Source organism: Zootoca vivipara, chromosome 3, assembly GCF_965207765.1.
Source record: "Zootoca vivipara chromosome 3, rZooViv2.hap1.1, whole genome shotgun sequence".
In the NCBI taxonomy this organism is placed as follows: domain Eukaryota; kingdom Metazoa; phylum Chordata; class Lepidosauria; order Squamata; family Lacertidae; genus Zootoca; species Zootoca vivipara.
The window spans coordinates 107,840,118-107,965,878 of record NC_142586.1 but is presented as its reverse complement, the minus strand read 5'-3'; the positions used below and the strand labels follow the sequence as shown (position 1 = coordinate 107,965,878).

General features: G+C 44.6%; 2 protein-coding genes across 25 annotated transcripts; one reads left to right on the top strand and one right to left on the bottom strand.

The window, feature by feature from the left end:
• Positions 1-5,376: 5,376 nt before the first annotated feature.
• ERLEC1 (endoplasmic reticulum lectin 1) lies at positions 5,377-23,179 on the bottom strand. The gene is made up of 14 exons (XM_035110969.3): positions 22,948-23,179; positions 19,737-19,841; positions 17,630-17,710; positions 16,432-16,509; positions 16,201-16,264; positions 15,464-15,504; positions 14,784-15,007; positions 13,574-13,724; positions 12,280-12,441; positions 11,794-11,853; positions 11,065-11,189; positions 9,443-9,520; positions 7,747-7,822; positions 5,377-5,665 (listed from the first exon to the last, which is right to left on the bottom strand). Exons 1-14 carry the CDS (start codon positions 23,113-23,115, stop codon positions 5,594-5,596), a joined length of 1,485 nt encoding a protein of 494 aa, XP_034966860.1. The 5' UTR covers positions 23,116-23,179; the 3' UTR covers positions 5,377-5,593.
• A 539-nt stretch (positions 23,180-23,718) lies between these two features.
• Positions 23,719-71,098, top strand: ASB3 (ankyrin repeat and SOCS box containing 3). Of its 24 annotated transcripts, none has more exons than XM_088666859.1 (14): positions 23,719-23,880; positions 25,951-25,981; positions 29,835-29,923; positions 30,526-30,577; positions 31,287-31,330; positions 43,757-43,964; positions 45,367-45,525; positions 53,063-53,175; positions 53,880-54,015; positions 55,224-55,401; positions 58,419-58,616; positions 65,715-65,963; positions 68,788-68,921; positions 70,578-71,098. In XM_088666859.1, exons 3-14 carry the CDS (start codon positions 29,867-29,869, stop codon positions 70,850-70,852), a joined length of 1,803 nt encoding a protein of 600 aa, XP_088522985.1. In that variant the 5' UTR covers positions 23,719-23,880; positions 25,951-25,981; positions 29,835-29,866; the 3' UTR covers positions 70,853-71,098. The 24 variants fall into 24 exon arrangements, with proteins under 24 accessions (XP_088522985.1, XP_088522986.1, XP_088522984.1 ...); XM_088666860.1 differs by having other exon boundaries at positions 25,951-26,021; positions 65,715-65,894; XM_088666858.1 differs by having other exon boundaries at positions 25,951-26,021.
• The last annotated feature ends 54,663 nt before the right edge of the window (positions 71,099-125,761 follow it).

Here is a 125,761-nt window from a genome sequence, read left to right as displayed (position 1 = left end):
GTCAGGAAGTTCTTCCTAATGTTTAGGTGGAATCTTCTTTCTTGTAGTTTGAATCAATTGCTCTGTGTCCGCTTCTCTGGAGCAGCAGAAAACAACCTTTCTCCCTCCTCTATATGACATCCTTTGATGTCATATATATATATATTTGAAAATGGCTATCATATCACCCCTTAACCTTCTCTTCTCCAGGCTAAACATACCCAGCTCCCTAAGCCGTTCCTCAGAAGGCATTGTTTCCAGGCCTTTGACCATTTTGGTTGCCCTCTTCTGGACACGACACGTCCCAGCTTGTCAGTATCCTTCTTGAACTGTGGTGCCCAGAACTGGACACAGTACTCCAGTTCATTGATAGCAATGAACTGGAAAAGGGAAAATGTTCCAACCATAATGGATTGGCAAAATAAGCTACAGGAATATGTAGAAATGGCGCAATTGACTAATAGCTTGAGAGGCAATACAAGGGAGGCATTTGTGCAAAAATGGGAAAAATATAAGAGATATCTACAAAATCACAATAGCGGTATAAAGTCTATGGCAGCATTTGATTGACCCTGGATTAATGAAATATAAATGAAGCAAGTCAAAGGTTAAATACTGTTCTGAGAATGTATTAGAAAGAATATAAAGGATAAGCTAATAAGGTTAGGTATATTCACCATCAGTAATAAAATACTCATCGGAAAATGATAGGAAGTCCAATTATGTGTTTGTTTTTTCTTTTTTTCTGTTATGTTTGTTTGTTTTTTAATCTATGTTAAAAACAGGAGAAAATAAGAGATAGTAGAAGTATAAAATAAGTTTATTGTTTGACAGCAAATGGATTATTACTTGTATACGATTGTTGCTCTGTTTATAAGATTTATACTCATGTTTAGTCAAAGAGCGTGTATACTATAGTTGCTGTATAAGTTTGTTAATTAAAAAATGCAAAACTAAAAAAAAATGCACAAAAAGACCCCAAGTACCCAGGAGCCAAGGTAACCATTCATTTGGGATAATGCTTCTGATTAATTTGATGTGGTATAGAAGAGTCCTCTAAAAAGCAGCATGTTTTCATTTTTTTAAATCTCACTAAAGCCTCTCTGCCCACTGTTCCTGTTATGACAACTAGGACTGCGTGATCTATTGACATATCGTCCAAAACTGGTCCATATCGTGATACTGCTTTCGTAATTTTTGACCTGGCAATATATTGCGAAACTGTGTGTGTGCATATGCTATGCAAAAATCATGATGTGGAAAAAAACCCACGAAGCCAGCCAATGCCTCTACATAGCTCCATCCCTATTTCAGAACATTGTGATGTGTCAGTGTATCGCGATGTTTAGCTGGTGATATATTGCGATGTTGAAAACCAGATATCGCCCAGCCCTACTAATAACTCTCATAGGAAAATCTTCCAGGCTTACTTGCATTGCCAAACAAAGGCACCAGCCAAGAATATAGGAGCAAAACAGCAGTTTGTAGGCCTGATCTGTTGCAACAAGGCTTCCAGCCACAACATGGAAGAAGCAGGAAGAAGCCCAGAACAAAGGATGGCTCCTTTTTTATATGTTCCCCTTTTTACCCACCACACCCTTAGACAACATCTTAAAAAGCAGAGACATCACCTTGCCGACAAAGGTCTGTATAGTTAAAGCTATGGTTTTCCCAGTAGTGATGTATGGAAGCGAGAGCTGGACCATAAAGAAGGCTGATCGCCGAAGAATTGATGCTTTTGAGAATGCCATAATGCTTTTGAATTATGGTGCTGGAGGAGACTCTTGAGAGTCCCATGGACTGCTAGAAGATCAAACCTATCCATTCTGAAGGAAATCAGCCCTGAATGCTCACTGGAAGGACAGATTGTGAAGCTGAGGCTCCAATACTTTGGCCACCTCATGAGAAGAAGAGAAGACTCCCTGGAAAAGACCCTGATGTTGGGAAAGATGGAGGGCACAAGGAGAAGGGGACGACAGAGGACGAGATGGTTGGACAGTGTTCTCAAAGCTACGAACATGAGTTTGACCAAACTGCGGGAGGCAGTGGAAGACAGGAGTGCCTGGCGTGCTATGGTCCATGGGGTCACAAAGAGTTGGACACGACTAAACAACTAAACAACACCACCCTTAGTGAAGCATCATACATACATCATATATACATCACAACTATGTCTTAATCTGAAAGGGGTCTTATGGCAGAAACCTGATCTTCAGGTTTGCCCCCATCCCTCTTGAAATATACCCGGAGTTGAGTGTTGATTTCATGCTTTTTATTTCAGCTCATGGTAAACAGTGAGTGAGCACTTTCCCCAAAAAGCTGGCTATATATACATTATTTACACAATGGGTGCCGTGTGATTGGCTGATTCAACTCTGCTCCTGGAGGCTGATTGGACTGTTCCTGCAGGCCAATCAGGTTGCTGATTCACTTCCTCCTGGAGCCGGATTGGGCGGCTCCTGCAGACCAATCAGGTTGCTGCCTTCTAGGATCCTACCTGCCTATTGTTCTAGGATCCAAGCTCGGTACATAACACCTCCCTTGACTTCTACTTCACACCCATTAAGTTGAGTATGTACATGATCCTGTTCTCCCGGTTAAGCACACACCTATGTCATGACCAAACTCCTAATAATAAACTGAGGTTGGGTTTACTATTGTTTTTGGAATGGCTACCTGTCTGGCACTCAGGGGCCAGGATGCCAGCGATTATCACCCTGGCAAGGAGGCAGCTAAGTACCTGGCCAGGGATTATGGCTGCCCCTGCCGACTTCACATGCTCCTCCTTGGTAGCCATTTCCTTCCTGAGCAGAACAAAGTTGGAATGCTGCAAATCCTATACGGGAGCGATTTTATATGGCTTTCTAAAGTTTTCTCCATTTGCAGGATTGTGTTAGTTTTGCTAGTCAGTGTCTCTCTCTCTCTGTGTGTGTGATGTCCGCAGGATGGGCAACCCCTCCCCCCCCCGGAAAAAAACTTTCCATAAATTCTGGTAACATAACCAAATGTTGAAACATTTGGCTGTCATTTGACAGTATTTGATCAAGTAGTGTTCTTAACAGCCCAAAGCCAACATCTCAGCATGCTCCAGTCCACAAATGTTTGTGTTCCACATCCATGCACCCTCAATTTCCTATGTGTCCCCCCTGCTTCCTAGTACAGCCCATTTTCCTCTGTCAAAGCCATAGGCTCGTTTGTCGTTTTCAGAACAGCGGTCAGCTGGCTCCAGAAGAGCTTTTGTTTGTGTTCCTCCGGGCTCCACTTCAAGTAGGTTTTCCTTTTCTGCAGGATGCTGTTGGGCGGCAGGTCTTCCAGCACAACCATAATGAGAGAGTCTTCATTTTTGCTAAGGACCTGATGTTCAGCAAAGAACAGCTCATACTGGCACCAGCGACTGTTGACGAAGCTGGGCGACAGCACAAAGAGAACTTTGTGGCTGTTCTCAATGCAGTGAAAAATGTTCCCAACAACCGGGTGCCCTGGCATGAAGTCTCTCTCGTGGTAACATACTCTAAACTCGAGGGCTTCCAGTTTTTCCAGCAGGGTCTCTTTAGCTGACAGCGCATCGTTTTCGCTGTATGAGATAAATGCACCATACGCTTTGTGTTCTGGCCTCTTCTTGTATTGTTTCCTTTTCGCCGTGTATCTGTAGAAGTGTGCATGCACACGAAAGCTTATACCCAGAACAAACTTAGTTGGTCTCTAAGGTGCTACAGGACAATTAAAATTTTTATTTATTTATTTATTTATTTATTTATTTAAACACAGCTACCTACCTGAATCAATAATAATTTTATTATTTACTAGCTGGACCTGCCACGCGTTGCTGTGGCTTTTTGTGTTAAATGGATCCTTTTCTGTTAAATGGACCTTCAGAGTCTCCCTTCAGAGTCCCCCTTCATCTTGCACACAATCATTCCCCCCAATACGTGTGTTCTGTAAAATTTTGCCCTTTTCCAACCCCGACTCCCTTACCCACGCGTGTTCTGTGAAATTCCCCCACCCCACCCCATTCACCCTCCCCAGTCACTCAGCACCCCCGTTCCTCACCCTTGTTGCATGATGTCATGACACCCCTCTCTATCTCTCCCCCTTGGAAACCCCTGCAGCCTAGTCAGTTTTCCCGGCTGGGCAATGCTGGGCCTTGTTGCTGCGAAAGGCCCCTGCGGCCTACTCAGTTACCCTGGATTGGCAATGCTAGGCCTTGTTGCTGCGAAAGGCCCATTTTCAGTTGGTTGCCAAGGGAAGGCCCATCTTCAGTTGGTTGCCAAGGAATTTTGTGATGTCACCGATAGTCTGCAGCCAATGGAGATGCAGTTTGTGGCTTCTATTTCCCAGCACTTTCGTCTGAGTGGGGTGGTTTTGAAAACAGGGTTTTTTGGGTTTTACGTGGCCCAGGTGTCACATTTGTCTTTGAAAATGGCCTGAGCTTGCTCTTGCAGTCGCATTTGACTTAAGTGTCAAAATTTGAATGCAATCGGTTTTGTTGAACATTGGAGAGCAACACACACGCCCAGTTTACATTTTTATATCTATAGATAGCCCACCCACCTTGCTGGGTTGCCCTAGCCACTCCTTGTCCTACAGAGCACTGACCCTTTCATTCTCTTTGTTGCGAAAGTGGAATCTGCACTTGGAAGCAGCCTGCTACTGCAGCCCCAACTGCACCCCCGCTGAGGTTTGCCTTCGCTGAGCTCTACCCCATCACTTTATCAGGTGCTGCTTGAGGGCGGCTTATAGGCATAGGTTGGCCGGTGAGAACAGGATAATGGAGTAGTAGGTTCAGCCTGAGCCAGCAGGACTCTTCTTATGTTCTTAGCCCCTGAGGAAATGGAAATGCGAGAGGGAAGGCCAGTAGCACCCCAGTTGTTCACTTCCCATCTTCTCTGATCATTAACTGCGCTAGCTGAGGCTGATGGGAGTTGGAGACCAACTTCTGGAAGGTCATAGGTTATTTCCCCTGCAAATGGCCCAGGACAACCCCTGCAAAAACGTCAAATCTATGCCAACAGCTCCCCCACCTTGTCAGATGGCAGGTGGAGAGGTGCAGAGCTTGCGTTTGCGTTCCTCTGCCAAGTGAAGGAATGTCACAGTAGGCTACACACATTTCACAGCGGCCGCTGGGAAACTCTTTTGCAGCGGCTAGGAGAGGTTGGGAATTGCATTTGGTAGTCGTTTGAGCAGAAACCGCGGCTTACTCGTGTTAGAAACAGCAGTTTTACTTGCGTTTCCTGGAAGACTGAGGGTAGATGTTCTCAGCTTCATTCTTATCCCCCTTCCAGGGAATTGGGGAAGCACTCTTTCCTTGAGAGTGACAATCTCTCCACTATAGCACACTGCATCACCTTAGGGGGGGAAAAACAGACTCTGCTCCACATTACAGGGCAACCAAAAAAGTTATTCAAGATAAGGTATTCTTTTTTTAATTTTTAAAAGTTTATCAATAGCCTCTTATATACATATAATATTCACAAAGTGGTTCATGATAGTAGCTCTTTGCTGGTGAGGTCTTGCTGGTCCTTCTTGCCGTTGGTTCAAAGTGGAGAACTCCAGTGGTGTGCTCCTTTGTTGGCTTTCAAGGCCCTGAACTTTTAATGAATCCCACGTGCTATTATTAGCTGGGAATTGAAAGCATTCCGTTTTCATCTGCTGTATCCAAAATTTTACAGATAACTGGCGATTCCACCTGAAGGGAGAAATATATAGACACACAAAACAATGGTGATAAGCATCAAACGGGAGGAAGAAAACAACACCAGACCTACCATCTATAACAGAACGGATTACAAAGCGCTTGACTTGTGGCATATGTTGGAAAACTGACCCAATATTGACAGAAGGCGAAGAAGAAATAATGGCAGATACTCACGTTTATCAAAAAAATGAGGAGGGTTACATTTTGGAATGATGATGTGCAGGATAATGGCCAGCCATTTGCTTTATTAACAGCCAGCGCCCTTCAAGTGCAGGGAAAAATGATTGCAAGCAGACTATTTATGGGCACTATTTTAATGTAAGATGTGTCTTGGCTTTTAAAATTTGAAATGAACAAATGCCTTAAAAAGAAAGTGGAAGTTCTACATTCTCTCGCAGCTTATGGTTCTGAGCACTTTTAAGTTCCTTGGAGCAGAGACATGTATGTTATTTTACTTCATATGGCAGACCAAAAAATTATATTCCGTAGAAATATCTGTAGAAGCCAGAATGAGGCTATGCAGATATCAGCCGTAAAGATGAAAGACTGTTATCACCTGGGGACAGGGCAACCCTAACCTTCCCCCCATATAAGAACAAACAGCTGCCAGCAAGTCCAGCACCAGAAAATGAAATAAAATCTGTCCACAGCTCTGACAGGATGTAGGTTTCACACTAATTTAGCGGGGCCTCAAAAGGCAAGGCATTCCCCTTGAGCGCCGCCCATGGTCCTTGCAATGTTGGGAATTAGGTTGGCTAATGTGCTCTGTATACCCTCTCTGCTGTGGCAGGCCTTTGGGCAGCAATGAGGCAAGCAGACTTATCCAAAGCCCTTTGCACGCTCGCCATGATTACTGAGCATTTATCTCACAATGCCAATCCAGCACAAAATTATTTCCCATTCCTATACCAGAGTTGGGAGGGGTTCGGATCTTTAGACATCCAAAGGAATCCAGACCACCACATTAAAAAAACCAAAACATATTAATAGGTATGGCCCAAGCAAAAATTGCACTTTCTTGTGCATATCTCTCCGCTGGCAGATCCAGAGGTGGCGTCCATGAAAAGAAATTGGGAGAGAGAGAGAGAGAGGCAATTTTGGCTCATTCCCTCTTCTCTCAGGAGACCCTTGTGCCTCCCCATTGCCACTGTTCCAAAGAGTCCACTGATGTTTTGGAACAGATTTTTCTTTTCCCAGTGGCAGCTGGGGGGGGGGAGAGAGAGAGAGAGAGAACTGAACAAAAACCATTGAGTCCCCTCAGGGGAAAAGGCAGGGTAAAAATAAAAACAATGAAGAACCTTATTTCATCTGGCAAGTCTCTAACTTTTGGATGGTTTGTGCCCAATGTTCTTAGCATTAAAAAAATAAAATAAACCATCTTGTCTCGGAAAGTAGCTTTTGCCCAACCGAAAAGACAGAGAGGACATTTGCATCTCAAAACCCAAGCCTGCTTTTCAACTCTCCCAGCGTGTGGTCTAATCAGAATGTTCCTGACAAAAACATTACTCCTGCCAACAGATTTCTCATTATTTCCATCATCTGAATAGCCTCGGCTCTTGAACCCCTTCTCAAGCATGAAGGCTACTGTGCTTAGTATCGCACGAGGTGAAGAGAAACTGAATCGAAAACAGCAGCATCTCAGCGAGCCTCTCTGCTGATTTTGAAAGGCAAAGTGCCTTTAAAGACCACTCCGGCATTTGCATGGCGCCCTTGAAGAAGGGCACAGAAAATGGTTTTAATGAGCTCTCTTAGATCAATCTCGAGCCATTATCTTCCAATTAGGCCTATAAATAGAAGCTCTTGGAAAACAGTGAGTCCAGAACTGAGGGTCTGTCTCACAGGTAGGATCAGTCCACTGCCCCAATATGCACTTTAGAAAGGCTGGCCACCGGGTCCTGAAGGAAGCTTTTGTAGAAAATAAAACGCTCATTTCACAGACGGATGGGATATTGAAAGCTCTGTTTCAAAGCTTCCATGTCTTCTGTAAGTGAAATGCACTTTTCTGCAAAGGAAAAAGTGTACCGGTATTCCTAGAGGTCAGCGGGGCTGGCAACAAGGTCAGAAATACATACCCCAAGGACGTACTGACAGGAGTGAGGCTCCAGCATGTAGACAGTGACTGCGTGAGGAGAATCCGATTCTTTGCACCTGAAGACAGAAATAGATGTTAGTGGGTGACCGGCACCTAGAGAACAATGGTTTCTTAACAGACTAACGCCCGGTGCCAAGGATATGCCAGGCCTGTGAAGAAACGCTAAAGGTCTGGGTGAAATACCGCCACGATGTCACACTCCTGTGTGACATTTCCTGGTGTTGGTATACAAACGTATCGGTTTAAGCCAGGGCTTGGCAAAATTTTTTAGCCGCGGGCTGGTCCACTGCCCCTTAGACCTTGTGGCAGGCTGGAGAAGCGGCACCGGGGGGGGGGAAATGGAAGAGGTGAGGGGGGGCAAGTAGTCCTCCTCCCCATCCTCCATCCCCAGCCGCTGCGCTTACCTCCCAGGGGCTGCCGCCGCCGCCACCACCACTACCACTGCTGCTTCTCGTGGGTAGGCAGAGAGAGCTCATCCGCTCCGCTCTCTGGCCCACAGGAGTACCAGGGCAGGGGCGGCGGAGGGAAGATGAGTGCCACGAAAGGGCTGGCTCTGGAGAGGGGCTGCTTAAAATGGCGCTCAGCCAGCTCAGCCCAGCCCCCTTCCTCCTCTAGGCAGGGCGGGGAGAAGCCAGGAAGAGGGAGGGAGAAGCCACCGGTGTGTTTGTGTGTGTGTAATGGAATGGAATGGCACAGGGAAAAAATGGCGCAGCCCGAATGAACAGAATCCCTATGCCGATCCATGGACAGTCCGCGGGCCAGATCCTGATCCGGCCCACGGGCCTTAGTTTGCCGACCCCTGGTTTAAGCAGTGATAGGCGGATGCCGTGGGTTGGGGATGCCGTGAAGCCAGCAGAGCAGGCATAATAATAATAATAATAATAATAATAATAATAATAATAATAATAATAAATTATACTACGCCTATCTGGCTGGCCTTCCCCAGCCACTCTGGGCGGCTTCCAACAGAACATTAAAATACAGTAATCCATCAAACATTAAAAGCTTCCCTAAACAGAACTGCCTTCAGATGTCTTCTAAAAGTCTCGTAGTTGTTTTTCTCTTTGACATCTGGTGGGAGGGCGTTCCACAGGGCGGGTGCCACTACCGAGAAGGCCCATGTAACTTGGCTTCTTGCAGGGAGGGAACCGCCAGAAGGCCCTCGGCACTGGACCTCAGTGTCCGGGTAGAACAATGAGGGTGGAGACGCTCCTTTAGGTATACTGGACCGAGGCTGTTTCGGGCTTTAAAGGTCAGCACCAACACTTTGAATTGTGCTCGGAAACATACTGGGAAGCTTGTTTGTCCAGGAAACACAAGGCAGGGATGGGCACTTGCATCAGCAGACACTAGACTGCTGAGTTAGGGGTCACTATCTAGTGAAGATGGCTGAGATTTTTATCACCCTGAGCAGCAGACATGACATTCTCTAGCAAAAGTGCTTCTGAGCGCAAAGAGTTGTTATCTGAAGCGGGGAAATAATTAAAATCCCTCGCAGAGCACAGGCAAACCTTTGGGCATGCTTAAAGATCTCAGGATTGTGCCCAGTTAGTAAAGATACAGTCATGCCGTTTCTTAAAAGTACAGCTGGGTACATTTTTAGAGCCTTCCATTAGGGCAAAGTATATAAATCAAGTTTGCCTGGAATAGGATAATTTTTAAGAGGGCCAACTCACTTCAATTTCACTGTCACCTGTCGAGGTTTGTCAGTCAAGTCACAAAGATCTCCGTTTCCGTAGTAGTGAGACACCATTCTGCCGGAAAGACGCAAAATTAGAGCTTGGTCACAACAATCAGTTAAAACGTTTAGAGCGCCAAGTCAACTCACTACTTGGTACCTATGCAAGTATTACAATGTGCCCAAGCAAAAATCACTAAAAGGGCTGAATTTTGTGTGCTGCCTTCTGGAATTTGACGCTTGCACAATGTCCAGCACTTGGAAGGCATTTTTTCTTATGAGCTTGGAAACACCAAAGGAACCCCTGTTTTACCCCTACAACAAACTGTAAGGTGGATCAGGATGGGAAAAAACGACCAGCCAAAAGATCACAAAGGGATCAGAATCGCTGTCTCCCAAGTGCAGGAGTGTGGAACATCTATGGTTCCATGGGCCAGATCCTTTTCGGGATTTGCTCTGCAGGCCAAATTTGACAGGTGGGTGTGTGGGGCCATGCACCAAGCAACCAACTGACGTCACAAATGGCAGGGGTCTGGGTGCTTTGAAGTTCCAGAGCTGGGACTTCAAACCAAATAGCAGGCAGCAAGACACTTGATTTCAAAGGTGAAAAAAGCCTTCCCGTTAGCTTTGCTGTCTGCTACATTCCTGCAGAGAGCCCTCTCACACCCCTGGACCAAGCAGGATTGCCAACGTGTTGCATCAGGTGATGAGGGAGGGGGATTCCTAGCACTGGGTTTGGATGTGTGCAAGAACTCCCCACAGAGAGCTTGTGATGGCATCCAGACCAAGCAGGATCACCTTCCTGTTGCTGTGGCCTCTTTTTGTTTGAAACATCTTGTACTTCTCCTTTAAGTGTGTAGGCAGCGGTAGCAGCGGGGTGGAGAAGACTCACCCCTCTACCCGGCTGCTGCCACTGGCTTGCTGGCTTAAAGGAGAAGCACCAGCTGCTTCAAAAAGCACTTTTGTACAGGGCTTTAATTCTCACTCATCAGAGGGTGAGCAGAGATTAAATCCTGCCTTGGCTGTACAGTCTTGTTCCCTACTGGGAACAGGGTGAACAGCCAATGCAGGATTAAATCACATCCTCCCATGCATAATAAAATAACAACAATAATTTATTATTTATACCCCGCCCACCTGGCTGGGTTTCCCCAGCCACTCTAGGCTGCTCCCAAAAGAATACAGTGGAACCTCGACTTACGAAGACGATCCGTTCCACGGCTGTCTTAAGTCGAGGTTTTTGGATGTCGAAGTGCTGCTTCGGCGCATGCGCAAAGCGCGATTTCGCGCTTCTGTGCAGGCACAGAACGCGCACGCCACTCTGCGCAGGCACAGAACGCGCAGGCCGGGCGCGCAGGGAGAAAAGACTTCCGGGGGTTGTCGACTTCGGAAGTCGAAACCTTTTTAGGTCGGTTGGCACAGTGAGGGGAATTCTACACTTTTAAAAAGCATGGGATGGATTCAAGATGCAGAGATTTTAATTTCAAGACTAAGGCTGGACACAGTAAGCATTGGTGACTTGGAAAACTATTTTGCTATATAACCGATTTTAAGGACTAGCTGCAACGACGTGGCAAGCCCACTCTCTGAGGTTTTATCTGAAAACCAACTCAGGCATACTTCACTGTTTGCAGACCATCGTCTTTGAGGTGATATGCTCTGGCCACATTTTTTTGTGCCCACTGAAGGTGTTCTTCCTTGTTCCAGGTGCCCACAACTATGGTCGTCTTGGCATTATCTTTATCCTAAAAGAGGACGACAATTCTCCTTGTTACTGAAACGAAAATGCTACACAGACCCCCTTTCTTCTTGCATGATCTGATATTTTAAATGTTTTATTCTTTGCCATGATTTCCGAGACTCAAAAGATTTGTTTCGTAGAGCACATCTGCGCACGCAGAAAAAACCCAGAAATATACTTCTGGGTTTGCCGTTTACGTAAGCAGAGGTATGACTGTATTGCGATGTTTAGTTGGTGATATATCGCAATGTTGAAAACCCTACTTGCAACGCATGTGCTCAGCGCTTCCCAAATGCCAAACGCATCCAGCTGGTGGTTGGGCACTTGGGAAAACCCTTTTTTGCCCAGCCCTGCTTTTCCTTGCCCTGCGTCAGGTGAGAGGCAGGTGGGCGTAGGTCTGCCCAAAAGGTCCTTGTGGACTGACAGTTCCCCAAACCCCTTGCACAGCGCCCTAATAAAACACAGCAGCAGTAGCAAAGGCACCAATGAATTTTACTAACTCTGCAGCCCTGCTTTCAAGATCTTTCCTGTGAAGCAGCAAATTTCATTTAAAAAAGCTGTATGTGGCCACCTAGTGGCAGAACCTTCCAACCGCTGTTTCTACGTACCTTGTGATACTGATGCACGTACTTGCCATAGCAGAATTCATACCTCCACCAGCCAACACCCTAGGAAGAAGAGAAGGCAATTAAACTCAAGCAATCCAAGCTGCTTCCAGCAAGCACGACACCCATTAGGTTAATATACAATGTACGTTTCTAACCCTCAGCTCTAGACATAAAGTCTAGACATAACATGATGGCACTGTTAGAGTTTTGAGACCTGGGGGAGGGAGGGGGGAAGGAAGGTACACTTCCAAGGTCCAAGCTGAGACCCACTCTTTTTACTGTTCTGCTATGTTTAACATTTGTAGGAAGACAAAATACAAAACTTAACACGACTGGGGTTCTGGGTGGAATCAGAGAAATAATGGGATGGAAATGGCAAAAGGAATCACGGAGCAAAATGAGCAGGAGCTAGCCTGAGCCTGGTTATGGAATGAAGGCAAAACACGTGTGCGAAGTACAGCCCAGTGCATAGAATTGATTCCTCACCCCATGAAAGCAGTAAGACCCGCTAAGGAACTCTTTTATGAGCTGATCGTCGGTCAGTTTGGAAATGTGTGTCGTTCCAACCGTCAACAGATGTGGTGTTCCAACGGCAACTGGCTTGTGGAAGGAGGAAAACCTCTCTTCCTTTGCTGAATTCACTTCTTCCTGAAATTTAAATATGTGCAGATTTAGATGGTACTGGGCATCTGATTTTAGAGAGGATAGCCCTCTTAGTCTGCTACAGAACACAATGAAAGAGTCACATTCTATGTTAAAGATGAACAGATGTATTGCGACATGCACTAATGTGCACTAGTGCACATGGGTCAAAAGCAGGCTGAATACTGCATGCTCACTGACCCTCAGTTGGCAGATTCCCATGTTTCACACATATCATATTGAAAGATCTACATTGGCTCCCAGTATGTTTCCGAGCACAGTTCAAAGTGTTGGCGCTGATCTTTAAAGCCCTAAATGGCCTCAGTCCAGTATACCTGAAGGAGTGTCTCCACCCTCATCGTTCTGCCCGGACACTGAGGTCCAGTACCGAGGGCCTTCTGACGGTTCCCTTGTTGCGAGAAGCCAAGTTGCAGGGAACCAGGCAGAGGGCCTTCTCGGTGGTGGCGCCTGTCCTGTGGAACGCCCTCCCATCAGATGTCAAAGAGAAAAATAGGTACCAGATTTTTAGAAGACATCTGAAGGCACAGCCCTGTTTAGGGAGACTTTAAATGTTTAATTGTTTTATTTCATTTTTCTGTTGTAAGCCGCCCAGAGTGGCTGGGGAAACCCAGCCAGATGGGCGGGGTATAAACAATAAATTATTATTATTATTATTATTATTATTATTATTATTATTATTATTATTATTATTATTACACAGGTAAAGGGGGGTTGATGTTAACACAGTGTGGCCAAAAAGCCACAACCATGAAACATACGGCTTGTGAGACTTCTAAACCGAGCTCAAATGTATATAAGAAAAGCACAGCAGCCTTAAACTGTTCCAGTAGTTGGTGATCACACAATTCTTCTAGCTTTCATAGACTGATTTAATATCTGCAGCACACTATTGGTTCCTGAATGGGGTTAAGATAGTCAGGGCAGAACTGGGCAACCTGTTTGGCTTGGGGGGGGGGAAGAGAAAGCAGGACACCACTTTCCTGCCACTGAAATCCCAGGATGAATTTTGCGTAGCAGAATTCCCCAGCAGAAGTAAAACCTCGCCATCTAGAAAGGGCAGATTAATAGTGGGATTTCCCACACTTGTGTCATCAGCGATACGCCCCTGGGCTCCTACCTCCTTGGCTCTTCTGAAAGGCACCTTCATCATTTCCTGCTGCTGTTGGTGCTCCTGCTCCAGCTGCTCCAGTTTTTCCAAGTTATGGGGCTTAAGTGGGGCTCCTGGCAGTGACTGGCAAAATATGTCATTCACGGGGGACGCTCTGAACCTGCGCAAACAACAGCAAACTTTTGGAGTGGTTCACTCACAGCCTCCGCACAAAAGGTTTTGTGGCCCCAATATAGCATATACTACTAAAAAAAATCAAAACTGCTTTATAAAAGAAATTTAACTGATCCACCATTGTTTTTCAAAAATAAATAAATCTAAAAGAACATTTTTACTTCCTGGTTCTCACTAATATTAGAAAGCTCATATCTACACCAAGTTTCTGGGGACACAATTACACATTACACCAAACATTGGGTTGCCACTGTAAACAGAACCCCATATCAAGTTTTTAAAATCTCTCTCATTATAGGTAAAACCTCTTGGGTCATAATGTCAACACCCCGTGTATTTTTCTGTACTTACACCAGGGATGTGGAACTGAGGCAAAGAAGCACAGCAGGTGAATATATTACAATGCTGATAGGTTATCCAACATTTTTACAGGAGAAGAGATAATCTGATGCAGAAGTGCCTCTTCTGGTAGCCAGCCTGTCTCAGGTATAACAACTTGCTGAATGTCACACTAGAACATGGTTTAGTTCAACATTACAAGATAGGATGAGCTAAGGGAGCCTTGGACCCATATGCTAACCTCTGCCCTCAGCCATATTTACTTTTGATTTCTCTTATTTTGTGTAAATCGGGAATTGTGCCTTATAACACTGTGGTCATTTTAAGAACAAGCCAACTCCCGACAGAGGCTGGCTTCTGAAGCTGGCTGATTGCACTAATCAGAGTTGGCTATAAATCACAATCCCTGGCTTGTACCCAAAACGCAAGCAGAGATTCAGTGTAAATGAATAAAATTGCAGCGGAAGGACTCGCCCTGGCTGCACAGGAAGAGGGGAGGGGAGTGTATGAGTCCAAGGTCTGTTCCAGCCTCTGCATGATTTAGCATGATGTACAAATTATGTGCAGTACAGCCTGGAACCTCCCTTAGGTAACAGATGAAAGATCTGTGAGGAGAGTGAATGAGAGGGAACTCTTTCAGAAAATATCGTTCCAGGTAGCTACTAGAAGGCCTGACCTGGATGCAGCATTGGCCTGAATTCCTTACCTGTATTTAGGATGGCTGCATAAGAGAGGGGTCAAAATGACCACTTCATATTCACATGTAGTAACTTCAGCCACTGAAAGGATTTCATGCTTGGCCTCAGGATGGCAGACATACATGACTGAACTTGATCTGGGCAGGTTTTGCCTCAGGGTACAAGGTGTGCCATTTCCCATCCCAATGGGATAATATGGGGTCATCTGCCCTTCTATATTTTTCATAGGAATCTATAGTACCAAAATAAAACAAAGAAAACGAAAGTATTACTTTGAGCGACTACTAAGTTTGCTTACATGTGAATTCTTCTTTAGCACGTCTACTTTGCATTCAGTGGATTTTCTGCTCTGCAGCCATGGTAGAAACTATCTTGTAGGGGGGGAAAACACAACTCAACCTAATCTGGCAATGCAGTGTATAGCATCAGGGCTAACAAAAACAGTCACTTTCCCTTAATAGAAACAGACTTGAATCAAACAATATTATCTGCGAGAAAAGGAAGAACACATCAACTTCAAAAAGAGAGAGGGAGCTTCAACAATCTAGATCAGCCTTTTCTGGGGCTGATGAGGAGCTTCAGTCCCGAACATCTGGATGGCATTAACTTGCTGAAGGCTGATCTAGATACAGATATGAATTAAACTGATCATGGAGCAGGAGCGCAAAGGCAACCTTTTCCTACTTGCCTCTTCTGCACTGTCTTTCTCATTTTCCTCCTCTTCTTGCTCTGGAAAACATTGCAAGCAGGATAAGCATCACATTTTAGTCAGTTTGCGATATAGAAACCAACAGAGAGCCAGGAAGCAAATCTGCTGAAACAAAGATTCTGTATCTCAACAGAATCCAGTATTGATTGAGAGACTCGACACTGCCATTCAAATATAAGCTACATGCCAGCCTGTGAATACTGAACAGCATGAATGAGGAAAGGGGACATTTTCAGGCAAGATTTAAAGGAGGTCCTGGTTTCTCCATGTCGGGGTTATTTTCAGTCACAGATGGTGGGAAAATAGACGAGTGTTTGAAGTGCCATGACCCGCGCAGATATAACAGAAGTTTCTTGCTCAATCCCTATAAACCCAGCAGGGTGAAACTGCACCCATCTTGCCCACTGGACACCTAAGCTGCCTTTGAACTTGACTCACATGAATGGCTTGGACATGATGTTTGACCATGCTCTATAATGGGGGGAGGGGGATAGAAAGCACACAAATCTGTGTAGTCTTAAATCCCAAAAAGTGAGAGCTGAGCATTGTATGTGTAATGTGTGCTTAGGCTCTTCTCAAACGTCACACTGAATGTTTGGATGGTGCTGATTGTTGGTGAGCAATGGGATAAATTACACAGTGCTTTCCCTAGTGAGTTGAGTGAATGGATGATATCTTCTTCCTGACCACTGACATTTAAAGGCAAAATAACAAACCTGGATCAAGTATCGGGCTCTTGTGTAGCATGTTCCCAAGAAAGTATTCTTGAATATTTATTTTCTACACAAAAAAAGAGAAAAGACAGACATCTTCACTTTTTTGTTTTACAACAACTGTTTCTCTTCCAATGCTTCAATCTTTGTCATGCCAACAGATAACAAAACAATAAAATCGTCAGTTTCAAGCTTTATTTTACCCTTGAGGACCAAAGTTTTAATGAGACATACCTGCCCAGTTTCCTTCTCTTCATGATACTGACGAATGTGTTTGCCGTGACAAACTTCGTAAGTCCAATAGGATTCAATCTAAAGATATATATATTTGGCATTAACTGGAACACAGAGTACAGGCAAATCTATTTTTTAAAAAACAAAGCAGCAGCCCAAGTGAAAGGACAACCTTGAGACGTGATTATTTATAATAGCTTCACAGCAAAAGCATTTAGTTTTTTTGCACGTTTAGGGTCTTAATATATATAAAAGGTGATGTCACCATTGTTTTAATGTAACGAAGGAAGTCTTTATGTAAAGGAAATGTTAACCAACAGTTGTTGTTAATGTCAACAACCATGGAACGAGCTTCAGCGCAATGTCTTTAATGTTCCCACTGCAACCTGTGGATCATGCAGAGAACTGAAACCAACTCCAGCCCTTCCTATATAAACTTTGGGCTCCATTAAGTTGCATTATGAACAGTGGCTTCCCTACTTCAGACCATGCAGGAATCTGCAGGATTAAAGTCCCACAGAGAATCCTTGGTTACTAATGGTACTCAAGGCTGTTCTTGCGATAAGGGAACAAGTCAACAAAATGGATGGGTAAGAATATTTAGATTTGCAGCTTGCCCTCCCTTCAAGGGCTCAGGGCATGTTGAAATGTGTTGCGTTTCCATAGCAAGCAAATGAAAAGAGAAAGGAAAAAGTAGCTGCAAGATGTAATCAGAGACTCTATTTGAGAGGCAAGCTTCTCGGGCATCTATGGAATTCACTCTAGGTTAGCCCTTGGTTCTTGAGCTCGAGTTGGTGAGATGCAGCACCCCACGGCTGCTTAACACCGCCATAATCTATCAGTGCCCTGAATTAAATGAGGTGGCCTAATGAAACTGTGCTCTTTCAGTTCCAAAGGGCATAGGCAGACACGCTGCACAACACATTTTCCACCCTGTATTCATTCAGGCGTCAGTTGGAATTATTCAAAAACAATAATTTCCATTTTAAAGTCACAATTGTGTCCATGGTTGGGTATCCATAATGCCCACTGACTTACAGGAAAATTTGGCGCCAGACAGAAACAGCAATGTGTCTGTGTGGTGCTGGTGGGTTTACTGGAAATAAAACATGCACTTTTACTGAGCTTATCCACTCTATAACACATAGAGTGATGTCAGGATCTGTAGCCTTTTGCCTCAAATTCAAAGTGGACATACCCTGTAAGAGCAGCTGCTTTGTTTAAAGAGGGGCTCCAACAATTCTGCAGGGCTGGGCCCTTTGTAGTCCTTTTCTTCCTCCTAAAACGAGAACAGCTGGATGTCACTATTCATGGAGGGACACAGAGCTAGGTACATTCATTTACCGTATTTTCGCAAGTTCCTTAAAAAATTGGCATACACAACCCAGTACACAAAGGCTATAATCCCCAAATAGTTTTGATATTTATGGTTTCCAGGCAGTAATTACTTGTTGTCAACTCCATATGCTGAAATGTCCTGTTGGTTTTCTTAAAAGGTCTGGAAAAGAAACCACACAGGCCAAGATCCACAGAAATATAGAAGCAGTTCTATGGATCCAAGAGGAATTTATGCTTCTCATCGCTACAGAAAACTGCTTTTGAAACCAAGGGGAATTTCTACTGCAAAAAATTCTACTAAGCTACCACAAGCCACTTGCATAAATCTAAGTAGCTCTTTCGATTCTGCTCTGATTTATTGTTGATGCAAATGTGTCCTTTGCGCTCTCACACACATATAAAATTTCGTGTGTATGTGTGTGTATATACACATAAAAAGATGTTCAAATTCATTAACTTATTGCTTATGTGCCAGTATTTCTGGAACGACACTGTTTTATAGTGACTTGCAGAGCAGTAACATATTTTTGTGCTTAAGACCACAAGATAAAATAATACCATTAAGTATATTCAAGATAAACATGTATCTTTATACGAATTCCAATGCACATATTTGCATAATTACACCTGTATCCTGCCTAACTGAACATCTGCTCCTAGCAATTTACAAAACCACGTCATTCCTTCCCACATCCACAGCTAGGCAAATGCAAGACAGCAACTAACATATAAACATCAATTTAGTACTCCCAATAATTCAGGTTATCAAATTATGAGTAATAGCAACTTGGGATTATTAGTATTAATAAAATAATAATAATAATAATAATAATAATAATAATAATAATCTATACATACATACTCTGCCTTTCCCCCTTATTAGACTCAAGGATATGTTAGAGATCTTCTTGTTCAAGGTGTTCCAAAGGGATTTGACATCCTTCCACAGGGACTGCAAGATGGAGCTGTTCCACCTTGCCTTCGGCTTAGACTCACTCTGACCTTTTATATGGGATTTGGTATATAAATTTCCCCTTGGCTTTTTTGCTGGCCCATGTAGGACAAGCATAGATAGCTGGTTCAGGTGAATATCTGATGTTTCCTCCCTTTATGGTCTTGATTTATGGGCTATTACTAAAGTGAGGGGACATGGGTGGCACTGTGGGTTAAACCACAGAGCCTAGGGCTTGCCGATCAGAATGTCAGCAGTTGTGAGCTCCCGTTGCTCGGTCCCAACTCTTGCCCACCTAGCAGTTCGAAAGCACGCCAGTGTAAGTAGATAAATAGGTAAAGCTCCGGCGGGAAGGCAAACGGCATTTCCGTGTGCTGCTCTGGTTCGCCAGAAGCAGCTTTGTCATGCTGGCCACATGACCTGGAAGCTGTACGCCGGCTCCCTCGGCCAATAATGCGAGATGAGTGCTGCAACTTCAGAGTCGGACACGACTGGACCTAATGGTCAGGGGTCCCTTTACCTTTTACTAAAATGAGGCTGTATTTTAAGCTGTATTTTAATTAACTGGTTTTTTTCTATTAATTTTTTTTTGTAATTTATATTTGGTGATAGCTGCCCTGAGCCCGACCCTGGCCAGGGAAGGCGGGGCATAAATATTATTTATTTATTATTATTATGATTCATTAAAAATGAAGCTTCCATTCAAAGGCAGGCCAAAATTCATTTGCCTGTTATGTCACAGCTAATTACTCTCTCTCTGTGTCTCTCTCTTAAGACAAACAAACACACTGAAGGTGTTTTAAATGTATTTAACACATCCTAAATATTTTATAGAAAGGTGATGGTATGTTTTATACATAAATTTATGTTTTATAAATAATTTTAGGCTGTAATCCTACACATTTTTATCTGGGTGAATGGAGCTTTCTTCTGAATAGATATGCACAGGAATGTTCTGTTAGTTGCTGAGTAGAAACTCCTGCTTTAAAAGAGAGAGAGAAGACACAGAACTTACCTCATTTCCGCTGGCTAACATCGGAAGAATACACTTATATTTTTCTTTTTCTGAAGTTGTCATAATGATGTAATGATCTTCTTTATACAAAACCCCAGCAGTGGGCTTAAAAAGAAAAAGGTGGAAATGCCTCAAATGTAAGCAAATATTAAAATGTAGTCTTAAATAGGTCTGCTGACTAGTTACTAAAATAGTATTTCAATACAATCTTTGTTTATTGCTTCTGACCACAGGCCACTGCAAACATATTAAAATGCCTATTAGCATAGACATCAAACATAGATAGATAAATCAATCAATCAATCAATCAATCAATAAATATACACATCATTTAAAATTTAACCTTAGCACTTTCTGGGTTACTTGTAGAATTAGCTTGCTTAAGCCACCTTTACAAAGCACTGAAATATGGTTCAAGAGTCTTGTAACTTGTGTAACGTCACTTCCACCAGGTTACCAAGCAGTCTTTTGAGCAATGTAATGTTGAGGGTTTTCTAGAATGTTGTCCCTCTTCATTACTAGAAGACACAAGGCACAGCTTTTTCATATCACAGAAGAGAGCTGTCTAGAAGCTCCACCCGCAATATTGACAAGAGCAGAGTTATTTGTGCCGTAAATTTACTTAACCTGCTTCACTCAATTGAACAGTCTTCGCATCTTGTAGGCTATCATGACTGCAGGGCATAAGGACATGGAAGCTGCTTTACATACAACAAAACAGGCAGTTGGTCCAGTCAGTGTTGTTACATGCCCTGCCATTATGACTTTTCAAGTACTGTAGTGGTTATGTAGAATGCTGTTAAGCTCCATGCAATTTTAATCATTTCCCTCCTTACAAACGTTAATGATTTAATTGCTGTACACCATCTTGTAAATTCCCCTTAGCACAGCAACAAAACAGCTAATTTTCCAATACATTAAGTTTGTTCCCCTCTTTCAACTGTTCATAGCTTATACACAATCAATACAATACTGATGGTGTTATCTTCTCCCTCTGCCCTGGACTCAAGCAATGCTCATTCTTGCCACAGTCAAGGACTCCCTCAAAATCCCCCCAATATTCCTTTGCAGAAAGGGCTGCATGTAACTCAAAAATTGTCAGAATTTAAACTGTCTGAGCATGTAGTCACCAGTAGTTATTGGTAAGGGATGAGAAGACGTTATTAGTCACTTTTTTCAGAAAGGTGAACTCAAAGTGATTTACAAGAACAAAATATTGGGCAGCCAACTTTTACTTCTTAATAGGAACCCCATGGTATACTCACATATTTTAAGTGAACAAAAACAACAGTAAATATATATTCAACTTGTCATGACAATTACAGCATATCTGATCTGCATGAAGCAGTCTTAGGCATGCTTTCTTGCTTAATAACAAAAGAAATGCCCCGAGAGGTACATATAGTTGAGCAATCCTTGCAAGAAACACAGCTGCGTGTTCACTAGAGATTGGCCAGTGGCTCCACCAGTAGACCACAGTCTATCACCTCCCAACCCAAATAACCAGATGGAACCATCCCATTCAGGGCTAAAATAGCAGATGCTGAGGGACAAGCATTCTCAATGACAGCAGTCTCTCCATAACAGCATCCTCCAGGATCACATCAGAGGTTCATGAGAATCAGACCATGTTCCAAACAGTGGCCAATCATTTGTATCTAGGGGTACAAACAGGACACAAAGATGACAACACCCTTGATCCTGCCTGTCCCTCACCGTCTTCTGGAAGGCTCCATCTTGGTTATCACATGCAACAGCTGTTGACAGACTTACCATCTGCCATAAAAATAATCGGTGTCCATATGGGTCCATCACGGGAAAAACGGATTCAAAAAGCCACAGCAAAGTTATTTATATGGGTCAACTGAAACATCACTAATTAGGGAGCAAGTTTCTGAGTTCTCCTGGATTCTTTCTGTGCTTGGAGAACACCAACGCCTGCTCATTAATTTGTGGTGTCCCCTCAAAATCAACCCTACCACATTTCTTTCTTTAAAGACAAGGGTGTGCAGAAGGTAGAATACAGCCTAATGACTGATCTCTGGGTTATCTGCAGCAATCATTACTCACAATGACAGTTTCGAAAAGTACTCTCTTCCATGCACACAAAAGCTCATGCCAATGACAAACTTAGTTGGTCTCTAAGGTGCTACTGGAAGGAATTTGTTTTATATTGTTTCTCTTCCCTTAAGTTTTACTACTGCAAAGGAAGAAAGACAACCTTGAGGGTAGCCAGAAATTGATAGTGTGTGTGTGTGTGTGTGTGTGTGTGTGTGTGTGTAAGGGCTGCAAGCTCAAGGTTATTTCATTCTGAGGACATATCTTTTGCTCCACCATTGCTGGATCTCAGGGTCAAGAGTAAAAAGAAAAGACAAGACCCTGCATTTCAATATGAAAGGCTGCATCCCTTGTGCGCTGCACCCTCCTGCTCTTTATTTAAACTGTGTGCTTATCCCCAGATATTTATCGGCCGCTTCTTTCCGCAGGCAAAATGGATGAGAGAAGGATGGCGAACTCCCTTTCGGTTTCGGCAAGACTTTTATGAGGGCCTGGAAAAAGAGGAGACAGGACTGCCATCTTCAAATATCTTAAGGGCCATTATGTAGGAGAGGCAGCAAACTCGTTTTTGTTTTTTCTTTCCCTGCCCCGAGGGACTCCAAGAAAGGAGACTTTAAATGAGGAAGCTCTTTTCATTCCTCTGCCTCATAGTATGGGTTCTGGATACTCATGGAGATGAGCTGGTGAAATCAAGAGCTCACCTATTGCTAAAGAGTCATTTTACGTTCTGGTACCATTTTGTACATTAGACTAGAGTGCAAACACTTATAAAGTTTTCTGAAGTTTTCTTCCAACCCCTGCACCCTCACATCTGAGTAATGTTGAAATGTCATCTTCTATAGCTGTTTCACAGCTAAATACAAGAAAAGTGCTGTGGAAATTGAATTACCCCGGCCAGGTAGAAGCTCTTCGGCAGCGGAACAGACAGCCTCGGGAGGTGGTGGACTCTCCTTTCTTGGCGGTCATGAATGCTTTAGTTGAGATTCCTGCATTGCAGGGGGTTGGACTAGATGACCCTAGGGGGACAATTCCCACTATACGGTGCTGTGAGGCAGCTCCCTCCGGCCTGGACCCCTGCATCCAGTCTCTTCCCCGCTCCCCCGTCCTCATCGCCGCCTGGCCAACCTTCCCTCCCCTCAGACCGGCCACCTACCAGGGTGAATTCGTTGCCCGGCCAGTTCACTCGGAAAGGAACGTCGTCGTTGAACTGTGGGAGCGACCTTCCTCCGGCCCCGGCCGCCGCCTTCGCCCTCAGCATGGTTACCACCACCAGCAGCAGCGCCGCCGGCCCCCAACACTGCCGCTGCCCTCGCCGCTCCATCGTGTGGCGGAGCCCGGCGCGGGCGACAGGCGCCCCCACAGCCACCAAACATCGGACGCCCAGGGAAGCCGGCCACGTCTACTTCCGGAAGGAGGGGTGGTTGGCTGCGTGAAAGTCTGCGTCACTTCCTGGCCGTTTAAAACCAAACGAATGGACCAACGGCCGTCTCACGGGTAGCCGGCCGGCCCGCTCTTTCCGTGCCTCTCTATGGCGCGCCGGCCCGCAGTTTCCCAGCGTCGGTTTTAATCCAGCAGGAAAAATATAGAGGCGCCCACCAGTCGCAGCAGCTGGTTCCCACTCAAGACCGTTAAGCGCAGATGTGCAGAAAACCACTGGCACCTCGTATCCGTTTGTCGCCTGTCATGTTTGCTGGAACTGGTGGGATTTGTAGTTCAGCCGCAGGTTCCCCGCATGCGCTGTAATTTTTTTAAAAAACCACCTCACGGAACCTCATATTGCCATGTTTGTGCCACTCTTTACATTTAGTTTCTCTATGCACTTCATCCGAACGTTCCAATTGGAAACCCGCATTGTCACTACGACTGGCGGTGGCCACGCCCTCCCTTTCTTAAAGGAAAAGAGACGGGGAGAGAAAAAATAGCTGAATCAACATCCGGGGCAGGCTCGGCAAGCGCGTTGCCTGGGGAGACGGCGCGAGGTAAAAGACCGAGGAGCGGGCGGGGGAGTGGAACGGAGGCGAGCAAAGCATTCGACCCTTCCCCCGCCTCCGCCCGTCTTCGGCTCATTCCGGAAAATTTCGCGAAGGTTAGTTTTCCCGCCTTTTGCCCTCCGGCGACGGACGGCGTTCTGTCGTTCCGTGCTATTTTGTGTGGACCGGCCACATTCCCGTCGGAGCATGCGCAGTGCGTTCCCAGCCCGTGAGGGAAATGTTCCGTTTGTGAGGCGGTGGAGCGAAGTACTGTAGTCGTGTTCTAATAACTCCAAACATATTCATACGTAGTGCTGTGTGTCACATAAAAATACCAAGCCGGCTTACAAGGATACATACAAAAGACAAATACAACAAAAGCCGGAAATTAAAACAAGATGTCAGTTGACCGTTTGGGGGGGGGGTGTACTGTATACTCTTAGTTGTCTGCATAGGCCTTGGCGGGACAGAACTAAGTTTTTCTCGGGGTTTACAGAATTCGCCTTCCGAATGGGTCTTGGAAAAGTATTCCCCCAAGACTGGGCTGCTGGCATTTTATGAAGGGAGTAGAAAAACCCCGAGCGTAGGAAACCAGGCTCCCAAAGAGCCTCTCCGTTTTCTCAGGATGCAAAAACGCATTTTATGGGCCTTCACCCAGCCAGGCCAGGCCCTGAATCCAGAGATTTCACAGCTCCATGGAGCTCCCCTTCCCCACGAAATGTTTCAGCTCAAGGCCAGTCTTTTGTGCCTTTGATAAGATAAGATATGGTATCTTTACTGCATTGTCATTGTCCCCTTGCGGGAACAACGAAATTACTCGGTTGCTACATCCACTCAGATAAAGCATTCCGCATAATCCAAAATTACAAAAACCTAATTAAAAACAGTAAATATAATACAAAATAACAAGTAAAATAAGATGACTTCGAAGTCCAGGCTTTCCATTTAAGGCCAAAATTGCTCTAGAGAAGAAACTGTTCCTGAGACGGCTCGTTCTTGCCTGCATCGTTCTATATCTCCGTCCCAATGGCAGGAGCTGAAAGAAATGGTGACCAGGGTGCGTTGGATCTCTTGATATATCTAGTGCTTTTCTATGGCACCTGGTGGTGTAGATTTGTTCTAAGGTGGTGAGTGAGCAGCCAATAATGCTCTCTGCTGTTTTAATAATTCTACACAGCCCTGCTCTGTCCTGGGAAGTACAGCTTCCGTACCACACACATAAACCGTATGTGAGCACGCTCTGTATGGCACAGTGATAGAAGGCAAGCAGCAGCTTTTGTGGAAGATGGTTTTTCCTTAAAATTCTCAAAAAATACAGTCTTCTTCTTCACAATCCCCCTTGTATTAACACTCCAGGACAGATCCTCCTGTAACTCAATGCCTAGAAATCTAAACGTTGTTACCCTCTCCTCACAAATTCCGTCAATCAAAAGTGGCTTGAGTAAACACCTGTTTCCTGCGTCCTTGAGGATTTTTATTTGTTTTTTAAAATAAATGTTTCCAGCCGTCGTCTCTTGCAAGGTGATCCGGTCAACGTACGTTGCACTTAACTTATTAAAGTGCGTACACAATCTTCTTGCCCAATGAGGTTTAAGCCAATTCGAGCATTTCACGTCGGGGAGGGATCTTATTTTGCGTGGTGTTGACAACACACGAGTTGTATTTCCCGGTGGAAGAACATACGAATCGCCTTGCTGTGAAAAGAAGAGATTAGAAGGGATCATGTGTGTCTTGAATTCCTTCCCTTCTGGTTGTTTCGCAATGTTTTGTGGAAGGGAATAGCGTTCTCATATAAGTGGAACATGGCCACTTCCCTAGAAAGCCAGGTTTTTTTGGGGGGGGGGGCTTGCTGCAGGTCAGCATGATGGTGCATAGCTTGCACAGGAGCAGAAATGTCTGCTTTTTCCTCTTTCCTGTCAGGGTGAAGTATGGCAGCAGCAAGTTAGCCCGTTCCTGCAGTCAGTTATTTTCCCCCCTTAAGAAGAATCCTTGATGGAAGACGGGCAGCCACAAAAGTCCAAAAGAAGCCAAGGGAGATGCAAATGTATGCAACCCTGTGAATTGGCTCAGCTATAATTAGGGGTGTATTATATTGGCTGGATTTCCCTTCAGACCATCTGTGCACAGTAATTCAAGCAAATGTTTAATATCTCCACTCATGCAATCTTTTCTGTGCTTTATTTCAGATTCCCTGGAGTTCGCCTGTGACTGTTGAAGGTGACATATGTTAACTTAGCATTTGTGTGTGTCAAAGCAGGTAGGGACTCTTTTCTTATAACTCGGTTCTTCAACAGAAGAGAAAAAAAAATACACTGTGCGAGATATGTTAGGTCTGCTCTTCTTCTGAGACGTATAATAAAAATTGCTGATCCCATAGTGTGTCTCGTTAGTTTTATAGTGAACTAAGATTGTGGATAGGAATTTGGTTGCTTCTGAACTACACTGTGTGTGATAAAAATAATATACCATGCAGGAAATATTGTGATTCTGGATACATGAAAATACAATGCACCTGATCCAAATCATATTTATTCAGATGCAGACCCCCCTTGATTTCAGGGGGACTGACTGACTTGGAAGAGTGTTTTAGGACTGACCACTTAGGGTGTTTTTCATGTGACATTTTGTACTTGCGCCCAATAGTTGGATACAGTGGAACCTCGGTTTACGAATTTTCGGTTTACGAACACTGTGGACCCATCTGGAACGGATTAATTCACTTTCCATTACTTTCAATGGGAAAGTTTGCTTCAGTTTATGAACGCTTCAGTTTATGAACAGACTTCCGGAACCAATTGTGTTCATAAACCGAGGTACCACTGTACAAAGGGCACATTCATTGTATCAGTTGCTAATGGTGCATTTATATAATCACTTTTTATGCGAGCCTCACTGTGGATTAAACTTGACTATTCAATTCTTAACTGCAGTAGAATGTGTGAAATCAACTCAAAAGTATTGCAAATTGAAATGGCATCAGACAATATGAAAGTTCTGTCTTTGATGTCAAGGTCTGTGATGGCTCATTCACACAAGCGTGGTAGTTCATGTCATTGTGAGGATGAATATGCATGTGTGAACTAGGTCTAAGTTATGCCAGTAAATAATAAATTAGCAATATCCTGAACGAAGGATACTTCTGGACACTTTGATATGCATTTATAGAATTGCAGCTTTAACTCAAGAGTCGTTTCTTCTGTATCTGATTCATGAAAACACTCTTAGGAGCTGAGCCAAACACCTATAATCAGTGCACCTAATGAATTTTTTGATCCCACCCCTTTGAGCAGGAGACCTCCATGTCATACCACAAACTGCTTTTAAAACTCCTTCAGCTAGAAAAAAGAAAAGTAAAAAATAGTAGTATGGTGTTTGCTACTTTAGAAGCTCCTTAGGATATATACTGATGTTTTAATTGTTTGCTGAACCATGGTCGAAGACACTGTATTAGGATAAAGTCCTCATCTTATAGAAATCAGTGGTAAAATCCCGTTGATTTAAGTGGAAGAGATTGTAGCCTTAGTGGGTAAAGACTAACCTATAATACCTTCTTGTGTAAATGCTTTTATAATGACTGGAGTGGTTATCTACCATCATCCTTACATAATCTGTAAGCAATTTTTTTCATGTAATTTGAAGAAGCCATTTATGTTCTGTAGTAAGATAGTTCTCATTAAGAACAACTCCCCAACAAAACTATTTTTCTCAGTCTATTGAACAGGTGTTACATTCTTTCTCTCTCTCACACGCACAAAGGAATGCAATGGAACATTTTACAAGCAACTAATAAAAAGGAAGAGAGATGGTTTATGGACACAAAACATAAATAATTGTTCTGTTACTGATGCAAAGTCATACAGGCTTAAGTATGAACAATGGAAAGAAATACAGAACCACATTTTGCTATGAGAAAATGGAATAGCACTTGACACTTGGAAGAGAACCTTTATATATATATATATATGTATCTAAATATATATTAAAATACAAAAATATGCTTCTGTTGAAGGCTTAAAGAAAATAACTTAAACTATGAGAAGCAAGGAAATTCACAGTTGGGACGGAAACTCCTTTTGCGAATCTATTGCAATAATGAGGCCATCATTTATCCCTTAGGAAAGTTAACACAGTTCCCATCCATTTGGGTGGAAGTTGTGCAGACAAAGGATGGCAAATGGAGTAGAAGTTTCAGAAGTGCCTAAATGATGGCTGAGATTAACCTGCTATGCAAGTTGGATCTCAACCCAAACATAATAGTCTGTATGCAAAGAGGTACTTTAGGCTACCCCAACAGTCTACCTGTGCTTACCCAGTGGGAATTTTGATTTTGGCTGTGAAACCAATCTCCCATGGCATGTTAAAAATACTTTTGAAACTTCCCCCAGTTTCAGAAGTGTTTTGTCATGCACCATAGGGATGGGTGGGGTGCTCGTTAAGAAATGTAAGTACAAAGCACCACAGGCTGCAAAGAATGGATCTTTAAATCCTTGCCACTGACTTGAGAGTAAGTGCTGCTGAAAGTCGGTTTACTAGTAAGCTGCAATCTTCAAAGAGTATTCTGCAGTGTTCCTTTTGAAGTCTTTGGTCTAGTACAGACATAACACTGCTGATCTCTTACCTATGGATAATGGATTAGGAGTGAGCTGTGAGCTTCTGCACTTCTTCCACCTTTTGCTTTTTACCGTAGTTCAGCATTAAATCTGCACCAATAGTTACCTAAGGTTCCCATATTAATTGGGGATTGCAAATCCTGGTTAGGAGAAGGTATAGTTAGTGTTAATGATAATTTAGTGTTGATAAATATGTAATACAAATCTGTGATTAAACTGACAAGTGATAGGACCCAAGATAGACCGGGGGGGGGGGGGGAATCTTACACACCATTGTGTGTGCACTTAGCTATAGGATAGTTGTGAAAATACTATGCCTAGTGATAAAGTATGGGAGTTTCAGAACATTCTTGCTATTGTAAATTCAAGTCATATCCCTAACTTGTTTTTTTTAAAGGTATTGTGATGAAAATATAAGGCACCAATATGTTTTGAGTTACACATTGCTTCTATAGGTCTTCCTACATCCTAAACGGAAAGTGCAGTTTCCTTCACATGCAAATAGTTGCTCATTTTATTAAGAGGCAGATAGTTTATATATAAACTAACTGCTGACTCATGGAGTTGAACAAAATGATATATATCCTGTAGTGAGTTGTTTTTAAAATACGGTATCCTACTTTGCATAGGAATAACTGCTGCTTACAGTGCAATCCTATGAAGTTTACTTTGAAATCAGTTGAACTTCCTCAGGACTTATTTCCAAGAAAGTGTACATAGGATTTCCACGTCAGTGCTATAATCCACAAACCACTATAGACTGGTCCCACTGGGATTGCTCTTAAATAAGTGTAGTTGAGGTCTAAGGCAACACATACAGCTCAATCCTATGTAAGTTTACTCCCAAAAGCAGGTTTCACTTTGTTTAAAGCAGGCATGGTCAAACTTGTCCCTCCAGATGTTTTGGGACAATTCCCATCATCCCTGACCACTGGTCCTGTTGGCTAGGGATGATGGGAGTTGTAGTCCCAAAACATCTGGAGGGACAAGTTTGGCCATGCCTGGTTTAAGGAGACTTGCTCCTGAGCACATATGTATAGGATTGCATCCATGGTCTGTCTGAGTGCAGGATCTAGTCCCAAACTATATTTTTTTTAAAAGGAAGAAAAATCTAAATAACTTGAAATCAATAAAAATTTCCCTCAAACTTAAATTGGGCATAAATAATTTCTTCATATCTGAGAAAGTGAGAGAAATGCATTCTTTAAAATTTTACCAAAATTCAAAGCTCCTCCTCCCTTAAACTCCTAAAGACATAGCTTTAAACATAATTTTCTACTGATCAATGACAGTAGCGCCCTGAATGAAACATGAAAATTAATATATCCAAAGTCCACATGGAGCATCTTGAAATCATACTACTGTCATCAGTGAAACTGTTCTGATGATGAAGAGACTGTTTGAAATCACAATGTGATTATTATATGGAATTGACATTTTTGCTTTCTTCCTGTTCTAAGAGTTTCTTTACTAGTTTCTCTAAAGTAAAAAGATGTTCATCTACATCTTCTGGCACGAGATCCCTGAGGGAGTTGCAGAGTTCAAACAGGTATTCTGTGTTTCTTCCACTGGGACCAACTGCATTAAAAATCTGTTTGGCAATTTCTTCTAGAGGTGCTGGTCCAAGGTAGTTAGGGTTTTCGCAGGTTCCGATATATAACAGCACATCAAACGGTTCCACTGAGGGATCTTTCGGATAGAAAATGACAGTTGTAGTCCTGTAGCCACCTTTCTCTCGGAAATCAAGATATGCTTTTACTTCGCCTTCTTGTCCTGGTGGCAGTTTGTATGCAACACCCCATACACAGCCCTGTTGAAGAACACAACCAGGAAGGTAAAACATACTTCACTTTAATGATGCAAAAGGAAGCAATTTAAATCAGGGATGGGGAATCTGGCCCTCTGCATGTTGTTTGACTACAACTCCCATTGTTCCCTGGCATCCTTCTTGGGGCTGATGGGAGTTAGAGTGCAACAACAATATTTGGAGGGTCACATCCCTGCTTGAAAGGTTTTCAGGTGAGTTTATATCCATAGTGCATACATGCAATGTCTCCTTCATGAAATGTCCAGGAAATCTGTGTATAAAAGTTACAACTACATGTTCCAAAATCATATTTCCTGGGTAATCCTGTTTTTCCTCCCACACAGGCTTATATCTGGTCTCAAAGTCTGACTGGGGGGGAAAGCTACCAGAAGGAAGGTATTACCTGGCAAAGATTTATTTATTATTATGTTTATATTACACTATTCCTCCAAGGAGTTCAAGGTGGTCTGCATAGCTCTCTCCCTCTACATTCTATCCTAACAACCCTGTGCGATAGATTAGGCTGAGAGACAGCAACTGGCTCAAGGTCCCCCAGTGAGTTTCATGGCTGGGAGGGAACTTGCACCTGGTCTCTGCAGCCACAATCCAACACTACACCACACTGAGTTATTGCCATGTACTGGGACGTGGGTGGCTCTGTGGTCTAAACCACTGAGCCTAGGGCTTGCTGATCAGAAGGTTGGCGGTTCAAATCCCTGTGACGGGGTGAGCTCCCATTGCTCGTTCCCATCTCCTGCCAACCTAGCAGTTTGAAAGCACGTCAAAGTGCAAGTAGATAAATAGGTACCGCTCCGGCGGGAAGGTAAACGGAGTTTCCATGTGTGCTCTGGTTTTGCCAGAAGCGGCTTAGTCATGCTGGCCCATGACTTGGAAAAACTGTCTGCGGACAAACGAGATGAGCACTGCAACCCCAGTCGTTCGCGACTGGAATTAACGGTCAGGGGTCCCTTTACTTTTTCCTATCTAGTCCTGGCCTAAAAGAAACCTGTGTTTAAAAGTAACTTAGTCAATGTTTTGTTTATCTGGTGTGTGGTTAGTAACTCTGTTAAATATTAGGAAATCCCCCTTTCTTGTTTTTTTCCAGACTTGTCTTGCTTTTTCACCCTGCTTAAGCCAACATGTAACTCTGTAAGTACTGTACTGTTGAAACTAGTGTAGTGATATTTAAAATGAAATAGGAAAATTGCTATTTAGAAGTTTTCTTCTTATTTTTACTGCACTTTTAGTGGTACACTAATAATTAAAAGATTGCTTACAGACTATAGATATAAAAGATGTTATTTGCATTGAACTGAATTAGTTTGTTTTACCAGGACAAATACAGTAGAGAGAGAAAACACACACAAGCTGAACTATTCTTTGCTTATAGAGGAATCTGTCTGTTAGCATAATGGGGTCCCAACTGCACAGCAGTGTGAAAAAACATACCAGAAAGGTACAGAAAATTCACAATGGCTGACACTATGCTGTATTTTGCTGGCCTTGTCAACTACAAAAAAATGGTTGAAGTCTATAGCAGCTATTACATTGATCTCAATTCAGTGTTAGCATTACAGGGAAACTTTCTGAGATTCAAGCAGTTTTTTCCGATCAAATGGAAAGTTCCATGTTTCAGTTTCTAAGCTGTGTTGCACTCAAATGTGCTCTTAACATTTAAAAATGAGTGGTGCCACTGCCTACAGTGAAAGTGGGTAAAGTCCAGGGGAGAGCAACAATGGCTGGTTATGCAACACCATCCACATTACAAAAGGATGATTATGATTGACAAATATGCTGAAATATTAGGAACAATAGTACTGCTATTTTGAATTTTACACCTTTGACATACTAAACCATGATTTAACATGGCATGCACAAGTGGCAGCAAACACCAGGCTTGTGTGTTCCTACCTGGTGGCCAGGAGGACAAGTAAAGCTTTTACTTTGCCTTAATCTTAAGAGTGGCTTGGAAAACCCAGCCAGATGGGTGGGGTATAAATAATAAATTATTATTATTATTATTACGGTATTATTATTAACCATGGTTGTATGGCAAACTGGTTGATACTAACTATGGGTGTTGTGGTGAGACCTACTTGATTAAGATAATAAAGGCATGCTATTTTACAAAGCTAAGCAATGATTAATTTCAAACATACAAACTTCTAAATCTGGTTTCTGAAGCTGGTTTGTTTAAATTAACCATGATTAGCATCAGTCACATTTCTTGGTTTAAATCACACAGGGAGTTGTAGTTAATTGGAAGCAATAACTTCCCAATTCTTGCTGTTAGCAGCACAGGAGTGAAGCATGCAAACCCACAGCTTGCTGTGGTTCACAGACAGTGTCCATGGCTTAGTATGACATGTGAATGCAGCCATTATCTCAGTAACCATTGCAATGGTCTGGTAAAATGGCACACCCTTCACCTTCATATTGCAGGTGGAAAGATGGGCAGAAAATAGACTGAAAGAGGGGTTTAAGTTCACCACTAATTTGAAATAGAAACTTCATGGCCCTTGTTTTTTGTCCTATCTTAGGCATGTTTTCACCAGTACTTAGTACAGTGTTCACCAGGGCTTATAATGGTGCAGAAAATTACAGTCATAGCTACTACACTGCACCTAATTCAGCAAGTCATAGGGAAGGAACCTTTCTGTTCATTTCTTCACATTGTATTCCAAGCAGATTTTAATAGATGTAATAAAAATAAAAGCATTATGCCATTGGCAATGATCGAAAAATACCTTTAAAGCACCTTGTAAATTTGCAGGAGGTATGGATATCAAAGTTGTTGCATAAAAGTTGATAGCTATGCTAGGAATGGGGAAAGAGTTTAAAATGAAGAGTATACCTAACTACTAAAGTGTGTGTTGGAATTATGGATCAAAAGTGTATATTTCATTTTAGAGGGGGTGTTGAATCTGCCTTGGATAACCAGCAGGTGGCTTTTGTTCATTTGGCTGATGGATGAGGCCAAACCTTCTTTCCCTTTCTGTGTAGCTGTGGCCAGGTTTGGGGCAGGGAAGCATTTTTTGAAGTTCATCAATCAGCATGGAAGAAGATGTTAAACACCCCTCCCTCCCTCTGAGGGCAATCACAGACTTAACAGCAGCTTGCTGAGATAATGTCCCAACCATGATGAAAGAGTGTCACTGGCTGGGAACATCACCTGCAAAATAATGACTACACAAATCACTGAGAGAAGAGAAGGTCATAATTTCTTTTGGTGCAGGGTCAAACTGTTTACTGCAGCCACAAAAGACACTAGCCTGCATTTTTTTTTTTTTGCTAGCCTCCTAAGAGGCTAGTGGCCTATGTTGCCATGCTGCCTTCAGAGGAGAGGAAGTCCCCTCCTGTGTGGCCTACATGGAAGCTCAAGTACAGAAAACAGGAGTCTTCAAAAGTGCACAGGAATTGATTTATTAGAGGCCAACCTGTGTGAATCAAGAGACTCCTCTTAAGGGAACTCCTCTTAAGGGAACTCCTCTTAAGAGACTCCTCTTAAGCTTCCTCTGGGAAATGAGTTAAACTGTGTGGTTGCCACACAGCTCGCCAAAGCCTTCCCTACTCTGCATTGCAACTAAGCTTCAAAGAAGTCTTCTGTAGCCAATGAAAAACTTACTTGAAGCATAATTACAACTCAAGGCAGGATGATCTTTATGGAGATTGTAGCTGGGGAGGGAGGGTTAGCCCTCTCCAGCTGCATTTCCCAAGCAAATTACACTTTATTTTGAGCCTAATTTATGGTGGAGAAGGCAGGGGCAGGCAAAGATTGTTGTGTGCTTGTGTATGCTCCCCATTATAATTTTTCCAAATATGCCCATGGGCTCCAAAAGGTTGACTACCCCTGGTTAAACAGTCTTGCCTACTGTTGGGAAGGAACATATCTCTGAATAAATGGGTTGGGCTTAAATAAATAGTTTCTTTGGATAAAAATTGTAAGCTTTATTAACTATAAAATTATATGCATGTTTACTCAGAACCAAGTCCCACTGTGTCCTGTAGGGCTTGCTCCTAGGTAAGTGCATAGGATTGCAGCCCAGGTTACTTTTTTCTGTATTTCAAAATTAAAGAAATACAGCTTTACAGTATTATCAAAATATGCTTCTGAGTTTTGCGGAAGAATGTATATACTAAATGGTATATAAAAACAGAATCTACTATACCTCAGGATCTTCAATAAGTGTCACAACTCTTCCAGGCTAAAATTAAAAGAAATATCACAGTAAAAAGTTTTATTATTAAATCAGTAGCAAAAATGGAAATATATATATTTAAAAAGAGGACCACAAGACTATCAAACCAATACTATCCATTTGGAAGAGTGTGACCTTTATTTCTGATGTTGTGTGGTACTGTATCAAATCTGTACTTAGGGCAGACACACTACAAGCCTGACAACTGCATGGCCCAGTTAAAGGCTGAACACTTACTAGCACTTTCTCTAATGATTTACATAACACTGACCAAAAAGTTGTGTCTCAAAGCTAGTGCAGATGCAGTGCAACTCAAAAGTTAATTGGGAAGTAAAAATTTGGAATGGACTACAGAATTGCATGCTCCCTCCTCTTCCCAACTACAGATTGGACTTACTTTTTACCATTCTAACCAGAGATAACAGCTACCGTAGTATGGTTTGATTGTTACAGCATCTGATTAGGGCTGGGGAGAACTGGGTTCAATCCTGAGTCAGAAGTGGTCTTGGACTAGTTCACTTACTCTCATGTTTAACCTATCACACATACTTGTTATGAGGATATAAGGGGGTGGGAAATATGTACACCACATTGAGAACACTGGAAGAAGGGACAGCTAAAATGTGACACATACAATATGGGTAACTATCTCCAAACTGGGGCGTGTCAGTATTCTGGATTAGAATGAGCAGGCCTACCTTCTCCCTCTGGTGCATTTGAGTACAAGAGGAGAAAGGAAAAGAAGAAGATAATCCTAGAGCCAAACTGCATATTACTTAAACCCAAAGTGACTAAACTCTGGTCCTCTAGATGTTTTTGGACTCCAGTTCCCATCAGCCCCAGCCACCATGGTCCATTGTCAGGGTTGATGGGAGTTGTAGTCCAACAGTGTCTGGAGAGCGGCAGGCTAGCCGCCACGGCCTAAAATGTTGGCATACATGCCTTGGCCCTTACTTGCTGCAAACAGGGAACAGTTGGGGTGGGTAACAGCCAGCTAGCTGAAGCTGACCTATGGCCACCTGTTTGCTACAGAGCCCATATTGCAGCTTGGCTGGAACATAATGGTAGTGAGCAGGAGGACACATGCATCTGAAGGAATTGTGCCCTACGGTGTTTGAAAGGGCAGCATCATGGGAAAACAGGGTTGGACACATAATTAGGGTCTGCTGCTAACCCAGGGAGTCCCCTGGACCTGCTGTACCTCTGCCTATTCACCTGTCCCTTCTCTATAAGTGAGCAATGATGGAAGGAGGGGCAGCAGCCTTACTCTAGACCAGGCATCCCCAAACTTTGGACCTCCAGATGTTTTGGACTACAATTCCCATCTTCCCTGACCACTGGTCCTGCTAGCTAGGGATCATGGGAGTTGTAGGCCAAAACATCTGGAGGGCCGCAGTTTGGGGATGCCTGCTCTAGACCTACCATTTAATACTCTTTCAACCGGCAGGTTAACAAATTGGAGTTAAGATTTTTTTTAACTGCAATCCTCACCTATGTTTCACATGTTCTTAAGGAATCTTTTGAACTATATGTGAGATATTCAGCACAACAATTTCTGACTTCTGATTATTGTGCAGCTGCTGGAGTTCTGTTGCCATTAGGAAAAAAATAAGCCAAGATAGTATTGGTCACTGGAGAAAATAGAATACTGAACCAAATGGACCTTTGATCTGATGTGGTAGATATATTGCAACCTGCGCCCCCCAACCCAGTGGAATTATTATTTTACTGCTTTATTCAGTGCATTGCACTCTAAAATAGAGATATTATGGAATTCATATGTGCTAGAGAAATTGGTTTAGTGTAACTCTTGATTATTTTTCTGTGTTTATATTGGGAAAGGGAAGCAAGAAACTTTTTTTCTTTTTGATATGAAAAAGTATTGTTCTTTTATTACCCATTTCAGAAGGTTTTTTTTATGGAAACAAAACAATAGGACAGCAACTCAAGTCCAAAAAGAAAATAAAGCTTGCGCTAACATTTTGTTTCCTGAAAGTTTTGGCATTGCCATAGATAATTTTTTATTCTCCCATTTTTAGGTTGTATCATGCTTGTTTAAAGCAGTATTAGAGTGCAACAGATTTTTGTTTTAACCTTTAAGAACTCCTAGGCACAATGCATCTTTGAGCAGTCAGTTACTTGCTGTTGGATATTATTAAATCTAGAAAAGTTCCATAATGTAAAGGGCTCAGAACCCAGCTTCCTGTATTTTTTTTTAAAGTAAAATTCCAGCCTATATGATGGAAATATGATTGGAAGTGATTGAGCAATACCTGCTGAAATCCTACAAGTGAGACAGAATGTTTGTGCATGTGTATGTCAATGCCTTGTCTGTGACAATCAAGAACCATAATGATTGATCTAAAATGACAGACATTGTAGAACTGTACACAAAATAAAACTGCGATTTTTTTTTCTGGGAGCAAAACTCAAAGTGCCTGGGTGCAGAATTTTAATTTTTTTAGCATGGGTTATATGCAGTTCTGAGCATGGACTATAAAAGAGTAAACCATGTACTTTTAAATTTTGTCCTTATTACCAGAATTTTTTTTTCCCCTTAGCGGGGGACACCTTATTCCTAGGTAATATTAAAGCTTTGTGCAGACATATTGTTTGAGAACAGGTTCATTAAAGTAATCTCAGTATGCTGACTTCATTCACTGGTGGTATTTGCAACTGGGTACTCTCCCCAGGTATTTAGCAAAGGAATTTAGCACCAGATCTTATATCTGAACCAGTCCTCAGAATCGGCCTTAAGATAAATCTTTATTGTCATTGTCCCCTTGCGGGAACAACGAAATTGCTCTTAAATAGTTATATTTAGCTGATGTCTAACCTCAATTATGAACTCACTATGTGACCTAAGGCTGTTGTCAACAAAATGGAAGTAAGAATGAGGTACACTAGAATTTGTATGTAGTTACTGTCTCCCTGCTCTTCTAAAGAACAGTCATTTATGTATATTTTCTGTACATCAAATACTAATCGACACTTGGCTCAGTTTAATCCAATCGGCTGTTTAAAGAAACAGTTTTACCCAGAGTAGTCATTAATAATGTTTTGTACAATTAATTGAATTGCATGTTGTACCTGATTTTTTTTAAACAAGCTGTTATCTGTCTTGCAGTTTGAGTCAGACTGTCAATCTTAATCTTTGTTGCAAACTTCTTGTTCATGCAGAACAAAAGAAAAAATGCAACATAAATTATATCAATTTAGCATTTTTCTGTAGATTTATGGCTATGTTTTCACAAAATATTATGATGCACCTTAAAATGATTCCCAGAAGTCTATTTTAAGGACTACAGCTTAGAGATGTGAATTTGGTAAGGGGTTCTGAAAGGCACAAGCTGTAATAAACAACAATACAGTATGGCATATTCTCATTCACAAAATAATGCCAATTATTTCTAAGTGTTGCTTCATGTATGTTGACAGTCAGCTAAGTACTTCTGATGACTAAATAATTTGCCGCATATGCAGCTGTAAATAACATAGCCCAGCCCTGTCAATGCCATTCTCTTAGATTTCTGGATGTTTCTGGATCCCATTGTTTCCTTAGAATTATATAAGCTCTATAGCCCTTGTATAGTGAGAAGCACATTGGGTTTCAAAGTACTTCAAAGTACTTTAAAATCTATTATTTCCATTCAGGTAGCTTTAAAAATGCACTTTCCATGAAATGGAACAGTTTCCGAGAGTTACTCAGAAATTTGGGATGCACAAACTTCTGATGGGTGGATGAAATATTTATGTTCTTCTTTATACTGCTAATAGCATATAGAAACTCATACAAACACTAGCTAGAATGGATGTGAGTTGCTTAGTTCTAGTAGCTAACAGCCTTAATTTTATCAATTGTGACATGAAGCTGAAGATAATGCTACAAATATAATTATGGCTATGATTTTAAATGCACTTTAGTATTTTTAAAAAATGAAGACTCTGTTATTGGGCCAATGTTTGCTAGAGAGGAGATCTCTGAACAGTGATCTAGAGTAAAGTAGACAAGTTTGTGAACACTACCAATTTTTCCTGGATGGTGAAATCCCAAGTAAACTCTGAAAAGTCCCCAAAGGATCTCTAAAAAAGAGTGAGGGGATTAAGAAAAAAAGGTGGGGGTGGAGAGAGAGACATGATAGTAGTTTATAAATGTAGGAATGGTGTGGTTAGAGTATACAGAAATTATTTTCCTCTTAACACTCAATACTCGAAGTTGAAGTCATTCATGAAATTGATTTGCAGTGCGTTCAACATTATAGGCAGGATTATATTCATACTGAATGGAAAATAAGGAATATAATACTGTAGGAGAAGCTGTACTGATAACTGCATTAGTGACATTATTTGGTATGTTAGTAACTAAGTTTGGACAGGTAATATAAAATAAAAGAGGACGGAAGATCTCTGTCTTCATCACAGTGAGCTCCCCATGTAAAGAAATAAAATTGTTTGAGAGCCACCCCATCTGAATTTTTGACAACAGCATCATTAGCCTTGACAGAAGAATGGGAAAATGAGAGTACAGCACAGGGTGTGCTTTTAGGGGAGTTTTAGGGGCAAGAACTACAGAATTGTTGTTGGGCCTCAACAAACTCCAGCATCATAAGAAGGGAAACCCATATACCTGCTTATGTCACTTGCAATAAAATATTTTTTTTTTTTTGGGGGGGAGTTTAGCCAGGGTGTAGCTTGCAATTCTGCAATTATGGTGCTGGAGGAGACTCTTGAGAGTCCCATGGACTGCAAGAAGATCAAACCTATCCATTCTTAAGGAAATCAGCCCTGAGTGCTCCCTGGAAGGACAGATCGTGAAGCTGAGGCTCCAATACTTTGGCCACCTCATGAGAAGAGAAGAATCCTTGGAAAAGACCCTGATGTTGGGAAAGATTGAGGGCACTAGGAGAAGGGGACAACAGAGGACAAGATGGTTGGACAGTGTTCTCGAAGCTACGAACATGAGTTTGACCAAACTGCGGGAGGCAGTGCGAGACAGGAGTGCCTGGCGTGCTATGGTCCATGGGGTCACGAAGAGTCGGACACGACTAAACGACTAAACAACAACAGCTTGCAATTCCACATGGGATTCAACATAGCTATTGTTTCCGAGATTCTCAATGGAAGTACCCAGAAGAATTGCATCATATTTTTCTGTTAGTAATGCCACTTTAGGAAGCCAGTGGTGGAACATGCATGGCAGCTTGCTTTTCCACATCAAAACATCTGCATAGAAAGAATGAGTATTTTAGGGATGAGACTAGGCTAGAACCTTCCCTAATGTGGTAGGTTTCAAGTTGTGGGGAGTTTTTGATGAGGGAGAGCATTTACCCCTAACTACAGTGCTCCCTGCGATTCTTCCAAATACATACTGTACATCAACCTTACCTATTTATGCCTAAGAAAAGGAAGTTCACCTTCTAAATATTTCCCAACATAACCTCTCTGCCTTCTATCTGAAACACATCAGGAAATACCCCACTGGATTCAGCACAACTTACTTCTGAGAAAACATGCACAGGATTGGGCTATGATTCTATAAATTTCTTTTAAAAACAAACTAGGACTTCTGTTTGTTTACCCTAACAGATATACCCAGATTAAACTCCACTTTTCTTGACAAATATTCAAGAAAAAGTAGGTGCAGTAGATGCTGACATAATGCAGTGACACATAACTGAAGATGGAAAGCCCTCCACCCTTTGTGCTCCCCAAAATAGGGGAGGAACCTCAGGCTTGAGCAGTGCCAGTCTTCTCATTAAAAGGTTTGCAAAAGTTGCTTAACTATAAAGTGTGTGTGTGTGTATCTCAACATCCACCCTGGTCTTTTAAGAAAGTTTAATAGTAACCCGCCCTGTTTGGTGTTTGGTGCCCAGCATAACCGGCTGAGGGTGTATAGCTTATGTAAGAGGTGACCCAATGTACTGCAATTAAGCAAAGGTACACAAGGAAGAACCGTCTTGGGAACTGTGCCAACATCCTCAAATGTTCTCTCTAATGTTCATCTCGTACTGCTTCGGAAATGAACCGTGCCAGGCTCAATTTCACCCCTTTCAGCATAATCAGGAAAATGTGAGCATCTTGCATTGGTGGTTGCACTGATTTGCTAACCGGCTTTTGCGTGGCATGGAGAGAGAAAAGCGTGTGTGTGTGTGTGTGTTTGCGTGCATGTGTACAGATAGGAAGGCAGGAAAGTGAACGGTTACAAAACCCACATGGTTGTGTGTGACAAGAGTAAACCCGAGCGGTAATAAACGCTGGGCTGTAAGTGTGAAAGCGCGTCTGGTTTCTGGGGACTTCTCTGTGTGCGGGGAAGACAGAACCGCGAGGTATCTCCGAATCCCCATCCTCTCCCAACCTCTTGCCACTCACCTTTCCCGGCACTCCGCGGTGATCCGTGCTGCCTTGCCAGAACCTCCTGCTGTAGCCCGTGATGTACCCGACCATCTTGTCCTCGTAAGGGAAATCCACCTTCCAGATGAGGGAGCCGTAGCCAAACACCCACATGCTTCTCGCGCCGCCACTCTCTTCTTCTTCTTCGCTCTCCCGGGGATCGGGAGGCAGGGGGCGGCCCTGCTGGGGGCTGCCGGAGCTCTGCATGCTCTCCCCGGCGAGCGATCGCTCAGCAAGGCACCCTGGGGCTTGTAGTGCAGCTTGCTCGGCCGAGCGACCGAGCCCAAAGAGAGCCTCCAGCGCCGGCTCCCCACTCGAGCCACGTGCTTCTTCGGCTGTCGCTGCTAGAGGCGGCTGAGCCTGCGGGTCAAAGGCAACGCGGACTTCTAGGGGGTTGGCCAGCCTGAACTACAGCTCCCAGCATCCTTTTCTGTGCTAGAAAAGTGTCGCGGGGGGGGGGCGATGCGGGAGGGCTGGGCTTCATAAGGCCATTGCTCCCCCCTCCCTTTCCTTCCTTTGAAGAGAAACGCAGCTGGTCAGCAGCGGTTGCTTTTAAGGAGAGGTGATCCATACGGTAAATTGCAACGCTCTCCTCCCTTTCCCCTTGTCCTGCGGCACAGACTGGAAAGGCGCGGCGGTAGAATGGAGGAGCGTGCAAGCCAGCGAAGGGGCTTGGGCTGCCGCCCCCTCTCCCTCTCTCTCGCTCACCATCTCTTGGCCCCCAAAACAACCCCTGCCTGGTCACCATAGCTGCCAAGTTATCCCCCTTTTTAAGGGATTTTCCCTTATGCTGAATAGGCTTCCTCGCGAGAAAAGGGAAAACTTGGCAGCTATGCTGGTCACACTCGTCCTTTCCACGGCCACCAAATGCGCTCCTCTGCAAGCGCGGTGGAAGAGCATCCGCTTTGCACGCAGAAGGTCCCGTGCAGGTGGATGCATGTCCGAATAGGGCTGGGAAAGAGCCGCTGCCTGTCAGTGCGAGCAATGCTGAGTTATATGGGCCACTGGTCTCGGTATAAGGCAGCTACCAATGTTCCCAGCCGCGGCTATACCTTGCGTGCTGTGCAGGAGGACCCACGGGCTCTAGGGGGCCAACCAAACCAAGAAAAAGAATATTTAAATTGCAGTATTCTAACATAACTTTATCATGTCAATTCATATTGCATACAAAGGTGCATCTATTAATTTCATTCTTCTATCTATCTGTCTATCTATCTATCTGAAGTTTTGCACTGCATACTTCATTGAGTTTCTGCTCACAATGATGATCCAAGACTGGATATTGGGATAGACTGCAACTAAATGGGGGAGAGTACTGAAATGTGTTCCGCAGTAGGGCCCATGACAAATTATGACTACCAAGTGCATTCCCCAATCCCACTCACCCCATTGCGCTGCCCGCAGTATGAGGGCGAGTGAGCAAGCGGAGATGAAGCAGCCAGTGCCTCTTTTTGCCTATAGGAGGAGCCCTGCTTTATCAAGCTAACATGCCCATCTAGTCCAGCATCTTTGTTCTCACCGTTGGCGAATGAGATGCCTATGGGAAGTTCACAGCCAGGAGGACCATATTGCAATGGTTCTATCCCTCCACTTGGGATTGCCACCAACAGGGAAATGTAAAATTCAGTGTAAACAAGTGTAAAGTGGTGCATGTCAGGGGCCGGGCAATAATAATAATAATAATAATAATAATAATAATAATAATAATAATTTCACACATGTTAATATGGTCAGAAGGGGAGGAGAGGTTGCTATTTACAATTTTATTGTTTATGGTCACTCACAACAGTTGCGGATTGGCTGCTTTAATTGCAAGATAAAAGTGGCATTTTATGCATGCTTAACATAATGTGTTGTTTGGCCCTCAGTAGAGGTGACAGTGCAATTATGGTGCATGCCTACCTACAAGTAAGAATTGCCGGAGTAGTAGCCCTGTTTCTTACAACAAAAGCAATACTGTACTGTAAAATGAGACTTGTGGCACCCTTAAGGGACTATACTATTTTGCAAACTTCAAAAGTTCATGCCATAATAGATTTATTAGTCTTTGAGGCCCACAAGACTCCTAGTTTTACCTGTAAGTAGGTCCACTGAGTTGAACAACACAAATACTTTAAAACCCTCCAAAATAAGGGCTAAAAACTTGGATAAAAATGGAAGGTTTTGCCTGGCACCTAAAACTAGACAAAGATTATGGGGTGAGCAGTCCAAAAGTGGGGATTCCACCACTGAAAAGGCCTTTTCTTGTGTTGCCATCCTCTGGGAGGGTTTCAGATGGCAATGTCAGGGTCTGGGTAGTTCATCGGGGGGAGGTGTTCCTTGAGGTATGTAAGGTTCCCTGGGCCATGTAAGGTTTTATAGGTCAGACCAGCACTTTGAATTGAGCCCTGAAACTGAAAGGTAGTCAGATTGTCTCAGGTGCTCAGATTGTCTTGCCCTGACGAGCAACCTGGCTGCTGAATTCTGCAGCAGCTGCACTTTCTGAACTGTCCAAAAAGCAGCCCCATTTATAATGCATTGTGGTAATCTATCCTGGAGGTTACCAGAGCATAGATGGCAGATTTTAGCCTATCCCTGTGTAGATAGAGAAGTAGCTGGGCCACCATCGCCCTACACACTATTCCAACTTCTGTTAAGCCTACAAAAATGTTAATTCGTGAGACATTTGAAACTTGTGTCAGTCAAGCATAATTGTAGAATTTCACTTACCTTTTTCATCTGGGGCCTGGTCTGTCCTTGCCAATTCTCAGACATCAGTGCATTTTGAAGCAAGACTTCAAATGTCAGTGAGATCCAAAGCGATATCTTTATCACACAGTCTTCAAAACACTTTCCTCAGATTAGTTTATAACCGAGATAACTTTGAGATTTCTACTTCAAAAAGTGTAATTTTTTGCTGAGATAATGTATTGTCGACATCCTGATCTGTGCTAACTTTGTCAACGTGTGTTTTCATTTTCTCTCTGTCTTTTTTTTTTTTTGCTAGGATTCTGTTCAAATGGATTTCACAGAAGCCTACTCGGACAGGTGCTCTGTGGTTGGGCTTGCAGCGAGAGAAGGCAATGCCAAGCAATTGAAGAAGCTTATCAAGCAGGGGTATAGTGTTGATGTCCCTGATAACAGGGGCTGGATGGCAATCCATGAAGCAGCATTTCACAACGCAAGTGCATGTCTGAAGCTCTTAATTCATGCAGGTAAAGGAAAATAGGGTCTCATACAAAAATAGTGCTTTAGAGTCCACTGTTCTCCAGTACAGTGGTACCTCGGGTTATGTTACCTTCGGGTAACGTAATTTGGGGTTGCAAACATGGCAAACCCAGAAGTGTATACTTCCGGGTTTTGCTGTGCGCACATGCGCAGAAGTGCTCTATCGCGCCACAGGTTTGCACAGAAGCGGTGCCTCTGGATACGGACTTTTTGGGGTAAGTACGGACCCCTGGGACGAGTTAAGTTCGTATCCAGAGGGTCCACTGTACTGGAGTCCAGAAAGGCAGAATCTACAACGTATCTGGCATCTCCTACTAGTAAATGCTACACAAATTGTGGGCCATGCATTCTTAATTAGGGAGGGAACATGGGAAGTTGCCTTATACAGAGCTGGATTGTTGGTGCATCTAGTGGAGCATTGTCTAGAGTTATTGGCAGCAACTTTCCTTGGTATCAGGAGCTTTTTATCAGCCCTGCCCAGCTTTAGCAACACAGGAACTTCTGCATACAAGGGAGATGCTCGTCTACCCCGGAGCTACAATCCTTCCCCAGCTTGCAATAAACAAAGGCAAATTGGCAGTGGACTTTTTGCCTTGCGGTATTCATGTCAAGTAGCAATCAGTAGCTGGTGTAGCATAATAGCTAATGCTTCAATCCTAATCTCACTTAACCTGGGAGTAAACCCTGTTGGATTCAGTAGGATTTACTTGGTGAGAATTGCCGTATAGGAAACCGCTGTAAATCATGAAGTCCCTGGTTTAAAATCTCACCCCTGCTGTGGTTTTCCAAGTCAAACTCCTATACAGTATAAGAGTCACATGATCAGTCCGCTTTTCTTCATGAAACAACTCTTGCCGTAATAGCTTTGTGGCGGGTTCAGCATAGGGAGATGCCCAACATCACATTGGATTTAGCTGTTTGTTTGATGCGTGAGCTGCTTTCCTATGTAAATTCACCCAAAAGGCGGTGTAAAGTACAAACCGCAACTAGCAGTCATCTTAAACTTGCACAATAGAACCAAGGAAAGTAATAATTTGTTAAAACCCTTTTAAAAGCTAGAGCTAGTTAGGAGTTTGCAATCCCAAAATCCTAATCGTAACGAAAAGCTACTGTTAATAAACAAAACGAAAAGAGCTCCACAGGTACAAAACCCTGACAGCACCATGTAGAGGAGATCTTTGGGGGAATGGCTGTGGCTCAGGGGTAAATCACCTGCCTTTTTAAGCCGAGAAAGTCATCAGTTGTCCTAGCTCCCCACTACTTTACATCCAGCCCATCAAAGTCGATGTAAGCTTATCTTCTCCTACTGCTTCCATCCAAAATGAAGGGATTGCCTATTTTCTAATGCTATTTTGCAATGCTGTTTTTATTTTATTATATCGTCTCCAGCACCCTCTGATAGCTACATAAGATCGAAGACATTTGAGGGCACTTGCCCGTTGCATCTTTCTGCAAGCCAAGGAAGTTTGGAGTGCGTTGCTATTCTTCTAGAATCTGGAGCTGATCCCAATGAGCTTACTAATGATGCAAGCACACCATTATTCTTAGGTGAGCACACCCCATTCTGAAAATACCCTGGCCCAAAAATAATTGAAATAATTTACTTAACCTAAAATTAGACAGTTTTTGTGGAGAACCGGCAGATGTCAGTGTTACTCAACGAATGGCAAAATGCTGCAGTGTTTTGAAACAGCTTGTATGGAGGTATATTCTCCTAGGGCAGTGTTTCTCAACCTTGGGTCCCCAGCTGTTGTTGGACCCACATCTCCCATCACTCTTGACTACTGGTCTTGCTAGCTAGGGATGATGGGAATTGTAGTCCAGCAACAGCTGGAGACCCAAGGTTGAGAAACACTGTCCCAGGGAGTGAGTTGTTGTTTGGGTCTTGGGCTGGAGGTGGGGAGAGGGACTATAAACTCCGACATTTCCCCCAATCTATATTCATGGATCCTGCAACTGGGGGATATGACCACTGGTGGGGATGGACTGCGACAATTTTGGTATACAAATGACTGGTAGGAGTGGTTAGCTAGAACTGGGGAGTAATCAGCTGGGAAGACAGAGTTCAGTGGCTAGGGATGCTTCACAGAAGCAGGTGCACCCTTGACCATAGTCAATCAGGCTGAGGCTGATGGGCTGGAGTCCAACATTTGGAGGGCCTCAAGGTTCCCTGCTCCTGGATTCTGTGCTCTGTCCCAGCTCCAGCCAACCTAGCAGTTCAAAAGCACACCAGTGCAAGTAGATAAATAGGTACTGCTGCGCCAGGAAGGTAAACGGCGTTGCCATGCGCTCAGATTCCTGTTTAGTCATGCTGGCCACATGACCCAGAAAGCTGTCTGCAGACAAACAGCGGCTCCCTCGGCCTAAAAGTGAGATGAGTGCCACAACCCCACCTTTGACTGGACTTAACTGTCCAGGGGTCCTTTACCCTTTACCATTTAGTGTCTTATCCAGGTATGTTAGCAGACGGTAACATTTTTCTGAACCATATTTATGAAAACATAGCATGCTGAAACAAGGTGTTCTGGCATCTACAGCCTTTTTTCTTTGTGGCTGGAACGCATCTGTTTAACATTTTCTGCTCTTTAGAGTATTCCCAGGAATATTTTCTTCTTCTAAAATATTCCCTTTTTTATGTGGTTTGTTGACAATGCTCTCCGTTGGGTCTGCTGTGTAAACTGGAGTATCTTCACATGTCTGTTTCTTTAGTAATCTTTTCTTCTTCTTTATACGTTGCTGAAGAAATGATTCTAAATAGGAAGAAAATGTTTTAGGCATTAGTGCTAGGAGCGGCAAGGGTCCACAAATGCAGTTGTGCTTTCTTAGCTCAGCGCATACATTTGTGGGAAATGCAAAGGGAGAAATGTGGGGTCTCATTTCTGACCTCATGCTGGGCTTCAGAGATACTGAAGCAAGAAGATTTCTGGCCATGCACATCCCTTTGGGCATGATACTCACTCATCTTCTAAGTTGAGGGAGAGTCAGGATCAGCGGCTACTACAAATTTTTGGCCTGTTACCCAAGCCAGTCAAAACCTCTACAACCTGATATACAGCAGGGCTAGACTGATGATAGATTCGGATCTGCTGATGGATCTCTGGGTAATTGGTGGTAGATCAATAAGTGTAACTGGCTCCCAGTTGTAGTAGCAACTTAAATGCTTTCTCTCCCGCCTGAGTTTGGCTATTGGAATCGTGACTCTGTAGTAATTCAGATAGTGTTTTATAAGCAGGACTTCCCAGTGCATAAGACAGGGTTGTGGTAGGCGACTAATTCCTGAGCCATCATTTCGTATCTGGCTCTGGTACAAAGAGAAGAGGATGTTGGATCAGGCCAGTGGTCTATGTCAGGCATCCCAAAACTGCGGCCCTCCAGATGTTTTGGCCTACAACTCCCATGATCCCTAGCTAACAGGACCAGTGGTCGGTGAAGATGGGAATTGTAGTCAAAAACATCTGTAGGGCCGAAGTTTGGGGATGCCTGGTCTATGTAGTCCAACTTGTTGATCTAACAGTGGCCAACCAGATACCAACAAGAAGCCTGTAACCATTACTTGGCCACAACAGCTGTCTATCCACTTGTGATTCCCAGAAACTTGACAGCAGAGTTGGGACATAGTCATTATGGCTAGTAGCCTTAGACCTTCCTCATAGTCTTCTGGATCATCAGAAGAAGTGTAGGTAGTGAGAGTTTTTCCTATCTTCACAATAGCTTGTTGGATCTCAGCTTCAAAGTATCATGTCCCTAGTTGCTGAATCAGGAAGCCCCTTCGTTGAGTGCTCATCAAGAAAGTGCCACCTATGTTACTATACTGGAGAGGGGTCATAGCTCAGTGGTTGGGTCAGCTGAAGTCTGAAAGGTTAAAGGGCCTTTTAGTGGAGGTGGCAATAGAAGAAAGAGATTCACTTGGTGGCAGTGGTGAAGTTAATAGATTTGTACAACTCCAAATTTTGCAATTCAAGTCTCTGGCCGAGTAAAGTGTACGGAAATGAATATACTGTGGTAAAGTGTGCATGAAAAGACATATTTGTGAAAATAACATACAAAAAATGTCATCTGTTGGTTTTCAAAAATGTGCACATGAGGGAAAGTTGCATAGAAAAATGTGTATATAGTCATACCTCATGATACGTCCGCTTCATGTGGCGTCTTTCAGGTTACGGACGTGCTGAACGGACGGAACAGGTTACTTCCAGGTTCGGCGTGTCCATAACCTGTGTGCATGCGCAGAAGCGCCGCATTGCGTCAGACGCGTGCACAGATGCGGTGCTTCATGTTGCGGCCTTTTCATGTTGCGAACGGACCGCCAGAACAGATCCCATTCGCAATATGAGGTACCACTGTATTAGGTGAAAATTGCACTAAAGCTTTGATGAATTCTCATAAGGACTTTTTATTTTCAATTGCTAACTAGTGTCGAAATACAGTTAACTGAATCAAAGACTGAAAGAAACAAAAATTGACAAGTTCACCCATGCCTACAATCACTGTAGGTCTCTGGGGGCATAATGCACTTTTTCATTTTCTGTCTTAAGATTACAGAAAATAAAGAAACACCTCCCTCCCCAGCTCAATCTTTATTAATGCTCAGGTTTTTTAAAAAATGATGGTGTTTTTTGGCTATAAAGTATGGCCAAGAAAAAGAAAAGACTGTATTTCGGAAAATGGAACGGCTCAACAGATGTCTGTTGGAAAGAGAAACCTCTTTTTCAAATTTGCTGCTCTGGTGAAAAATCAAGGCAAAAGCCACAAGCTTTCAGTTGACCTAGGAGAAACTACTTTTTGAGCACCACTGCAAATCCTGTCTCACATCTCTTTGCTATTCTTGGCTTTGTTGTTTGATTTTTGTTTTGTTTTCATGTCTCAGCCTGCTATTCTGTTTGTTTTCAAAGAATTTCTGACTCTCTAACCTCCTGATGTGTGGGGATTTGGGGTTGTAAGCTGGCAGAGTTAATAGATCAGTGAAAGAGTCAAGTCCACTGAGGAAGTTGAGAACAGTCAAGGCAAATTCTTGGCTTAATAGGGAGAAGAAATCTGCTTGGCAGTTCTGTGAGATTTCAAGAATCAGAGAAGCAAAAGCTTAGGAAGGAAGCATGTTCTGAGTTTATTTCCTTCCTTTGTTTCAAATAAATACCTCCACAGAGACTATTCCGTTAAAGTACCTGCCTTTAAGCATTCTGTGCATTAGTGTTATAAAAATCGTTCAGGGTTATAAAAATATGCAGTCCTTCAATCTGTGTGCCATATCATATTTTATTTCCACAGGGGTAGTTGTGTTAGTCTGTGGCAAAATTTTGAGGGAGTGCTGGGGTGACAGTCACAAAATGGCTGCCGTGGAAGAGACTTCCCAAAACACAAAATGGCTGCATGGGGAGATTTGGCAGAACACAAACTTAGAGAGACAACCACCCATGACTAGGTTATGTTTACTAGAGACTGACTTACAGTATTTTTTTAAAAAAGCTCAGAGTTTGCCAAGGGACACTACAGAAAGTTTTCATGGGCAACATGGCACCCGCGGGTGCTGGGTTGGCGACCCTGTTCAGTTAATTTTCATGGAAGTAAAACTGGAACAGGCATTTTATTCCCCTTCTCTCTTCTGTCCTTTCCCAGTACTTTTTGGTCTTAAGGCCATCTGTTCTTTTAAAAAAAGAAACGAAAGATTGCCATTCTTTCCAATAGCAAACTAGCTTTGCGACTGGAGGGCTGTAACTCAGTGACGGAGCATATCCTTTGCATTCTATTATTATTATTATTATTATTATTATTATTATTATTATTACAGTATTATTATTAATATACAGAAGGTTCAGTTCCTGGTGTCTTCAGGTATGGCTGAGAAAGAGCCACTGCCAGTCGCAATAGAAAATACTGAGCTACATATGTAGATTAAGGCTCCATCTTTCTGCCATCTTCTATATTTCCACACCCAATTAAAGGAAATTGCTTTATTCATGAATAACACTGTATTTTGCTAATTTTTTTGCTGTTGTTGGTGGCTGCATTAAACACTGGTTGGAAGGACAGAGTTAACTTCTTCTTGTTGTTTAGTCGTTTAGTCATGTCCGACTCTTCGTGACCCCATGGACCATAGCACGCTAGGCACTCCTGTCTTCCACTGCCTCCCGCAGCTTGGTCAGACTCATGTTGGTGGCTTCAAGAACACTGTCCAACCATTTCGTCCTCTGTCGTCCCCTTCTCCATGTGCCCTCCATCTTCCTCAACATCAGGGTCTTTTCCAGGGAGTCTTCTCTTCTCATGAGGTGGCCAGAGTATTGGAGCCTCAGCTTCAGAGTTAATAACTAATAATTTTAAATTATGGCTCTTTTGTAGGTATTTCTATTAGATCAGGGTCATCCTGTATGATGGATGGGTGTGTGTATTTTAATGAATGGAACAGAGTGAAAAATTATGAGTCAAGTGGGGGGAGAGAAATGTACGTGCAAAAACTGAGCAGTGTTAAACTTATTTTTTAGTTGCTCATTTGTTTTATAGATGCTTTTTTGATTTGTTAATCCTGTAGTATGACTTGTTTTTAGCTTGCTTTTTAAGTTTCTGGTTTGTTAATAGTGTTTTATAGATTGTTTGGCTGATGACTTGTTAATTATATTATACGATTTATGCTATGCTTCTAATGCTCTGCTCTGTTAATGTTATTTATTGTTTGTAAGCCGCTTTGGGATTCATTTGAATGGAGAGCAGAAGACAAAGACAGTCGCTCAATCACTGACCACTCTTAGAACTACATCTCTCCCCCTGCCCCCCCCCCGGTCATCCTTGCTGCTTTCTGCTATCAATAAGTTTTTGTCCTATTCTTAGAGCTCCGATTTAACACAGTATTTCACAAAACCTAATAGCACAGTTAATGCTGCAGTTGGGAGGGCATAACCCACAATTTCTTTCATGTTATTTATCACAGCTTTCCTCCCCCCCCCCTTTTGAGGTTTTAGTTTACAGTGCTGCCAGACACACATTGATTTTTATTTTTATTACTTACCTGTGGCCTTTTCAAACCGACTTTTTGATTTCTCTTGGGAGCAAAGAACTACTGAAGCAAAATGTTAAAGAAATCCTTGCTCCCTGAGCCAGCTTTAGGTAAAGGTAAAGGGGACCCCTGACCATTGGGTCCAGTCGTGACCGACTCTGGGGTTGCGGCGCTCATCTCGTGTTATTGGTCGAGGGAGCCGGTGTACAGCTTCCAGGTCATGACTAAGCCGCTTCTGGCGAACCAGAGCAGCACACGGAAACACCATTTACCTTCCCACTGTACCTATTTATCTACTTGCACTTTGACATGCTTTCGAACTGCTAGGTGGGCAGGAGCTGGGATCGAGCAATGGGAGCAAGCCCTAGGCTCTGTGGTTTAACCCACAGTGCCACCTGTGTCCCTTGAGCCAGCTTTACATATTCCATTAAAAAAAAAAGTTACAGGAGAGATTGTTATCGTGTCTGCCATCTGTAAAAGGTGGGCTTAAGCGGCTGATGATGCCATGGAAAATGATTGGACACGTTTCCAAAGTCTCCTGGGAGCGAAGGAAAAGCGATCACATTTCTTGTACAGATGAGGAATCTGCTGAGAGAGATAAGCTGATGATGTGCCCCTTCTTCAGCTTTGTGGTCGTTAAAAATCCAGCAATGGTGAAAATTAGGAAACGACAATTATGTGCCAGGGTTTAGCCCTGCCCAGACCTTGAACCCGACATCTCAGATGAGTAGCAAGGAGAACAGGACCCTCCAGCCAAGGCTGTCAGTTAGCCTGAGGAACCATCAGATCTGGGCACCCCTGACCAAGGACCGGAGGTCCCCACACCACCTGTTTGGGTTTCTAGTCAGCTCTCAGGTTCCCCCACCTTCATCTCCCCCATGGGCCATGGAAGCAGAGGAGATGGGCCAGTTGGCCTCCGGGTTGCCCATTTGCCCTTCCCTCTTCCTTACATAGCCACAGGGCCGGATTTCGGTTTGATGAGGCCCTAAGCTACTGAAGGTAATGGGGCCCTTTATATGTCCAGCTGTCCTTTGTCAACAACAAATGGTCACTGTTTTTGTGTGTGGAATATATGCTATATGGTAATTTATGGACCTAATAGGTATCTAAAGCCATTTGCACATGTTGCCCTGCAACCAGTCCATGCAGAATGTAGGCACCCTATATATAGAAATGAGCAAACCAGTGATATTTTAGGGAGCAGGCTAGTAGGCGGGGCCCATGGCTTACATCATAGGAGCCTACACAACACAAAACACTGTTGCTGTATGGTTTTTTTTGTTTTTTGTCTTATATTTTGGAAATATACATCCAGTTTTTTCCCCTTTACATTTTGGGGTGGGGCCCTAAGCTATAGCTTGTTTAGCTATTACATAAGTCCAGCACTGCATAGCCACAAAGAAGGAACCAAAAGCTTTTGCTTCCACTTTAAAATTAAGCACCATTTCCCATTACACCTGAACGTGAGGAACTGTGGTTTGTTGGAAGAAAACCAGGATCAAGCTGTGGTTCCAGACCCTGGCCTGCTCAAACAAACCACAGTTTTCCGAGTTCAGAGGTAAAGCGGAACAGATTGTTTTAAAAGTGGTAGCAAAAGGTTCTGATCTCATCCTTGTGCACAAGAGGAGGATGGTGAAGGAAATACGTTGAGCTCAACACTCCGTTGTTGCTGTTGTTTGTTGTTTCTGTATTTATTTCCTTCCCTTCACCACAAGGTCCCAGGGTGGATTGCCACAGTGTAAAATGCAGCATTAAAAACATGGACAGCCAGAGTGGGTCTTAAATATACATATTTCAAATGTCGAAAGGCCAGGGTAAAGAGGTGTGTCTTCAGCATGCGATGAAAGCTGATAATGAACAGTTCACTGGCTGCCTAGGAAGTTGCAAATCTTTTGCCTCCAAAGCAGACATCTCTTGGAAATCCCCCCCCCCCAATTTTTTTTATGTAGGGAAGTCGAGGCTTGTGCACTGCTGCATGACTACTTAAGAGAATTAATTCTGACTTCAGTAGCTGGTGGAAAACAGCATTCTGATGTTGATTAAGATGAATGTATGTGGTGTAGCTGATAAGAATAATGGTTTTTAACCCTCTGTTTATAGCTGTTCAAAATGGACACGTTGACGTGATAAAGCTTCTCCTTCAACAAGGAGCAAATATTAATGGTCCCCACTGTTGGTCTGAATGGAATTCTCTGCACCAAGCTGCTTTTCAGGTAATCTATAAATCCATAATTCCATTTCCATATAAATAAAGTTTTACTCTTTCTCCCTTTCTCTCTTAAAATGGCAGCTTTGTGTAGTCTTTGCATGCTGTTCCTTTTGGTGATTTATGACAGCCGGGTGCAGAAAAATCAGTTTAAATGCAAATGATTGTTCTGAATACGGCAGGAATTGTGCTGAGTGTTAAACACAGTGAGCATTTAAAAATATTTAAAGTATTACACGTGTTTTAAGAAATGATCAAGCATAACATGGGTGATAAATCTGTTACTGAATATTAATTTGCTTGAAATAATTATTTTGTCCCGATGCACTGGGGCTCCTCAAACAACAGGCAGAAGGGCTTCAGTATTTAAAAGGTAAAATACAAGCTGGCGAGTTTTATTGCCTGCAGTTCCCTGCCCAAGCCAACCTCCCAAGTTCTTTGGCACAGAAAGCTCTCTGAACTGCTAGAGCAGCAGACGTTCTGGGCTGGGCCTTGCAGAATCCCGTGACTTTGACAGATTCGGCTTTAAATATGTACTGAACTAAACGTCTCATCCATCCTTACTTTTGGAATGTACAGAGTAGTCGAGGGAGGGAGACACTACTAAGCGCTGGGAACCACGGACAATGGCATGGTACTCAATGCAAATACATGTCGAGATCTTGATCTGTTTTTTAACAACGATGAACTCCTTTTTTTACCCATTTTCAGAACTACCCAGAGATATTGAAATTACTCCTTGACAAAGGAGCCGAAAAAGAATGTGTGGATGATTTTGGGATCACCCCTTTATTTGTTGCTGCACAGTATGGAAAGCTGGAAAGTTTAAGGATACTTATATCATACGGTAACCCTTTTCTGTTTCTGTCTTTCAGCAGATTTCCTTGGTGTAAGCTGAGGGGTGTGTGTGAATAACAGTCTTGCCATTGTTAAATAGAAGCGGCTTATTAACAAAGTGAATGTTTCAAGGAGAAGAGCTGTAGCTCAGGATTAGAGCATCTGCTGCAGGTTGTAGCAGAGACCTGTAGCTTCGATAGCTTTTAAAAGATTTAAAATGAATTTTTGGAGGGATTTGTTGTTATTTTGTTGCTTTATAAAAATAAAAGTAATAGATTTACATCTCCATATAATGCAAAACATTTAAAAAAAATAATGATGGCATTTAACTAAAACGTTGCACTAATGCAAGGATTAGCTATAATGCAACCAGGTATCCCTTCTCTCCTCAGCTTTGCATGTCTGCATCATCCCCAAATCTGCTCTGGAGGATTTGGGGACCCCCCCCCCCTCTAGAACAGGTTTAGGGGGCATGTGATGAGAGGAGAGGAGAGGTGAAGAGAAGAGAAGAGAAGAGAAGAGGGTTCTATTGCAGAAGGAGAAATCTGGGCACTGATGGACTGACATGCTTAACACGATGTTGACTAAAGAACAAGAAATATAAGACCAAATTCCTTTAAAAAACAATTTGACCAATCATACTCTAGAAAGAACAGATCCAACCCCTCCCCACAAAAAGATGACTACCACAGTAAAGGCCAGAGTCATTTCAAGGTGCAATCCAACGTTAAGAAGCTTGGGCAAGAAGGGTGGTCTTAAAGCTGGTGTCTGAAAGCTGACCATGTTGATGCCAGGCGTTTTTCCCTTGGGAGAGCATTCCACAAATGGGGAACCACTACTGGGGAAAAAACCCATTATTGCATTGCCACCTTCTGTACCTCTCTCAAAGGAGGCACACAGAGAAGGGCCCCTGGTGATGACTGAAGGTCCGGGGAAGCCGTTTGTGGGCAGTCTATCTCTGATGATCAGATATAGAGGGGGTGTCTGTTAATGTCATGTTCTGCTTTTGAGCGTTCAGAGGCATCTGGCAAGACCAGATGGGCCGTTAGTTTGACCCTACTGTGCACTTCATAACTCCCTGAGCTTGCATAGCAAGCATACACAGTAAAGGTAATTTACAGTGGTCCTATTGAATGGCAGGAAAGTTTGCAAGATGCAGAGCGCTGGGCTTTAACCGCCTCTTATTGATTAATTGCTGGATTCTCTGTTGCCTGTCAGGAGCAAACGTCAACTGTAAAGCCAAGGATCGGGCCACTCCGTTATTTATCGCTGCGCAGGAGGGCAATAACGAATGCACGGAGCTGTTGTTATCCAGTGGAGCAGATCCAAACCTGTACTGCAATGAAGATGAGTGGCAGTTGCCTATCCACGCTGCAGCGGAAATGGGGCACAGCAAGTAGGTTCTGGAAGAAGCTGCTACAATTTTCAAGGCAACGAAGTTGTCACTAGACTTACCTTGTACTCCTGGGGTAGGTAAGGTAAAGGTAAAGAACCCCTGGGCTGTTAAGTCCAGTCAAAGGCTGCTACGGGGCTGCGGTGCTCATCTTGCTTTCAGGCCGAGGGAGCCGGTGTTTGTCCACAGACAGCTTTCTGGGTCATGTGGCCAGCATGACTAAACCACAATGGAACACCGTGCTGGAAACCAGTGCACACGGAAACACCGTTTACCTTCCTGCTGCAGTGGTACCTATTTATTTACTTGCACTGGTGTGCTTTCGAACTGCTAGGTAGGCAGGAGCTGGGACAGAGCAATGGGAGCTCACCCCGTCACAGGGATTCGAATGTGGGAACGCAGGTGGCACTGTGGTCTAAACCATTGAGTCTCTTGGGTTTGCCGATCAGAAGGTCCAGGGGCTGGAAGTTCCATTGGCCACTTGAGCTGGGGTGTGGGGCTTACATCAGTGTATCTCTGACTGAACCGGCATTAGGGACATGTGCCGACGTAGCCCTGGCTGAGCCTTGTCTCACCCAGCAAATCATAGAATCATAGAGTTGGAAGAGACCACAAGGGCCATCCAGTCCAACCCCCTGCTAAATCTGCTGAATGCAAAGTCTCTCATCCAGGTAGATCTTAGGTTTGGATTGTGCTTCAAATCTATATAAACCAGGATTTAACTGCCTTTTAATTTTGAGGCTATATTTTAAAGTAATTTACAAATGTGTGATCTCTCTTCCCCCCCCCATCCATTAAGGATCAACCTGTTTTTTTTTTTAAACATACTTTTTATTAATTTTACAGAATACAAAAAAACAAAAAAAAAAAACGGTACATACATAAACACCTTTTCCACCTCCTTCCTACCCACCCACATGGGTCCTCCCCTGCCACAGAAGTATCCCATGTATGTGAACAGTCAGAGATGTTCCATTTTATGCTTGGATTTCTGTCCTCCTCCCCCTCCCCTGACCCCAAAGCCCCCCCCTGCCACCAGGGAGCTCCAGCAAACCAGGGCAGTACGCAGGAGGCCATCCATCCAACCATCTATTGTCATACCAAAAAAAAAAGGAGAAAAATAGAAATAGGAAAAAAGAAAAAAAAGAAAGGGCAAAAAAAGAGAAAAAAACAATACAAAACAGAAAATTTTTTCTTACATTCATGATTGTAAAACCATATTTTGTGGGCTTCCCCTCCCCCCCTCCCCGGTTTTCATCCCTTTTTTATCATCTGCAACAGTTTCTTACTTTATAGAAATACACCTTTGTATCTTATACAACTTCAAATCACTGAAAAATCAAACTCCCATTTTATCTTCCCGTGCCTAATTTTTTCTCCCTCTATAAGCCTCCATATTTTCACATTTTCCAAAATCCATTCACTTTTAAAACTATAACTATTCTCAATTTAACCTTACATCCCCGATTACCGGCTCCACCCCCCCAATCCAGCAAATTCCATAATCAGCAGACCAGTTATAAACCTGTTAATCCATCCATGTAATCACAACATCACTTTCCCTTCACCCCACCCCCTGTTTACAGTCTTTTGCCATCCAGGCCACCATACAGGGCCCCTGAATTTCTTCTCTTCTCTGCATATTTTTTCCTTCTTCCCTGTGGGCATTCTGGAGTTCCAATAATACCAATCGTGCCCCCCTCAAAAGCGGGGCACTCCATCCAACTTTTTGTAGAGTAAAGTCATCATTTTTTTCGTGGTGTGCTTCATTTTGTGTTGAATCATCACAGTCCTCATCTTCATCTTTTCCTTCCAAATCACAGTCATCATCATTGTCATTCTCACATTCATCTTTTTCAGTGTCAAAAGCTTCATCTCCTAAAAAATCATATTCTGCCATCACCATCTGAAATTTTTTCTGTAACTCTTGCCGTCGTGTCTCCTCTTGACATAGCTCTATTCTTGTTTCCCACATTAAGGTCAAAACAGACCGCTGGAACTCAGGGGAACACTTTTTTGTTGACATAATTCAATCCTGCCAAGGTCAAAACTTGTCACGTGGGGTGGAATATGATCACAGTTTATTTTCTCGACTCCATTTTAACAAGCTGGCTGCATTCTTCAAGTCTTACTAACAATAAAGTTCGAACTCACATTTCACAAACATTTAAACCAGAAAAGAAATTCCACAAAGTCCAGAAATACAAAATGAAATAAAAATTGACTCATAAATCCTGATCAACTCACTGGGTTGCCTGGGCTGCCGGCTCCCGAGGAAAAGAAAGATTTTTCTCAGTCTTTACCTCTTGCTGCAGGGCAGTCATAAACCACAGTCTCTCTCCCCTTCTCACCCTGCATCAAAGGGGAGATTCTCTTTGATGCCTTTGAGGGATCCTTTGAATTGCAAATCTTCTGTTTATGGCTTCGGGTTTCTATTTACTGTCTCTTTTGTTGCCGTGGGGGGGTGGTGGCTTCCTCTTTTCTCCCCTCTCTCCCAGATCCAAATTGTTTTATAATCCAAATCGTGAGGTTACTTACAATCTTTTCCAATCGTTTTATTTTCGGAAGAATCCAGCGCTCTCCGCCTTCGGCTTGAAGCTTCTCCCTGCTAGAATAACGTTGCCGCTCAAAATGGCCCCCGCGACTTCTACCCTCCTCGCTCCGGAGCTCTTATTAGAGCTAACCGAAGAGTTGGGGAGTCCGGATTTGGGCTGTGCCGAGCAAATTGCCCCCGGGACGCCCTTCCCGAGGTTCTAAGGGGCGCAGCGTCGCTCTCGCTGCCCTCCCCACTCCTAGCAGGGACGGGCCGTCTCGGAGACGAGACGAGACCCCGCCGATCGGCGCTGGCGCTGAACCCGGAAGCCCAGGATCAACCTGTTTTAAACCCTGGAATCACTGTTTTAATATTTATGTAATGTTGTAAGGTGGTAAAGTTGGGTTGCTGGTTTTTAAACTGCCAGGAAAGATTTTGCTCTTGCACTGAAACCTGTGGCAATAACAAGCACTTTTCATATCCTTAGTACATTACGCTTGCTCATACCCGTTACTGACCGGCTCTGTGGCAGCGCTGAAGGCAAAGTGAGCCCTGTGTACTCGGCAGTCCTAGGCGGTCATGAAGATTGCTTGGAATTATTACTTAAGGAAGGTTACAGCCCAGATGCCCAGGCTTGTCCAGTCTTTGGCTGTAGATCACCCATGCCTTTGGCTTTCCAAAAGAGGTAGGTATCAGCAGGTACTGGCAGGAGAGGGTGGACAAAAAGTCTGTGCCTGTGATCGCTCAGAACCTGACATAAAATAACTTACTGTGTTCCATATTGCTGTGTAATATATGAAGCTGTCTTCCCCCCTCTGTAGAGCTAATAGCAGCTTCTGTCAGCGAGGGGCAATCACCAATGAGGGGCGAAGGGTACAAAACTCCCCTCTCAGAGCCACAGCTGCTCTTAGCGAAAATTAGGCTCCTGGATATCCAAGGACAGAACTTTCTCATTGTTTATAGGCTGGCCAAATGATAGAAAACAAGATTCAAGGGACCATTGTGGAAAGCAGAAGGTAGCAGAGGTTTGGATCATGGAGCTATTTTGAGAAGTTGGTGGCAGAGCAGGGTGCAAAATGGAACTAGTGACTGTAGGGAAAAGGTAGGCCTCTGGGAAAGTTGGCAAATGCTGGGAATTCTTAAAAAGGTTTTAGGTTAGGGCTTTACTTTGGTGATGATTTCCAGAAACTTTCCACTGATTTGCAAAGGGGGGGGGGAATCTGTGCTTGGAAAATCCACATTAATGGGTAACATCCAGCAGTTTTTGAATTTTGTTTGCACTTTACTTTTTATCATCATCATCACCACCATTATTTGAACCTTGTCTTTCCCTCCAAAAGAAAGCTCAAAGCCCTTGGCACCGATGGAGGTGTTAAAAAAGCCTCATTGCAGCATGGAGAGGAGGCCGGAAAAGGGGATGCCAACTAAGGCCTGGAATTTCCCCACCCCTGTTTTATCCTGATCAAATATTTTAGTTTAGCTACTTTAGATTATTGGGGGGAAAGCCTTTGAGAAGTTGTTGTTGTTTAGTCGTTTAGTCGTGTCCGACTCTTCGTGACCCCATGGACCATAGCACGCCAGGCACTCCTGTCTTGCACTGCCTCCCGTAGTTTGGTCAAACTCATGTTCGTAGCTTCGAGAACACTGTCCAACCATCTCGTCCTCTGTCGTCCCCTTCTCCTAGTGCCCTCAATCTTTCCCAACATCAGAGTCTTTTCCAAGGATTCTTCTCTTCTCATGAGGTGGCCAAAGTATTGGAGCCTCAGCTTCACGATCTGTCCTTCCAGGGAGCACTCAGGGCTGATTTCCTTAAGAATTGATAGGTTTGATCTTCTAGCAGTCCATGGGACTCTCAAGAGTCTCCTCCAGCACCATAATTCAAAAGCATCAATTCTTCGGCGATCAGCCTTCTTTATGGTCCAGCTCTCACTTCCATACATCACTACTGGGAAAACCATAGCTTTAACTATACGGACCTTTGTCGGCAAGGTGATGTCTCTGCTTTTTAAGATGCTGTCTAGGTTTGTCATTGCTTTTCTCCCAAGAAGCAGGCGTCTTTTAATTTCGTGACTGCTGTCACCATCTGCAGTGATCAAGGAGCCCAAGAAAGTAAAATCTCTCACTGCCTCCATTTCTTCCCCTTCTATTTGCCAGGAGGTGATGGGACCAGTGGCCATGATCTTGGTTTTTTTGATGTTGAGCTTCAGACCATATTTTGCGCTCTCCTCTTTCACCCTCATTAAAAGGTTCTTTAATTCCTCCTCACTTTCTGCCATCAAGGTTGTGTCATCTGCATATCTGAGGTTGTTGATATTTCTTCCGGCAATCTTAATTCCTGCTTGGGATTCATCTAGTCCAGCCTTTCGCATGATGAATTCTGCATATAAGTTAAATAAGCAGGGAGACAATATACAACCTTGTCGTACTCCTTTCCCAATTTTGAACCAATCAGTTGTTCCATATCCAGTTCTAACTGTAACTTCTTGTCCCACATAGAGATTTCTCAGGAGACAGATGAGGTGATCAGGCACTCCCATTTCTTTAAGAACTTGCCATAGTTTGCTGTGGTCGACACAGTCAAAGGCTTTTGCATAGTCAATGAAGCAGAAGTAGACGTTTTTCTGGAACTCTCTAGCTTTCTCCATAATCCAGCGCATGTTTGCTATTTGGTCTCTGGTTCCTCTGCCCTTTCGAAATCCAGCTTGCACTTCTGGGAGTTCTCGGTCCACATACTGCCTAAGCCTGCCTTGTAGAATTTTAAGCATAACCTTGCTAGCGTGTGAAATGAGCGCAATTGTGCGGTAGTTGGAGCATTCTTTGGCACTGCCCTTCTTTGGAATTGGGATGTAGACTGATCTTCTCCAATCCTCTGGCCATTGCTGAGTTTTCCAAACTTGCTGGCATATTGGGTGTAGCACCTTAACAGCATCATCTTTTAAAATTTTAAATAGTTCAGCTGGAATATCATCACTTCCACTGGCTTTGTTATTAGCAGTGCTTTCTAAGGCCCATTTGACTTCACTCTCCAAGATGTCTGGCTCAAGGTCAGCAACCACACTACCTGGGGTGTACGAGACCTCCATATCTTTCTGGTATAATTCCTCTGTGTATTCTTGCCACCTCTTCTTGATGTCTTCTGCTTCTGTTAGGTCCTTACCACTTTTGTCCTTGATTATGGTAATCTTTGTACGAAATGTTCCTTTCATATCTCCAATTTTCTTGAACAGATCTCTGGTTTTCCCCATTCTATTGTTTTCCTCTATTTCTTTGCATTGCTCATTTAAGAAGACCCTCTTATCTCTCCTTGCTGTTTTTTGGAAATCTGCATTCAGTTTCCTGTATCTTTCCCTATCTCCCTTGCATTTTGCTTGCCTCCTCTCCTCCGCTATTCGTAAGGCCTCGTTGGACAGCCATTTTGCCTTCTTGCATTTCCTTTTCCTTGGGATGGTTTTCGTTGCTGCCTCCTGTATAATGTTACGAGCCTCCATCCATAGTTCTTCAGGCACTCTGTCCACCAAATCTAAATCCTTAAACCTGTTCCTCACTTCTACTGTGTATTCATAAGGTACTGTGTATTCATTTAGTACTTTGAGAAGTACTAAAAGGCAAATTGCATAGGAACCTGGAATGTAAGAACCATGAATGGCGGTAAGCTGGATGTGGTCAAAAATGAGATGACAGGCTCCAATACTTTGGCCACCTCATGAGAAGAGAAGAATCCTTGGAAAAGACCCTGATGTTGGGAAAGATGGAGGGCACTAGGAGAAGGGGACGACAGAGGACAAGATGGTTGGACAGTGTTCTCGAAGCTACGAACATGAGTTTGACCAAACTGCGGGAGGCAGTGCAAGACAGGAGTGCCTGGCGTGCTATGGTCCATGGGGTCACGAAGAGTCGGACACGACTAAACGACTAAACAACAACAACAAAAGGCAAATAGTTTTGCCTATAGAATAGAACTCAAATTAACATGCTAGATCAGTCTCTCAAATCAATTTGATGTTTGTGGAATTCTCTCCCCAGGGAAGCTTGCCTGGCACCATCATTGTATATCTTAAGTGCCAGGCATTATTTTTTCTCTTTAACCATGCCTTTGGCCTCTAACCCTCTGTGCCCTTTTAGAATGGGTGGGGTAATTTTTAGTGTATTTAAATGTATTATTTAAACCTATTTTTTCTTGGTTTTAATGTATTTATGTGGTTGTTTTTTTTGTTTGCTTGCTTGTAAGTTGCATTGACTTGCCTTCAGCAAGAAAAAGTGACTAATAAACTTAATTAATGATGATTTAGGACAGTGGGAAAACATCAGTAATCCCCCCCCCCAAAAAAAACATTCTTGGAAAACATGCACCTATGATTTCTCTCAAGAATATTCCGCAGTGGGCTGGCTTGCAGGGGCTGGTTGGAGAGTAAACATATGTATGGACTTTTTGAACTTTGGTGCTAGAATTCCACATGCGCCCCCGGCAGGTTTAACCAACGTGGTACCTTCCAGATGTTGCTGTGACCTTCAGCTTTGATCAGCCCCAGCCAGCATGGAGAATGGCCAAGGTTGATAGGATCTGTGATCCTGCAGCATCTGGAAAGGACCACATTGGCTACCCCTGCTCTAGGGCTTTCTTTTAAAAAGAGGGGTTTCCTCTCAGGCTGCAATTGTGTAAACACTAACCTGGCTTACTGATGAACAGGCGGACATAGAATTGCACTGTTAAGAAAACAGAAAGCTTCTGCCTGATGTGTACCAGTTCTGGGTCATATCCAAAGAACCTGGCAAGGATTTCCTTGGGGAAGTTTTCCTCTTTGAAGCAGAGGCTTGTCGAACACACATTCAGTCTAATTTCCTTGCTTTCAAAGGGTCTTTATCAGCAATCTCTGTCTCTTGGGAACTTGACATGATTTTGTAATTGAGTCAAGTATATTCTTAATTAGCATAGCACTCTCTTTCTCTCTCCCCTCCCCACCCATCTCTTTCTGCTTGAAATGGCTGCTTGATTCTCTCCTAATATCAAACTCTCTCTTTCCTTAAAAAAGAAGAAAAAGATAATGTTATTAGCATGGATTCTGCTGGGGTTTCCTTTCTATATTGCACATGGAGGGTGAAGGAGGAATGCTTGTTGACACAGTTTGATTTTCCCCCCTCTTCCAGCTTACAGGAAAGGAGAAATTCTGAAATGCATGAAAACAGAAATGCATTTATCAGCCCAGAGTTTCTCAAACGTGATGTTGTTGTTGTTTAGTCGTTTAGTCGTGTCTGACTCTTCGTGACCCCATGAACCATAGCACGCCAGGCACTCCTGTCTTGCACTGCCTCCCACAGTTTGGTCAAACTCATGTTCGTAGCTTCGAGAACACTGTCCAACCATCTTGTCCTCTGTCGTCCCCTTCTCCTAGTGCCCTCCATCTTTCCCAACATCAGGGTCTTTTCCAAGGATTCTTCTCTTCTCATGAGGTGGCCAAAGTATTGGAGCCTCAGCTTCACAATCTGTCCTTCCAGGGAGCACTCAGGGCTGATTTCCTTAAGAATGGATAGGATTGATCTTCTTGCAGTCCATGGGACTCTCAAGAGTCTCCTCCAGCACCATAATTCAAAAGCATCAATTCTTCGGCGATCAGCCTTCTTGATGGTCCAGCTCTCACTTCCATACATCACTACTGGGAAAACCATAGCTTTAACTATACGGACCTTTGTCGGCAAGGTGATGTCTCTGCTTTTTAAGATGCTGTCTAGGTTTGTCATTGCTTTTCTCCCAAGAAGCAGGTGTCTTTTAATTTCGTGAGTGCTGTCACCATCTGACTTCTAATGAACCCTAAAAAAAACACACAAATCAGATAAACTGGATTTCTTTTAAAACCCTAATTATAAGCCCTGTTTGGTGTGGCAAAGGTTGGGGTTTTTTTTTCTGTTAGCATTTGCTAATGTTAATATTTTACCTATTTTGAATTTTGTTCTAATGGTCTCTCTTGAGATATTTTTGCTTTTATCGTAACTCACCTTGAGCATTCAGGATGGCATCACTCTGCAGATATTCTTTTTATGAAATTATAATAATTAACAACCTTGGTAGAAGGAACAGGGGATAATGTCCAGGCAGCCTCAGGGAACTGTCCTACATAAGTTACAAGAGACTCGGTTTTCCAACAGCAAATTCTTTCTACGTAGAGACTGATTGAACATACAACGCTAAGCCCAAACTGGCCTCCTGGAGAGGAGATTGCAGCCGCTTTGCTGTTCCTCTGGTCCTGCGTCTGCTGCACTGCTGTGAGCTAATCCATGGTTTGGCTAAGCAGGCCATCCAAACCTGGGCTTGCGGTTTGTTCTGCTCCAGACAATAACCAAGGCTTATAAGCAAGGTTTTTCCTTTGGCTTATAGCTTGTGGTTTGTCTGCTCCAGAAGCCCAGATTCAGACGAGGCCAAAAGCCAAACCATTATTTAGCTTGCAGCAGCAGCAGAACTGGAGGAAGAGCAAAATGGCTGCAGTCTCCTCTCTAGGAGCAACCCATGGTTTGGCTTTGCACTATGCATGAACCAACTTGTGTTATCAATATCTGGATGCTTTCAGTGCTTTTTACTTTCTTCCTTTCTGCTTAGTTTCAAAAGCTATTTAAACTTCCAGTAATATAACTAGGCGCTGAAGAAGAAACAGGAGGGTAACTGGGTTACCAGTGAGAAAGACATTATCCCAGTTTATAAAGGACGTACTTGCAGTTTAACCAGTTTCCCATACTAATGGAAATGGCTAACGTCTGGCAAGATTAACATGGCTTGTCACAGATTCAGTAAATACTATTAGAACTTCAGTGATATATCAAGGAAGTCAGCTGTTTTCAACGTGTTGTGGAGAACCCAGGGCTTCCTCAGATTGAGGACCTGCCTTCTCAGACAGCTTGCCCACCACTGTGGAACTTCTGAAATGTGTGGTTGCAGGAGCGCATATACACCCATGATTTTATTTGTATGCTGCTTTCCCACAGTTCAAGCCATGCTCAAGGGCGGCTTGCAACATGGGGAAAAAACACCTAATTGCAACATAATAAAAGTAAAGGTAAAGGGACCCCTGACCATTAGGTCCAGTCGTGACCGACTCTGGGGTTGCGCGCTCATCTCGCATTATTGGCCGAGGGAGCCGGCGTATAGCTTCCAGATCATGTGGCCAGCATGACAAAGCCGCTTCTGGCGAACCAGAGCAGCACATGGAAACGCCGTTTACCTTCCCGCTGTAGCGGTTCCTATTTATCTACTTGCATTTTGACGTGCTTTCGAACTGCTAGGTTGGCAGGAGCTGGGACCAAGCAACGGGAGCTCACCCTGTCACAGGGATTCAAACTGCCGACCTTCTGATCAGCAAGCCCTAAGCTCAGTGGTTTAACCCACAGTGCCACCTGGGTCCCATATAATAAAAGTAGTCATATGCAATTGATAAAATACAGTCATACCTTGGGTTGAGTACACTGCGGCTTGCGAACTTTCGGGTTGAGTACTCGGCGGACCCGAGCGCTGCTTGGGTTAAGTACTTTTCAGGGTGCGTGCTGGGTACTTAACCCGAGGTACCACTGTATCAAAAAATACACAGCCAAGCTGAACAATTCATGTATGAATCGCAACACCTAAAATAAAGATACGAAAACCAAACAGCAACCACCCCTCCAAGAACACCCACCACCACCACAAACACCCCAGTGTGATTTGCAGTTGTTCTTCTGTAGGCCTTTTGGTGCGCAAGTGCAGACATTTTGAAAAACAAAACTGCACTGACAAATGTGTGTTTTTGAACATGGGTTGCAGGTCTGGCTTAATCCTCATTCTTCTGAAGTATGGGATCACAATTTCCGAAGCAGATTTAGACCTCTGTCTGCATGATGGAAGGTTCTCCTTATTTCAGCATTTCTTGAAGCGAGGCTGTAAGCTTCCAGGCAGAGAGCACCGGATGGAATTTACGAAGAATGCAATTCTTGCAGGAGACAGGTACAAAGAATGGTTGCCGTCCCTCCTGTTGGCTGGGTTCAATCCGGTGCATCTCCTCAATGCATCATGGTAAGCAAGATTACATACATACATACAGACATACACACACACACACACACACACACACACACACACACAAGACATGCGCCTTCACCGATCATTTTCAGTGCATGTGAAAAATGTATTTATTCAGGCAAGCCTTGGGGAGGGGGGAAGGGGTTAACGTTTCCTTTTATTCTGATTTTGTAGGTCTTTCACATTTGTGAATTTTCTCCGCGTTGTTTTATACCTTGTTCTGTTTTTAATCAAAGTTTTTAGTCGTCTCTGCATTCTCAGAAATAAAATACACTGTGCATCTGTGAGCAGCATACACACATGCATGTGTTCACTTGTGTGTACATGAATTCATATAGATACACATCCACCTTGTCTATTTGTGATTTTTTACTTTGCAGATGCGCTGCACTTAATAGCTCTAGGTTGTTATGTCAGCACAAACATTTCTTTCTTCTTCTTTTTAAAATAATTTTAAGAATTGATTTTGTTAAGAAGAAGTACAATCGTAACAAAAAGAAAGAACATCACAGCCTGGAAGGGCAAAAGTACGGTGCAACTCTGAAGGAACAGTAAAGTATTAACTCCTACAAGGATTCCTTTTACAAATAAGAGATATGTAAAAATGAAAGTTTGCCAGTGAAGGTTCCCCCCCCCCACCTGTGAGTTGTGTTATTATTTAACATAAAGGTTCTATAGAGTCTTAGATGAGAGTCATTTGCATATGTAGTAGACCCGCAACGTATGCACGTTTAACTTGTGTGCATTCAGCTTTATGTGCTTGACAGAAAAATTAAAAAGTGGCTGGAAAAAACTTTTGACAGTTCCACCTGCCATTTTACCCAATGTTTCTTGACTATATGCAATTTTGGCTTTATGCACTATTTTAGAATATGGTTCCTGTTGCAGGTAATGTGAATTCTCTGATTCAGTTAAATAAGCACGGTACAGTAATTGGAAGCAGACTCCTCTGACTGTAGCCTCTTTCTCCCAAATGAGCTCCTTTCCTTCTCCCTTTTAGCCATCGTGTGGTGTTATGTCAGCACCAAGGCCAATTCTAACCATGGTTTGTGAACCAGCTTCAGATCCTCTTTTCAAGCTAATCGTGGTTGGCATGAATCTCAGGGCAGATGTAACACCACACAGTGGTTAAATTGACAAGGAGTTCACATGCAAAAAAAGGAGTGAATGGGCAAGACATTCCTGATCAATTAACCATGGTTACGGCTGAGGAAAAACTGCCTCTAGTGGACATCCTGGTTAGCATTTAACTAGGGTTAAGTTCAGGTTTTAGCCTTGATTAGGACTCACAATGGGGATTTCTGTGGGGGACATATTAGGGGCAAAGGAAGCGCATGCTCTTGCAGCCCAATCCCTTAACTATGGTTTCAGGAGCATTATGTCTGCTCCAGCCCCAAGTCTGAAAAAGAAGCAGGCTTGGAATAGAAGCGAATAATTATTGTTGACCGACAGTGAAACTGGAAGAGAACCTCCTTACAGGGAGAACATAGTGTGGATCTTTCACAGAATTGTGTTCTGTATTGAATTCCAACTGTGTTGACTCATCACCGAGGGCAGGAGGTCTGTCTCCCTCAAGTGAAAGGAGAAAACAAGCCGTATGCTGTGTTTCTAAAGGTTTCGGCAAGGGGGCAGGGAAGGCATGCGCAGACCCGGTTCTATGGGAAAGGGGCACAGAATGCCTTTTCTGTGCTGTAAAAGGGCAGGAATCATCTCGTTGCTGAACACACAAGACTTGCAGCTGGGTTGAAATAATAAAAAAGAGCCATGTATTCTGAAGCAAAATATTAAAGGTCACTGGATGCAGGCAGCATGAAAAAGGTTCTTTTAACTGCTTCGATCTCTAGGAAAGACCCCTGTACCTTGAAGGCAACTGGCTGCTTCCTTAAGGGAAGCAAAATATAAATCCTTTAATTATGGCACTTGGACAAGCTTATGGTTTCCAACTGGCAGCCCGCTTGCCGAGTGTAATTTAATACTAGGGGTGGGCGAGCAGAGAAAGTATTACTGAATTCATCAAGTCGACGAGAGCCTAAGTTTACAGGCCCCAAGCGCAGCTCAAAGCTGTTCAGCTAAGTGAAATGATGTTCTATTTCATTTAGCTGAAGGATGATTTCTACTGGGCAGGAGAATCCATATGTATGTTGCACCTTTGACAAGTTTAGCAAGCCCTGGTTCACACTGCTTGTGTGTGTTTCGGCCTGGGTGTCTTCTAGGGCAGGGGGTTGGGGGGCCTGTGGCTCCCCAGATATTGTTGGATTTGAGATCCCATCACCCCCAGCCAGCATGGCCAATGATCAGAAAGCCCTGCTCGTAGCTTCATGGGCACATCCATCCTCATGGACACCAGCTCTGACCTTCTTGGGTTGAGCAGGAAAGAGTCTTACTGTATTAGGCTATGGGCCCAACCAGTCCAGCTCTCTGTTCTCAGACTGGCCAACCAGGGGGCCATGGGAAGCCTGCAAGCAGGACTTGAGTGCAACAGTACTGCTGCGGTTTCTGGTACCTGGTCTTCAGAAGCATATTGCCTCCAGCAATGGAGGAAGGTCTGCAGTGACTTTTCTTGTGTTCACTTGGAACACATGTAGAGTGGCTCAGGGTCCCCCATCCCACAGGGAGTTCACACAGTCAAGTGAAAATGTAAACGCCCCCTCCAAATGTTCCCTGATCAACACAGGTCAGGGGAAGCTCAGGGACTGAGCAGACAGGATGATATACAATGTGATTTTGGAGACGAGACTTTGGGGATATGGCTTCTTCCTGATGCATATTTGCATCTTCAAATATGCTCTCCTAATAACTGAGTTCTGCTCGATCGTAGGGTTTCCTCTGTAAGCAGTGACACTCTCAACTTTCTTCTGGAGTTCACTAACTGGAAGAGGCTTCCCTGGGACGTGGAGCAGATCCTTTCCGACCACAAAGAAACCCCCACATGGGTGACTCGCAGTCACTTTGGTGAGTGAACGACCGGCTCATTCAGCTCTACACGATCTGTTTTGTTTCATGGCATAGATGACAAAACTGCTTTTGGGGCTGACATGCATTATGAACGCTTGGGCAAAATAACGCAGAGCTTGTAAAAGAAGTGGTACGGATCTTGATCCAGAGTAATTGTATTTCACAAAAATCCATGTTTCATAGCCAGGCAGACCGCGAAACCTGCCATGCCTGGTGGGGGTTAGGACATGGCGGAGGCTTTACTCTGATGGCAGGGGCCTCTAAAGCAGAGACTAGCCAAGAATCTGTTGCATCCTAAGCTGTTCCAGTTTCTTGGACCAGATGACCCTTGGGGTCCCTTCCAACTCTATCATAAGCCTGATCCAGGCTTCTGGGCCGGGCTAGTTTGGAGAGGTGAAAACCAGCAGCTTTATTGCCATTCTGCACTCTGGTTGGCACAAGGTCTCTGAGTGTGGTAGGGGCTTCACTGCACCATTTAGCCTTGTTGCTCCCAGCTGGGAGTTAGAATTCAGGGATGGGGAACCTGTGGACCTCTAGATGCGGACTGCAGGATGATGGGAGTTGTAGTCCAGCAACACACGGAGAGCAGCTTGTTGATTCTCCCTGCCTTTCAATGTAGGATGTTGCTGTAAGTTTGAGGGCTAAGAAAGGCTGCATCCCAGAGAGCCATTGCCAGCTGGAGTAAATAATTTTGAGCTAGATGACTGGGGGACAGAGTCCTCCCTATGCAGTACAAGCTGGTTTCAGAGCAGAGGCGTCCATCCAACGCGGCTCTTCCAATTAGCCTTCCAAAATCAGTGGGTATATATAAATGATCCTGTCGTTCTGCTTGATCCAGCTCTGGAGATAAAGGTCATCCAATTACTCCTGGCAGTGGTGAAGCCCAGGACCACCCGCCAGGGAGAAAGAAAAGCGCAGATACAGTATGGAATCGTCAGTTGCTAACTAGAGACTCGGGAGAGTGAAATACCATTTTTTAATAATAGAAAGGTTAGGCTAGACTCTGATCAGGAAATGTCTTTCTTTTTCTCTCCTGTGTACAAGGCCAGCAAACGTATCAGGATGGTTCAGTCTGAATATTTGCTTAATTACCATCTCTTCGTGGTCTCCCTTCAGTTCACTTACTCGCTGGGTCCTCCCCCACCCTGCAATATTTTCATTATTTTTCTCTCTTCTCTGTTTAAAAGATCTGCAGTATTTTTTTTTAAAAAAAGAATAAGGCAGATGGTGCTATTTAATAGAAGGGAGCTGGTTTCAGTCTTATATTTTAAATTTTTAAAAACAAAACAAACAAACAACCCAAGATCATCCAGTTTGCGTTGAATTTGCAAAGCAAGCCTGTAGGCTCAAGAACTCTTAATGCAGATTAGATACCAGTATGTCTTGACTGCTCAGTAGATTCAGGGCAGAAGGAAGAAAGGCTTCCACCCTCTCTAAACAGGGCATAATGCATTTAGGGAATTCGCTGCTGCATGGTGTGGTGATGGCTGCTCGATTAGATGGCTTTAAAAGGAGCCAAGACAAAGTCATGGAGGGACAGCCTGATCTGTGGATGTTAACTATGATGGTTTTATGGAACAGTTGCAGAAGCGAGCTTGAAGTCCTCTCAGTTGTTGTGCCCCATATAATTCTAATTTTATTTTTCTGCGACAGAGCACATCCCTCCCTTGTCTCATCTTTGCCGCTTGGAGATCCGGTCACTTTTGACGAGCGATCGCTTACGGTCAGACCAGTTTATCCGCCAGTTGCCATTACCCGCTTGCCTGCAGGATGCCTTACTTTACTCAGACGTGTTGAGAAGCTATGCCGTTCCGGAATCTCAGCTCAGACTGGGTGAAGTGTACGAAAAGAATGCCCTGCCACCTCTTTCCAGTGCAGGAAACAGGGAGAGGAGAGAAAACACGAAAACTGAAGCAGGCTCCTCATAGCGCTTAAGGCTTCTGGCTGTCATAAGAACTGTGTTGTGGTGCTCACTGCAATGATAGACCTCTCCACTGCTGAAGAGAGGGTATCCTCTCTTCAGAGATTCTTTAAACTCTTGCTCAGAGGCTTTCAGAGAAGCGTTCAAGCGCCATTCTCTCTCAAAGGAGTTCAACATTCAAATGGATGAAAACACTTGCAAAGGTATAAATATTGCCACGGATCATTCCAAATAAAGACCCATTCCCTGTAAAGTTGGTTGATTTATTTTGATTGCCGTTGATTGTTGTTGATTTCTTACCTGGCTTTTTGCCAGAAGGTCTTGGGCTGTGTTACCAGAATATACAATACAATACAATACAATACAATACAATACCTTTATTGGCATGACAAGTTAAGACATTTCAAATCCGTGGGATAAATTTAAAAGGGACAGGAGTGAGGCTGTCGAGGGTCACAAGGCACTCGGTTGTTCTGCTTTACCCTGTCTATTCCCTAGAGCAGGCATAGGCAAACTGGGGCCTCCAGATGTTTTGGGACTACAACTCCCATCATCCTTAGCTAACGGGACCAGTGGTCAGGGATGATGGGAATTGTCCCAAAACATCTAATGAGAATCTCAAAACACCTGGAGGGCCGAGTCTGCCTATGCCTGCCCTAGAGAGATGATTCATTAAGAACCCTTTCGGTGAGATGAAAATTACAAAGGAAGCCACAGAGGTAGCAATGTCCTTGTCCCTGTCCACTAGGAGGAACCTCATTTGGCTTCCTCTTGGAGTCGTGGGTCGCAGGCCCAGCATCTTGCTTAGCATCTGTTTGCAGAGTCTGCTGCGCAAAGGGCAGTCCGAAAGAATATGGTCCAGTGAATCTGACACTCCCTGTTTGCAGGCACACAGGCAGGCTTGATAAGGAATTTGCGAGTATCTACCTGTAGTCACTGCAGAGGGGAAAGCATAAAAGCTCTTCGTTTACAACAATATAGTCGCGCAGTTGTGAAAACAAGTAAAATAATCTATGCACTTGTAGCAATAAATCCATTCTAACAAAGCAGCATAGATTCAACAAAAGGTGGTTCTCGTAAAACAATCTTGGCTTTAACAATTATAATAACGATGAGAATACATGTAAATACCACCAATTGCCAAAGTGGCTTCTAAACAGTTTACAGGTGCCAAACCAATTATAAAACCCCTACGTATAATTAAAACACACACAATAAAACAAGGTATCCTATTGTCGCCTTCCTCCAGCTGATATAAAAGGCATTACTTCTTTGGTCTCCATTCTACAGCCGCTATCAATACAGGATCTCCAGTTATAAATTGTCTCTGATAGCAAGGCTTGGACAAAAACCCCGACTAGCACAATGCAAAGCCACAGCTGGTTTGAGGAGGTAATACTGACCTGTACCAATCAGGTAGGTAGACCAGAGTAGAGAGGGAGAATCTCAGGTCCCTCTAGACCACGCATAGGCAAACTTGCCCCTCCAGATGTTTTGGGACTACAACTCCCATCATCCCTAGCTAACAGGACCAGCGGTCAGGGATGATGGGAGTTGTAGTCCCGAAACATCTGGAGGGGCAAGTTTTCCTATGCCTGCTCTAGACCCCTGATGGCCTTCGGTATTCTCTCTAAGCCAGACACCCCACAAGACCTCCTTCGCACCCTTCTTGTTGCCTGGCTGGAATGCTGGTTATGTTCAAATAACAGGGGTAGCCTTTTAGTCTCAAGGGGCACCTTTGACCAGCACCACCCACCTGTCAATCATCTGGTGCTACATTGGCCTTGGGGTAGGGAGATGAACGAACTTGAATTAATTTCTCTTTCCACATGGTGATGGTCTCCTGTCCAACCTCACTGGAGAGCCTCGCTTACAGGCCTCTCAAGCATCGCCCTTAGGGCAACACACTCTGTGCATGCCCTTTGACGCAGCCACCGGTCACTTCTGTTGCTCTCAAGCAGTGGCCTGGGAAGAAGCCACTGCCTAGCTGGCCACATTTTGGGGGGGGGGACTGGCAGAGTGCTGGTCTGCTGCAGCTGAAGGGAAACAGGAAGGACGAGGTGTGAATGGCTGTCTGCATCTCTGCAGTCAAGACATACCCTTCCCTCCCCCTCCCCAGCCACTTCCGCTGGCTCCAACCATTTCTTTTGAGGCACCTCCACTTGGGACTCAAGAGCGATTCACTTGACCGTCCCTTTCTCCTCTTCTTGCAGCCTCCAGTTCCTTAGCACAGAAGGGTGGATTTGCATGGCAAATGGCTCCCAAGTTCCTGAATTTACAGAATGGCTCCTCTTACACTGTTATTCAACTCTGGGGAAAGAAAGAAAGAAATTGCAATGAGAGCAGTTTTCTGCTAACAGGAGCGAGCATCAATATTTCATACACCATTCAGACTGAGAATGAGAAGATGGGAACCTAGATGGGAATAATTTCTCCCCTTTTTCTGGACTTGCGGTGCCACGGTATTAATTTATGGTGCTGTGGAAATTCTGACTTTCTCCTTTAGTATAGACTTGATTTATTACTCCTACAAAGTGGGGGAGGGGAGAAATGAAATAAAATGTAGCTTATTTTGGCTTTTTATAGCAATGGTGCTGATTGTGTTTGACATCACCAAAACAGCATAGTGCAACCTTGTAAATAACTCCCCAGAAGTCACTAGCCTACCAAAAAAATCACTGCCCACTGGAATTTGGGAGAGGAGGGATGGATTTCTCCTGGTTGTTCTCTAGCAGCCCACTTAGTTTCGTTGCTGGGCATAGAAAGTACCCTATCCCTCCTCTACCAGCCCATTTACTCACATGCATTTCCTGGTCAACATTGCTTGCCAGGCCAGTGCTTAAATGCAAGGGTATATTAAAGAGTCTGATCAGGACTACAGAGAATCAAGTTCAAATCTCCCCTAAATCAGGAACCTCATTGTGGCGTGTGTGACTTTGGGCCAATATTGCTCAGCCTAGCCTCCACCTGCAACCTCCACTGGTTGCCTATTCTCCCAGGCTAGTGCTTAAATGCAAGGGTGGATTAAGTGTCAGATTAGGACAACAGAGAATCACGTTCGAATCCCCACTTGGCCCAGGACCTAACTGGGGTGCGTGTGACCTTCGGCCACCATTCCTCAGCTCAGCCTCTGCCCAACTGCATTCACAGGGTTGGGTGAGCAGCTTTGGGTCCTGTGCATCATGATTTTGGGGGAAGGAGTGCTTGCTGCTCCACCACAGGCTGCAAAATATATTGCACCAGTCCTGGGACTAAGAGGTTAAAATACAGGACGGATGAACAACTCCAGGTTGGACTACAGCTGGACTACAACTCCCAGCAGCCTCAGCCAGGAGGCCTTGAGCCTTTTTAAGCACCTCATTATGCTCCCCCATGAGAGCAATTAAAGATGGCTCCTTAGCACTTTACCTTCTTCCCAACAGCGCAAGTCTTTTGCATGTTGAGAAATCATTTACTGGCACGGGGAAATGTTTGTTTTTATAGCTTATGGGGGAAACGGAGCTGGTTATTGACCAGCATTAAATCCACTTCAGAAACCAGAGTTTAGGGCACTTAAAACCAATGTTCCCGCAGCTTAGGAATGTTCGACATTTGGCCAGGGAATAAACATCACAAGCTGTTTATGTTGAGTCAATCAAGGTCTCCTCTGCCCATCTCTGCACCCCCATATTAATACTTTTGCTCGAGTGGAAGTGATACATGCTGGTGTCTTTTTCTTCTACGAGGAAGAGAGGTTGGAATGAGCTGACACTTGGTAACATCACCGAGAACTTCCTGTGGGAGGAGAGGACTGGAAATTAATGAGATAATTAGCCGCTAAAACCATTACTGCTTGCAAGACAGTGCTGTCATTTTCCAAAGAGCCATTCATTGTTTGTATTGCATTTTTTTGGGCGGTGTGTGTGGCTGCTTTGGAGGCAGAATCAAATGTGCAATGCTTTGCTAACTGCTATTAACATTTTTTTTTTACTTTTTTTTTTTAAAAAAAAGGTTTTAATCCCACAATTCTGCTCTCACCATCTGATTGTCACAAGGACCATCTGACTGGGTTACTCCAGCCACTCTGGGCTGCTTCCAACATATATCAAAATATAACAAAGCATGAAGTATTAAAAAATAATATTACACACACACACACACACACACTCTCTCTCCCTTCTCTCCCTTCTCTCTCTCTCTCTCTCTCTCTCTCTCTCTCTCTCTCTCTCTCTCTCTCTCTCTCTCTCTCTCTCTCTCTCTCTCTCTCTGTGTGTGTGTGTGTGTGTGTGTAAATGACCCCTGTATGGTTAAGCCCAATCGAATTTGACTATGGGGCCATCTTTGCTTTCTGGCCGATGGAGCTGGTGTTTTTGTACGCAGACAGCTTTTCCAGGTCAAGTGGCCAGCATAATCCTTTCTGGCGCAACGGGACACTGTGACGAGTGCCACGGCACATGGAAATGCAGTTTACCTTCCTGTCACAGCGATACCTATTTATCTATTTGCACACAGGTGAAGGTCCTGTGTGAGTGCCTGGAGGCAGTTGGAAGATGGATGGAAGGCGGCTAACAGATTGAGGTTGAATCCTGACAAGGCAGAAGTACTGTTTGTGGGGAACAGGAGGCGGACATGTGTGGAGGACTCCCTGGTCCTGAATGGGATAACTGTGCCCTTGAAGGATCAGGTGTGCAGCCTGGGAGTCATTTTGGACTCACAGCCGTCCATGGAGGCGCAGGTCAATTCTGTGTCCAGGGCAGCTGTCTACCAGCTCCATCTGGTACGCAGGCCAGCGGTGTAGCGAGCCGCCGCGCACCTGGGGCGGCAAATTGCCATGCACTCGGGGGGTGGGTGGGTGTCACTACATAACAGCGCATGCAGGGTATCGCCGCCCCCCTGCCCCTCCAAAGCCGCTCTCCTCCAGCTACAAACTCCAGGTAAAAAGCCTGTGTTGAGCGGACTTTTTACCGGGAGGCTGGAGGCTTGGCTTGGGAGTTGCGGGGGTGGGTGGGGGCGCCAAGTGGCACCCCCCCGAGTGGAACCCGGGGCACACCGCCCCCATCACCCCCCCATTGCGATGCCCCTGACACAGGCTGAGAACCTACCTGCCCGCAGACTGTCTCGCCATAGTGGTGCATGCTCTAGTTATCTCTTGCTTGGACTACTGCAACGCACTCTTTGAAGGTGACCCGGAAACTACAACTAATTCAAAATGCGGCAGCTAGACTGGTGCCTGGGAGCGGCCGCCGAGACCACATAACACCGGTCTTGAACGATATACTGGTACATTGGCTCCCAGTACGCTTCCGAGCACAATTCAAAGCGTTGGTGCTGACCTCTAAAGCCCTAAACGGCCTTGGTCCAGTATACCTGAAGGAGCGTCTCCACCCCCATTGTTCTGCCCAGACACTGAGGTCCAGTGCTGAGGGCCTTCTGGTGGTTCCCTCACTACGAGAAGCCAAGTTACAGGGAACTAGGCAGAGGGCTTTCTCAGTAGTGCCACCCTCCCTCCAGCCAAGAAGCAAACAGCAGACGCCATTCAGGAATGTATTTAGGGCTGTACAGTTCAATGCAATGCAAATAAATTAGGGAGTAAGCCTTATAAATCTCGAAAGAAAACTCTTCAAGGGAAGAATATTCAATGACCAGCCACCAGAGGGAGCTAGTTAACACGCTATAATCAATGAGCACATCTTTTCCCTCCCTTCTGGCTCAGCTGTTTGGACCAGCCTTAAAAGATGCTACTTTTAGGGAAAGCAATAATGGAGGTTATCCTATTGATTTTTTTTTGAATGGGAAAGATACTTTCAATTAAGTCTGTCTAATGAGCAATGGTCCTGTGTGTGCATGAATGGTTTCAATTACTCTCTGGGTGCATATGCAAAAAAAGGTATGTGTAGAACACACTATATGTTTCATTTTCTTCACTCCGTTTGCAATAAGAAGAATGCATGGCTTTTAACAGTGCAAGCCACTGACATTGAAAGCAGACTCCTAGCATATTTGGTGGGCTTGTAAGTACATACAATTTTGGAGGGGCTGGTTGACATTGTTATTATTAGTATTGCTTATGTATTGATTTAGGTAACCAAGATCGCTTTGAGTAAAGAAAGAATATCAGAGCTTGGTTGGGAATCCCTTTTAATTTGTGCAAGCTGCCTTGGGTCCTCACATGGGGAAAAGGTGGGATATAAATAAATTATTATTATTATTATTATTATTATTATTATTAACAGAAGCATGCATTTGAGTTGCCCAGTAAGGTGGCAGGGGAAAAGGAGGAAAAGACATCATTCATTCATTTGTTTATTACGGTTATAGATCAGCTCGAAAGGCACATCTAGGACAGCTTTCACAAGAATAAAATACGCACTTTAAAACAATATACAGCAAACAGCTTAAGAATTAAAATTAAGTCAAACTCATAGACATGTGAGAACCTAAAATTTAAAGTTTGAGATACCATACAGATTGGCCCTTTATTATTGGTTCCATAATAATTTGCCTTTTTCAAAAAAACAAAGAAGTTTACGTCTAACCAGGTAAACTATTAGCCTGGCACATTTTAAGAAGTAAATATGGGGAAACAGGCACTCATCTCATACGGGTTGAATGGAAACTGTTCCATATAATTGGAATAAAATTACATCTTTTGGGAATTTTAAGCAGGGAGGTATAAGCAGTAGAAATAGGGATTTGTGACTGAGCTCTCTGTCATTTTCTGTAGGCATAATCCCTCTCTCTCCCTCCCCCATCCAAGCTGTAGCAACCTCTCTCCTCTCCTTGTACCTTTGGGGAAAATGCTCAGCGAGTTCCAGATTAATGCTTATATGGTCCACATAGTTTAGGTAATTCTAACACGTTGATTTTGAAAAGAGATTCAACAGAATCCTTCAACTTAAGCTGGTCCGGGTGATGCTGTCTATGTGAGTTCCTACTCTTGCAGTGCATATAAACTCATCAGGGTTATCTATTGCACACCCTCCGACATTTCTCCGATTAAAATAGGGACATCCCAATTCCATAATGAGAATTCTATTATTTATACTCCACACACATGGCTGGGTTGCCCCAGCCACTCTGGGCAGTTTCCAACATATATAAAAACATAATTAAACATTAAAAAAAACTTCCTTATACAGAGCTGCCTTCAGATGGCTCAGGAGTCAGATAACTCTGAATCCTCCAACATTTCTCTGATGAAAATAGGAACATCCTAAGGAAAAGCAGTACATACTGGGATCAAATTAGAAACTGGGATGGCTTCATATAGAGGAGGGAGAAAGGTTGTTTTCTGCTGCTCCAGAGAAGCGGACACAGAGCAATGGATTCAAAGTACAAGAAAGAAGATTCCACCTAAACATTAGGAAGAACTTCCTGACAGTAAGAGCTGTTCGACAGTGGGATTTGCTGCCAAGAAGTGTGGTGGAGTCTCCTTCTTTGGAGGTCTTTAAGCAGAGGCTTGACAGGCATATGTCAAGAATGCTTTGATGGTGTTTCCTGCTTGGCAGGGGGCTGGACTGGATGGCCCTTGTGGTCTCTTCCAGCTCTATGATTCTATGATTCTATAGAAAAGCGATAAAATACCAACTAAAGAAGAATGGCAAGAAAAGCTTATGGAATATGCTGAAATGGCAAACTGAAAAACTTCGAAATAAGGACAAAAAATATTTCAAGGAAGACTGGGGACCTTTTACAGAAACAATGCAAAGAATTGGATTCCCTAGCAGGTTTTGAGTAATCACTTACAATCAGTAGAAATGAGATAAACTATAAGATCAAATGTTAAAAACAAACGGAATGAAAATATGCAGGAAATAATACTATGTTAAAACAAACCAGAGAAGGGGGTTGAGGGAAGTCCGAGGGGGGGTGGGGAGGAAAAACTCTTGAAGTAGTGAATTATTTGTTATCATACAATATTGGAAAAATGGAAAATTAATTGCAAAAATTCCCAACTGCAGGCAGACTGGTACAACCTATCATATCTTCAAAGGAGTTTATCCAATCCAATGTGATCCACCAGCAGGAGAAGCAAGTTAAACCCAGATCCCCAAACATATTGATGTGCAAGTTTTATAATCTTCTTCTTGTTGTTGTTTAGTCGTTTAGTCGTGTCCGACTCTTCGTGACCCCATGGACCAGAGCACGCCAGGCACTCCTGTCTTCCACTGCAGTTTGGTCAAACTCATGTTCGTAGCTTTGAGAACACTGTCCAACCATCTTGTCCTCTGTCATCCCCTTCTCCTAGTGCCCTCCATCTTTCCCAACATCAGGGTATTTTCCAGGGAGTCTTCTCTTCTCATGAGGTGGCCAAAGTATTGGAGCCTCAGCTTCAGGATCTGCCCTTCCAGTGAGCACCCAGGGCTGATTTCCTGAAGAATGGATAGGTTTGATCTTCTTTATAATCTTACATACTGCAAAACAGACCATGTCCCTTACATGCTCCACTTCCTTCACAGTCACAGATGCAATGGAAACATGGAGGGGAGGCTGGCTAGGGTAAAACATTGATTTCCATCACTGGAGTGACAACCGTGTTGAGCTAAGTACAAAAGGGAACTTGTAACAAAACGTTGCAGTGTAGGAAAATAAGAGTAAACCCCATTGAACTCAGTAGTCCTTGCTTTTGAGTAGTCATACATAGGGACTTGCACTCTGAGGCATTTAAAAACACTGAAATGTAGGAGGCAAAAATAAATGAGATTTTATCGCCATCCCCTGGGGCCATCTTTTGCTACAGGTATTTTTTATTAGGGTTCCCTCTGTGCTCAAGAGACAACCTTTTCATCAGATTTCACATCAAAGCATCCTCTAAGCAGAGGGCTGTACTGACGAAGCATTTACATGTTTTTAATTACGTCCCTTAGTTAAGCTTGTGAACGAGCGCTGACTTTTCTCTTCTGAGATGCATATGTATGGATGTTTAAAGTTCCCTGTACGCCTTTGCTTGAAAACCACTGTGTTAGACCAATGAGTGTTTTTGTTTTCCCTGCTTTTTAATTCTATAGGAGTTGCGCCTTGGAATGTAATTAAATCTGATCTCTCTCACTTGAAGCCGGATGAATAATTCATAGGCTTTAGTCATAATCAGGTTTTGTGCTTTGTGAAATTCTCAGTTGATATGCAAAGGTTACATTCCCCCCCCTCCTCCTCCTCTCCCTCTGTTTCTTCCTCTCTCGAAGAAAAGTTCAGACAGTTTCTTTTCCAGCCTGTTTGTGTGTGTGTACACACAACAACAACAAAACAAAAACAAAACAAACCTATATTGCTGATGCACATCAATGCAGGCTGCTTTGGATACCACATCACTGGGTAGCAATGCTTAGGATGTGTTTGTGTGTGCAATCTGTGTACATTTCAGTTTAGGCAGGGTAACTAAACAGAGCCCCTGATTTGCACCCAAAGACCCGGGGCGGAGGAAGGGGGTACGGTGGGTGTGGGCCGCCCCGGGTGTCACCACTGGGTGTGTGTGTGAAAAAATGCCAAGCGGTACTCAAGCGGGGCCTGCAGTGTGCCCGAAGCATGTGTCTCTCCTGGGAGAGATGCAGTGACTTGGACGTGCGCAGGCTCCATGCTGCCCAAACGGTTCACCTGCTGCCTCTCCCCCAGCTGTAGGGCGGCTGAGTGGGAGGAGGCGGGCAGACTCCGGAGGCCCCGTGGTGTGCCCTGCCCCTATGGGCGGATCTCCCCGCCCCTGGGTGCACCGGCCCAGGCGCCCCAGCAGCTTCCTCCGCCGCTGCAAAGACCTACCCAAGCATTCCAGCACCATTGGGCAGCTGGGCAGGCACAGTTGTGGGCTTCCCATGAACATCTGTTTGGCCACTGAGAGATCAGGATGCTGGACTAGATGGGCCACTGGCCTGATCCAGCACAGAGGCTCTTCATTATTCAGAGACAGTTTGCGAAAGGAGGCAGCGGCGGCTTCATCCCTGCCTGCTCACACACCCTCTGCCTTGGGAGACAGAGGAGGAGTGTGCCTTTGTTCGAGAGTTTCAGAGCCTGCTATGGTTGTCGAGACTGATACAGGAGAGACATGTTTTGTTGCAGCTGGGGCTAATGAAAGCGTCCGGTTGTGCTCCTGCAGATGCACCGTGATGTGTCTCTTCTCTGCGCTCCTCCCAGCTGTCATTTCTTCTCTCTGGATGCTGTTGTGGTTATATGACCAGACTGTCTGTCTCCAGGCACTGTGGGCACCTGCAAGGGATTCCCAAATGGCAGGGTTATTGCTGCCAGCCTTCACGTCACAGTTGCAGACTGTCTTTGCAGCACAGAGTCGGTCTGCCAGTGAGCCTGGTGCCTGAAGCCAGCTCCTTGTAAAGCATGTCCTTAGGGATCTTTCCATCTTCCACTCTGCAGACATTACCAAGCCAGCGTAGATGTCGCTGAGGCAGAAGTGTGAATTTGTTGGGAATGTGGGCTCGGGAGAGCACATCTTTGAGATTCCATTCCACCTTTTGCTGCAGACATGGGATTGTTGTGTGTCACATGTCTGTTTACATTCCAGCACCGTTTGCTGGTGTGAGCAAAACTTCCGCTCTGTATAACTTTTGTTTTTAGTCTCTCTACGAGAAGACGGCAAGGAGAGATGACATGTTTCTTTGTCCTGATTTGTGTATAATAAATGCGTAGTTTAGTATGTGTCTACAGCCTCAAGCCTCTTCTGTTGTGCAGTTTACACTGCTGAGTAAAGTGTGCTCAAGTCTGCAAGCTTGAGTCACTGATCACGTCGGAGCAGAGGTTGAGGGATCTCCGCAGCGGCAAGGCTGAAGGGAGACGCTCCAGCTGGGGCCGAGCCAGCTGGCCTTTTGACCTCCCGATTCCGACAAAAGCAGCATGCTCAACATCCACTACTACTACTATTACTGCCTACTTGCCAAAATGATTTCCAAGTGGTTTATGGTGTCGTTGGACTCCCAATTCCCATCAGCCACAGCCAGCCAATGGTCAATGGTGATGGGAGTTGTAGTACAGCAACATCTGGAGGGCACCATGTTGGCTTTCTCAGGTGTGGAACAATGCGGCAGGTCAATGGAGTTGTCCAACCAGGTGCTGTTAGGCAGGAGATGGAGATGCAGAGAAGTCTTGGGACCAGAGTGTTGAACCATTTGGGAGCTGTCCAGCACAAGGGCTCCTGAATTCTCCAGTAGGCTAGTTTCCATGCTGCCCTTTATAGAGAGGGAATCGGATATCTGTGCTAGGATAAAATTCATCAGATTTATATACCACAATTCCCCCCCCCCAATAGTGCTCAAGATGCATTTCTAAGATAAAAACCAACAACACAAATATCATCCAACCCCCCCAAAACAAACAAACAAACAAACAAACAAACAACCGCACAAAACCATCAAACAGCCACACAGGGTTTAAAAGGGCAAGTGCCATATGTATTTGTCTGGGAAGGGAACTTCACAGCCACATAAAAGGCCTTGCTCTGATAACCAACTGTTTAATATTTGGAGGCAGTACAAGTTAGGTAGATTTTTATGTGAGACAGCTTTCCTCTAGGGTTCCCATCCTTGAACTGTCTATGTTGTGGGACTCCAACCCACATCAGTCCCTGGCCAGCATGACCAATGGTAAGGGGTGTTGGAAGTTGTAGTCCAGCACCACCTGAATTTCCACTGGTTCACCAGCTGTTGTTTTGGGCTTTGTAGGTTAACACCAACACATTTAATTGTGTTCAGAAACAAAACTCATGCTGCTGTCGATCTTTAATGTTCCGCAAGAAGTTATCAGCCCGGTGGGTTCCCATCCACATGGCATTTCCAAGGGCTCTTCAAGGGGAACCTCATGCGCAACATGCCATCGAGATCTAGGCTCGATGTTATGAGAGCCTGGCCAGACCTTTTCTTTATAGAAGGGCGTCCTGCTGGGGAATCAACAGAAGCCTCTTCTTAGGTTGCGACAAGCAATTGGCAGAAAGCTTTGATCTGCCAGCTAAGAGAGGCAGCGTAAAAACAACAACAACTATCTCCTAAATCCTCGCTCATTGCTTTGGACATCTTCAGGTGCCCTGCTACCTCTTTCCTACAACAAAGGTGAAACAGCACGACAGGCTGAGGATAAAAGGCTCACTTTGTGTTACTTGTGCACTGAATAACTTGAACCTAGATCTTTCAACAAAGGAGCTAGTATCTCCCCAGGCAACCAACAGGGACACGGGTGGCACTGTGGTCAAAACCACAGAGCCTAGGGCTTGCCGATCAGAAGGTTGGCGGTTAAAATCCCCACGACGGGCTGAGCTCCCATTGTTTGGTCCCAGCAGTTCGAAAGCACGTCAAAGTGCAAGTAGATAATTAGGTACTGCTCCGGCGGGAAGGTAAACGGGGTTTCCGTGTGCTGCTCTGGTTCGCCAGAAGCGGCTTTGTCATGCTGGCCACATGACCCGGAAGCTGTCTGCGGACACTCCCTCGGCCTATAGAACGAGATGAGCATGCAACCCCAGAGTCGTCCGCGACTGGACCTAACGGTCAGGGGTACCATTACCTTTACCTCCCCAGGCAACCTGTTAGTGATGACTTATGCAGAGATTGTTAAGAAGGAAGGAATAATTCCTCGGTGCTCTGGCACCTTTGTATTGCTTCACATATTCAGGACCAACCAATATGCGATGTTGATTGTTGTTGTTTAGTCGTTTAGTCGTGTCCGACTCTTCGTGACCCCATGGACCATAGCACGCCAGGCACTCCTGTCTTCCACTGCCTCCTGCAGTTTGGTCAAACTCATGTTCGTAGCTTCGAGAACACTGTCCAACCATCTTGTCCTCTGTCGTCCCCTTCTCCTAGTGCCCTCAATCTTTCCCAACATCAGGGTCTTTTCCAAGGATTCTTCTCTTCTCATGAGGTGGCCAAAGTATTGGAGCCTCAGCTTCACAATCTGTCCTTCCAGGGAGCACTCAGGGCCGATTTCCTTAAGAATGGATAGGTTTGATCTTCTTGCAGTCCATGGGACTCTCAAGAGTCTCCTCCAGCACCATAATTCAAAAGCATCAATTCTTCGGCGATCAGCCTTCTTTATGGTCCAGCTCTCACTTCCATACATCACTACTGGGAAAACCATAGCTTTAACTATACGGACCTTTGTCGGCAAGGTGATGTCTCTGCTTTTTAAGATGCTGTCTAGGTTTGTCATTGCTTTTCTCCCAAGAAGCAGGCGTCTTTTAATTTCGTGACTGCTGTCACCATCTGCAGTGATCAAGGAGCCCAAGAAAGTAAAATCTCTCACTGCCTCCATTTCTTCCCCTTCTATTTGCCAGGAGGTGATGGGACCAGTGGCCATGATCTTGGTTTTTTTGATGTTGAGCTTCAGACCATATTTTGCGCTCTCCTCTTTCACCCTCATTAAAAGGTTCTTTAATTCCTCCTCACTTTCTGCCATCAAGGTTGTGTCATCTGCATATCTGAGGTTGTTGATATTTCTTCCGGCAATCTTAATTCCTGCTTGGGATTCATCTAGTCCAGCCTTTCGCATGATGAATTCTGCATATAAGTTAAATAAGCAGGGAGACAATATACAACCTTGTCGTACTCCTTTCCCAATTTTGAACCAATCAGTTGTTCCATATCCAGTTCTAACTGTAGCTTCTTGTCCCACATAGAGATTTCTCAGGAGACAGATGAGGTGATCAGGCACTCCCATTTCTTTAAGAACTTGCCATAGTTTGCTGTGGTCGACACAGTCAAAGGCTTTTGCATAGTCAATGAAGCAGAAGTAGACTTTTTTCTGGAACTCTCTAGCTTTCTCCATAATCCAACGCATGTTTGCTATTTGGTCTCTGGTTCCTCTGCCCTTTCGAAATCCAGCTTGCACTTCTGGGAGTTCTCGGTCCACATACTGCCTAAGCCTGCCTTGTAGAATTTTAAGCATAACCTTGCTAGCGTGTGAAATGAGCGCAATTGTGCGGTAGTTGGAGCATTCTTTGGCACTGCCCTTCTTTGGAATTGGGATGTAGACTGATCTTCTCCAATCCTCTGGCCATTGCTGAGTTTTCCAAACTTGCTGGCATATTGGGTGTAGCACCGTAACAGGATCATCTTTTAAAATTTTAAACAGTTCAGCTGGAATATCATCACTTCCACTGGCCTTGTTATTAGCAGTGCTTTCTAAGGCCCATTTGACTTCACTCTCCAAGATGTCTGGCTCAAGGTCAGCAACCACACTACCTGCGATGTTGATTGCATGAATGCAATTAACGTGGACGTCATTTTGTTATGGAAATAAAAACTTGAGCAGCCTTGCAACCAAGCAGGGCATGGAGAGGAAGTTTAACCCTTTCTCTTCCCGCCATGGTCCCAATAAAAATAGCCTCTCCAAAGCTGCTTTTTGCATTTCACGGAAACCTCCATTGGTGACAGGCATATTGCAGCTTGGGAGAGGGTTTTTTGTCAGGGCTGCAACAAGGAGAAGAAAAATGCTAGCGTCCCCTCCCCATGGACCCAGGTGGGCTCAGGCTTCCCCATGTCTCCATTTGAAGAAAGACCATGCATGTTAATTGGATTCATGCAACTAATGTCATGTCTAGCTTGGCCTTTGTAAGAACATAAAACGTTGGAAGAGTCCTGCTGGATCAGAACAAAGGCCTATCTACAGTAGTCCAGCATCTTGCTCTCACATTGGCCAAACAGATGCCTGTGGGAAGCCCTTGAGCTAAACCCTCAGATTTGGAGACATGCTCTACACTAGGGTGATTACTTTTTTCTCTCTCAAAAATTATTTCCTGTAGCAGAAATGGATGAACTTTTGCCTATTAATGACTAAAATGAGGTATATTCCATTGAAATATTTAAAAAGGTTACGCACAAACCGTTTTTAATTTTTTTGTATGCCGTTTTACCATTTCATAAAATAGTATTCACAATTCTATATATATTTCATATCAAATTTGGACACAACACCACATTCCACAATGGGGAGTGTTCTTAGCAACATAGGGTATACAAATGTCACACCTGCGCAATGTAAAAGCCCCTTTTGGGGGCCTCAAAACTCAGCCAGCAGACCCTGCCGGGCATGCTGGGAAAAGAACCTACAGGAGAGGTAGCAAAACATCGTCCTCTAGCGGCGTCTATACTGTTACTGCAGCTAAAAAAAGCTTCCTTGTATGTTTGATGACCCTATATAATGTTGTATATATGTGACTCTAAAGCTTGGGTTCAATTTTATATCTGCTTACAGTGACTTCAAATTACAGGTAGGTAGCCGTGTTGGTCTGGGTCGAAGTAAAATAAAAAAATTCCTTCAGTAGCACCTTAAAGACCAACTAAGTTTTTATTTTGGTATGAGCTTTCGTGTGCATGCACACTTCTTCAGATACAGTCTGTATCTGAAGAAGTGTGCATGCACACGAAAGCTCATGCCAAAATAAAAACTTAGTTGGTCTTTATGGTGCTACTGAAGGAATTTTTTTATTTTAGTGACTTCAAAAATAGTCAAAAAACTGATAAATATTTTTTTAAAAATCATGTTGTGTGTGAGGTTTTTTTTTTAATCAAATCTTTTACCAAAGTAAGGTTTTATCTAATCTTTAATGAAAGCTCATCAAATTACCGTATGATACAGGGAAATGAGGTTGTAAAAAAGTCATCACCCTACTCTACACTATAAAAGCAGAGGAAGGCTTGGCCCCATGGCCATATGTGGACAAGTGGTGGCTATGAGGAATGCTTGCATGCCATGACCCCACCACTCTGCCACATCTACCTGGAGATTGCAGCTTTTAGCTTGCTTTGAGAAGCACCATCTTCTAGTGCTTCCCCATGCAGGCTGAAATCTAAGTCCTGCAGGCGACAGTGTGTGTGTGTGTGTCTCTAACTCACCAGTGGCCAGAGTTTGCACACTTTACAAGAATTTCCCCCCATGGACTGTCATGCACCCATTAGCTCTACGAACAAATGAGCGGATATTAAATTTCTCGCTCCTCCACAGATTGCTCTTGTGGGATGCATCTAACGTTTTCCTCTGGCATGGAAGCGAAAGAGCAGAGGTCTCTAAGAGACACAGATGGAGCTTTCCTCCTGCCACCACAGCGAAAGTGCAAGGAACACATTAGGCAGCTGTGTTTATTCATCTTGCTGTCAAAAGATAGAGCAAATGGCATCCTGGTGAACATCTGGCGTCTGTTGCTGCTGCCGTTCCCACTAAATTCTGAAGCGTTTGATTCCTACTGCCTTGGAGAATCAGATATGGACTACTGACCCCACGGGGACTGCAGATCAGTCTCGACACCAGAGTAGGGAATTTGGGTCTGCCCAAATCAGGCATCCCCAAACATCGGCCCTCCAGATGTTTTGGACTACAAGTCCCATCATCCCTGACCACTGGTCCTGTTAGCTAGGGATCATGGGAGTTGTAGGCCAAACCATCTGGAGGGCTGCAGTTTGGGGATGCCTGGCCCAGATGATGCAGGACTCCACCTCCCACCAGTGTAGTCAGTGGTCAGGGATGATGATAATGATTTATTACTATTATTTATAAAAATTCTATACCGTCCTTCATCAAAGGATCACGCCGAAGTTTACGATATAAAAACACAAAACACACAACATAGTAACACACACACACACACACACACACACGAAGTTTAAAAGGCCATAGATTATTCAGTTGGCCAAGGGTCTGGGAGAAGAGGAATGTTTGTGCCTGGTGTCTAAAGATATGTAATGAAAAGGCACCTGGCGAGCCTCCCTGGGGAGAGCATTCCACAAGCAAGGAGCCACTGCAGAAAAGGCCCTTTCTCGTGTTGCCACCCTCCAGACCCCCATGAAGGAGGCACATGAAGAAGGGCCTCTGATGATGATCACAGGGTCCAGGTCGTATGGGAAGAGATGGTACTCTGTTTTGAGTGTTATGCTGAGGTGCCTGTTTTTGCTATTTATTTTGTGTGTGTTTTTTGTTTTGATTGTGTGACTGCAGCACATTGTTTCTTGCTTTCATTTTATGGATCAATGGTCTTGTTAGATAGTAAAATACATATTAAACTGCTGTTTTAGGGGTTGTTTCTAAAAGTCTGGAAATGATTACCGTGTTTCTCATATTTTAAGGCATCCCTAAAAAATAAGGCATGGCAGGATTTTCAAGACCTGGCGAAATATAAGGCATACCCCGAAAATAAGACATGCTGGTACGGTATGGCAGGGCACGCCGCGCCAAGTCCCGACCCAGCGGGACCCAGCAAGGGCAGCAGTGCGCGCTTTGCCGAGCCCCGACTGAGCGGGAGCTGGCAAAGGCAGCAGCCCGCCGCCAGCTTGGAGCTCGAGCCGGCAAAGGCAGCAGCGGCGCTTTGCCGAGCTCCACCGAATCGGGTGAGAATTGCGTTCGTACCCCTGCCGGTACCTGAAAGCTGCGCACGCGGCATTCCAGCACAAAGCCGCGCTTTGCCGAACTCCAAGCCGGCGGCGGGCTGCTGCCTTTGCTGGTTTTCGCTCCGTGAGGGGGGGGGGGAGCAGGAAGTCGCTCGCAACTTTCTGGATCCCTCCCCGCCGGTCTCCTCCTTCTTCCCGCTGCGCCTCCCCTTTCTGGGTTTCTCAGTGGCACCTCCTTCTCCTCTTCCGACGCTGGCTGGTGGCTTTGTGCTGGAATGCCGCGTGCGCAGCTTTCAGGTACCGGTAGACGAGGACGCGGGTCGGGGGTGGGGATGCACGTGTGAACGCCCTGGGTGAAGGGTCGGAGGCTGCAAGGCAGGGGTACGAACGCAATTATCACCCGATTCTCGGGCTGGGGTGGCCGCTTAAGAAAGTCGAAACAGACCTCTAGCCCACCCGTGTTTACCCAATCAATTTTACAGACTAGACACTGGAGCGCTTTGCCAAGCTCCAAGCCGGTGGCGGGCTGCTGCCTTTGCTGGTTCCCGCTCAGTCGGGGCTCGGCAAAAAATAAGACACCCCTGAGTAAAAAAATATAAGACATGTCTTAAAATATGAGAAACACGGTAATCCATTTTGCATTACTTTCTATGGGAAAGCACACCTTGGTTTTGGAACGCTTTGGTTTTGGAACGGACTTCTGGAACGGACTAAGTTTGAGAACCAAGGTACCACTGTATAGCAGTTGTTCTTTCAACATTTCTCCCACACACCTCTTTGGGAACATTTGTTGGGAAGCGGGTTGTTGTTGTTGTTTAGTCGTTTAGTCGTGTCCGACTCTTCGTGACCCCATGGACCATAGCACGCCAGGCACTCCTGTCTCGCACTGCCTCCCGCAGTTTGGTCAAACTCATGTTCGTAGCTTCGAGAACACTGTCCAACCATCTTGTCCTCTGTCGTCCCCTTCTCCTAGTGCCCTCAATCTGGGAAGCGGGTTATAAGCCTTTAAATAAGTGAACCAGGTGCTAATAGCTTTTAGTGTTACAATTAATGATGATGATGATGATGATGATGATGCTTTGGCCCATCCCATCATGAGTTTTTGCATTTGTTTTGGATAGAGATGGCTGTTGCATGTGATAAAACGGGCCACACATTCCCCCACACGTTCCCTGTGTCCACACACATCCTCTGAGATCAAACAGGCTGCAGTCTGACTTAAGCCTCTTTTCAAAGATAATGCTAGAAAGATTCTGTACCTAACCCCCCTACCCCCCACTTATTTCCCCCGCTTTGAGGCTGGGTGCATTATATATGAAATAAAACATTTATGTGTGGAAATGTATTCAGTTCCCCAGTATCTTATCCACCAAGGAAGCCCAGATAGATGCTTCACGTAGGGGAGGGTGTGTACGATGATGGGAACATCAAGAGGCTCTGATAACATCGCGCCAAACGCAGCCACAAAGCGCAAACATGTGTTACAACTTGGTAGGCTTTGATGTGCATGTAACTCTCCCCTCTCCTCCCCCTTTGGGGACCCCCACCCTGATTTTTCTCTTCATCATACCTCGGTTTTGAATATCTGGTTGGAGGGGGGAATGTTTTTTCCATGCGGTATCCCTCTTGGATGTTTACTCCTTCCTCCCCATCCTCAACAATCGCTATCAGAGCTTTAGGATTCCTTAGAAGGCACAGCAGGGAGGACAAAGACAAGGAGTCTCATTGAAGAAGGATTTCAATGACCTTTGTCTGTTTCTTACTTTCAGTCTTTTCTGTTAACCTTCCAGTGTTCTTTTGGCTTTCGTTGGTTTGAATCCGGGGAAAGCCAGTGTATGTTGGCCCCCTTCCCCCTATTCTGCCCTCAAAGCCAGGGTGGGGGACCTTTTTCAGCCTGAGGGCCGCATTCCCTTCTACCCAACCATCTGGGGGCCACATTTGTTTGTTTGCAATGCACACAGTAATTAATTTCTACACAGCAGACAGTGAGATGAATAATGTAGTTTTTGGTGGAAGGCAAATTGCAGTGGGATGGAAACAGCTCTGCATGCAGTGAGTGCTGGGCTGAGCAGAAATGATGCCTTCTTCCACCCTTGCTCTAGATGTCAGCTGATTTGTGTCCCTCAAGATCTGGAGGGCACCACATTGACTAAACCTTCTCTCTTTTGTCAATGTCCTTCTCAATGACATGGTAGCCAGAATTCCAGCCTCTATTGCGTAGCTTCCTGCAAATTTTCACACATATATATATATATATATATATATATATATATATATAGCCATTTTCGGCCCTACGTAGTTAACAGCGTCTGTATATACACTAACCTCCAGGAATGAACCTGCAAAGGTCTAAATTAATAGGGGTTGACTGGCCTCTTGAACCTGTCAGCAGCGGGGTCCACTCGGCTACTGCAAACATATTTACTATGTTATAATTTGGCAGCAGTGGCTGTTGTTTTGCTTCCGGCAATGCCCCTTCCACCTCATTTATCCGGTAATAAGTCCGGTGCCTAACTGTTGAAGCCTCCAGGAATTGCCTTTCATCTTTCTTCTTTAACTGCTTCAGCCAAGAACCACGCTTCTGAATTACGGCACCTCCGTTTCCCACTGGGCCCCAGCTTCCTCAGACGTTTTGTCTGCTGATTGTGCTTCTTGATGTCTTTATCATGGTGGTCAGCCCAAGGTCAGGATGGGACAGGTGGAGCCTGGATTGTGCTTCAGTCATCGGCAGCAGTACTGTGTCTGATAAATCAGAGGATAGCTCTGGTTCAAGCCCAGGATATCAGGGCCGGCCCTATTATTTTACTATTTACACCTCACACATCTGACTGGGTTGCCCCAGCCATGCTGGGTAGCTTCCAATATATATAAAAACAGAATAAAACATTAAACATTAAAAAAAACACCTTCCCTATACAGGATTGCTTTCAGACGGCTTGGGGGGGGGGTCAGATAACTCCATACCCTCCAACATTTCCCCAATGTAAATAGGAACATTTACATTGGTGTAAATGGTGTTGGTGGAGTTGGAGGAGACTCTTGAGAGTCCCATGGACTGCAAGAAGATCAAACCTATCCATTCTGAAGGAAATCAGCCCCAAGTGCTCAGTGGAAGGACAGATCCTGAAGCTGAGGCTACAATACTTTGGCCACCTCATGAGAAGAGAAGACTCCCTGGAAAAGACCCTGATGTTTGGAAAGATTCAGGGCACTAGGAGAAGGGGACGAAAGAGGATGAGATGGTTGGACAGTGTTCTCGAAGCTACCAACATGAGTTTGACCAAACTGTGGGAGGCAGTGGAAGACAGGAGTGCCTGGCGTGCTCTGGTCCATGGGGTCACTAAGAGTCAGACATGGCTAAACGACTAAACAACAACAACAAAATAGGAACATCTTAAGGAAAAGTGGGACATTCTGGGATCAAATTAGAAACCAGGACGGCTTCTCTAAATCAGAGACATCCCTGGAAAATAGGGACACCTGGAGGGTCTGCCATAGCCAATGACTGTGTTCTGAACCGCAGGTCAAAGGTGAGCTTGTGGGAGTGGTCTGGTGCAGGTAAACCAAAGAAGGATGTCAAAAAGGGCAGAGTGATCTGTTCTAGTGATTTATTATCAGATGGCATAAGCTTGCCATAAATCAGTTTGCTGGGCCTCGCTGCCATTACAGACGCAGGATGCAACCCACACCAGTGAGAGCTTGCCATGACTTGTCTATGCCCAAGCAAATGTTCATACAGTCATACCTCATGATACGTCCGCTTCCATGTTGTGTCTTTTCAGGTTACGGATGCGCCGAACCCGGAAGTCCCGGAACGGGTTACTTCCAGGTTTGGCGTGTCCGTAACCTGCGAGTATGCGCAGAAGCACTAAACCGCGCTTTGCACATGTGCAGAGGTGCTGCATTGCATCATGCACATGCGCAGATGTGGCGCTTCATGTTGCGCCCCTTTCATGTTGTGAATGGGCCGCCGGAACGGATCCCGAGGTACCACTGTACAACTAGGGCTTTTATTCAACTGGAACTCACCGGAACACTGTTCACGCACCCCTCAGGTGGGCACCGTTGCCATTCTAAGAGAGCGAAGTTCATGGTAAGTTCCGGAACCTCTTTTTCTAGAAAAATAGCACTCTTATTGCCTTTATGCTCAAAGCTGCACACATCAGTTTGCCCAGAACCTCCTATCACACCTGGTTGGTGAGGCCATAGGTGGACTCCCCTGCTCAGCGCCTGAGGGGCCCAGTCCTGCCACTCACCACCTGGCCTGGGGGGGGGGGCTGATGCCGCTGCTGTTGCTGGGCAGAGAGGGCTCTGTTCTGTTCTATTTTTGTTTTTTGTTTAAATTGCTGTTATTTTTTTACCTATGTCATTTTAAACTGTGACATTAATGCTGTATTCTTAGTTTTAGATTTTGATTTATGTGGAAATTGTTTTCCATTTGGTTGTGTATTTTTTTTTGATGTGGTTTATTTATTGCTTGTGACTTTTGTAATCACAACAAATACTAATTAGTTTGGAGGTTTTCTTGACTACAAAGATGGTGTTCACAGGCCTTCCGGAACATTTTATTTTGGTTTGACAGACAGGAAGAGCCAACGAATTCTAGATTTGTCCCCTCCTCTTGCCTGCAAATAATGATAATAATGATAATGATGATGATGATGATAATAATAATAATAATAGTAATAATAATAATTTTTTTGTACCCCGCCCGGAGCCGGGCTCAGTTGTGCAAGGGGCAAACACCATAGCTGCCAAGTTATCCCTTTTTAAAAGGGAAATTCCCTTATGCTGAATAGGCTTCCTCATGAGAAAAGGGAAAACTTGGCAGCTATGGCAAACACTGAGACCAAGGAAGAGGCAGTTGACAGGCAAGGCAAGCCCACGGGCTGGCATACCCTCCAACATTCCTCAGATGAAAATAGGGACATTTCTTACTCGCCCTCCACTGACCCTCCTCAACTCCCCATATTTTGTTATCCCCTAGCAAAGCATTTCCTATCAGAAGGGCGAGTCACTAGCAACTGAGCAGTGAAACTGACTAGGCCAGAAGCAGCTCGTTCATTTCTGGACCAATCAATTTAATTCCTCCTTTGAAGTGTATTGGGGGGGGGGGGAGAATTAGGCATATACAGATAAGAGCTGCTGGGATTTGAAACTGCACAAACGCCCCCATCCTGCCAGCTCATATTCTCATCTTTGCATCTAGGCTCACAGTTTCCAGATGGAGACGTGAAGGAGTAATTTTCATTTCATTTCCAAAAGGTGTCTGTGTTACCCAAGTCCCACCATTATATAGCCTGCCTTTTACCTATGCTAATTATTTCCCACTTAGCCCTCGTATAAAAAGTTCCAAATAAATGCAAAACAAAAAGGTAAAAAATGATTTGCATTCACAATTAGATCGCAATCAAGGCTAATTGTAAAAGGGCAACTTTCTGCAAACACAGGGGGGAAAAAATGAAATTCAAATGCACTTTAATTGATTTTCTCTCTCACACAGCATTCAGCGTTTGAATATTACCTCTTTCCCGCATTACCCCCTCTTAAGCTGCTTTCCAAATAAGATTATTGTATGTTAGAGAAAGGAGGTGAAAACCTGCCGCGTTGGTTTGATTTGATTTGTTCAGGATCTTGAACTAAAACCTTCTCAGCAGAGGAAGTGTATCGCGGCTTTCGGTTTCCTGGTGGGAAGTGTGTTTACGATGCCTGGTTCATTGCGTTAAACGACCAAACAGATAAACTGAAATTAAAATGCACTAGAATGGATGGCTCAGAGGAGACTGTGGAAGATACCGCAGGCTTTCCCTCTCGGTAACTGGAGAAATATTTTAACTGCTGGTTTCATTGTGGCCTCTGGCGAAACCTCAGATGGCAGGGGAGACACTTAAAAATGGCAAGGGGCGTAGGGTGGGAATCTGTTTTCCTTTTACCTATGAGTGCTTGCATCTTGGGAAGACGGAAGCTCTTTGGGTGGGTGGTTCTCATCTCGGGAGACAGGAAAGTTACCTTTGCAGGTGCGTAGCTTGGAAGCTCCAGAATTGGAGCCTTTCCACCCCGCTAGGCGAGGGGAGAGCTCCTCTCTGCTTCAGCCTCAAAACAGAAGCCTGGATGTAAATCCAGGATGTCCTGCTAAAAATGGGGCAATTGGAGGGTTTGGGGGGTACTGAATACATCTCTGTTATTAAGAGATGTTTTCATCTGGTTCACCAACTATGGCTGTTCCTTGACCACTGTGGTCCATGAATTGGTAAACATTGAGGCTGGACTACTGTAATGCGCTCCATGTGGGGCTGCCCTTGGGTTTGGTTCAGAAGCTCCAGCTGGTGCAGAAGCTGGCGCAGAATATGGTGGCCAGGTTGTTGATGGGAGCTTCTGGTTGAGAACATGCGACACCATCATTGAAACAGCTACACTGGCTGCCCAGCTTCAAGGTTCTTGTATTGATTTACAAAGCCCTAACAACTTGGGTCCAGGGTACCTGAGGGATTGCCTGACCCCTTATATCTCAGAGCTCTGTTGGTTATTCCCCAAGTTGGTGAGGCCCATTTGGCCACAATGAGAAACGGAGCCTTTTATGCCATCAGTTCAGTCCAGTGTAATAATCTACCAATAGGGATTCAGTGGGCAACTTCTGTGCCTACTTTTAAATGTCTGGTGAAAAGAACTAAGAAGACAATAGTTCCACAATTCCGGTCCGTCGCGGCGGTGAGAAGGACGCAGGGACTTCGCGTGCCGAGGTCCCTGGCTTCTCGGAGGGGGGGGAAGTCCGCAGAGCGAGCGGACTCCCCGTAAAAGCATCGGATCGAGAGTTCCGATGACTCAGGCGTCCAGCAGCTGCTCCGTTTGGCGGATCTCCCGCCGCCCGAGAGCTCAATAGAGCGATCGTGAGCCGGCGGGGTTGAACCGCGGGAGCCATTTTGGGCCACATCTTACCTCCGGGAAGCGAAGCTCCGAGTCCTGACCCGGCAAGCGGCTGATTCTTCCGATTTGAAACTAAAGATCCTTAAAGAAGTAAGTGGAACTTTGATCTGAATCCTAAATTTGCTGATTGGAAAATAGGAGAGACTTTAAAGAAACGGAAGCCGGTCTCTTCCTAATGGGAAACTGGGAGGCGTTTGGAAAAAAAAAATCCTTAGCCGAACAACGAAAGAATTTGAAACTGTGGACCCGAGAGGGAAAAAAGACTTTTTGGAACCATCTCAGCCCCTGAGTCCGGCACCCCTTGAGGTACAGCGGCATTAAGGGGAAGAGTGTTTTGACAGCTGTCAAAAGCTGTCAAACTGTCAAAAGACCGGGTGGATTGATTGCACTGCTGTGAACAGGAAAAATTGTTTGAAAATGTGAAAGAACTATTTAAATTGGAAGTAAGAATGGATTTGGGACTGAGTTAAGAATTAAGAAAAAGAACAGCCAAAATGGAGTCGATCGTCTGAGAAAGGAATTTTCCAGTACCCATTGTTCCCTACCCCCTGTTTATCTGCGGTCACGAGAGGTATGAAAACAAAGCTGTCTCGAGCCTTCCAGGAGACTGTGTTGAACTACTTGCTGTCATGGGAAGATTTTTACAAGGAACGGCAACATCCCAACTTACCACCAGTTGAGATTGAAGTCCAAGTCCAGGACTTAGAGGATAATTTAAATTTGGAGACTGCTGATTTTGAGACTGTGTGTGAGGAGAAACAACTGGAAGAGGACTTGGACTATGATAAATTTGTTTGGGATGAAGCAAAATATGATCTCCAAAAGGAGGAAAAACAAGCAGAACAAGAAGATGAGAGACAAAGGGACTTGAAGTCTAATGGAATTGAAGATCCTGGAGGGGTTAAAATGTGGAGTGGGGTTTTTGTGGGATGGGAAGGACAGGGGCAGGGGGGGGGGCAAAGGCCTGGAGATGGATTTGGGAAAGAATGGGTGTGGGGTAAAAACCTTAGTTAAAAGGTATTGTTTTGGTTTCTGAAAGACGGTCTTCGAAATCTTGGCATGACAATGGAAATGCTGAACCAATTGGGGGAAAAAGACTTAGGGAGAGGAGATGGAATGTAAATAAGAAGGGGAAAAAAAGTTATGTTTCCTTAAGGGAGTATAAGAATGGCTTGGAGAGAATTTTTAAGTTACTGTAAATTATTGTAGGTTAAGTGAGGTGTTTAGGCAGAAAGCTGCCTGCCCCCCTCTCCTTACTCTGAGGCACTCAGTGGCAGGGGGTGCTCAGATGGGTGAGGAGGAAATGGAACCTTGGAAGTGCTGTGCTCTGCAGGCACCTCTCGTGGCAGGAGGGGACCTGTGGGAGGGCAGCATGAAAAAGGAGGAGGATTGAGTTAATATTATAAGATTAAGTTTTGAAACTGAGTTGGAAAATTCGCCACTAGTAATCAGAATTTGTTAGGAAAACCATGAGGAAGACTATCGAGGGAGTCGCAATTAAGATGTTAAAATAATAAGAACTGGGAAGTTTGAACTCTTCCCAATTTTCCCTTTGTTCTTTTTTGTTTTTTTCCTCTTTTCTTTCTTTCTTTCTTTTTCTTCTAGGTTTATTAATATGATTATGAAAGAGTTGGGGGATGCAGATCCCCATAACCCCTTCCTCCCTGTTCTCTCAGTGGCAGGGGGGGGGGATATGGAGGGAGGAGGGAGGGGGGAAGCAGAACTCAATTCACAATTGGACCCCTTTGTTTCCTAAAGCACACGGGTCCTACTGGTGGCAGAAGTGGACCGGTGTGTGGAGGGAATATGAAGGGACAGTGTTATATTATATGTCTTGTTTGTGTATGCTTTATTTGAAAAATAATAAAAATCTTTTTTTAAAAAAAAATAAAAAAATAGTTCCACAATAGTTAATTGATGTCTTATTTTAATTACCTTTATGGTTTTTATTGGATGGTTGTTTTGTGTGTGTAAACCTCTTTGAGATATTTCTACGGCATAGCAATATGCAAAATATTTTTGTAGATGGTAAAGGTAAAAGGTAAGTAAAGGACCCTTGGACAGTTAAGTCCAGTCAAAGGCGACTATGGGGTTGCGGCGCTCATCTTACTTCAGGCCGAGGGAGCTGGCATTTGTCCACAGACAGCTTTCTGGGTCATGTGTGGCCAGCATGACTAAACCGCTTCTGACACAACAGGACACCGTGACAAGTGTGAGAGCCCACGGAAATGCTGTTTACCTTCCCACCGCAGTGGTACCTATTTATCTACTTGCCCTGGTGTGCTTTTGAACTGCTAGGTTGGCAGGGGCTGGGACAGAGCAACAGGAGCTCACTCCATCGCAGGGATTCGAACCACTGACCTCCTGATCAGCAAGCCCAAGAGGCTCAGTGGTTTAGATATTTGCTTCGCCTGCCCTTGGCTCCAGTGCCTCAGGATTGAAATTTCTGTCACACGGTGAAGAGCTAGGAGCACACTGTGCATGCTCCTGTGGGAATTACGCATGAGGCACAAACAGGGTGGAATGACCGAGGTCTTCTGCCGCTGAGAATCAGAGGCAAAAAAAAAGGCGGGAAAAATTCACAGAATTTTCCAGAATGAGCTGACAAGGAAAAGAAGGAGGATTGATTTTCCTGCTCAGCTGTTCTGCTTCCCTGCCCAGCCTTGGTCTGACCTTACACCATTTTTTCTTTAAGAAAGTGAGGGGTTGTGACCACTGCTAGCCATTGTTATGCTGTGCACTGATACCAACTCTAGGGGCCCCTGGGTGCCTAGGCTCCCACATTTTTTGCAGGGGCTCAGCACCCACACTGCACAGCTCCAACGTGACTTCCAGTTTCTACTGGAACTTGCGTCGAGAGGCTGGACGTGACCTCCCAGGCGACGTCTGAGGCCCTGCGAAGCCTCCGACGTGATTTCCAGCAGAAAAACGGAAGTTGCGTTGGAGGTGGCATGCCAACGTAACGTTGGGATCGCTACAGGATTGTTCCCATACGTTTTCTTTGTCATATTGAAACAGGCATATATAGTGAATGCTATTGCTTTAGAATTTCAAATGCAACTTTATGGTACTGGTTGGGTAATCCACCTGACGTTGACCTCCCTCAGGCATGTTGTCTGCTAGAAACGCTTCCTGGTCTCTTCTAAGCCCCTTTTGACCAAGATATCCCCTGAGGGCATGCAGTTTAACTGGCCATCTAACTGCTGTAACTTTTTTCATCTTCTGTGGCCATTAACAATTTCTGTTTGGGCCAGCATAGGTTGACCAACTTAGTTTATTGGGGTGGGGGTGGCTTTTTGTGTGAGTTCAGCAAGCATTATTATGGGTGATTCTTAATTTTTCTGCTATTTCAGTGTTTACTCCATTCTTTTGGGATCGCTGTAGGATTGTATTTTAATATTTTGTTGGAAGCCGCCCAGAGTGGCTGGGAAAACCCAGCCAGATGGGCGGGGTATAAATAAATATATTATTATTATTATTATTATTATTATTATTATTATTATTATTATTATTATCATAATCACGGGCGCCATCAGGCACCCATAATCTGGGGCCCAAGTTGGCACCCTTGAGGCTGTGGGCTTCCAATTGGAATATGTGGAGGCCAAGAGTAGGGTCTTGAAATGTTTATGTTTCAAAAGGTATGTTTAGCCTGGAGAAGAGAAGGTTAAGGGGTGATATGATAGCCATATTCAAATATATGAAAGGATGTCATATGGAGGAGGGAGAAAGATTGTTTTCTGCTGCTCCAGAGAAGCGGACACGGAGCAATGGATTCAAACTTCAAGAAAGAAGATTCCACCTAAACATTAGGAAGAACTTCCTGACAGTAAGAGCTGTTCGGCAGTGGAATTTGCTACCAAGGAGTGTGGTGGAGTCTCCTTCTTTGGAGATCTTTAAGCAGAGGCTTGACAGGCATATGTCAAGAATGCTTTGATGGTGTTTCCTGCTTGGCAGGGGGTTGGACTGGATGGCCTTTGTGGTCTCTTCCAACTCTTATGATTCTATGAAATCCAAGCAGCCCAGGTCCTCCATATACACTGACCCAGGAAAGTCACTTTGGCGCAGCTAATGCAACGGTTTGACTTCACCTCCGGAGGCGCACTCCATTGTCACTTGAGACAGACGGGTGCCAACAATATATATTTAAATATACCATTCTTGATTAAAAAATCACAATGCAGTTTAGAGTTCGTGAATGCCAATACAATACCCCCCCCCAGGTGCATTACAGAGCAAATGCAGCAACAACCACAATAGCTAGACAATTCTCATGGCTGAGGCGGGGGGAGGGGGAGGAATGCTGGGTTTTGCGCTTTGAATGTAGAAGGAAAAGGTCAAACTTTGAGGTGCGTATGCTCAGGAAGGTTTGCTGTATGTTCAGGGGGCTTCCTAGATTCTTCTTTCTCACACGCTGGTTGCTGTGGAGACGAGGCCTAGTTGGGAAGGACTGAATTTTAAACCTATAACTGCTTCCACATCGCTTTTGAAATATGTATGAATGGCTTAACAAAAGTAAACAAGTCTCCTAAGTGGCGAACAGAAAATCATTTGAAATAATTATAGGATCAGGAAAAAATAAAAACAAAACATGTATGGAAAACTAAATTACTGTATCCTATATGTCTGAGTGGACTTGTAATAACAATAAAAAAGTATTCTAGCAGGCGTCTAAGATGGAAGAGTGACCATATGGATGGAAAACAACTATCAATTTCAGTTTCTCTGTTTCTCGTTTTCCCAGTTCAATCCTCCACATTTCTGCATCAGTTTGCATTATTTTTTTAAGGAAAGCATTTTCATGGAGATTCACCCACATTTTAGAACAAATTTCTCCTAATACACATATCTTTGTATGCAATTGTTCGTGATATGCATGTGTTTTGCAAGCAATTTCCCCAATGCAATGTTTTTTATATGTTATATTCATTTTTATGCATATTTTCCACTCCTCCTGACATACAGTATACTTTAATGGACACACTCTTTTGCTGGAGAACTGCATCAAAAAATTCAGGAAAGCGTCAGTTTCAAAGGATAGCTGTTCTTTGGTTTGCATAGTGCTTCAGAAAGTACCGATTTGGTAGGTTCCCATTAAGATCTGAACCAAACTCATTTTCTCCTCCATTCCTACCCAACGCCTGCTTTCTGTTAACAGGGAGTTCCTAGAAGATCAATTCCTTGCAATATTATTATTATTATTATTATTATTATTATTATTATTATTATTATTATTTTGTTGTTTAGTCGTTTAGTCGTGTCCGACTCTTCGTGACCCCATGGACCATAGCATGCCAGGCACTCCTGTCTTGCACTGCCTCCCGCAGTTTGGTCAAACTCATGTTCGTAGCTTCAAGAACACTGTCCAACCATCTCGTCCTCTGTCATCCCCTTCTCCTAGTGCCCTCAATCTTTCCCAACATCAGGGTCTTTTCCAGGGATTCTTCTCTTCTCATGAGGTGGCCAACGTATTGGAGCCTCAGCTTCAGGATCTGTCCTTCCAGTGAGCACTCAGGGCTGATTTCCTTCAGAATTGATAGGTTTGATCTTCTTGCAGTCCATGGGACTCTCAAGAGTCTCCTCCAGCACCATAATTCAAAAGCATCAATTCTTCGGCGATCAGCCTTCTTTATGGTCCAGCTCTCACTTCCATACATCACTACTGGGCAAACCATAGCTTTAACTATACGGACCTTCTTCTCACCTGGCTGGGTGCTTCCTCTTTGGTCTTTGACCTTATTCCTTATTTTTTCCTTATTCCTTATTTTTTCTCCCTCTATAGGCCTCCATATTTTCACATTTTTCCAAAATCCATTCACCTTTAAAACTATAACTATTCTCAATTTAACCTTACATCCCCGATTACCGGCTCCACCCCCCCAATCCAGCAAATTCCATAATCAGCAGACCAGTTATAAACCTGTTAATCCATCCTTATAATCACAACATCACTTTCCCTTCACCCCACCCCCTGTTTACAGTCTTTTGCCATCCAGGCCACCATGCAGGACCCCTGAATTTCTTCTCTTCTCTGCATATTTTTCCTTCTTCCCTGTGGGCGTTCTGGAGTTCCAATAATACCAATCGTGCCCCCCTCAAAGGCAGGGCACTCCATCCAACTTTTTGTAGAGTAAAGTCATCATTTTTTTCGTGGTGTGCTTCATTTTGTGTTGAATCATCACAGTCCTCATCTTCATCTTTTCCTTCCAAATCACAGTCACCATCATTGTCATTCTCACATTCATCTTTTTCAGTGTCAAAAGCTTCATCTTCTAAAAAATCATATTCTGCCATCACCATCTGAAATTTTTGCTGTAACTCTTGCCGTCGTGTCTCCTCTTGACATAGCTCTATTCTTGTTTCCCACATTAAGGTCAAAACAGACCGCTGGAACTCAGGGGAACACTTTTTTGTTGACATAATTCAATCCTGCCAAGGTCAAAACTTGTCACGTGGGGTGGAATATGATCACAGTTTATTTTCTCGACTCCATTTTAACAAGCTGGCTGCATTCTTCAAGTCTTATTAACAATAAAGTTCGAACTCACATTTCACAAACATTTAAACCAAAAAAAAAAAATTCCACAAAGTCCAGAAATACAAAGTGAAATAAAAATTGACTTATAAATCCTGATCAACTCACTGGGTTGTCTGGGCTGCCGGCTCCCGAGGAAAAGAAAGGTTTTTCTTAGTCTTTACCTCTTGCTGCAGGGCACTCATAAACCACAGTCTCTCTCCCCTTTCACCCTGCATCAAAGGGGAGATTCTCTTTGATGCCTTTGAGGGATCCTTTTGAATTGCAAATCTTCTGTTTACGGCTTCGGGTTTCTATTTACTGTCTCTTTTGTTGCCGTGGGGGGGGGGTGGCTTCCTCTTTTCTCCCCTCTCTCCCAGATCCAAATTGTTTTATAATCCAAATCATGAGGTTACTTACAGTCTTTTCCAATCGTTTTATTTTCGGAAGAATCCAGCGCTCTCCGCCTTCGGCTTGAAGCTTCTCCCTGCTAGAATAACGTTGCCGCTCAAAATGGCCCCCGCGACTTCTACCCTCCTCGCTCCGGAGCTCTTATTAGAGCTAGCCGAAGGATTGGGGAGTCCGGATTGGGCCTGTGCCGAGCAAATTTGCCCCCGGGACGCCCTTCCCGAGGTTCTAAGGGACGCAGCGTCGCTCTCGCTGCCCTCCCCACTCCTAGCAGGGACGGGCCGTCTCGGAGACGAGACGAAACCCCGCCGATCGGCGCTGGCGCTGAACCCGGAAGCTCTCGAGAACACTGTCCAACCATCTCGTCCTCGGTTGTCCCCTTCTCCTTGTGCCCTCAATAATCAGGGTCTTTTCCAGGGAGTCTTCTCCTCTCATGAGGTGGCCAAAGTATTGGAGCCTCAGATTCACGATCTGTCCTTCCAGTGAGCACTCAGGGCTGATCTCCTTCAGAATGGAGAGGTTTGATCTTCTTGCAGTCCATGGGATTCTCAAGAGTCTCCTCCAGCACCATAATTCAAAAGCATCAATCCTTCGGTGATCCGCCTTCTTTATGGTCCAGCTCTCACTTCCATACATCACTACTGGGCAAACCATAGCTTTAACTATACGGACCTTCTTCTCACCTGGCTGGGTGCTTCCTCTTTGGTCTTTGACCTTATTCCAGCAATGTGGAACATATGCTAAATCTGAGCCACTGCTCAGATTCCATCTTAAGCTAGACTAAAGCATGTGTTAGTATAACTCAGGCACCCCCAAACTTTGGCCCTCCAGATGTTTTGGACTACAATTCCCATCATCCCTGACCACTGGTCCTGTTAGCTGGGGATCATGGGAGTTGTAGGCCAAAACATCTGGAGGGCTGCAGTTTGGGGATGCCTGGTATAACTGAATTACCATTTTAAGCCTGTCTGAACAAAGCTGCTGTGTCTGTTATCCTTCAACCAGAAACACCGAGTGGGTAAATGTCATTTTTACCTTTTACAAGACTGCTTGTGTGATTATTGTTCTAAAGGGGAAATACCAGGAGAATCCAGTCTGCCTTAAAGCGTTCTGGATTACTTAAACCAAATGGCTAAAACTAGCCTACCTAAGTTTCCCTTTTAAGCTGCAAAGGGATGGCCCTTAAAAATTTAAAGTTAAAGAGACATTCAATTGCAAGTTTTGAATGAACATTGGGTATTTTTACACTTACACCCCAGCTTTTCTCCATGGTGCTAAAGGTGGTGCACATGGTTTTCTGGTTTATCCCCCCCCAACCCCCCCCCCCAACCATCTGAGGTAGGTTTGACTGAGAGGTAGTAAGGTAAAGGGCCCCCTGACCATTAGGTCCAGTCATGACCGACTCTGGGGTTGCGGCACTCATCTTGCGTTATTGGCCGAGGGAGCCGGCGTACAGCTTCCAGGTCATGTGGCCTGCTCCCTCGGCCAATAACGCGAGATGAGCGCCACAACCCCAGAGTAGGATAGCGGTACCTATTTATCCACTTGCACTTTGACGTGCTTTCAAACTGCTAGGTTGGCAGGAGCTGGGACCGAGCAACAAGAGCTCACCCCGTCGCGGGGATTCGAACCGCCGACCTTCTGATTGACAAGCCCTAGGCTCTGTGGTTTAACCCACAGTGCCAAATCACCCAGGGAGCTTCATGACCAAGTGGGGATAACAACCTTTGCCTCCCAATTACAATTCCAGATCTCTAACCACTACACTGTGCTGCTTGGCCTGACTCAGCCGAAAGCAGCTCTGCTCCTGAATGGAGTTTGGAATAGGGGTGACCTATGCAGGCTTAGCTCACTAAGGATTGTGCTGTCATTGCCCTTTTGCCCCACGGACGTTGCTTTTCCCATGGCATCGTTTTACCAACACAAGACGCCTTCGCTGATACATATTATTCACTATGACTTGAAAGCTCCTGAAATGCCAGCTTTTAAAGGCTTCTTTTTTTTATTATAGCAAAGGGGGAAGCCGGTGTGAAGAGGTCAGCACTGATTTTAGGGTACAATGTTCTGATCTCTGTTATGAAATCCATTCTGCCACTTTGCTTTCAGGCACATGGCTTGGCGTGTCAATCAGCTTTATGAAGACTTATCTCCCTTCCAGAGCGGCCCAGAAACCTTTGAAATTGCTGGCTGAGAAAATGCCTCACCCAAGGTAATAATCTAAGTAATAGACCAAAGCTTGGCATTCTCCTTAGAAACCTCCAGTAATTTCCTTTGGCTCCTGGGAAAAATCGCTCCTGTTCTTTGGCACGGAGTGAGGAAATATTCTAAACTGCTGCCGGATTGAAATGTCAAAAGTTCCCTTCTCTCTTGGTGGGGTTGGGTCAAGTTTCTGTTGAAAGCCAGTGAGGTTTCTTGCTCTGGAAGGTGGTTCGAGTGACCTCTTAAGGATCATTCAGCCACACCACAACCCTATTACTCTGCTTGTAGAGAAACTGCTTAAAGACTTAGCTTAGCTGCTGACTCTGCTTAACTCGGCAGATTCCCTTTGGCTGGGAGGGTGGGACTTTGGATGACTAAAGAGGGCAAGAGATTGGCAGTCCCAGAACTGAGTCTTAAGGGCTCCTGCAGTTGATCTGCCTCTCACAGAGCTACAGTGTCCAGAGTGTTTTAACAATAGATAATTCTTCCCAGGGAATACTGGGAATTGTAGCTTTGTGAAGGTGATAGGGGTCCCCTAACAACTCTCAGCACCATTAACAAACTAGAGGTCCCAGGATTCTTTGGGGGATGCCATGACTGTTAAAGGGGTATAATAGTCCTGTAATAAAGGTTATTTGACAGTGGAGCAGACTCCGTCAGAAGGTGTTGGACTCTCACCCCTTGAAGGTTTTTAAGCAGAGGTTGGATGGCCATCTGTCATGGGTGCTTTAGGTGAAATTACTGGATTGCAAGGTGTTGGGTCTAGAAGACCCTCAGGTTTCCTTCCAACTATGATTCTAGGATTCACATGTGGCCTCAGTGTTCTGAAGTATAAACTGAGGCAATTTAGGATTTCAACAGGGCATTATCACAAACCAAACTATGCCTGGGTGACTTTAAAATATCTGCATAACTTCTGCCGATCCTGGCTGGTTTACTTTGTGCTGTCTTATTTCCCTCTTTAATATTATATATATATATATCCATGCTGTTTTGGGGGCATTTTGGGCATTTCAATCACAGAGAAGTATGCTACAAAGTGTGACCAACTGAGATTTTCATGGCAAAACGGAGTCTTAACTATAAACATATCCAAAGCCAGTCCTTTGCTGTCCCATGAAAGGGTGTAACATCCCTCTCTCCTGGTGTAACATCCCTCTCTCACTGAGGCGCACAGATAAGATGTGATCAGATGGTGACATCGAGCCTTTAACGGCTAGGAAACAATTAAAGGGGTGGGGTGTGTGGGGAAGCAAGATCTGGGCTTTTAGAATCTGATCATGGCGATAATGAGTCTGCTGAGGTTTGCACTGAAAATTCCTGAGTTGAAGTAAGTGCTTTTGGCCAGGACTGGTTATTGATTCCCCCCCCCTCCGCTGCCCCCCCCCCGCAATAGGAGCAAATGCATCTATTGAGCCTGCTCAGTGTCATGAAACTTAGTGCCAAACCCTTAGTTTCTGCTAATTCCACCTGGAAAGCCAGATCAAATAGCAGGATTTTCAAAATGGACATCTCCATATGGCTTGCATTAAACAGAAAGGCGGGCAAGGGTAAGGATGGTCGAAACACAATGTTCCAGTAGGCGGCATTGCAAAAGGAGTCCAGGGTGATGCTTGAACTAGGAAGAGTCTGTCAACAAGCCAGCCAGTGGGTTGAAAACATCACCTTCTTATAACGGAGGTGAGGATTGAGCAAGCCTGGTCTCCCCAACAGCTCAGCGAATGTTCTGTTGTAAGATGACAGTACTTAATCTATGAAAGGAGGGGTGGGAAGCCTCAGGCCTTGGGTCCAAATGTGGCCTCTCTATGTGGCCCTTGAGACACTCTGCAGGCCACCCCTCCTGCCCTCCCCAGCCCCACCTTCTCTCCATAGGCCGTGTCCCTCACTGCCCCCTGTTTTAAGAAAATGGCTGGTGGGAATGATGGGAATTGTAGTCTAATAGCATCTGGAAGACACCAAGCTTACCTTCCCATCAGCTCTGACAACCAGACCTTGGAAGGCTATGGACTTCTTTCATTGGAGGTTTTTAAGCAGGGGTTGGATGGCCATCTGTCGGGGATTCTTTAGCTGTGATTTCTGCATAGCAGAAGGTGGACTCGAAGATCCTTGGGGGTTCCCTTTCAGCTCTACAATCTAGGAGCTCTTTGTATCCACAGCTTTCAGTGCAATCTACTTAGCACACTGGCCAGTCTAAATACGCCTTCAATCTTCTCTGATACTCCAGACTTTTTGGTTGGTCCTAATACTTTGGCTGTATGATGCTGTTAAGGTGCTACACCCAATATGCCAGCAAGTTTGGAAAACTCAGCAATGGCCAGAGGATTGGAGAAGATCAGTCTACATCCCAATTCCAAAGAAGGGCAGTGCCAAAGAATGCTCCAACTACCGCACAATTGCCCTCATTTCACACGCTAGCAAGGTTATGCTTAAAATTCTACAAGGCAGGCTTAGGCAGTATGTGGACCGAGAACTCCCAGAAGTGCAAGCTGGATTTCGAAAGGGCAGAGGAACCAGAGACCAAATAGCAAACATGCGCTGGATTATGGAGAAAGCTAGAGAGTTCCAGAAAAACGTCCACTTCTGCTTCATTGACTATGCAAAAGCCTTTGACTGTGTCGACCACAGCAAACTATGGCAAGTTCTTAAAGAAATGGGAGTGCCTGATCACCTCATCTGTCTCCTGAGAAATCTCTATGTGGGACAAGAAGCTACAGTTAGAACTGGATATGGAACAGCGGATTGGTTCAAAATTGGGAAAGGAGTACGACAAGGTTGTATATTGTCTCCCTGCTTATTTAACTTATATGCAGAATTCATCATGCGAAAGGCTGGACTAGATGAATCCCAAGCAGGAATTAAGATTGCCGGAAGAAATATCAACAACCTCAGATATGCAGATGACACAACCTTGATGGCAGAAAGTGAGGAGGAATTAAAGAACCTTTTAATGAGGGTGAAAGAGGAGAGCGCAAAATATGGTCTGAAGCTCAACATCAAAAAAACCAAGATCATGGCCACTGGTCCCATCACCTCCTGGCAAATAGAAGGGGAAGAAATGGAGGCAGTGAGAGATTTTACTTTCTTGGGCTCCTTGATCACTGCAGATGGTGACAGCAGTCACGAAATTAAAAGACGCCTGCTTCTTGGGAGAAAAGCAATGACAAACCTAGACAGCATCTTAAAAAGCAGAGACATCACCTTGCCGACAAAGGTCCGTATAGTTAAAGCGATGGTTTTCCCAGTAGTGATGTATGGAAGTGAGAGCTGGACCATAAAGAAGGCTGATCGCCGAAGAATTGATGCTTTTGAATTATGGTGCTGGAGGAGACTCTTGAGAGTCCCATGGACTGCTAGAAGATCAAACCTATCCATTCTTAAGGAAATCAGCCCTGAGTGCTCCCTGGAAGGACAGATCGTGAAGCTGAGGCTCCAATACTTTGGCCACCTCATGAGAAGAGAAGAATCCTTGGAAAAGACCCTGATGTTGGGAAAGATTGAGGGCACTAGGAGAAGGGGACGACAGAGGACAAGATGGTTGGACAGTGTTCTCGAAGCTACGAACATGAGTTTGACCAAACTACGGGAGGCAGTGGAAGACAGGAGTGCCTGGCGTGCTATGGTCCATGGGGTCACGAAGAGTCGGACACGACTAAACGACTAAACAACAACAACAACAATACTTTGGCCACCTCATGAGAAGAGAAGACTCGCTGGAAAAGACCCTGATGTTGGGAAAGATTGAGGGCACAAGGAGAAGGGGACGACAGAGGATGAGATGGTTGGACAGTGTTCTTGAAGCTACTAACATGAGTTTGACCAAACTGCGGGAGGCAGTGGAAGACAGGAGTGCCTGGCGTGCTCTGGTCCATGGGGTCACGAAGAGTCGGACACAACTAAACAACAAATAAAGATATTCCCCCACCATGCCACTGAATTTCACTTGATACATTCTCTTCTAAGTGTTGTAAAAATCACACTTCTTCCAGCTTCTATTTAGATTATTTTTCCTGCCTTGCTGTTTATTTCTGCATTTACTTCTGTTTATTATTGTATTTATCAATGTGCCTGCCTGTGATGTTCCTGCTTTTATTCTTGCTGCTTTTATCGCTGTTTTTTATTATTGAAGATCTATTGTTTTCCTCTTGGGTTTGATGGTTTGAATCCCACTTTCTAGCTGCTTCAGAAGCATTTCATTATAACACTTAACATTTGGTTAGCACTTCCAAAGCCTTTCACACGCACTGTCTAGTTTTAATCCCTACACTATCCCTGCAAGGTAAATCAGAATCATTACTTGAAGCTGAAAGGCAGGATATAATAAACCTTCTGAATCAATCAATCACCCATTCAAAGAATCAATCAAATGGTCATGATTGTAGATTGCCTTGTTCTGGAAGATGAGTATCTGGATGGGGGAAAATTAGCTTTGGTTCTCTGTGATCTGGCAACCTCTAGGTCAGAATACTGCACCTTGGACTGGTGCTGGGCTGCCTACACTATTGCAGATATTAATATTGTACGGTTTGAAGTGACTGGATGCATAAGAACGGACACCTTTCGGAAGAAATCCTTGTCCAGAACCATAAAAATATTATTCACATTTTTACTGCAGAACTTTATTCAAAACAGAATTAAAACATCAAATATACATCCTGCAGTGGCTTAGTCCCTTAGAAATAAAGGATAATTAAGAAAAAGAAAAAGAAATCCAAACTCTGTCTCTTTCTCCCCATCTCAACCCACCTTAGCCTGCCTTAGGCTATGCAGCTCTTGGAGAGTCATTTACACCCTCTGTCACATTGAAATAAAGACTAACAGCTACCACCCTTTCAAGATGGCGGATTTGCAATTCAATACCTTTGTCACCTGATCTAAGGTGGTGCTGTGGGTTAAACCACTGAGCCTGGGGCAGAAGGTCGGCGGTTTGAATCCCTGTGACGGGGTGAGCTCCCGTTGTTCGGTCCCTGCTCCTGCCAACCTAGCAGTTCGAAAGCACGTCAAAGTGCAAGTAGATAAATAGGAACCGCTTCAAGCGAGAAGGTAAACAGCGTTTCCATGTGCTGCTCTGGTTCGCCAGAAGTGGCTTTGTCATGCTGGCCACATGACCTGGAAGCTGTATGCCAGCTCCCTTGGCCAATAATGCGAGATGAGCGCCACAACCCCAGAGTCGGTCATGACTGGACCTAATGGTCAGGGGTCCCTTTCCCTTTTACCTTTGTTACCTGATCTAAGGTGATAACCCTAACATGTTAGCTAGCAGAAAACAATTAGTTAATCATCAACTCAGCAAGAGCTCAGAGTCCGTATTAGAAAATTACTGTGGGAAAACCCCAATGTTAGCAATACACATTTAGCTAGGGTGTCACATTTCAAGTGAAAATCCGGCAAGTGAAAATCTGGACACAAAAGTTGTTTGCGAAATCTCAAAAAAGAGAGAGAAGCTTTTGAGCTATTCTTAATGAACATGGGCTGCTCTATGTCTGGATTTTCCAGGACATTTCAGCAATTTCCACCCAGACACTGCTTAAGGGGGCTGAATGCCAACTATGTCCGGAAAATTCCAGACATATGACAACCCTACATTTGGCCGTTTTCCATTTTGAACCTTCATTAATATACACACACCTCTCATTTCTGTGCCAATTAAACCAATTATACTTAACACACACTGCCTGCCATTTTGTTTCTCAGCCCAAATCCACCCAAAGCGTGGATTTGACTTACACAACCTTGCATGGCTCAGAAACCCACAACCTCAAAGATCATCTTTGCCCTACAAATCTTTGGGGGAAGTCCATAGCTGAGTGGCTGAGCATCTGCTTTACATGCAGAAAGTTCCAGCTTCAGTTGTCAGCACTTCCATGTAGGGCTTGATGGTCTTATGGCTCTTTTTTGAACCAACTGTAGTGTTTTTATTGCTTTTAAAGGCAGTCCCATGTATGACATATTGCAGTACTGTAGTCTAAGCAGGAGCTCATCAGGACATGGGTTCAATCTGGGAACTTCTCCATGCAAGGCAGATGCATAGCTGCCAAGTTCCGGCCTGAGAAATAAGGGACTGGACCGGAAGTAGCAGACCGGAAGTAGTGCTGCCGCCATTTTGGAACTGGGCAGAGCATGCTCAGGAGCTACTTTTGATGCTGCTCTGCCCTGTTCCAAAATGGCCACCGCACCAGAAGTCATGCTGCAGCCATTTTGGAACTGGGCAAAGCAGCATCAAAAGTCGCTTCTGAGCATGCTCCACCCAGTTCCAAAATGGCCGCCGCACCAGAATAAACCGAAGCGTGGATTTGACTTACACAACCTTGCATGGCTCAGAAACCCACAACCTCAAAGATCATCTTTGCCCTACAAATCTTTGGGGGAAGTCCATAGCTGAGTGGCTGAGCATCTGCTTTACATGCAGAAAGTTCCAGCTTCAGTTGTCAGCACTTCCATGTAGGGCTTGATGGTCTTATGGCTCTTTTTTGAACCAACTGTAGTGTTTTTATTGCTTTTAAAGGCAGTCCCATGTATGACATATTGCAGTACTGTAGTCTAAGCAGGAGCTCATCAGGACATGGGTTCAATCTGGGAACTTCTCCATGCAAGGCAGATGCATAGCTGCCAAGTTCCGGCCTGAGAAATAAGGGACTGGACCGGAAGTAGCAGACCGGAAGTAGTGCTGCCGCCATTTTGGAACTGGGCAGAGCATGCTCAGGAGCTACTTTTGATGCTGCTCTGCCCTGTTCCAAAATGGCCACCGCACCAGAAGTCATGCTGCAGCCATTTTGGAACTGGGCAAAGCAGCATCAAAAGTCGCTTCTGAGCATGCTCCACCCAGTTCCAAAATGGCCGCCGCACCAGAATAAACCGGGAAAAATAAAAAAAATCCGTTTTTTCGGCTGGGAACAGCCGGAAAAACGGGGGTTTCCTGGGGAATACGGGAGACTTGGCAGCTATGAGCAGATGACCTACTACCACCTTTGCTTCTGTCTTGTCTGGGTTGAGTCTCAGTTGCTTCCCCTCATCCAGTCCATCACAGGCCCTGAATCAGGATGTCCACAGCCTCGCCCGCATCTGATGAAAAAGACAGACTGAGCTGTGTGCCACCTGCATACTGATAACACCTGTGCAAAGATATTCATAAATGTATCTTCTTCTGCTTGACCAGTTTTTCACAGTTGCAACGGCTTTAACCTTAACGATATGTCCCTTTTGGTCTCTGCCTTGTGGTCTGTAAAAAGGCACTGCAATCGCAAAAGCAAGCAAGCGGCCAACCCCACCTTATTTTAGCATCATCTAATGGGGAGTGAATTCTTTATTCTATCAAGCAAGCTATTGTGGGAAGTTATTGGGGCTATGCATGCACTAGGTGGAGCTCTCTGGCTGCCTTTTTGAACAGCAGCAAAATGGCCATTAAAGAACCAGATGCACCCGATTACTAGATTCAGCCAAAGATAAGTAATGTACACTGGGATGGGACACTGTGAGTCCAAGTTATTCAATGAAGCATTGAGGGGGAAGCAGGATCATTCCCATTCACATGCATTCTGATACCAGTGTGCCTGTTGGCCATGTCTGGACAGCTCAGTTGGTTGGAGCATGGTGCTGATAATGCAATGGTTCCAGGTTTGATCCCTGTATGGGAGAGCTGCATATTCATGCATTGCAGGGGGTTGGACTAGATGATCCTTAGGGTCCCTTCCACCTCTACAATTCTTTGATTCTATGTCTCTTCTGTGTTTGTGCAAAATGGGACCTGCATGTATACAGGGTCTGTATGTGTAGGCCTCCTCCTTCTGAGTCCTAGATTAGGGTTCCACCTTGCTTGAAGGAACTCTGTGAAGGAACTTAATACCTATGTGGGTGATAGGCCCCTTTTGCACAGGGTGCAGTCTGGTGTAGTGGTTAGAGCAGGCACCTCCAAACTGCGGCCCTCCAGATGTTTTGGCCTACAACTCCCATGATCCCTAGCTAACAGGACCAGTGGTTGGGGAAGATGGGAATTGTAGTCCCAAACATCTGGAGGGCCGAAGTTTGGGGGTGCCTGGGTTAGAGTGTTAGGCTAAGGCCCAGGAGATGGGGGTTCTAGTCCCCACTTAGCCATGAAGCTCACTTGGGTCACCTTGGGCCACTTGCTGTCTCTCGGCCTAAGCTTTCTCACTGGGTTGTTGTGGGGATTGAAATGGGGAAGAGAGGGGGAGAGACTTGTAGGCCACCATGAGCTCCTTTGAAGAAAGATGGGGTAGAAATATAATGAAGAATAAGTAAGCAAATCAACATTTGGGGGATGCCACTGGGCATCATATTCTTTCCAAAATTGCCACAAAACGTCATCATCACCATAATTCCTGCATTGCGGGGATTTGGACTAGATGACCAAAGGGTATGTTTAGCCTGGAAAAGAGGAGACTGAGAGGGGACGTGATAGCCACCTTCAAATACCTCAAGGGCTGATGGAGCAAGCTTGCTTTCTCCTCCTGCGGAGGACCAATGTCTTCAAGTTAGAAGAAAGGAGATTCCAACTAAACATCAGGAAGAACTTTATGGCAGTAAGAGCTGTTTGACAGTGGACTCTGAAATATACTCGGAGTCGAGAGTGAATTTCATGCTCTTTATTCAGCTCGTAGTCATCAAGGAGAAGAAGAGAAGAATGCCCTTTTCCCAAAACCATCTGCTTATATACCGTACATTATTTACACAATGGGCTTTGCGTGATTGGCTGCTTCAGGGCTACACCTGTGGGCCAATCAGTTTGTGGATTGACTTCTGCCAGCAGCCTGATTGGCTGCTCCTGCAGGCCAATCAGGTTGCGGATTCACTTCCACCTGGAGTTGGATTGGGTGGCTCCTGAGGACCAATCAGACTGCTGATTCTGGATCCTATTGTTCTATGATTCAGCTCAGTACATAACAGACTCCCTCAGGAGGATGTGGAGTTTATAAAGCAGAGGTTGGGTGGCCATCTGTCAGGGATGATCTACTTTAGAGACTCTTGCATAGCATGGGGTGACGCTCAGGATCTCTCCCAATTCCACAATTCTATGATCACTATAATAATTTATGAATCACTTCTTATGAGGCACCCTGAAGTGACCTACAATGGAATAAAAACGTACAGAGCAACTGCATATATCAAAACAGCTAGAACATTTGCTTATATAGAAATAATTACATACATATAATAACATGTTTTAAACTAACAGCACATTTATAGGATCAGCTCAAATCCAATCCAGATACCAAGGAGGCTTGTGGAAAGGGGGATGTCTTTGGCGGGTGCTGAGAGGACAACAGAGAAGGTGCCTGTCTGATATGTAATGGAAAGGGGTCGGGCCTGATTCCAATAGTATCATAGAACCGTAGAGTTGGGAGGGACCCCGAGGGTCATCTAGTCCAACCCCCTGCAATGCAGGAATGAACCTCCTGATAGGACGAGGTTTGCAGGATGCCCTTTCCTGCAGAATGCAGTGATTGGTTGGGTATATAGGTCACGCGCCAATATTCTAGGTGTCCTTCTCCCAACCTGCATAGGGTTTTGTGCATCAGCACCAGCATTTTAACCTAGCCTGGTAGCTAATTCACAGAGGTATGTTGGAGCATGCATGTAAATGACTCTGAAATCATGGTTGGCAGGGCAAACAAAATGGTAGATCCCATGAAAGTACAAAGTGATTGATGGGATGGTGGTGGTTCTGGCTTCTGAGCATTTCACATTTGCTTTAGATGCCTTCTGTTTTCTCACCATGCATTTAAAAAGCCAATTTCAAATGGCACAGTCTGCAAGTCTGCCTCTTCTGTTCACCTCCTCATTCTGAGTAATATGCTGATTGGAAAATAAATTAGGATTCTGGAAAGGTTGGTGCGATAATCTCTAGCAGATGATCATCTGATTAATCCAGTGAACTAGAAATGAAACTGGAGCCAAAGGTGGAAGTCTGCAGTTGTCTCTATTGAAAGCCTTTTTGGTTTATTTTCCCTGGTGACATTCCATGGTATCTGATTAAGTTAGGATTTATTGGAATGTTGCTTGAATCAATTTCTTCTTCTTCTTCTTCTTCTTCTTCTTCTTCTTCTTCTTCTTCTTCTTCTTCTTCTTCTTCTTCTTCTTCTTCTTCTTCTTCTTCTTCTTCTTCTTCTTCTTCTTTATAACGCCAATGGATGAAACAACAATAAATATAAAATATGCCATTGTAAACCTGGGGTGTGGGGCCCCTAGAAATCAGGTTAGGTGAACCCCTAAAAGCGCTGATAAATCTGTTCATTAAATATACTTGCAAGCTCTGGAAACCAGTATTCTATAGTGGCTAGATCAGGCTTTCCCAAACTTGGGTCTCCCAAGTGATAGGAGTTGTAGTCCAAAAACAGCTGGAGACCCAAGTTTGGCAAACCCTGGGCTAGAACAACCTTTCCCAACATGGCACAAACACATCCAGATGTTTGGGACGAGAACCTATCAGCCAGCAGTTATTTGCATACAAAAAACCCTTTAGCGCTGATGAGTCATTGCTTTTTTTGCAATTGGCTGAGAGCAGAATTTAAAAGGGTGGTTCCATTTGACACTTAGGCTGGGTACACACCAGACCTTTAAGGCACCGCCTCCTTCTCCCAAAGAATCCTGGGAACTGTAGTTTTGTTAAGGATGCTGGGAATGATAGGTCTGTGATAGGTAAACTACAGCTCTCAGAATTCGTGGGGCTGGCTTGTGCTTTGAATGTGTTTTAAAGGTCAGAGGTTGAGGCAGCCTAAATGTGGTGCAACTTTCCCCATCCAATGGTAGGAACATTCACCCAGAAGGAAGCCTCTTTTAGCTTTTGCTTCTTCCTGCAAAATATCCCTTTAATTGCTATAATCATCCTTGCCCCTTTCTTTTTAAAACAGCTAATTAGTTTCTGTTCATAGCCCTGGACGCGGCATTCTTGAATTGCCCCTAATTAGTCAGTTTGTGTTCTCCTATTTTATTTATTAAGATTGCAATTGCAAACGGAGACTGCCCCCTCCCGCAGGACAAGAACTGACTAATTAAAGGCAATTCAGGATTGCTAAAGGCAGGGTGATTGAACAGGAAGCAACTCATTAGGCTGTGTCTGTACTGAATGTGAATTTGGCTTTTTTATATGATGTCGTTGTTTTTGTTATGAAATTGTTTTTAAAACAATATATGAAATCATTTTGTATAAGAGTTGTTTTGTAGGAAGCAATAAGAAAGCAAAATATTATTAGGAGCAAGAAGGCGGCCATCAATCAGACTGGGTGCGGCTGAACTTTTTTGACCCCACTCCAGCGACGGCAGGCCAGTGGTGGGTGTGGCTACAAGTGGGCGTGGCCACCTTGGGCACTCTTATCATGAACATGCAGGCACAAAGTACCCACCCCCCTCGACTCATCAAGTGGTTGATCTAATGATCGAGAGGAGGCTATTTGCATTCCTATCAGGGTGTTGGCACCTGCCAACCCTACATCTACTTTAAAAAAAAATTACTTCCCCTGCTATTGTTAATATTGTGGGGTTTTGGAGGGCCAAGGAAAATTGAGGAGTTGGATCAGGACCCTGAACTGGCAGCTAGTCATTCATGAATTCAGATGGCTCTTTTTGAATTCTTCTTCTTTTAAAAAAAGATACTTTGACATTATGATTGGAGCAAAATAAAAAAATTCCTTCAGTAGCACCTTAAAGACCAACTAAGTTTATATTTTGGTATGAGCTTTCGTGTGCATGCACACTTCTTCAGATTATGATTGGAGTTGGAATTGAGGATTTTGATATGTTTCAATGCTGTCATGACATGATGACTTGTTAAGCACACTGAGGTGACTTCCAGATGATCACCAGTGTTGAAGCAATGATTCTTCGACATCAGCTTCGTTGGACTGGTCATGTTGTGCGGATGCCTGATGATCGTCTTCCAAAGCAACTACTCTACTCCGAACTTAAAAATGGAAAGCGTAATGCTGGTGGTCAGCAAAAGAGGTTTAAAGACTCTCTCAAGGCAAATCTTTAAAAATGTAGCATAAACACTATCAATTGGGAAACACTTGCCTGCGAGCGTTCCAATTGGAGAACAGCCTTTACCAAAGGTGTCATGGGCTTTGAAGACACTCAAACTCAGGACGCAAGGAGAAACTCAGGACGCTAACAGGAAGGCACGCTTGGCAAATCCACACCGTGATCAACTCCCACCCGGAAACCAATGTCCCCACTGTGGAAGGACGTTTGGATCAACAGTCACTTATGGACTCGTTGTTAAAACCATGTTTATGGAAGACAATCTTACTTGGCTACGAGTGATCGCCGAAGAAGAAGAAGAGGAAGAAGAAGGCTTCCAGATGGTCTTTTTAATGAGCATTCATCCTGATTTGTTTGCACAAAGTTACAGGTAAGGTAGCCGTGTTGGTCTGACGCTGTCAAAAAAAAAAAATCATTCCAGTAAAAAAACCTTCCTTTACTCGGACGACACGGAGCGCACAGGCACTCCCTCCGTAGCGAACCAAAAGTCTTGGACTGGCGCTAGCCCACATTTTCAAGGCTATTTTCCCATTGGTTTCCTTACCACAACGAGTTTTTTTTTCGTTTTTTTTGAAGCTGGTTGGGTGCACAGGGACACCAAACGCATGTTAACTGCACAACCTGAATTTGCTGGTATGGGATTGAATTGCACCCACAGAACAGCAACAGTCTGGGAGCAACCCAAGTGTATTTTGAAAATTAAGAGGCATGTAAGTTTTAAAAACAAATTGTGCCAACTCGCTGGAAAAAGCTCTGTGCAATGTGTTTTTGGACTGAGAGGTGGAAGAATAAGCTGGTTTGGTAATCCTGTTGTCTTTTGACATTAGATGAGCGTTCCCCACAGATCTTCCCTGAAGCAATTGTGTTTTGTGACTGTATGTGTAGAAAATATTCTTCACAACCCTTAGATATAGCTGTGAATTTCAAGTCTTCTGGGGGAAGGGCCTCTCTCTCTCTGGATTTAAAAAAGAATCACTTTAGCTTTTCTGACCAACAGGTGAATAATTATTTGCCGTGTAGGTCAGGCTGGCATGGTTCACAATGTTACGATACCCTGCTCTGGGAAATAAAGGGTTGCGTAGTCACTGCTAAACTGTCTGTGGTGACTGCTGAAGGAACCAGCTGTGCTTAAATATACTCCTGGAAGAAAAGAAGGCATCAGTTACCCACTGGCCTATAGACTTAAGGAGCGATTGCAAAAGGCAGAAATGCCGGTTAAATTCATCCACCTGGTGCTGGCTTGCAGTGGCATGTGGTGAATTTTTTTTGTAGAGGAACAGTTAGGGACAGAGGTGCCAGCTTGCGAGGGCGATGGGGGCAATGTCGCCATGCCTATGACGCCTTGATGTCCTGATGTTGTGCACATGACCATTTGGCTTCCCACCCTAAGTTGGGCAGAAACTTCCTGGATTTTGTGGAGGAGGCACCAGGGGGACATCTAGAGGACTAGCCTAGTCCCCCATGTCCACTGACCACACGCCCCTACTGTCTTGCTGTCTTGCAGTCTTTGCATCTGGAATAGAATAGAATAGAATAGAATAGAATAGAATAGAATAGATCTTTATTGTCATTGTCCCCTTGCGGGAACAACGAAATTTCTCGGTTGCTATATCAACTCAACTCAACTGGTTGCAGTTCTCTCTCTTTGTCACACTCTAATGCAGCCTACATCTATATTGGTACAGTATTAGATTTGAAACAGTGTGTGTGATACCTCCCCCCCCCCACAACTTCCTCCCAGTTTGCATACTGTTTCACAATGGGTGACTTAGGTATGTTCAGACTTCAGTGAGAAACAAGCCTCTTCCGTGCTTGTACAATCCGTGCTTGTAGAATCTGGTCCAATCCAACTACAGTCATACCTCGGTTTAAGTACGCCTCGGTTTGAGTATTTTCAGTTTAAGTACTCCGCAGACCTGTCTGGAACGGATTAATCCACTTTCCATTACTTTCAATGGGAAAGTTCGCTTCAGGTTAAGTACACTTCAGGTTAAGTACAGACTTCCAGAACCAATTGTGTTTGTAAACCGAGGTACCACTGTACCATTCGCATCAGCAAGTGCAACTAACTGTCAGGTATGATTGGAATCTTTTCTTAACATCTGGAGGATACACACAGGAAAAAAACCACATGCTATAAATAAGTCAGGAAAAAAAATGCTATGTAAAATCGCAAAGAAAAGTTTTCTGCTCTACAGCACCATCTGGTGTTGCATGTTTATAATGCATTCAAGATGCTTGTGTGTGTGTGAAAACCTGGACGTATGGCAGCCCTGCAGAAGGGCTTTCTAATACAGAGCCCACTCTCTTCCACTCCAGCCCTTTTAGCTGAGAATTATTGGATGTATCTGGAACCTGAGACACTTTGCATGACAAGCACATACCTTTGCATTCAGCAGAGGCCCCTCATTCACCAGGATGCCCATACCTTCCAACATTCGGGGGGTGGGGTGGGGAGATCCAAATCAGGACGCTCATTCGTTTGGTCAGCTACTCTGGTGTGAGGCAGCTGGCTCTCACCAGAGCATTGGACTAAAAGGTGGGACATAATGGGATCCAATCAGAAGCTGGGATGGCTTCTGTAATTCCAGAATGCCCCCCCCTTGAATAGGGTCGGTATGCGTGCCTCTCCCCTTACTAGGCATTGCTGGGGTCCTGTAGGTGTGCGTTGCTAAACTGGACCTGAGTGCAACGGTGCTCTCTCTATCGGCAGTTCCATGCTGCCTCTGACAGTGGAGGCAGAAGGAAAAACTGCTCTTGATGGCTCCCTAGGTTTCAGGAACTGATCTATAGAGAGAGCGCAGACATTCATGCCCGTGTCCCTGAAACAATGGCACCAACTATCATGCCCCTGACAGCTCTCTTCGTCTCGAGAAAACAAAAAGCAGTTGCTTAGGCATGTAGCTGTCAAGCACTGCACTAAAATAACGGAAATAATTCTGTAATATTCTGCACCTCAACGGAGTGGGGTGACATGTCATGGCAGATTGCAGAAGCAATTAGGAAACACTGAACCATGAAGGGGTGGACGGCGTCTTCTCCTTCTCCCTTTTCTTTAATCTGTTCTGCCATCCAGGCAAGTCAGAGATGAAGCAAATGGCGGAGGTGTAGCTATTAATGGACATGTTGCCTGCATTGTTTGCCAGACGTGGTGTGTTTATTTTTGCTCCAGGTGCGCTTGCAGCGCATTGGTGTTCTCAGCAAGAGGGGACATTGGTGTGAAAATTAAGTGTGAAAAACAGGTAGCTTGGGGAAAATATCATGGCGCCTTTGCAGATGGGGCTGCTGTTGAGGCCCGTGTGGTCTACAAATAATTAGGTGTAGGAAGGTATGTGTGTGTCCGAGACAGAAAGGAAGAATACCTCTCCACAGGTTTCAAACTGAACTGGAACAAAATAGCCATGAAATCTAGGAATATATATATATATATATATATATATATATATATATATATATATATATACCATTCATACCCTGCCCATCTGGTGGTGGCTTACTCAGGAGAATATTAAAAACATGATAAAACAGCAAACATTAAAAACTTCCTGAAACAGGGTTGCCTTCAGATGTCTTCTAAAAGTCAGAAAGTTGCTTATTTCCTTGACATCTGATGGGAGGGCCTTCCACAGGGCGGGGGCCACCACCGAGAAGGCCCTCTGCCTGGTTCCCTGTAACCTCACTTCTCACAGGGAGGGAACCGCCAGAAGGCCCTTGGAGCTGCACCTCAGAGTCCAGGCTGAACGATGGAGGTGGCAACGCTCCTTCAGGTATACTGGGCCGAGGTCGTTTAGAGTTTTAAAGGTCAGCACCAACACTTTGAATTGTGCTCGGAAATGGGAAATGTACTGGGACAAATGTTCCAGTAGCTCTGGGAACCAATCTGTTGGGTGTTCATGCCCCAGGGAAAGCAAGGATCTTGGGCAGGAAGTGGGCAAGCTGAAGGCCGGGAACTTGGCGGTGCCGTTCCGTCAGTGGTGAATTTATTTCTCACTTCTTACAAAAAGCCTGACGTGACATAAGAAGAGATGTGGTGGATCAGGCAAGTGCCCCCCCCCAGTGTCCTAGTGGCCAACCAGCAGCTGGTATTCAGAGATACACTGCCTCCAACAGCGGAGGGAGAACATAGCCATCATTGGTTATTCATAATTACAGGTGCCTGTAAAAATAGAAAGAAAATAAATTAAACATTAGGCCCAAAACAACTTTGGAGCCTAATCCAGAGCAGGGCGGGGGTCCACAAGTTGGGTGGGTTGACCCGGTTAGGGACCCCTGTATGCAGGGGTGCCAACTTGAATAAAATATGGGGGGGGGCAGGTAAATTCTCCCCCACATAATTGATCACATGACACAGCACACCCACACCCACCATTTGAATAGAAATGCCCATCAATGCTCCCTGAAATATTTTATGGGGGGGAGGGAGGTGAAGGGACATTGACGCCTAGGAATTGGCTCCTATGATTGTATGGAATTAATGAGGTGCTTAGAGGGACTGTGCATAGCCCTGTTTTTATCATTGTATTCCATTTTGGATGGGCAATGCCTGGAAAAGTGGCATTTGATATTACTCCTCCTCCTCCTCCTCCTCCTCCTCCTCCTCTTGTTCTTATTATTAAAAATGGAAGAGTGATGTTCTTTCCAGCTTCCTCTTTCAGTGGGATGGAGCAATTCTCCTAGATCCAAGTTTTAGCCGCCTCCTTTGGAAAAGCAAAGTGTGCTTTCTTTAAAAAAAAAAAAAGCACTTTGTGTGCACCAATCTAGGGGAGAGGTGAGCAGAGGGGGTTGCACCCATGTCATTTGCTCCAAAACTGAAATGTGCAGAGCTCGGCAGTGCTTGCTTTAGATTGGAATCTACTTTATATCTGGAAAGCTTGCTCACCAGCAGATTCCACCTAGGAAGCTTGACATTCATCACCATCATTCCCTGATTGGCAACTGTCAAGACTTTTGGAAATGGGCCCTGTTCTAATCCAGGGAAGACATAAACCACTCTGATGTTCTGAAGGGGGACTGCAGACACGCTTGAAGCCTGACCCATGTGGAACCTCAAGGAAGGCAAACAACCTGAGTCCTGAACTAACCAAAGCCGCCTTGCCCCAGACGGTGAGACACACCATTACTCATGGCCAGGGCCGCCTTCAGTGCCTGCAAAACATCAGAGGCAGGGAAGAGTTTAGTGAATGTTTTATTGCCCGAGACGCTGAAAATTGAGACCATAAGTTATCCACTTTGACCAAGGCAGTGAAAACCACAAAGCTGGTGCATTGTGTCTATAAGACAGTGCGGCCATTTATCATGGTTGGTGATGGGTCAGCCTTGAAAGGTCGGGGGATTCTGTTCTGTTTGGATAAGTGCCTGAAATTGTAGCTGCTTCTCTGGGTCACTAGCATGAACTGCTTTTCTGGATGACTCCGGATTTGTACAATTTGGCTGTGATGTCAATGAGTTCCGGAACACTGTTGTAATGTACTCCCAGCAATCCAACCACATCCAGCTTCTGCCTCCTTTGGCTTATCTCCAGCAGAGGCTGGTCCATCAAGGTGAATGGGGCACTGCCCCACCAAGCTCAGCCTACCTTCAACCAGCCCCACACCTGCCTGCCTTCTTTCATACACCCAATCCCAGGGGGTTGCATTGCTACACATTAGTGGGCACATGTAATTCAGTTGTGGGGAAGGGTAAAGTTCAGTGGCAGAGGATCTCTTTTGCATGCAGAATGTCCCAGGTTCAAGCTCTGTCATCTCTAGGCTTGAAATACTCTCCACCTGAATCCCTGGAGAGCAGCTGCTAGTCAATGTAGATCAGGCATCCCCAAACTGCGGCCCTCCAGATGTTTTGGCCTACAACTCCCATGATCCCCAGCTAAGAGGCCCAGTGGTCAGGGATGATGGGAACTGTAGTCCAAAACATCTGGAGGGCCGAAGTTTGGGGATGCCTGATGTAGATGCTCCTGAGCCCGGCGGACCAAGGGATTGACGCAACATAATTCAGATTTCTGTATTCCTATAGGAGCTTCTGAGGAACCATCTTGCCCTGAGGCTGAGGGCTGCTCTGTCTGGCCCTCTGGGACTCCCCCCAACTGAACCCCTCACCAGCTGCGCTGTTCCCTCTCCTTGAGTGGTTTTGCCTGATCTGTGATAATGCTCCTTCCTTAAATGGATGGAGAGATGGCATGGGGTGTACATATTGCAGATACTAATATTGCACAGCATGAAGCGACTGGAGCCATAAAAACTGGCTCCTATTGCAATGAAACATTGTCCACACCCATTAGCTATTATTCAAAACTTTACTTGAAGAGCTTTCTCCAAAACAGAACCAAAACATCAAAGATACATCCAGATAATTCCCTAAAACACATGCTTAGCCAAGCATAGGCTCGGCATCTTTTTAGAATTAACTTTAAACAGGATTGAGATCAAAACCCTGTCTCTCCCATATTCCAGCCCCCATTACAGCCCGACGCTGGGTGCTCCTGAAGAGCTTAACTACATCCTTAATCCCACAGAGTCAGGGGAAAAAAAAGACTCCAGCTACCACCCCTCCAAGATGGCAGGTTTGCAATTCAGTAGCCTCCCATGTGATCTAAAGTTAAACACCTTGTCAGAGCTACCAGAGAACAACAGTTAATCATCAACCCATGAAGAAGCTCTGCTTTTCTTTAGCTTCAGTGAAAAAATGTCCCCACCCCCAGGTTCATGGTGTGCCCTTCCCTGGTTGTCAGTACAGGGAAGAGGTGGGCTGCAGACAGGCAAATGAACAACGCCCTCCTGAGCTGCGCCCACCATTGTGAGGTCTGAGGAGGTTTTTAATGATGCCTCCCCAGCTGCTGCCATTGGCTGTGAACACTTGTGATGTCACAAAACACGTGGCAGCTGAGTGGGTATGAAGGAGGAAAGCCAAGGGCGAAGCATTTTCCTTCCCTATCAGAACACAGGGACATTCAGCGCTGGGTGTTCTCCTGCCACAGGTAGGTGGACTGGCAGATGGAAGGAGGTGATCATTCAGTAGCAGGATGCTGTGGAGAGATGAGAAGGCAAGTTCTCTAGTTGAGTGGGGATGCAGCTTGAAGGCAACCAATATCAGAAGCTGGAGCAAGTTGGCAGGAGCTGGTGGGTGAAAGTCGATGGAGTTAGCATTTGGAAGTGTGTGAAGGTAAGCTGGTTGAATTTCACCTTTGGAAGCTGGTTGACAGAAGCTGTGTGGATATTTGCAGATTGAAGCTGGGGTATGTATGCTTAAAGGAGAGGGCTGAGGACCAAGTTTAAGTGATCTGGTAGACTAACTGATTGAAATGGAGGGACTATATCTGTGCCTTTATAGGGCTTTGTACGTGACCCATAACTTCCTTGGCCAGAAACTCTACTTTGCTCAGAGCCCCAGATCTCAGGACAGTCTGTAAACTTTGTGAAATAACTTAGAACAACTGATGTTTTCTCAAAATGCTCTCTCTCTTGCTAAAGCATTCCCCCCCTCAAAAAAGCCCTCCATATATATAGTACAAACATTTCTGCCTCTCCAATCAGCTAGTTATTCAGAGGTTCCTCATTTCACTCCTTGAAACAGATTGTTCCTCTCTGAAGATTGCTGAAAAATGGTGGGTGATTATGAGCGGCTGGCTTGAATGAAAACACAGTCTCGTTTCAGTAATACGATAGCAAGTGAAAGTCAGCTGTATATAAAAATATATGTTTCTACTTAAGGGTGAGTGGTTCTCAGCGCCATTGATCATTTTGTACTCTTGCAAACTTTCATCCAGAGTCCCTCAGATTTACATTTTCTCTTAGGCATCAGTGAGTTCGATTTTTTTTTTAAAGTTACCAGTGCTGTTATTGGTCAGGAAGAGACGTGTTTGTGGGCATGGAAACGAGAAGGAAATCTCTTGTCATTGCTGGCTCTCATCAGGAACTCATTCGTTGATCAAGGAATGCTTGAAAATATATAGCCTGGGACTGAAAGCAGCTGTAATTAGCATTCACCAGGTTACCGGGTTATTTATTACATTTTTGTCTGAGAAGCCCAGGGCTATATATCTAAGTATAGCCTCACAACAAACCAAGGAGTAAGGCTGAGGAGTGATTGGTCTAAGATTTTCTAGTGAACTTCATGGCTGAGTGGGGACCGGAACCTTTGACTCCCTGGTCTTTCTCTAGCCATGACATCACAATAGCTCCATAGTAACCACAGCTAACCTGATGCTTGCTGTCAACAGGGGCAAAACTGCATGCACATCCTCCATGCCGTTAACATAAGGACAATTGCTAAATCAAACAAAGCACCATCTCTTCCAGCATTGCCTTTGTGTGAGCTGCAACCAGATGCCTCCAGGTGTTTAGAAGCAGGACCTGAAGGTGATATCTTTGTTAAACTCAGGAACAGCAAGTCAACTGTACACTGTCCTTTTAAGTATAGCTCAGCATCCATCCCACCCAACCTGCCCCCCATTTCTTTGTCTGGATTTCATCTATGTGGATTGCCATCTGCAGTGCTTTTTTTCTGTGGGGGCACAGGGGTGTGCATACCCCTAAACATTTTGTGAATCTAACAGGAGAAGAAACTATTTTCTTTTTTTAAAAAATTACTGTAGTTTCTTCTCTAGCCCAGTGAATAATCAGTTCCATTGCTACCCCTGGTGGCAGCCTCCTTTCCTGTCACGGTGTTTCCTGAGTCTCAGACAGAAGCTAGCATTTAATGTGTGAAGTAGGAGTTGGAGGTAGAAGGGAAGATATTAGTGCACACAACCTCTAGAGCAGGGCCGTCTTAACCATATCTGGTGCCCTGGTGCAAAGATCCCTCTGGCGCCCCCCCCCCCCGTGAGTGAGGCAGGTAGGGGGGGCGCGCGGGGAGCTGAGAGGTGCGGAGGAGGCAGTCCCAGGCTTGCGCTCCCTGCGCGAAGCTCCAGAGGCGCGCGGGGAGCACAATCCTGGGGCTGCCGCGCTGCGCCTCTCAGCTGTTCAGGCGGCCCCAGGCCAGCGCTCCCCGCGTGCCTCTGGAGAGCGGCCTGAAGCCGCTCAACAGCTGAGACAGAGGCGCGGCAGAGGCGGCCCCAGGCTCGCACTCCCTGCACGCCTCCGGAGAGCTGCCTGAAGCTGCTCAACAGTAGAGGCGTGTGGAGGCAGCGTTTGGTGCGCCTTCCGCGGCCCTGATGGCCAGGTGCCCTGGCGCCTTGTGCCACCCAGCCTGGGCCTAGGGACGGCCCTGCTCTATAGCCAGCGTGGTGTAGTAGTTAAGAGTGATGGACTCTTAATCTGGTGAACTGGGTTCACTTCCCTGCTCCTCCACATGCAGCTGCTGGGTGACCTTGGGCTAGTCACACTTCTCTGAAGTCTCTCAGCCCCACTCACCTCACAGAGTGTTTGTTGTGGTGGAGGAAGGGAAAGGAGATTGTTAGCCGCTTTGTGACTCCTTAAGGTGAGTGAAAGGCGGGATATCAAGTCCACACTCCTCCTCCTCCTCCTCCTCCTCCTCCTCCTCCTCCTCCTCCTCCTCCTCCTCCTCTTTTTCATGCCAATCTGGAAGTTATAGTGAGCTGTCGGCTGTGTAAATGAGGTAACGCATGTTCTTTGTACTTTTGCCCATTTACTGTATTTATTTTTCCTGA

What these genes read in the sequence shown, in the direction of transcription:
- ERLEC1 (XM_035110969.3), bottom strand. Translation starts at nt 23,115, where the DNA reads ATGGAGCGGCGAGGGCAGCGGCAGTGTTGGGGGCCGGCGGCGCTGCTG. An exon ending in AAAGCAGCTGCTCTTACAGG is followed by an intron (nt 16,510 to 17,629) that starts GTATGTCCACTT and finishes ATATATCTTTAG; the next exon opens with ATTGAATCCTATTGGACTTA. An exon ending in CAGGTGACAGTGAAATTGAA is followed by an intron (nt 7,823 to 9,442) that starts GTGAGTTGGCCC and finishes TTCTGTCTTCAG; the next exon opens with GTGCAAAGAATCGGATTCTC.
- ASB3 (XM_088666859.1), top strand. Translation starts at nt 29,867, where the DNA reads ATGTTCATCTACATCTTCTGGCACGAGATCCCTGAGGGAGTTGCAGAG. An exon ending in GAGTTGCAGAGTTCAAACAG is followed by an intron (nt 29,924 to 30,525) that starts GTATTCTGTGTT and finishes CCTCCCACACAG; the next exon opens with GCTTATATCTGGTCTCAAAG. An exon ending in GGAAAGCTACCAGAAGGAAG is followed by an intron (nt 30,578 to 31,286) that starts GTATTACCTGGC and finishes GTTTTTTTCCAG; the next exon opens with ACTTGTCTTGCTTTTTCACC.